At 44.7% G+C, this 122,554-nt stretch overlaps 3 protein-coding genes across 7 annotated transcripts; all 3 read left to right on the forward strand.

Annotated features, from left to right (window-relative positions):
- Positions 1 to 59,806: 59,806 nt before the first annotated feature.
- LOC106609256 (intestine-specific homeobox-like) lies at positions 59,807 to 63,847 on the forward strand. Of its 2 annotated transcripts, none has more exons than XM_014207845.3 (3): positions 59,807 to 60,471; positions 61,463 to 61,617; positions 63,360 to 63,847. In XM_014207845.3, exons 1-3 carry the CDS (start codon positions 60,261 to 60,263, stop codon positions 63,645 to 63,647), a joined length of 654 nt encoding a protein of 217 aa, XP_014063320.2. In that variant the 5' UTR covers positions 59,807 to 60,260; the 3' UTR covers positions 63,648 to 63,847. The 2 variants fall into 2 exon arrangements, with proteins under 2 accessions (XP_014063320.2, XP_014063322.2); XM_014207847.3 differs by having other exon boundaries at positions 59,808 to 60,471; positions 61,466 to 61,617.
- A 4,859-nt stretch (positions 63,848 to 68,706) lies between these two features.
- LOC106609162 (protein bicaudal D homolog 1) lies at positions 68,707 to 100,004 on the forward strand. Of its 3 annotated transcripts, none has more exons than XM_045721980.2 (10): positions 68,709 to 69,474; positions 88,661 to 88,873; positions 89,257 to 89,409; positions 89,665 to 90,141; positions 92,293 to 93,327; positions 93,620 to 93,814; positions 94,159 to 94,310; positions 94,587 to 94,797; positions 98,926 to 99,011; positions 99,440 to 100,004. In XM_045721980.2, the coding sequence occupies exons 1-10, from the start codon at positions 69,259 to 69,261 to the stop codon at positions 99,564 to 99,566; spliced, it is 2,865 nt and encodes a 954-aa protein (XP_045577936.2). In that variant the 5' UTR covers positions 68,709 to 69,258; the 3' UTR covers positions 99,567 to 100,004. The 3 variants fall into 3 exon arrangements, with proteins under 3 accessions (XP_014063119.3, XP_045577936.2, XP_045577938.2); XM_045721982.2 differs by having other exon boundaries at positions 68,710 to 69,474; positions 98,936 to 99,011; positions 99,440 to 99,544; XM_014207644.3 differs by lacking the exons at positions 98,926 to 99,011; positions 99,440 to 100,004 and having other exon boundaries at positions 68,707 to 69,474; positions 94,587 to 98,487.
- A 1,812-nt stretch (positions 100,005 to 101,816) lies between these two features.
- Positions 101,817 to 115,467, forward strand: LOC106609171 (uncharacterized). 2 transcript variants are annotated; one of them, XM_082977676.1, is made up of 13 exons: positions 101,817 to 102,142; positions 109,365 to 110,821; positions 110,888 to 110,989; positions 111,093 to 111,238; positions 111,489 to 111,645; positions 111,825 to 111,963; positions 112,249 to 112,307; positions 112,524 to 112,667; positions 113,172 to 113,356; positions 113,457 to 113,487; positions 113,591 to 113,662; positions 113,952 to 114,077; positions 114,231 to 115,467. In XM_082977676.1, exons 1-13 carry the CDS (start codon positions 102,034 to 102,036, stop codon positions 114,432 to 114,434), a joined length of 2,931 nt encoding a protein of 976 aa, XP_082833802.1. In that variant the 5' UTR covers positions 101,817 to 102,033; the 3' UTR covers positions 114,435 to 115,467. The 2 variants fall into 2 exon arrangements, with proteins under 2 accessions (XP_082833802.1, XP_082833803.1); XM_082977677.1 differs by lacking the exon at positions 101,817 to 102,142 and adding an exon at positions 107,121 to 107,238.
- Positions 115,468 to 122,554: the final 7,087 nt, after the last annotated feature.

Consider the following 122,554-nt stretch of genomic DNA (forward strand, 5'->3'; position numbering starts at 1 on the left):
GACTTTCACTTTTACTTGAGTCATTTTCCATTAAGGTATCTTTACTTTTAATCAAGTATGACAATTGAGTACTTTTTCCACCATTGCCACACACACACACACACACACACACACACACACACACACACACACACACACACACACACACACAGACACAGACAGAGAGAGCTTTCCCAGGGGAACAGCTTTAATCCCAGAGGTTCTCCCTCCAGCTAGTTGGAGCTGTGTGAGGGAACCGGTCTGTAACAGGTCTGTGAGGTCTGGGTACATGACATGCGAACCATCGGAAAATGGAGCCCCCACCCTATGACACAGGCTAGAACCTGCCTCCTCTTTATGAGTCAATCCTTCGAACTACAACCTGTCAAGAGTAATAACTCACCAAATACATACACCACATGACCAAAAATTCGATTCCCACGGGGGGCAGGCACAGGAAGAAAAAAAAAAATGTATGAAATTGTATGAAATGTATGCATTCACTACTGTAAGTCGCTCTGGATAAGAGCGTCTGCTAAATGACTAAAATGTAAATGTAAATGTAAATGTAAAAATATGTGGACACCTGCTCGTCGAACATCTTATTGCAAAATCATAGGTATTTATATAGATTTGGTCCCGCCTTTACTGCTACAAAAGCTTCCACTCTTCTGGGAAGGCTTTCCACTAGATGTTGCAACGTTGCTGTGGAGACTTGCTACCATTCAGCCACAAGTGCATTAGTAAAGTCGGGCACGGATGTTTGGTCGATTAGGCCTGGCTCGTAGTCGGTGTTCCAATTCATCCTAAAGGTGTTCAATGGGGTTGAGGTCAGGGCTCTATACAGGCCAGTCAAGTTCTTCCACACCGATCTCGACAAACCATTTCTGTATGGACCTCACTTTGTGCACGGGGGTAATGTCATGCTGAAACAGGAAAAGGCCTTCCCTAAACTGTTGCCACAAAGTTGGAAACACAGAATCATCTAGAATGCTGTAGCATTAAGATTTCCCATAACTGGAAAAAAATTGGCCCAATGCATTGGGGCAGGTAGCGTTCTCATGGCATTACCCTAAACCAGATACGTCCGTCGGACTGCCAGATGGTGAAGCGTGATTCACCACTCCAGAGAACATTTTTCCACTGTTCCAGAGTCCAATGGCGGCAAGCGTGACACAGCTTGAGCTGACGCTTGGGATTGCGCATGGTGATCTTAGGCTTGTGTGCGGCTGCTTGGCCATGGACACCCATTTCATGAAGCTCCAGACGAACAGTTTTTGTGCTGACGTTGCTTCCAGAGGCAGTTTGGAACTCGGTAGTGAGAGTTGCAACCGAGGACAGACAATTATTTTCAGCACTCGGCTGTCCCGTCATGTGAGCTTGTGTGGCCTACCACTTCGCGGCTGAGCCGTTGTTGCTCCTAGACGTTTCCACTTCACAATAACAGCACTTACATTTGTCCGGGGCAGCTCTAGCAGGGCAGAAATTTGACAAACTGACTTGTTGGAAAGGTGGCATCCTATGACGGTGCCACATTGAAAGTCACTAGCCTCTTCAGTAAGGCCAGTCTACTGCTAATGTTTGTCTATGGAGATTGCATGGCTTTGTGCTCGATTTTATACAGCTGTCAGCAACGGGTGTGGCCGAAATAGCCGAATCCACTAATTTGAAGGGGTGTCCACATATTTTTGTATATATAGTGTACATGTACAGTACATACAAAATATAAAAGGAAAAGGTCAAACAAATAAGAATCACAGAGCTGAATAATATCCTTGACTCCAATAATGTTTCCCCTCCGAATCTTAATACAATCATTCTTAATGTCCCTGGACAGTGGTCAAAAACATGTTAAGAACATCTCTTTGACCACCGCGGACAGTCAATTGCCCTCCAATTTCACTTTGAATCTCACGCATGATAACAAAAGGCAGAGAGCTATGATTAGCCATGGTGTGTAGAGAGGCTTTAGTTAAAGGGGGAAATTAGCTCTTAACAAGAGGAGAGAATAGGGAGCGTGTGTAGGGCATTTGAACCACTCAGTACCACTGCAGAATGAGTCTATGTAATTTCTCTATTTACATAAGGGGTCATAATGGGCGCGCAACTCCATTAATCTTCCCCCAATTTAATTAATATTTGTGGTGACAGGATATTTCCTGTAGGAACCATTATTATATAACACTGCGGATGAAACAGGCCAGGGCTGAGCAGGCTAATAAGCACTGAGCCTATAGTTAGTTGATGATATGGAGTGAAGCTAAATACAAATAAATCTAAAACAAACAAAAATATTTTTAAGTGAGCATAGGCATTGGTTTGAAGCCGAAAAAGGAAATTCCCATTTTTCCAGTTTACTCCATATTTGCTTAAAATGCTTTCTGTTTTTTTCTTCTCTCTGGAAAATCAGCTGTTAATATTAAATAAATAATAACATCTACATTATTTCTGTTGCCATTTGTCATTATTGTTTACTATTAATTATCTTTTATTGCTGTGTTGTGCTGTATTATAATGCTGTATTATGTTGCATAATCACCTTCCGGTGTCAAAACCATGGAAATTAGAAACAAAAAAACGATGTTTTAAGTGAGAAAATGAAAATGAAGTATCCAATGCCAAAGCACAAGCAACTCCCACACACACACACTCGGGAATGGGTCAGACTGGAGTTCTGTAGAAAGAGGTTCCTTGGTGATATTTGGTGTCTAGACACTTAGAGGCACTGTCTGTCATGTCTACATGACCACACTTGACTGTGACAGCGAAGTCTCTCCCGAGACACACACACACACACCTCGATGTGGAAACGATAGTGCTTGGCTTACAGAAGTTTCATCATCTTGTCATGCAAAGAAAAGAGTGGGGTTATTTGAGAGCGACCAGAGTGTGTACATTCTTCGAGACTGTATGTTTAACACAAACAAAAGGCGGATAGCAAACATACCAATGTGTGGTGATGGACAGATCTATTTGACATGGCCTGTCATACAGTACACACACACACACACACGTTTCCTTGCATACAAAGAACAAGACTTGTTTACTTCTTCAGCACCATATGCATAGCCACTTTAACTCTAGTACCTACATGTACATATTACCTCAATTACCTCGACTAACCGGTGCCCCCGCACACTGACTCTGTACCGGTACGCCCTGTACAGTGGCTTGCGAAAGTATTCACCCCTTGGCATTTTTCCTATTTTGTTGCCTTACAACCTGGAATTAAAATGGAGGGGGGGGGGGGGGGGGGGGGAAATCAAGAAATAAGACCAAAAAAAAATTTACTCGAGCGTGCATAACTATTCACCCCCCCAAAGTCAATAATTTGTAGAGGCACCTTTTTCAGCAGCAAGTGTCTTGGGGTATGTCTCTATAAGCTTAGCACATCTAGGCACTGGGATTTTTGCCCATTCTTCAAGGCAAAACTGCTCCTGCTCCTTCAAGTTGGATGGGTTCCACTGGTGTACAGCAATCTTTAAGTCATACCACAGATTCTCAATTGGATTGAGGTCTGGGCTTGGACCTGCTTGGAGAGCTCCTTCGTCTTCATAGTGCCGCTTGCTTGGTGGTGGTGGTGGTGCCGCTTGCTTGGTGGTGGTGGTGCCGCTTGCTTGGTGGTGGTGGTGGTGCCGCTTGCTTGGTGGTGGTGGTGGTGCCGCTTGCTTGGTGGTGGTGGTGCCGCTTGCTTGGTGGTGGTGGTGGTGCCGCTTGCTTGGTGGTGGTGGTGCCGCTTGCTTGGTGGTGGTGGTGCCGCTTGCTTGGTGGTGGTGGTGCCGCTTGCTTGGTGGTGGTGGTGCCGCTTGCTTGGTGGTGGTGGTGCCGCTTGCTTGGTGGTGGTGGTGCCGCTTGCTTGGTGGTGGTGGTGGTGCCGCTTGCTTGGTGGTGCCGCTTGCTTGGTGGTGGTGGTGCCGCTTGCTTGCTTGCTTGCGGTGGTGGTGGTGGTGGTGCCGCTTGCTTGCTTGCTTGCTTGCTTGGTGGTGGTGGTGGTGGTGGTGGTGGTGGTGGTGGTGGTGGTGCCGCTTGCTTGGTGGTGTTGCAGACTCTGGGGCCTTTCAGATCAGGTGTATATATACTGAGATCCCGTAACAGATCATGTGACACTTAGATTGCACACAGGTGGAATTTATTTAACTAATTATGTGACTTCTGAAGGTAATTGGTTGCACCAGATCTTATTTAGGGGCTTCATAGCACTTTTCCGTTTTTTATTAGTTATTTTTATTTCACTTCACCAATTTTCACTATTTTGTGTATGTCCATTACATGAAATCCAAATAACAATCCATTTCAATTACAAAATAAGAAAAACGCCAAGGGTGGTGAATACTTTTACAAGGCACTGTATATAGCCTCGCTACTGTTATTTTACTGCTGCTCTTTAACTATTTGTTATTATTTTACTTAACACTTATTTTTCTTAAAACTGCATTGTTGGTTAAAGGATTGTTAGTGAACATTTCACTGTGAGGTCTACACCTGTTGTATTCGGCGCAAGTGACAAATAAAATTGTATTTTATTTGATACAAACCCCATAAACACATCCATGCTAATGTGTGATCAGTGCTGATTTAAACTGCAGCAGTGTGTTTGTCTGCTGTAAATATTTCCACCAACAAAACCATTAGGAAAAGCCAATTACAGTGAGAATGATTAGCAATGTTTCTCTCTCTCGTTCTCTGCTTTCCTCAGCAGCTGTTCAGCCTGCTCTGTCTGATATGAATCATGTTAGAGCCAGATGCTCTATACCGTCGGATTGATTAGGGAGTAATGGCTCAGAGCAGTGGTAGTGTGTGTGTGGGGTGTGTGTCCGTGTGCGTGCGTGCATGGTGTTATGAATCTGCACAATGTGTGTGTATAGGAGTTGCCAAGGAATTCACGAAGGAATTCACAATCCATTGGGAACAACGTGTCTTTTAGGTGTTCCAACATTCCTAACACATATTCCCTCTAGGGCTGTCATTCACTCACCCTTCTGTGGGAATGTTTTCCTCATCAGCCTACATTAGTATTCAAGCACACTACTTTTTTAGCATTGAACGACAACACACGGGAACACTAAGGTTATCATCTATTGGTGTGTTTGTAAATTCAATCTGGAGTGCGCTCAGAGTGCACTCTGTGCGTTCGTAAATTCAGAGCGTTGTCATATTGTCCATTCATAAGTTCAGAGCGTTTCGCAGTCGGAGCGTCCGGAGCACACAATGGATGCTCTGGCCGAGGAGTAGGGTTGATCCAAGCATTCTGACCTCACAACGGCAGTCAAGCACCCATGTTACCTGGCTAACGTTGGCACAAATGAGAGAACACCTCATTCTGACCATTTTACTCTCCCTAGCAGAGCTGGTTAGGCTGTTTTCATGTTACCCAGTGCTGTGCTGCTGGCAACAATTTAAGCTTTCATGCCGACATTTACTGACATCGGCCATATTCAACGGGTGTTGAGCGTTCGGAAATTCATCATTTATTCTGCGCTCTGGCACACTCAGATGAGAGTGCTCTGAAATCAGAGTAGATGGCCAAAGAACATTTACAAACGCACCCTGTCTCTCTAGCTATAGCTCAATAATCATAGTCATTCTAATTCTATGCCTATAACACCCAAGTCATCCACCGTTGGTCAGTTCAGATATGACTGTATAGCAGTGTAAAGTGAAGCTGAAATACTGGCGTGGCCGTTTGAAGAAGTGTTTGACTCTCATCTCATGGTGAAGCTGTATGTCACGGTTGTTGAAAGGAGAAGCAGACCAAAGTGCAGCGTGTGTGTCGTTCCACATTTTATTTATACTGTGAAACTATGCAATACATAAATAAACTGAATGACAAAAACAACAAACCGTGATGCACAGGTGAAACATACACTGCTCAAAATTAATCTCCCACAAACCCAGGTGGAAAAAAAAACCCTACTTAAGTATGATCTCCAATTAGAGACAACGAGGACCAGCTGCCTCTAATTGGAGATCCTCCCAAACAAAACCAACATAGAAATACAAAACTAGAACATGAACATAGAAATAGAAAACATAGAAAAACACCCCCTGTCACGCCCTGACCTACTCTACCATAGAAAATAACATCTTATTGTGTGTGTGTGTGTGTGTGTGTGTGTGTGTGTGTGTGTGTGTGTGTGTGTGTGTGTGTGTGTGTGTGTGTGTGTAAATTGCCAGTCTGCTTTATGGGACTGGCCCCAAAGTAAGCTAGGAGAAATGGAAGAGGAGTGGAGGAGGGTGTTATGGCCTGTGAAGGGGCTAAACTGCCCCATTCCACTTCTCACAGATGGGTTCATGCAAAACAGGACCGTTTCTTCTCCAGCCTCCCAGGCTAAAAGCCCCATTGATCCAACATGTTACTTTACAGAGCAGGGAGAGCGAGAAAGGGATAAAGGAGGGCGGATAAGGAGAGATATAAAGTAGTACATGGGGGGTAGGAGAGGGATTGCAGGGTAAAGGGAAGTCAAGGCAGGAGTTCAGGGGCATGCAAATTAGCAGCAACACAAGGCCTTGGACTGGAGAACACTGTGTGGGCTGGTCTTAATCTCAAGTGGAAGTTGCCTCTAAACATTGAGAAATAGCATTGCTTTCGCAACTAATTAGGAACATCAGGTTAGCTTCACCATATTCTGTTCTCACCCAGGGGTCTTAAAGAGTGTTGAACGTTCTGCCTCAGTGGTTTCCTGTGGTGTCTCATCAACTGCCACCCGGGACAATACAGCCCACGGCTACACTCGTAGCCCGTTACTCACATTACAGCAGATTCACACCTTCTAAGATGCCATGTTTTGTTCATCTCTAGAGATTAGGCGTCTATAAAGACATCGAGCCGTTGCCTTGGGAGACAAACATGGAAATTAAATGATTACGCATCTTAATCAGCCTTGTTATCTCCACTGCCCAGTTATCTTCAATCCCAAGTAAACACAGGCACGTGCGCACACACATGGATGTGTGTGGATAGTGTTCTCTATCGAATGCACTCTAATCAGTCCACACAACACACATATGCACACGCACAACTGCACGCACACACACACACGCACATATGCATGTACGGACAGACACAAACATATTCCTTTTTGGTATTGGCTGGGTGGAGATAGATGTTGGTAAGCAATGCTGACAGTATCTGCGGTATCCTGTGTGTGTGTGTGTGTCAATCAGGGCCTCTCGCTGCCCCATCGGTATGCAGGTCTGCTTATCCCCCCGAGGACAGTGGGAGTGTGAGATAAGGTGCGTATGTCTTTGCATGCTTGCATAGACATACAGAATACCTCAGGATACTGTCGGCATTGCTTACCGACATCAATCTCCACCCAGCCATGGAATACTAAAAAGGATATGTTTATGTGTCTGTCCGTGTGTGTGTGTGTGTGTGTGTGTGTGTGTGTGTGTGTGTGTGTGTGTGTGTGTGTGTGTGTGTGTGTGTGTGTGTGTGTGTGTGTGTGTGTGTGTGTGTGTGTGTGTGTGTGTGTGTGTGTGTGTGGGTGAGGATCTAAGGGCAGCCCATGATATGTGGTCGATCTCTGGCTGTGACCATACTCCCCTCTCTCCTCCTCTGACCGTGGTCTGGTTCCCTGTTTAGTACAGGATAGATGAAAGGAAGAAAGAAGAGGGTCTGTTATCTCTTATTGTCAATCTGTGCTTCTGCAGACCTCTCCTCTGTGTGCAGTATGGAAGACATGTTTCTTCTCTACAACTCTCCAACACCACTCTGCCCTCACCCTTTCAAAAACTGAAACAACATATATTTCTCTCTCTCCCTCCCTCTTGTCCTCCCTCCCCTCCCCTGCTCCTTCACTTCTCCCGTCTCTATTTTATCCTGTTTTTACTCAGGAGTGTTCCATGTAAAGAGCACCCAGCATGTCATCAAACATAATGTGTTTCTTCTCTCTCTCTCTCTCTCTCTCTCTCTCTCTCTCTCTCTCTCTCTCTCTCTCTCTCTCTCTCTCTCTCTCTCTCTCTCTCTCTCTCTCTCTCTCTCTCTCTCTCTCTCTCTCTCGGCAGCGTGCTGTGGTCTCCTCTGGCAGGTTGTGGGAAAGAATGACTGATTAGGTGGGCTAGCTGCTGGTTTCCCCTCCTTAACTGCCTCTCTGACTGTGAACAGAGCTCAAACCTTTAACTTTCACCACAAGGTCTTTGGGGTAGCAGACGTCATCTGCTGGCTTGTTTTGAGGCTGTTACTCAAAACAATGACTATGTAGTTCATACTTGAGAAAACCAGTGTGCGTGACTACACTCAAGCAGCAAAGTAGTTTAAGAAACTACTTGTGAGGGAATCCTGTCCTGCCTGAGGAGCTCAGCAAGTGTCTTTGTGTGTCAGACCTACAGCGCTTCTCTGGATTAATAGACTGAGGAAAGATCAATGTTGAGGGCCAAATGAGCTGGAAAATAAGAGACTGAGAAGAAAAGAGAGGTTTTCTGCAACTGATGTCACTTTTTATACTGTGGCTTTTTACCTCGCATTAACCAGCTATCAGGGTGAATTGTATTAGTCATGCACAATTTCACAATGTTCTGCACATTTTTTGTTTTCTTAAATGATCGAAATTGTGCCTGACACTGGCCTGTAAGTTGTTGCAAGTGTAATGTTTGTGAAAATTAGAACCAAAGCCATATTCCGATGCATTGGAAATATGGAAATATGAAATGCAAGGTAAATCTTTTTCAAAGGGAGGAAAGGTTAAGCATCGACTCGTTGCCCCTCTCTGGAGTCAAACATTAAAATTCATCTATCGACCCAAAACGTCTTCACAAGCGTCTGAATTTAATTTAAGATGTTCTCTCAGTGGTTCCCCTGGCGCTATTGAATCAATGATATTTAATTCTGTGTTAAAGATTTTGTACAGGGAATACAGTTATTCAAAGCGGAAGTCACAATCACCCGAGGTAGCAATCCGCCAGCTGGTATTAGACTTGTTGTGTATCCAGCCTTTAGCATGTATGACCTATTAGCGGATTAGTGGATCCAAGTCATCCAGTTCTGGGTCCATGTCCATAAAGCATCTCAGAGCAGAAGTGCTGATCTAGGCTCAGGTCCCCATTCTCCATGTAATGTTATTCATAAAGATCTAAATGGTTAAACTAATCTCAGATCAGCACTCCTACTCCGAGATGCTTTTAACACTGGCCCCGAGTGTTTGGCGGTGAATCTGTATTTGTGTTGTTGGTGTCTCTCTTACAGCCTAATCTACTCTCCTCTCCACAATGCAGCTGTGGATTTCTCATCACCGTTAGTTCATGAGAGGGGGAGGTGTGACCCTCCATAATGGTGGTGTGTTGAGTCTCAGCTGGCTTGACTACAGTAGCATTATACCTCTGCTGTGGTTCACTTTTTGCTGTTACTAGGAGCTAATAACATCTGTGTTCTTAGCCTTTGATAGCTTGCTGCTGTACAGACTACACATACTAGTCAACAGGCCTGGGCTCAAATTTTACTTGAAATAATACTTTATTTGGGCTTGACTGAGCTTGTTTGGTGCCATGGAACCAATGGAATGGTTGCAAAACCATCCACATGCGCGTGTTCCTGGGAGCTCTAATATGATATCCTCTGTATTTTATTGGCTCTCGTACAATATTTCTGATAAGCTGGAAGATTGGCTGATCAAGTCTCCTCTCATTAATATTTGTCATATGTGCCTGAGTGGTCCAGGAAATTACTTTAGGACTAAAATAAAGTAATTACAGTTGTCTGTGTCTTCCGAGGTACGAGCGAAGAATTCAAATTGCATTCCCACCCGAGAGTCAGAAAGTGATGCATTGCTGTATGTATCTACTGTAATGTTTTACTGCTGCTTTGATATATCTACCCCAAAGATGTAATCTACATTATAAGCAGTGTGAGGTATTGTTGTCTGGGTACATAGAAGGGAATCTATGGTATGGTGAATCTGCTCCAGCAACACAAAGCTTTGTTGTTCTCAGAAGGAATTGTAAATTAAAACCCTGGTTAGACCTTACAGAGAGAAATGAGAAGTACACACACACACACACACACAATTATATGAGGATACACACCTCATTATGGGGTAGTACATAACTTTAGTAGCCTAATCATACATTCATAAATATGATAATTAGAATTCAATGAATACCAACGACATTATCATAACCACAATATCTTGGGCCATATGTCTCGCTTTAGCAAATAGAATGTGGGTGTTATCTGAGGTTACTCGAGCAATTGAAAGTATTTCTGCAGTTGATGTCTCATCGTGTCTGTGTGTGCTGGGGGCCTTAGCCTCACCAAGTTAATTTGGAGGAACTCAGCGATCCTCTGAACTGAAACTAATTCCCCAATAAGTGACTGTTATTCAGGGTGAGGGGACAGAGGACTGACTGATAGCAATGCTGCTGGAGGTCTGTGTCAAGGAGGAGAGATATAGAGAGCGAGAGAGAGAGAGAGAGAAAGACAGATATGGCTGTATGTTGTATTCAATGGCACTAGCAACCCAGATAGTAACCATACATAACTGTGTGTGGTAGAGATTCATGTTAAAAGCAGTTCTTTAAACACAGGGTCAGAGTGGTGTGTGGCAGGTTGCAGTATCTATCTGCTATCTTAGGAGAGCATGAAACAAGTGATTAAATACAGACAGAAAATGATTAGGTCTGTGGTGTGTGTGTGTGTGTGTATTTCCATGTCGGTGTGTGTACACCTCTAGGGCTAACTGGCTGCAAATCAAATCCCTGCACTAATCTCATCAACCTCTGTGTTACATTTGACAGATCATCTCAGCGAAGCATGGAGTGAAAAACACAGTAATGACACATTCAAGAGACTAATGACTAATTATAGAATATTACCCTTAATACCCTGGCTGTTATCTAACTGAGTGCTACACGGACCCAAAGCTGAGATCCTGCTGAAGATAGTTCATTAGATCCTGCTGAAAGCCTGGCTGGAAGATCAAAGGGGTTTCTGGAGACGTACTAACATCGAGAGGAACATGGAGACTCTATCCGTCAACCAAATGGAACGGTCTTTACCTGAGTTAGATACTGCAACGACCTCTATCTTTATGTCAACATGTAAGGAGGATTACATCTACTGTGTGTATGAAACGTGTCTGATTAACATGGCTGTTCATGATCTCTCTTCTGACATGTTTTATGACCGCATTACACAGGTCTTAGAACTGAGTGTTTGAGATGTGTTGTAGAGGCACTCTGTTGGGAATTCTAAGGCAAAAAGATGATGGCCTCAAACATAGCTACATGTACACACAAACACGCTCCCAGATGTGTGTTTTTACCTCATGTTGAAAATCCTCTGTATCCCTGCGCCTGTTCTCTGTCGTTTTGCCCAAGCCCAGCGGACGCACGCACACACACACACACACACACACACACACACACACACACACACACACACACACACACACACACACACGCTTTGTAGCTGTTTCAAAGCATTAACTATCAACATGCTGTATTACCCCTAAGCTTTACAGATGGGTTTCTTATTTTTACTGACTACGATCAGCGGTCCAAAACCTGATGCATGAATAAAGGATAATGAGGAAAACGTGTGACTTCAAAGGAGTGGGATCAGTTAAAAAGCCTTAGACTTGTGGCAATGTGCCTCGCAACCAATTTGTTTACACACGACTCCAACCCCAAGAATTGAGACTGAAAGAAACACATTTGTGGAAAAATTGGTTTCTGTTTGAGAGAGAGAAAAAACATGTTGCTTTGGCAAATGTGTTTTGGAGCTATTCATAATCAAATCGGTCACATACACATATTTAGCAGTTATTATTGCGGGTGTAGCGAAATGCTTGTGTTCCTATCTCCAACAGTGCAGTAGTATCTAACAATCCAGCAGTAATATCTCACAATCCAGCAGTAGTATCTCACAATCCAGCAGTAGTATCTCACAATCCAGCAGTAGTATCTAACAATCTAGCAGTAGTATCTAACAGTTCAGCAGTAGTATCTAACAGTTCAGCAGTAATATCTAACAGTTCAGCAGTAATATCTAACAGTTCAGCAGTAGTATCTAACAATTCAGCAGTAGTATCTAACAATTCAGCAGTAGTATCTAACAATCCAGCAGTAGTATCTAACAGTTCAGCAGTAGTATCTAACAGTTCAGCAGTAATATCTAACAGTTCAGCAGTAGTATCTAACAGTTCAGCAGTAGTATCTAACAATCCAGCAGTAGTATCTAACAATTCAGCAGTAGTATCTAACAATTCAGCAGTAGTATCTAACAGTTCAGCAGTAATATCTAACAGTTCAGCAGTAGTATCTAACAATCCAGCAGTAGTATCTAACAATCCAGCAGTAGTATCTAACAATCCAGCTGTCACATTTGTCTGAAGAATGGGACCAAATCGCAGCGTGAGTACCGTTCCAGATTTTATTACAACTGTGAAACTATGCAAGACATACAAATAAACAAAACAACAAACCGTGATGAATCGGTGCAACATACACATTTTAGTCATTTAGCAGACGCTCTTATCCAGAGCGACTTACAGTAGTGAATGCATACATTTCATACATTTATTTTTTTCATACTGGCCCCCTGTGGGAATCAAACCCACAACCCTGGCGTTGCAAACACCATGCTGGCATTACAAACACCATGCTCTACCAACTGAGCCACAGGGAAGGCTGTGGTGTGTGTACACCTCTAGGGCTAACACTTACTCAAAATAATCTCCCACAAAACCTAGTGGGAAAAACAACAACTTAAATATGATCCCCAATTAGAGACAACGATGACCAGCTGCCTCTAATTGGAGATCATCCCCCCCCCCAAAAAACATAGAAATACAGAAACTAGAACCCCACATAGAAATACATAAACTAGACAAACCCCCAACATAGAAAAAATAAACTAGAACCAACATAGACATAAATAAACTAGACAAAACCCCCTGTCACGCCCTGACCTACTCTACCATAGAAAATAAAAGCTTTCTATGGTCAGGACGTGACAGTACCCCCCCAAAGGTGCGGACTCCGAACGCACAACCGTAAACAACAAAACAAAAACAGGGGAGGTTTAGGGTGGGTGTCTAATGTCGGTGGCGGCTCTGGTGCAGGATGAAGAACCTTCACATCCCGCGGATCCTCATGCATAGGAGGCGGCTCCGGTTCGGGGCGTAGTCCCCGCTCCGCCAGCTGATCCCTCCACTTTCGTGTCACCGGACCGTGGATCATCGCTGGAGACTCCGGACTGCAGACCATCGCTGGAGACTCCGGACTGCAGACCGTCGCTGAAGACTCCGGACTGGGGGACGTCGCTGGAGGCTCCGGACTGGGGGACGTCGCTGGAGGCTCCGGACTGCAGACCGTCGCTGAAGACTCCAAACTGAGGGACGTCGCTGGAGACTCCGGACTGGGGGACGTCGCTGGAGGCTCCGGACTGGGGGACGTCGCTGGAGGCTCCGGACTGGGGGACGTCGCTGGAGGCTCCGGACTGGGGGACGTCGCTGGAGGCTCCGGACTGGGGGACGTCGCTGGAGGCTCCGGACTGGGGGCCGTCTCAGGAGGCTCCGGATTGGGGGCCGTCTCAGGAGGCTCCGGACTGTGGGCCATCTCAGGAGGTTCCGGACTGTGGGCCGTCTCAGGAGGTTCCGGACTGTAAAACGTCGCCGGAAGCTCTGGACTGGGAACTGTCGCCGGAAGCTCTGGACTGGGAACTGTCGCCGGAATCTCTGGACTGGGAATGCGCCTTGGAGGCCTGATGCGTGGGACTGGCACAGGTGGCGCCAGACTGATAACACGCACATCAGGGCGAGTGCGGGGAGCAGGAAGAGGACACACCGGACTGGGCAGGCGCACTGGAAGCCTGATGCGTGGGGCTGGCACAGGTGGCGCCAGACTGGTAACACGCACCTCAGGGTGAGTGCGGGGAGCAGGAACAGGACACACCGGACTGGAGAGACTCACTGAAGGCCGAGTGCGTGGAGCCGGGATAGGTGGCCCCAGACTGGTGACACGCACTTCAGGGCGAGTGCGAGGAGCAGGAACAGGGCGTACTGGGCTGTGGAGGCGCACTGGAGGTCTGGAGCGTAGGGCTGGCACAATCCGTCCTGGCTGGTTGCTCACTTTAGCCCGGCAAGTGCGGGGCTCTGGCACAGGACGCACTGGGCTGTGAATGCACACTGGAGACACCGTGCGTATCATCGTAAAACATGGTGCCTGACAGGTCACACGCTCCCCACGGTGAGTACGGAGAGTTGGCACAGGACGTACTGGGCTGTGAATGCGCACTGAAGACCTGGTGCGTATAGCTGGCCTCATTTGTACCGGAACTTTAACACACTTCTCAGGATGAGTACGGGGAGCTGACTCAGGTGGCATCTGACGGCTAACACGCGCCTCAGGGAAAATGCCGTACATACCACGCCAAACCAACAGCTCTCTCTCATCACCCCCCTCAACTATCTCACAGTACTCCTCGCTCAGTCTCTCCCAATATTCCTCTTCGCTCTCAGACTCACCCCTCGGCTTCACCAACCAACCCGTGTGCCCCCCCCCCCAATTTTTTTTATTGGGGCTGCCTCTCGTGCTTCCGTCGTTGCCGTGCTAGATCCTCGTATCGTCGCGGCTCTGCTCTCGCTGCTTTAATCTCCTCCTTCGGGCGGCGATACTCCCCGGCCTGCCTCCAGGGTCCTTTCCCGTCCAGGATTTCCTCCCATGTCCATTTATCCTGACCACGCTGCTTGGTCCTTTGGTGGTGGGAGATTCTGTCACGGTTGTCTGAAGAATGGGACCAAATCACAGCGTGTGTACCGTTCCACAATTTATTAAAACTGTGAAACTATGCAAGACATACAAATAAACTGATAAACAAAACAACAAACTGTGACGAAGAGGTGCAACATACACTTACTCAAAAATAATCTCCCACAAAACCTAGTGGGAAAAACAACAACTTAAATATGATCCCCAATTAGAGACAACAATGACCAGCTGCCTCTAATTGGAGATCATCCCAAAAAAAACATAGAAATACAGAAACTAGAACCCCACATAGAAATACATAAACTAAACAAAACCCCCAACATAGAAAAAATAAACTAGAACCAACATAGACATAAATAAACTAGACAAAACCCCCTGTCACGCCCTGACCTACTCTACCATAGAAAATAAAAGCTTTCTATGGTCAGGACGTGACACCAGCAGTAATATCTAACAATCCAGCAGTAGTATCTCACAATTCAGCAGTAGTATCTCACAATTCAGCAGTAGTATCTCACAATTTAGCAGTAGTATCTCACAATTTAGCAGTAGTATCTCACAATTCAGCAGTAGTATCTCACAATTCAGCAGTAGTATCTCACAATTTAGCAGTAGTATCTCACAATTTAGCAGTAGTATCTCACAATTCAACAGTAGTATCTCACAATCCAGCAGCAGTATCTCACAATTTAGCAGTAGTATCTCACAATTTAGCAGTAGTATCTCACAATTTAGCAGTAGTATCTCACAATTCAACAGTAGTATCTCACAATCCAGCAGTAGTATCTAACAATCCAGCAGTAGTATCTAACAATCCAGCGGTAGTATCTAACAATTCAGCAGTAGTGTCTAAGAATCCAACAGTAGTATCTAACAATCCAGCAGCAGTATCTAACAATTCAGCAGTAGTATCTAACAATTCAGCAGTAGTATCTAACAATTCAGCAGTAGTATCTAACAATCCAGCTGTAGTATCTAACAATTCAGCAGTAGTATCTAACAATTCAGCAGTAGTATCTAACAATTCAGCACTAGTACCTAACAATCTAGCAGTAGTATCTAACAATTCAGCAGTAGTATTTAACAATTCAGCAGTAGTATCTAAGAATCCAGCAGTAGTATCTAACAATCCAGCAGCAGAATCTAACAATTCAGCAGTAGTATCTAACAAACCAGCAGTAGTATCTAACAATTCAGCAGTAGTATCTAACAATTCAGCACTAGTACCTAACAATCCAGCAGTAGTATCTAACAAACCAGCAGTAGTATCTAACAATTCAGCAGTAGTATCTAACAATTCAGCACTAGTACCTAACAATCCAGCAGTAGTATCTAACAATCCAGCAGTAGTATCTAACAATCCAGCTGTAGTATCTAAGAATTCAGCAGTAGTATCTAATAATTCAGCAGTAGTATCTAACAATCCAGCAGTAGTATCTAACAATCCAGCAGTAGTATCTAACAATTCAGCAGTGGTATCATACAATTCTAAAAATACCAATTCAGAACTGGACTCCAATCCAGTGAATATAAAAGGCTTTGGAAAGAAGCCTGCTTTCCCATCTGTCCCCATCCATCCTGTTACTGTGGAGCAGGTGTGTCTCATGTGTGAGTAACGATAGGTCTGATTTGAAGGCTCTTCCACTTCATTGGGTTGGTTTGAAAGCCGTCTATTTTTATTGGCTAGTTTGGCCAGTTCCTTTTGTGAACAACCCCGCCCCAGCCCTGAACTTTGATGCCTGCTGTGGCGAGGATAGTAGCGCGTGAGTGTGTGTGTGCGCGTGCGGGTGTGTTTATGTCCGTGCCTATTCGCGTGCGCACGTTTGAGACTGTGTGTGTGTGTGTGTGTGTGTGTGTGTGTGTGTGTGTGTGTGTGTGTGTGTGTGTGTGTGTGTGTGTGTGTGTGTGTATTCCTCTGGATGAATGGACTCCGTCCACCTGTCTCGTCTCGTGCTATGCTGCCTCTCTTTCTATCATGAATCACAGTTATGAGAGACAGTTAGTCATGTTTGGGTTAAACTCAGTACCTGTTCCCATCAATACACTGCCCTCGCGGTGGAGACCATACAGTATGTGCCCACACCTTTCACCTATGTGGGTGTGTATCTGCCTGTGTTGTGGGGTTAATCAGCTTTAGTGTCTTGACATGCAGGTTTTAGGATGATGGGGTTTTGTTTTCCTAACCATCCATTCACTCCTCCTCTCTATCCTTCCCTGTCTTCCTCCTCCTTTCTCTATCCCTCTCCCTCTCTCGCCCCACTCTCTCTGTCTTTCTCTCCATTGAGGGAAGCCAGGAGTGACGGATGCAATCATGGATGGAGAGTGACAGGCGGTCGCAGGAGTGATTTGGTATGCAGAGGCCAACTCCCTCTCTCACACATACACTGGGCCCTTCTCACCTTCAGACCAAGGTAGGATTTGCTTTCCCTCTCTCCTTCTCTCTTTTCTCTTCCATCCCTCTCTCCCACCTTTCCCTTACTCTCTACACACACACACACACGCACACACACACACACACACACACACACACACACACACACACACACACACACACACACACACACACACACACACACACACACACACACTGCATCAGGGCCTCAGGTAAGGGACCTCTTAGTGCCAACAGATGTTTACAGTCAGATTGAGGAATATTCATGACCTGTTGTTGACATTTTCTCCGAATCCTCTAAACGGAGATTCATGCTTGTTTACAAAGCGCTTAACATTGAAAAGGTTATGAAATGCACATGCTGATTATTTATGGTCACATGGGGCTGAAACAGGGGCAATTTTAAACCTAAATATATGAATTAAAGTATTTACCGCTTTAAGATGCTTTAGTTCCTCTCAACCCTCCCACACGACGTAGCAGCCTACTGTACATCACGTTAACATTCACCACAGCAACCATTTAATTACAGTAAAATGGCTCCACTTTATCATGTTATACTTATCATAGATAGAATACTGTCAAATAATGAATTGTTCACCAACTAGTAGAGTTTACCATAATTACCCCCATCATGCTCGTATGTGTTATACAGTATATTCTACAGTCTTTTTAATTTAACCTTTAATTATACCTGTTATTCTCATTGAGATAAAAATCAATTTTTCAAGAGAGACCTGTATATCTGGTACTGTCAACACACGATTTAATGTCTGAGAATCCAAGCCTGAAAGCCTGAGTGTATTCCAGTCCCAGACACAGTGTTATATTAGCATGCTGCTCAGGCTGGACCACCGCTCACTGCTCACACATTGAATTAGTGTGTGTGTGATACAAACACATACACACACATACACACAGCCTGCAGCTCTTAGATCAGACATGCAGCACAGGGTTCGATGAGGAATCCAATAGTGTCATGCTCCTTTCTCTTTCTCTCAATCTCTCCCTCAATTCAATTTCAATTTAAGGGCTTTATTGGCATGGGAAACATATGTTGACATTGCCAAAGGAAGTGAAATAGATAGTAAACAAAAGTGAAATAAACAATAAAACATTAACAGTAAACATTACACTTCCAAAAGTTCCAAAAGAATAAAGACATTTCAAATGTCATATTATGTATATATACAGTGTTGTAATGATGTGCAAATAGTTAAAGTACGAAAGGGAAAATAAATAAACATAAATATAGGTTGTATATTTGTTATATTTTATTTAACCTATATTTAACTAGGAAAGTCAGTTAAGAACAAATTCTTATTTACAATGACGGCCTAGCAGAAGGCAAAAGGCCTCCTGCGGGGTCGGGTGCTGGGATTAAAAAAAATATATATATATATATACAACAGCAACACATGACAACACAGCATGATAGCAACACAACATGACAACAAAATGGTAGCAACACAACACAGTAGCAGCACAAACATGGTACAAACAATATTGGGCACAGTCAACAGCACAAAGATCCAGAAGGTAGAGACAACAATAAATCACGCAAAGCAGCCACAACTGTCAGTAAGAGTGTCCATGATTGAGTCTTTGAATGAAGAGATTGAGATTAAACTGTCCAGTTTGAGTGTTTGTTGCAGCTCGTTCCAGTCGCTAGCTGCAGTGAACTGAAAAGAGGAGTGACCCAGGGATGTGTGTGCTTCGCGGACCTTTAACAGAATGTGACTGGCAGAACGGGTGTTGTATGTGGATGATGAGGGCTGCAGTAGATATCTCAGATAGGGGGGAGTGAGGCCTATTTACAATGGTGTTTGTTCTTCACTGGTTGCCTTTTTCTTGCGGCAACAGGTCACAAATCTTGCTGCTGTGATGGCACACTGTGGTATTTCACCCAATAGAAGTGGGAGTTTATCAAAATTGGATTTGTTTTTGAATTCTTTGTGGATCTGTGTAATCTTAGGGAAATATTGCAGAAGATCTAGGTGCTGCTGTTGGCCCTCCTTGGTTGGGGACAGAAACACCAGATCATCAGCAAACAGTAGACATTGACTTCAGATTCTAGTAGGGTGAGGCCGGGTGCTGCAGACTGTTCTAGCCCCCTCGTCAATTCGTTGATATATATGTTGAAGAGGGTGGGGCTTAAGCTGCATCCCTGTCTCACCCCCCGGCCCTGTGGAAAGAAATGTGTGTGTTTCTTGCCAATTTTAATTGCACACTTGTTGTTTGGATTTTATCATGTCATATGCTTTTCCTCCAACACCACTTTCCATCAATTTGTATAGCAAGCCCTCGTGCCAAATAGAGTCTAAAGCTTTTTTGAAATCAACAAAGCATGAGAAGACTTTGCCTTTGTTTTATTTTGTTTGTCAATTAAGGTGTGCAGGGTGAATACGTGGTCTTTTGTACGGTAATTTGGTAAAATGCCAATTTGACAATTGCTCAGTACATTGTGTTTGCTGAGGAAATGTACGAGTCTGCTGTTAATGATAATGCAGAGGATTCTCCCAAGGTTGGTGTTGGGGTCAAATTTGTGTACACTTTTGTGGATTGGGGTGATCAGTCCTTGGTTCCAAATATTGGGGAAGATGCCAGAGCTAAAGAGGATGTTAAAGAGTTTAAGTATAGCCAATTGGAATTTGTGGTCTGTATATTTTATCATTTCATTTAGGATACCATCAACACCACAGGACTTTTTGGGTTGGAGGGTTGGAGAAGTTCAATGTTCTGGTAGTCTTTAATAGTTGATTCTAAGATTTGTATTTGATCCTGTATGTGTTTTTGCTAGTTTGCTCTTTGTTCTTTGTCATAGAGCCAAGAAGATTGGAGAAGTGGTTTATCCATACAGTACATCTCCGTTTTGGATAGATAACTATTTGTATTGTTGTTTGTTTAGTTTTCCAATTTCCACAGAAGTGGTTAGATTCTATGGATTCTTCAATTATATTGAGCTGATTTCTGACATGCTGTTCCTTCTTTTTCCGTAGTGTATTTCTGTATTGTTTTAGTGATTCACCATAGTGAAGCTGTAGGCTCAGGTTTTCTGGGTCTCTATGTTTTTAGTTGGATAGGTTTCTCCATTTCTTTCTTAGGTTTTTGCATTCTTCATCAAACCATTTGTCATTGTTGTTCATTTTCTTAGGTTGTCTGCTTGAAATTTTTTGATTTCGTAGGGAAGCTGAGAGGTCAAATATACTGTTTAGGTTTTCTACTGCCAGGTTTACACACTGAAACAATTTGTCCAGGAAATTATATAGAAGGGGTTGAATTTGTTGTTGCCTAATAGTTTTTTGGTAGATTTCCACACTACTCTCCTTCCATCTATAGCATTTCTTAATATTATTCAGCTCCTTTGGCTTTGATGCCTCATCATTGAGCAAAGCTCTGTACAAGTAGAGTGTGATTTTGCTGTGATCTGATAGGGGTGTCAGTGGACTGACTGTGAACGCTCTAAGAGACTCTGGGTTGAGGTCAGTGATAAAGTAGCCTACAGTACTACTGCCAAGTGATGAGCTATATGTGTACCTACCATAGGAGTCCCCTCGAAGCCTAACATTGACTATGTACATACCCAGAGTCCGACAGAGCGGCAGGAGTTGTGACCCGTTTTTGTTGGTTATGTTGTCGTAGTTTTGTCTAGTGGGGCATACGGGGGAGGGAATGTTGTCTCCTCCGGGTAGGGGTTTGTCTCCCTGTGTGCTGAGGATGTCAGGTTCTTGTCCAGTTCTGGCATTTAGGTCGCCACAGACTAGCACATGTCCCTGGGCCTGGAAATTGTTGATCTCCCCCTCTAGGATGGAGAAGCTGTCATCGTTAAAGTATGGGGATTATATTGGGGGGATATAGGTAACACACATGAGGAAATGTTTCTCTGTTGAGATAATTTCCTTATTCATTTCTAGCCAGATGTAAAATGTTCCTGTTTTGACTAATTTAATAGAGTGCTCTAAACCAAATTAGCATACCCCATGAGTCTCTTCCCTGTTTCACACCTGTTAGTTTGGTGGATGGGACTGCCAGCTCTGTGTAACCTAGAGGGCAACCAGTGGGTCCATCTCCTTTATACCATGTTTCTTGTAGGATGACAATGTCTGTATTTCCAAATTCTTTGATGAAGTCTGAGTTCCTGCTCTTTAGGCCAAAGGCAGATGACCTCAGACCTTGTATATTCCAGGATGAGATAGTAAAAGCTTTGTGTTCCATATTGTCTAGTAGTTGTTTTTGTGTGGTTTAGGCCCGGACCATCACAGTAGTCTCTCTATCTCTCTCTATCGCTCTCGCTCTCTCACACACATGCAAACACACACACACACACACTCATATCCTACGCAAACTGCATTACAATTTTCATGTCAAAGTCACAGCATTGGTATACTGAGGATGTGTCAGTGAGAAAAACAAGCCTGTAGAGGTGTAGAAGGTGCTCCTCCAAAGTGAGACGATACACCAAACAAATGATCTGAAATAATGGTTACCCCCTTCACTATAAAGTACAGGATATGAATAGTATGATGCAGGGCTATGGTTATGGACAGCATGCTACAATGAGGACTATTTTAGGATTATTTGCAGCTAAGATTAGCTATCTGACAATGAGGTGTGTGGGATGACCATCTCTGTCTAGAACTGTATAATATCTATTTCACAAACACACACACACACATACATATACACACAGCTTTATATTAAATAGGGCCAAGGGGATTGAGAGAGTAGGAACTGCCTCCGCTCTTAACATAAATCCTCTGAATGGTGATACAGAGCTACTATGTAGGAGGTTAGATACACCAGGGAGCTGAAGCATGTACGGACCTTTCACTCAGTGTGTATGTAGTCTGTAGCCTGCTGTATATACAGTAGAATCCCAATGCATATGTACGTAAGTCTTTATTCACCACTTACTTTGTCATTAGCCAATCTACTCCCGTCTGAAGTAACATAGCATGCACACACACACGCACACGCACACACTCTACACCAGACAGACAGACACTAGCCACCAGACAACTGAAGGCTCTTTGAGGATTCCTCTTTTCATTTGTCTTGACTTGAGAAGGAGGTTTTATATATTACTGACAACAGGAACAAACAAACACAGTTCTCGCTTTGATGTTCTCTTCTGAGTGTCAATCACATCCTATTGTGTGCATAGTGTGTGTGGAGGATGTGGGAGAATGTTGTCTGTTTGGGTTTCTGCTTGATACAGGGTTCTCCTATAGTGGGGTGAGAGGTGTCTGTGGGTGGGTGGGTGTGTGCATGTAAGCTCATGTGTTTGTTAATATGGGGTTTTCCTGCCGAGCTGTTAGGTGTGTATCTAACTGTCCCCCCTGTCTAAAGGGTATGCATAGCAACATACAGCAGACAACAGACTCAGGGTGCACCAACATCATCACTGATCAGCCCTACAGACAGGCAGCGACAGACTACAGACCACACACAGTAATTTACCCCTCCCTGTCCTCCCATGTGAAGGACCTGCCCTGCAATTTACCCCTCCTCGCCCTTTGGCACCATGTAATGCACATGTCCCAGCACACAGCACCATGTAATCTACCTCTCATCTCCCGCTTGACTTTGCCTTGGAGAGGAACACACAGACAGAGCTACACTGGGGAATTACGACCTCTATGACGAAAGCAGTCAAAACAACAGGACTGTCTGGCATTTGGCCTTTCGCTGTTTAATTATCTGTGTGGATGATCTCAAGCTGTTATGACTAGAGACTAAAGGATATCAGGAGGGTGGGGACTTGCAACCATCCCTTCGGTTTAACCAAGGAGATAAAATGAAGAGCCATTGCAGAGAAGCAGAGGAAAATAACATATAGTAAATGGTGGAGAATGTATCTTTTTGGTGTGAAAGGGGGGATTTAGCGATGCGCTCTCGGTTGTCTTGGAAACTGACTCGCATCCCTGCGTTGCCTCGTTTTGCCGAAAAGAGTAAAAGAAGGAGAGAGACTGAAACATCCGAGAGAGAGGGCAACCGAGAGAGAGAGCAACTGAGAGAGAGCAACCGAGAGAGAGAGCAACCAAGAGAGAGAGAGAGAGCAACCGAGAGAGAGAGAGCAACCAAGAGAGAGAGAGAGAGCAACCGAGAGAGAGAGCAACTGAGAGAGCAACCGAGAGAGAGAGCAACCAAGAGAGAGAGAGCAACCGAGAGAGAGAGCAACCGAGAGAGAGAGAGAGAGAGCAACCGAGAGAGAGCAACCGAGAGAGAGAGAGAGAGAGAGAGAGAGAGAGCAACCGAGAGAGAGAGCAACCGAGAGAGAGAGCAACCGAGAGAGAGAGAGAGCAACCGAGAGAGAGAGCAACTGAGAGAGAGCAACCAAGAGAGAAAGAGAGCAACTGAGAAAGAGCAACCGAGAGAGAGAGCAACCGAGAGAGAGAGAGAGAGAGAGAGAGTGAGAGAGAGAGAGAGATAGAGAGAGAGAGAGAGAGAGAGAGAAAGAGAGATATCAGAGGATTAATGTCATTTGACAACAGTCAACCAAAGGTGTCTTAATCGTCCTGATGTTTACGCGACAGTTAAACATATGGCTTCAGTACATCAAAGAAACAAAAGCAACAACAGAATGGTTCTCCAGAGGGATGGCAGCCAAACACTTGTGTCAAACATTAATCCAAGAGACCCTCAAGGGGAGAGAGAGAGAGGAGGGAGAAAGAGAAAGAGTGTATCTCATTTAGCCCACCCTAGCCTGGGTAATAGATACACCACACAGAGAGCATAGACACACACACACACACACAACTCATGCGAAGTAGAGGGGATTGATAGACTGGATAGACTCTCTGCGAGCAGAGACAGTGGGTTTGGCTGGAGGAAGACATTGTGTGGAAAACCCTTCCTCTGGGATCACTTACCACCAAAGTGAGAGCAGTTCTTCCTGATTCTGCTGTACAGTAAATACAGTACAGACAGACTACATACTGTACAGTACCAGTCAAAAGTTTGGACACACCTACTCATTCCAGGGTTTCTCTTTATTTTTGCTATTTTCTACATTGTAGAATAATAGTGAAGACATCAAAACTATAAAATAACACATATGGAATCATGTAGTAACCAAAAAAGCGTTAAATAAATCAAAATATATTTTATATTTGAGATTCTTCAAAGTAGCCACCCTTTGCCTTGATGACAGCTTTGCACACTCTTGGCATTCTCTCAACCCGCTTGAAAAGGTAGTCACCTGGAATGCCTTTAATTTCCAGGTGTGCCTTGTTAAAAGTTAATTTGTAGAATTTCTTTCCTTATTAATGCGTTTGAGCCAATCAGTTATGTTGTGACCAAGTAGGGGTGGAATACAGAAGATAGCCGTATTTGGTAAAAGACCAAGTCCATATTATGCAAGAATAGCTCAAATAAGCAAAGAGAATCGACAGTCCATCATTACTTTAAGACATGAAGGTCAGTCAATCTGGAAAATTTCAATAACTAAAGTTTCTTCAAGTGCAGTCGCAAAAACCATCAAGCGCTATGATGAAACTGGCTCTGTCACATCCTGGCCAGTATAAGGGTTAATTGTTATTGTAGTTTGGTCAGGACGTGGCAGAGGGTATTTGTTCTATGTGGTTCGGGGTGGTGTTTTGGTAAAAGGGCGTTTGATTTAGTATTTCCGGGTTTTTGGTTTATGATCTATGTTTATGTAATTCTATGTTTAGTCTAAGTAGTCTGTTTCTATGTAGAGTTAATTGGGGTGGACTTCCAATTGAAGGCAGCTGTGTGGTGTTGCCTTTGATTGGAAGTCCTATATTTGTTGGGTGTGTTTGTGGGAGATTGTTTCTTGTTTTGCTGAGTGTGCCTTTCAAGACTGTTTCGGTGTTCGTAAGTTCGGTTTCGTTTTGTTGTTTTGGTGTTCACTTAGTTGGTAAATAAATACACAAGATGAGCGTCAACATTCCTGCTGCGTTTTGGTCCTCCTTAACCGACGACAACCGTGACAGGCTCTCATGAGGACCGCAATAGGAAAGGAAGACCTAGAGTTACCTCTGCTGCAGAGGATAAGATCATTAGAGTTAACTGTACCTCAGATTGCAGCCAAATAAATGATTCACAGAGTTCAAGTAACTGACACACCTCAATATCAACTGTTCAGAGGAGACTGCGTGAATCAGGCATTCATGGTCGAATTGCTGCAAAGAAACCACTAAAGGACACCAATAATAAGAAGAGACTTGCTTGGGCCAAGAAACACGAGCAATGGACATTAGACTGGTGGAAATCTGTCCTTTGGTCTGATGAGTCCAAATTTGAGATTTTTGGTTCCAACTGCTGATTCTTTGTGAGATGCAGAGTAGGTGAATGGATGATCTCCGCATGTGTGGTTCCCACCTTGAAGCATGGAGGAGGAGGTGTGATGGTGTGGGGGTGCTTTGCTGGTGACACTGTCTGTGATTTATTTAGAATTCAAGGCACACTTAACCAGCATGGCTACCACAGCATGCTGCAGTGATACGCCATCCCATCTGGTTTGCGCTTAGTGGGACTATAATTTATTTTTCAACAGGACAATGACCCAAAACACACCTCCAGGCTGTGTAAGGGCTATTTGATCAAGAAGGAGAGTGATGGAGTTATGCATCAGATGACCTGGCCTCCACAATCACCAGACCTCAACTCAATTGAGATGGTTTGAATGATTTGGACCGCAGAGTGAAGGTAAAGCAGCCAACAAGTGCTCAGCATATGTGGGAACTCCTTCAAGACTGTTGGAAAAGCGTTCCAGGTGACGGTGGTTGAGACAATGCCAATAGTGTGCATAGCTGTCATCAAGGCAAAGGGTTGCTACTTTGAAGAATCTCAAATATAAAATATGTTTTTATTTGTTTAACACTTTTTTGGTTACTCCATGATTCCATATGTGTGATTTCATAGTTTTGATGTCTTCCCTATTGTTCTACATTGTAGAAAATAGTAAAAATAAAGAAAAACCCTGGAATGAGTAGGTGTCCAAACCTTTTGACTGGTAGTGTACATTCTGAGTGAAATCTCCATAACCTACCTCTAGCCAGTTCCCTGATGTATCCAGCCTCACACAATGTGGCCCTGCTACTATGACCATGGAGAGGATTTACTTTCAAAGCCGAGTGGTCGTTCCCCTTCTCTCAATCCCCACGGCCCTAATTTCTAAGTACTGGGCCTACATGGAGAGTTCAGTGTGTTTGTGTGTCTGTGTGTGCGTGTGTGAGAGAGAGAATAAGAGCTCAGGGAGGGGAGATTAAACCGTTTTAATGGGAGTGGGAGTCAGAGATGGCCATGTCATTATGAAATCACCCTTGTGATAGAATCAGAACCCCACAATGAGCCACTGGTTATTCAGTATACAGGGACCACTTTGTCCAGAGTATGTCAGTCAACCAGGAAACTAATTATGACCATGGTGATAAAGGTTTTTCACTTGTGGTGCCAAATTGTCGACCTCGTGTATGTTTTTTGCGAGCGTGCAGAGTCGTGTCTGTTTTTTGGCTTGGATGAGGGGCTGTGTTTTGCCAAGCATATGTTCCCAGGCTGTCTTCACACTCTGCACGGTCGCATGCACGCACACACACACACACCACATGGTACAGGTTGTCACACTGCCGTTAGAAAGTGGGAGATTATACAACTAAGTTGACACCTGGGGCGAGCGTCAAGACACACACATGCCATGCACTGTAAAAATGTTTTTTCTTTAAATCTAGGTGTTTCAAATAATTATTATTCAGTAACTTGTTCCACAGCCTATTTTAGTTTTCATGTAAAGTGTTACCTGAAATTTTTTTGTTGGCTCAAACTTAGCTTGAACTTTAGAAAACTCAGTCAATTTAAAATGATGTGTTTGCTCAACTTGTCAAATACAGTATGTTAATCCAACTAGAAATGTATATTTGGGCATCTTAACTAAAAAGGCTGTCTGGAACACACAACCAATGCTTTTAACAAACAATGTTTTCAACTTATATATTTGACACACGCCAACCAGTGGAGGCTGCTGAGGGGAGGACGGCTCATAATAATGGCCGGAACGGAGCAAATGGAATGGCATCAACCACCTGGAAACGAAGTGTTTGATGTATTTGATACCATTCCACTGATTCCGCTCCAGTCATTACCAGGAGCCCGTCCTCCCAATTAAGGTGCCACCAACCTCCTATGACACTGACGTACATGATTACATTGTGCATGTTCCTTTATGCAGTAATTATTATTCAACATGTCCTCACCTGGGATTTGAACTCACAGCCTCTTGGTTCACGGCATTCCTATCTTCCTGCAACGCCCCCATGGCTGTGTCAATTATCAGTTAATCTGATTATTCTCTCATCATTGATTTGATTGACTTAATTTCAGCAATCGTTGTGTTTTCTGTAAAGTTGTCTAATGTTGGTGAGGGTATATTTATCTGTTTTATTGTTACTCCTTAATCACTATATATAATCGTTTTTCATGTGTACTTTTAACAGAGCTCAGATTGAAGTGCAAAAATGTAGCAATACAGGTGAAATCAGTAAAAAACAAACAAACATGGTGACATAGCAGGAAGATAGGAATGCCGTGAACCAAGAGGTTGTGAGTTCAAATCCCAGGTGAGGACATGTTGAATAATAATTACTGTATAAATGAACATGCACAATGTATGTCAACGTGTGTCAAATATGTAAGTTAAAAACATTTTTCTGTGTGTGTGGGTTTCCCTAACCTTCCCCACAGCCTTGTTTAGTTAAGATGCCCAAATAATTATTTCTCGTTGAATATGAGACAAGTTGAGGAAACGCATTTTAAGATAATGGAATTTTAGCCTAAGTGAAAAGTTGAGTAAACTAAAAAAGTTACTTTAGGGTTGAGGAAGTTAGAATTTTGTCCTCATATGTACCCACATTTCTATTATACACTTAGTATAAAAAACATTAAGAACACCTGCTCTTTCCCTGACTGACCAGGTGAATCCAGGTGAAAGCTATGATCCCTTATTGATGTCACTTGTTAAAGCTACATCAATCAGTGTAGATGAAGGGGAGGAGAGGTTGAAGAAGGATTTTCAAGCCTTGAGACAATTGAAACATGGATTGTGTATGTGTGTCATTCAGGGGGTGAATCGGCAAGACAATAGTTTAACTGCCTTTGAACGGGGTATGGTAGTAGGTGTCAAGTGCACCGGTTTGTGTCAAGAACTGCAACGCTGCTGGGTTTTTCACACTCAAGAGTTTCCAGTGTGTATCATGAATGGTCCACCACCCAAAGATGACCCAAAGGACATCCAGCCAACTTTACACAACTGTTGGAAGCATTGGAGTCAACATGGGCCAGCATCCCTGTGGAAACCTTTCAACACCTCAGACTCCATGCCCTGACGAATTGAGGCTTTTCTGAGGGCAAAAGGTGTTCCTAATGTTTGGTAAACTCAGTGTATGTAAATATTTTATGATCAGTAAATGCCATAATGTAGTTATTTTGTTAGATACTTATCCATATTAGCTGAAATATTTATTCCTTAAAATGTCAACACAATTTTCGCTGTTGCATTAGCTGTTCGGTATGAACATGGCATTGAATCATTGGAATTTGTCATGATATGCAGAAGTTGCCTCCCTCCCGGCACATGTGGCTAGGCAACCCCCACAGACTTGCCCAGGCAGGCCATGGCTAAAGCTAGTGTGAGAAACTTGCTACCAAATGTTTGTGCTATGAAACGAAATAAACACTGCACTCTGATCCACCAAACTTATTTGCTAGATTCAGGCTAGTTTTGTTAGACAAAGAAAGGAATGTAATGTAGTTTTAATGGGATTTGCAGCTGTTGTTGGTTAGTAATGAATCTGATCGCTTCTGACATAACTTACTCATCCTTTAATAATAGTTAGTTGAAACATCTTGAATTGTTTAGTGTGTCTGAGATTTGGCTTAAAATGTGTTTTTGCCTGAGGTGTTTACAGTGGTGATTTTAGCATGTAAATCTTGGTGGGGCAAAAAAAATATGTGGGCTGCTTGCTAGCAAAGCCACAACACTAAACAATACATGAACTGCAATATAACGGTGACAAACGGTGCCCACAAACTGTTAGGGCCTATATAAAGCTGTCCCAACAGCAGTCCCAACACCTTACCACTGCTACAGTTCATTCAGCCTCATTTACTGCCTTTTAAAAAAACATAGCTGATATGGCTGACTTGCTTAAACAAATGTGGCTTCTACTGACAATTGAGATATACAAACTATGGCATAAGGAGACGATAAGAGGCAATTCGTAATTTTGATTAAGACATTAATGGGCGAGCCAGGACAGACGTAGTTTGTTCAGCACTTTTGAAATGTACAGTGACAGAATTCAGAACATTGGCCTTTCTTACAGGGGGCATATAAGCAGACAATGAAAGCTCTTACAATATTCAATGATTACATTTCTCAAAAACAGGTTATAGGCTACATGTGCACCGCCGAGTCAGAATAGTAGGTGAAATTAAGAGGGGTAAATAGACCAAATTATTAGGGTGAGGCAAATGGGCTACTAACAACATACATTAAGTATTACCTTCTTAGCTGCAGGATACATATCTCCCTGGCATATTACATCCTTTATGCAGCAGCATATAAGACATTTTTGGAATCACCTTGTTGTGATGTGCTCACTTGAACAGGTGGGTGGCGTGGCGGTCCTTCGTGGGCAATTTTTGTCATCAAAGAAAGAGAAAGAGGCCAGATTTACAATTCTGAGTTGGATGACCATTCAAAATGTATTTCCCAGTCTGAGCTCGTTTATTCCCGACTTCCAAGTTGCAATGCTGGCAGGTAGACACTGTCACCGATTCCTTCCAAAACACTCCTTGTTGAATTTGCGATTTCCAACTTGTTGCGTAATGTTCATGTCCATTAGCACCGATACGTTTATCTATAATTTCTCTTCATTATTTATTTTCATATGACAAGGATTAAAAAGGATTTGCCAGTAGATTGTCAACTTGATTCATGATGATGACTGCTGGCTAAGATTTTGAAAGTAAGATGTTGACATAATCAGTCCAATCAAAGCTACTGTACATATAACTTGATTTGACATCATTTTATATGTGGCCAATGACCTTGAGCCTTCTTGGAAGAGCACTAATAATGTAACTCTATGGCAGGACCCAAAGGGCTTGAATCTTTGGTGACGTAGTGTCCCCATGAGTGACAGAACGCTGAGCCAATCACGACGCAACGCTCCTATTTTCAGCTGGCTTTCCCCAACACCACAGAAAGCACTGAGCTAGGCTGAAACACCTGCATTTCGGAGCTGCCTTACTCAAGAAAACAAAGAGACCATGTTTGTATGACCATGTTTTTTTTTACATTGTTTGCAAACTGATATGTGATTCGTATTAATGCCAAAATGTTTATGAGTTGCACGTGCTGTAATCAATGATGAGTATAAACCCTGGATGACTGATATGGGCGCTGTATTGAAGCGCCACATTTTGGTACTCCTCGTCCGTTGTAAAAAGAAATATTTTGGAAGCCATGGAAATGCATTCGTTTTTGACTAGTACATTCTATTACAAACACATTAATGCATATTATGTGAACTGAACATAAACATTTTATATTTATGGAAACCTATTCCTTAAAGTATTTTTTGAGAGTACTTATGTTACTGTCCTCACTACAAAAAATAAATACTAAAATTACACTTAATCTTGTCCTTGAAATGTTATTGAAGTACTGTAGAATTCCATTCGTTCTGTCACGTCCTGACCAGTAAAGGGGTTATTTGTTATTATAGTTTGGTCAGGACGTGGCAGGGGGTATTTGTTTTATATGGTTTTGAGTGTGTGTTTATGTAGAGGGGTGTTTTATTTATGTTTCCGGGGTTTTTGGGTTAGTTCTATGTTGTACAGTTCTATGTCTGTTTCTAGGGTGTTTATTTCTATGTGTAGTATTTGGGATTGGGGCCTTCAATTGGAGGCAGCTGGTTATCGTTGCCTCTGATTGAAGGTCCTATAATTAGGAGTTTGTTTATTTTGGGGATTGTGGGAGATTGTTCTTTGTATTGCTGTGTGAGCCTACAAGACGGTTTGTCGTTTTGTTTTTAATAAAAATGAGCATTCACATACCCGCTGCGCCTTGGTCCATCCATTACGATGACTGTGACACGTTCCTACAGTATGGAGGACTGCTCCTTCTGAGGAGTACCAATATGGCGGCCGGGTTGCTTCAAAGCCTCTATACACATCCTTGGTATTAATGTCTTGTCTTGTTAGGGTTTGGGGTTTGGTAACACCTTAGAACTGTCATTAATAAGCCATTCTAAAGGCTCATAAATTGCTTTAGAAATGCTATTTACTGTCTCATCTATCTTTATTTTTTACCCACCATAGTAATACTATTTCCACACTGGCACTCATGCACGTACGCACACACACAACCTCAGTAGGCTACAGTGCGTTTTGTGTTCAGGATAGATGAGCCTGTTTCTTGCTCATGTCTTTGAGTGAAAACGGCCCGACTATGAAAGTGCCTTTTTTAGTTGGAGAAGTTCTGCTCCAATTCCCCGGACGATATATTCACCCTGCTGTTTGAAAATAGATGAAATCACCTGAAAGTACTGCTTTCCATTTTCTTGTTGGAATCACTGGTAAGATTTTTTGTCTAACACGTATGGGCAAAATGGAGAAAAGACCAGTTTAAAACCAAGACAAAGGTTTCTAAACCATTGGATCAATATAGTAGGCTAGGCATTTATTCATTGTTTTTGTAGTCTTCTGATATTATTGGATGTTCAATGTTTGGCCAATCAGTTGGTATTTGGAAACATCTCATTTTGGACTTGGTGTCAATTTACACTGAGTGTACAAAACATTAAGAACACATGCTCTTTTCATGACAGACTGACCAAGTAAATCCAGGTGAAAGCTATGATCCCTAATTGATGGCACTTGTTAAATCCACTTCAATCAGTGTAGATGAGGGGGAGGAGACAGGCTAAAGAAGGATTTTCAAGCCTTGAGACACTTGAGACATGTTTTTTTTTTTTTTGTGTGTGTGTGTGTGTGTGTGTGTGTGTGTGTGTGTGTGTGTGTGTGTGTGTGTGTGTGTGTGTGTGTGTCGTTCAGAGGGTGAATGGGCAAGACAAAATATTTAAGTGCCTTTGAACGGGGTATGGTAGTAGGTGCCAGGTGCACTGGTTTGTGTCAAGAACTGCAACGCTGCTGGGTTTTCCCGTGTGTCAAGAATGGTCCACCACCCGAAGGACATCCAGCCAACTTGACACAACAGTATGAAGCATTGGAGTCAACATGGGCCAGCATCCCTGTGGAATGCAACTCAATATTAGGAAGGTGTTCTTAACGTTTTGTACACTCAGTGTATAGTTTATACAATACATGCATAATCTATTACCAGAATTACTGTCAAACGTCTGGAACCATGGGCTGACATTATCCCAACATACGGGTCATATAATCTCCACAAATGTTGATGACGTATACTGTTGCGTTCTGGGGCTTGGGCCTCGCCTCCTAACCATTTGGTGACAGCCAGACAGAATCACCTGAAATTGCACACACACACATGCACACACACACACTTCTTTTTTCTCTTTTCCTTTCAGAGTACCTGTCATCCCCCCCTCCTGTGACGGCGGTGAACTTGACACTTCCAAAGGAGCAGGAAATTACGTTTGGGGGTTTTGAAGGGACTTTTCTCCTCAGTCTCCCATTGAGAGGGCCAGACATGGCTGATTTGGGCTGCTTTCTGACTGGGAGCTGCTCTCTCCTCTCCCTCTTTTCTCTCTCCTTTCCCTCCTCTCAACTCGCCTCTTCCACTCGCCATATTCCCTCATGTCACTCTCCTGTCCCTGTCGTTTCCTTTCCCCTTTGTCGTTCTCCTCTCCTTCTAGCTGGACCTCTCCTCCCTCCATCCCCTCCCCATAGCTCCGTGCCTGCACCAGTGAGGTGAATAACATGAGGGCTAGATGGCACCTAAACTATTCATCGCCCCTGTCACTTAGCGCCCACCTCAACCTAATCCTTTTAACGGGGCTATTGAGGGCAGCCATTGGGCTGGGGAGAAAGATGGTTGCATCTAAAATGGCACCCTATTCCCTACATGGTGCACTCCTTTTGACCGCAGCCCTATGGACCTTGGTCCAAAGTAGTGCACTATCTAGGGAATAGGGTGCCGTTTGGAATACGTGCATAAAGTCCCATCCATTTTTCTCAGCCGGTACTTGTTCAAAGTGCTAATGGCCATGACAGCAGCATGTGTGTCTGTGCACAGTTCTGGTATGAATGAGTACACATGTCTCCTGTCTGGACTGGTCTACTACTCTGCTCTACTTCATAGTGAAGGCTCACCTGTTCACACGCAAGAACTCGCCTTCACATGTGTTGATAAAAAATACTTAGTTTAGGGGTGAAATATCTTCAGTAGTGTCGTAATCCAATTTTTATTTAGTAGTAATGCCATCAGAATTTCTCTCTCTGGCTTGTGGAAAAAAAATCACACACTCCATCTTGGCAATGGAAGAAAGTAATGATTTAAAACATGAGCATGGCAGCCAAGGTTACAGAGACATTATCACTCTGCATGGGGGTCTGTGGTTTTACACAGCGGCATCCTACACAGAAATCTGGCTGAAACAGGAAACAACACACATTTCCACAGACCTGACCGTGTTGAAATCCTCATACTGTCACGCTCTGACCTAAGAGAGCTGGTTTTTTTTTGTTTAGTTAGGTCAGGGTGTGATATGGGTGGGCATTCTATGTTTTTTGTTTCTATGTTTAGTTCTATTATTCTATTTCTATGTTGGAGGTTTTTGGGATGATCTCCAATTAGAGGCAGCTGGTTCGCGTTGTCTCTAATTGGAGATCATATTTAAGTTGTTTTTTTCTATTGTGTTTTGTGGGTAGTTGTTTTCTGTTTCGTTTAAGTACCTGACAGAACTGTCGGCTGTCATTTTATTTATTTTGTAGTGTTCGATTTTTTTCATTAAACTTCAAGATGAGCACTCAACACGCTGCGCCTTGGTCCCCTTTTATATGATGCCTGTTACAGAACTACCCACCACGATTGGATCAAGCGGCATGCCCGGGCAGAGATGGATTCCTGGTCGATGGAGGATTGGATGGAAAGGAGAAACGACTTGGGGCCAGGTAATAGACAGGTATCGTTGCCTACCGGGGAAGAACGAGAGGCAGCGAGAGGCACACGGGTAGTTTGGTGGGACCAGGGGTGAGACCTGAGCCAACTCCCAGTGCTTATTGTGATGAGCATGTGCCTGCCTCTCGCACTCTCCCTCCAGTGCGCCTCCATAGCCCAGTACGTCCTGTGCCTGCTCCTCGCACTCTCCCTCCAGTACGCCTCCATAGCCCAGTACGTCCTGTGCCTGCTCCTCGCACTCTCCCTCCAGTACGCCTCCATAGCCCAGTACGGCCGGTGCCTGCTCTGAGCACCCGGTCCTCAGTGCGTCTCTCCAGTCCGGTGAGACCTGTTCCAGCTCCACGAGAAAAGCCTCCAGTGATAATCTATGGTCCGAAGCCTGTAGAGATGATCCATGGCACGAAGCCTCCAGTGATGATCCATGGCCCGGAGCCTGTAGGGATGTTCCATGGCACGAAGCCTCCAGAGGTAATCCATGGCCCGGAGCCTGTAGGGATAATCCATGGCAAGAAGCATGTAGGGATTATCCATGGTCTGGAGCCTGTAGGGATAATCCATGGCAAGAAGCCTGTAGGGATAATCCATGGCCCGGAGCCTGTAGAGATGATCCATGGCACGATGCCTTCGGTGATGATCGATGGCACAGAACCTGTATTGATGATCCATGGCATGGAGCCTGCAGCAAAGGTCCCTAGTCCGGAACCTACAACGACGCTCTCCAGTCCAGAGCCTCCGGCGACGCTTCTCAGTCCGGAGCCTCCGGCAGCGCTTCTCAGTCCGGAGCCTCCGACGACGCTTCTCAGTCCGGAGCCTCCGGCGACGCTTCTCAGTCCGGAGCCTCCGGCGACGCTCCTCAGTCCGGAGCCTCCGGCGACGCTCCTCAGTCCGGAACCTCCGGCGACGCTCCCCAGTCCGGAGCCTCCGGCGACGCTCCCCAGTCCGGAGCCTCCGGCGACGCTCCCCAGTCCGGAGCCTCCGGCGACGGTCCGCAGCCCGGAGCCTTCAACGGCGGTCCGCAACCCGGAGTCTTCAACGGCGGTCCGCAGCCCGGAGTCTTCAACGGCGGTCCGCAGCCCGGAGTCTTCAACGGCGGTCCGCAGCCTGGAGTCTTCAACGGCGGTCTGCAGCCCGGAGTCTTCAGCGGTGGCCTTCAGCCTGGAGTCTTCAGTGGCGGTTGGCGTTCCAAAGCCTCCGGCGATGATCCACGGTCTGGTTCCTCCGGAAACACAGAAGTGGGGGAATCAGCGGGCGGTGGGGGTGCTACGCCCTGAACCAGAGCCGCTGCCAACTATAGATGCCCACCCGGACCCTCCCCTATAGGTTCAGGTTTGCGGCCGGGAGTCCGCACCTTTGGGGGGGGGGGGGGGGGGGGGGTACTGTCACGCTCTGACCTAAGAGAGATGTTTTTTCTCTGTTTAGTTAGGTCAGGGTGTGATATGGGTGGGCATTCTATGTTTTTTGTTTCTATGTTTAGTTCTATTATTCTATTTCTATGTTGGAGGTTTTTGGGATGATCTCCAATAAGAGGCAGCTGGTTCGCGTTGATCCTAATTGGAGCTCATATTTAAGTTGTTTTTTTCTATTGTGTACCTGACAGAACTGTCGGCTGTCATTTTGTTTATTTTGTAAAGTGTTTGATTTTTTTCATTAAACTTCAAGATGAGCACTCAACACGCTGCGCCTTGGTCCCCTTTTATATGACGCCTGTTACACATACAACTCAGGACTAGAGGAAAGCCCAGAGAGAGAGAAATGGGAACAACAGTATAGTGGTTATAACCTGTCAGTAGTTGTTATAACCTGTCAGTAGTGGGTATTACCTGTCTTAGAAAAGAAAAGCAGCACAGTCTCATGCCTCAGATGCAATACGTTTAATAAACCAACATTTTTGACAGCTATGCTGCATGCTTTCCTCAGGGTTACCTGTCTGAACCTGTCAGTAGAGGTTAAGATCTGTCACTCTGTCACTATGTCTCAACTCTGTCTCAGTTCAGTCTCAGCCCTGTTTCAGCTCCACAGCCAGAGTGTGATTGTACAGCCATGCTGGCAGATGACAGGAATTCTAATGGAGAACACTGGGCTCTCACTCCCAGAGCAGTGCATGTACAAGACAAGGAGATAAAATGAGAGCATGAGACGTATTCTTGGACGAGAGAGGAGGAGAAAAAAAAGAGATGACGTCTGAGGTGGACTGCAGATCTGCGCTGGACAATTTATTTTCTGAAAATGTGTCTATGAAAGGGAAGGAAAGGGAAAGGGGATACCTAGTCAGTTGTACAACTGAATGCATTCAACCGAAATGTGTCGTCCACATTTAAACCCAACCCCAGCTTTCAGTATGCAGCATCTGGAAATGGATGGTCTTATGTAATTATTTTTATTCCCTTCTCATTGCTAAGGTTGGGATGTGGAAAGGATATGCTTATCCAAGATCTGTGGCTAACTGGAGTTTTTCAGCAGTGACTGACCTGCGTCCCAAATGGCACCCTTTTCCTTACATAGAGCACTACTTTTGACCAGAGCCCTATGGGCCTCACTCCCCCCATCTGAGATCCGTGCTGCAGCCCTCATCCTCCACATGCAACACCCGTTCTGCCAGTCACATTCTGTTAAAGGTCCCCAAAGCACACACATCCCTGGGTCGCTCCTCTTTTCAGTTCGCTGCAGCTAGCGACTGGAACGAGCTGCAAAAAAACACCCAAACTGCATCGTTTTATCTCCATCTCTTCATTCAAAGACTCAATCATGGACACTCTTACTGACAGTTGTGGCTGCTTCGCATCATATATTGTTGTCTCTACCGTCTTGCCCTTTGTGCTGTTGTCTGTGCCCAATAATGTTTGTACCATGTTTTGTGCTGCTACAGTGAGGGAAAAAAAGTATCTGATCCCCTGCTGATTTTGTACGTTTGCCCACTGACAAAGAAATGATCAGTCTATAATTTTAATGGTAGGTTTATTTGAACAGTGAGAGACAGAATAACAAAACAAATCCTGAAAAACACATGTCAAAATGTTATAAATTGATTTACATTTTAATGAGGGAAATAAGTATTTGACCCCCTCTCAATCAGAAAGATTTCTGGCTCCCAGGTGTCTTTTATACAGGTAACGAGCTGAGATTAGGAGCACACTCTTAAAGGGAGTGCTCCTAATCTCAGTTTGTTACCTGTATAAAAAACACCTGTCCACAGAAGAAATCACATTCCAAACTCTCCACCATGGCCAAGACCAAAGAGCTCTCGAAGGATGTCAGGGACAAGATTGTAGACCTACACAAGGCTGGAATGGGTTACAAGACCATCGCCAAGCAGCTTGGTGAGAAGGTGACAACAGTTGGTGTGATTATTCGCAAATGGAAGAAACACAAAAGAACTGTCAATCTCCCTCGGCCTGGGGCTCCATGCAAGATCTCACCTCGTGGAGTTGCAATGATCATGAGAATGGTGAGGAATCAGCCCAGAACTACACGGGAGGATCTTGTCAATGATCTCAAGGCAGCTGGGACCATAGTCACCAAGAAAACAATTGGTAACACACTACGCCGTGAAGGACTAAAATCCTGCAGCGCCCGCAAGGTCCCCCTGCTCAAGAAAGCACATATACATGCCCGTCTGAAGTTTGCCAATGAACATCTGAATGATTCAGAGGACAACTGGGTAAAAGTGTTGTGGTCAGATGAGACCAAAATGGAGCTCTTTGGCATCAACTCAACTCGCCGTGTTAGGAGGAGGAGGAATGCTGCCTATGACCCCAAGAACACCATCCCCACCGTCAAACATGGAGGTGGAAACATTATGCTTTGGGGGTGTTTTTCTGCTAAGGGGACAGGACAACTTCACCGCATCAAAGGGACGATGGACGGGGCCATGTACCATCAAATCTTGGGTGAGAACCTCCTTCCCTCAGCCAGGGCATTGAAAATGGGTCGTGGATGGGTATTCCAGCATGACAATGACCCAAAACACACGGCCAAGGCAACAAAGGAGTGGCTCAAGAAAAAGCACGTTAAGGTCCTGGAGTGGCCTAGCCAGTCTCCAGACCTTAATTCCATAGAAAATCTGTGGAGGGAGTTGAAGGTTCGAGTTGCCAAACGTCAGCCTCGAAACCTTAATGACTTGTAGAAGATCTGCAAAGAGGAGTGGGACAAAATCCCTCCTGAGATGTCTGCAAACCTGGTGGCGAACTACAAAAACGTCTGACCTCTGATTGCCAACAACGGTTTTGCCACCAAGTACTAAGTCATGTTTTGCAGAGGGGTCAAATACTTATTTCCCTCATTAAAATGCAAATCAATTTTTGACATGCATTTTTCTGGATTTTATTGTTGTTATTCTGTCTCTCACTGTTCAAATAAACCTACTGTTCGAAGGAGCAGACCAAGATGCAGCGTTTTCGTAGTTCCACATATTTATTTAAACGTGAAACTTAATGCAATACATAAATGACTTGAAAAATAGGAAAACAACAAACTGTGACGCAGGAGGAACAAACACTCACAAAAGATAATAACCCACAAACCACAATGAGAAAAACTCCTACTTAAATATGATCTCTAATCAGAAGCAATGAGAATCAGTTGCCTCCAATTAGAGATCAACCCCAAACAATCCCAACATAGAAATGGACAAACTAGAACCTAAACATAGAAATAGAAAACATAGATTGACCAAAAACACCCCCTGTCACGCCATGCCCTACACTACTATAGAAAATGACATCTTACTAGGGTCAGGACGTGACAGTACCCCCCCCCCCCCCCCAAACGTGCAGACTCTGAATGCAAACAAAACCCCAAAAAACCCAGCAAAACAACCACAAAACACAAAGGGAGTGTAGGGTGGGTGACTAGTGTCTATGGCGGCGGCTCTGGTTCCGGGCGTAGTACTCCCACCGCCCGCTGATCCCCCCGCTTCTGTATGTCCGGAGGAACCAGACCATGGATCATCGCCGGAGGCTTCGGACCGCCAACCGCCGCTGAAGACTCTGGGCTGCAGACCGCCGCTGGAGGCTCTTGGCTGCAGACCGCCGCTGGAGGCTCTTGGCTGCAGACCGCCGCTGGAGGCTCTTGGCTGCAGACCGCCGCTGGAGGCTCTTGGCTGCGGAGCGTTGCTGGAGGCTCCGGGCTGAGGAGCGTCGCTGGAGGCTCCGGGCTGAGGAGCATCGCTGAGGGCCGAGTGCTCACAGCAGGCACTGGCTGTACCGGGTTATGGACGCGCACTGGAGGGAGAGTGCGAGGAGCAGGAATCGGCCTCACCGGACTGGGGAGACGCACTAAGGGCCGAGTGCTCACAGCAGGCACTGGCTGTACCGGGTTATGGATGCGCACTGGAGGCCTGATGCGTGGGGCTGGCATAGGAGGCACCAGACTAATAACACGCACCTCAGGGCGAGTGCGGGGAGCAGGAACAGGACACCCCGGACTGGGCAGGCACACTGGAGGTCTGCTACGTGGGGCTGGCATAGGAGGCGCCAGGCTAGTCACACACACCTTCAGACTAGTGCGGGGAGCAGGAACAGGACGTACTGGGCTCTGGTGACGCACTGGAGGTCTGCTACGTGGGACTGGTATAGGAGGCGCCAGGCTAGTACCACATACCTTCGGGCTAGTGCGGGGAGCAGGAACAGGACTCCCCGTACTGGGCAGGCGCACTGGAGGCCAGGTACGTGGGGCAGGCACAGGATATACTGGGCCGTGGAGGCGCACTGGAGATCTCGAGCATAGAGCTGGCATAACCCGTTCTGGCTGGATGCTCAACTTAGCTTGACTAATGCAGGGCGGGGGCACAGATTGCACCGGCCTGTGAATGCTCACTGGCGATACAGGGCGCATCACCGCATAGCTCGGTGCTTGCTTCGTCACCCGCTCCCCACGGTAAGCGCGTGGAGTTGGCTCAGGTCTCCAACCTGACTCCGCCAATCTCCCCGTGTGCCCCCCCAAAACAATTTGGGGGGCTGCCTCTCGCACTTGCCTCGTGACTTGTACAGCGCCTCATAGTAACGCCGCTCTGCCTTCGCTGCCTCCAGTTCCTCCTTCGGTCAGCGATATTCCCCAGCCTGACTCCAGGGTCCTTCCCTGTCCAAAATGTCCTCCCAAGTCCATTTCACCTGCTGCTCCATTCCACGCTGCTTGGTCCTTTGTTGGTGGGTTATTCTGTCACGGCTGTTCGAAGGAGCGGACCAAGATGCAGCGTTTTCGTAGTTCCACATATTTATTTAAACGTGAAACTTAATGCAATACATAAATGACTTGAAAAATAGGAACACAACAAACCGTGACGCAGGAGGAACAAACACACTCACAAAAGATAATAACCCACAAACCACAATGAGAAAAACCTCTACTTAAATATGATCTCAAATCAGAAGCAATGAGAATCAGTTGCCTCCAATTAGAGATCAACCCCAAACAATCCCAACATAGAAATGGACAAACTAGAACCTAAACATAGAAATAGAAAACATAGATTAACCAAAAACACCCCTGTCACGCCCTGCCCTACACTACTATAGAAAATGACATCTTACTAGGGTCAGGACGTGACACCTACCATTAAAATTATAAACTGATCATTTCTTTGTCAGTGGGCAAACGTACAAAATCAGCAGGGGATCAAATACTTTTTTCCCTCACTGTATCATGGTATGCTGCTGCCATGTTGTGTTGCTACCATGTTGTTGTCATGTTGTGTTGCTATCATGCTGTGTTTTCATGTGTTGCTGCCATGCTATGTTGTTGTCTTAGGTCTGTCTTTATGTAGTGTTGTGGTATCTCTCTTGTCGTGATGTATGTTTTATTTAATGTTTTATTTTTAATCCCAGCCCCTGTCCGCGCAGGAGGCCTTTTGCCTTTTGGTAGGCCGTCATTGTAAATAATAATTTGTTCTTAACTGACTTGCCTAGTTAAATAAAAGTCAAATAAAAAATAAAAAATAAAAAGTACTGCACTATATAAGAAATAGGTTGCCCTTTGGGACATACCCCAGGTGTAATAAAGCTCCAAGCAGCAGTGGTCTGAGACCAGGAAGTCATCTGACTGAAGCTTTAATAGAAGCTGACACGTCTCTTCTCCTAACTGGTGGAAAGTACTCTCCTTTCTTCTTCTACCTCTCATTTTCCCCTTCTTCCTTTCTTCTCTGAAACAGAAGCCCTGGAGACCTGATTTCCACTGCTGTCTCTTTCTTCCTTTCTCTCTCTCTTTCTCATTCTCTCTCTCTCTATTTCTCTCTCTCCACCCGTCAGACTGACTCTTTGACTCTATGCTAGACAGCTGAGGTAGAACTTTCTGGCCCTTATATTAGGCTGTATGAGAGGAAAATACCACAGTAACTCACCCTTATGCTGGTCTTTTAAATTTCCTCCTTGGGAGGACAAAATAAACTATTATATTATAAATTACAGTTGACATATTCAATACAGCATAAACCTGAGCAGCTTGAGATTCAGGCCTTGGGGTTTACTAATGTATATAACATTCTACAACACCGCCACAATACTACTGCACATTGTGGCAGGGGACATCGATTAGTGAGTGTCACACTATGTGAACACAATCAATCAAATCATTTCACGGGAGAACAAACTGCAAGCGAAAAAACGTATTGCATAAATGTTATGACACTGCAAAGTGTTGGTATGGCTGCAGGCTGTGTTGCCTTTACATTTTCTGTAATATGTAAGTAATGATGCACAGGAATCGTGGAGAGAGAACAGCTATTCATTGTAGTTGGAGGCGTTTTGTCATTGTGGCATTGAGATCTGTTTGTGGACCCTGTTTAGTTTTCTCATAGGTTTCTTCATATAGGAAGATAAGCAGCATTTAGGGATGGAAATATGTGGATTGTTGGTTTATTATGTATGCTGTGAAATCTTCTCTCCATTGACAACAGAGGAACCTTATCGTCAATATAGTATGTTCAACATCAAAGCAAATCTTATGTTTTGTGACAGCCTCAGAGCAGACATAGAAAACACACACACACACACACACACACACACACACACACACACACACACACACACACACACACACACACACACACACACACACACACACACACACTGACATTCTTCTCCCTGTAGTGAAACCAGAGCTTAGTGCTTCTATTTACACACACACTCACACGCAAATACACGTGCACACACAATCCTCTCCGTAGCGCTGTGAGTAACTCTGAAAATACCATCAAATTGTGTTGCCTGGTGTAATATTGCAGTTTTGTCTCCTCTCTGTTGTTCACTTCCCTTATCTCTCACTGGCTTGTTTTCAATTGAGACCAATGCTAGAAGGAACACAGCTCCTTTCTCTCTCTCTCTCTCTCTCTCTCTCTCTCTCTCTCTCTCTCTCTCTCTCTCACACTCTCTTTCTCCTCCCTCTACCTCTTTCTCGCTGTCTCCCCCCTCTTTATTCTTTGTCTCTCTCTTTCTCCTCCTCTCTCTCCCGTGCTCTCTGTCTTCTCCCTCTCTTTCTCTATCTCCCCTCCTGTTCATCTCAGATGGCGTGTAGGATTCTCCTCACATCCTCAGTTCTCTCTCCCTCCCTCTTTCTCTCTTTTCCTCTTTCCCTCGCTCTAACAGCGTGGTGTATGACTGCAGCAAGCCACAGTTCCTCTCCAACCTACCTGCAGCACACACACGCACACACTGTGTTTCGAGACAGCGTCGACCTATGTGCAATGCAGTCTCAAACAACCCAACTCTCAACCAGTATGATTGAGCACGTCTGGCAAATGTATTTTTCGTGGTCAAAACCAGGGGTTGGAACCAAAAAAAAAAATCCAATGGTTTTGTTATGAACAGAACCATATTTCTTTTCATTCCGTTCCACTGTTCCGACCACTGTTCAAACAAAATAAAGTAACGGTTTACATCATTCCTTTCTGTTCTTTTTTTTTTTACATTAGACATTAAATTACTTCAACAATCAGTGTGGATAGAGCAGCTTGCGATGGAGCGGGCAAGCTATTCTTAATGTGCATTGAACAGACAAATGTAGGGCGCGAGATGCAACTAAAATTTTGCGGGTGGGGAGAGAGCCAGAGATGGTGGAGGAGGAGGCTTGGCTTGAAGTGCTGGGCATCATGTTATGACATGCATTATCTGAATTAGGCCCACACAATTAGGAGCGGCTTTTAAGAAGGAACTTTGAATGTCTTTGAACTTCTGAGAGATAGCTTAAAGGTCGACTTTGGACATGTAAAACTCTGCCCCGTTCTACATTTTCAAACTGAAATGGGTGTGCCTTTGATGGTTTGTCGATGTGTCATTCTGGTCAGGCACGCCGCGTCAATCATATCTAGTTCGTTAGCTAAGCTAGCCACCTTAGCTAGCCAGCAACTCTTCCAGTATGTGTTGATGTCATTTTACAGGAGTGGTTTTTGGATGGAAGCATTAGAGATCAGTAAGAAATGGCACTTCTGTAGACAAATATCTTATCCATCCTTTTTTATAAGCATTAAATGGCCTGGTATGATGGTGCATTGATCAGTTATATACTGAACAAAAATATAAATGCAACATTCAACAATTTCAAAGATTTGACTGAGTTACAGTTCATATAAGGAAATCAGTCAATTGAAATAAATTCATTAGGCCCTAATCTACGGATTTCACATGACTGGGCAAGGGTGCAACCATGGGTGGGCCTTGGAGGGCATAGGCCAATCAGAATGAGTTTTTCCCCACAAAAGGGCTTTATTACAGCCAGAAATACTCCTCAGCATGCTGTGCTGAGGGAATAAACACACGCTCATGCACACACACAGACACACACACACAGTCTTGTATAACTAACCTTGTGGGGACACACAATTCAGTCCCATTCAAATTCCTATTTTCCTTAAACCTAACCCTGACCTTAACCCTAAACCTAACCCTAAAACTAACCCTAGCTCCTATCCCGAACCCTAAACCTAATTCTAACCCTAATTCTAACCTTAACCCTAAACCCCCTAGAAATAACATTTGACCTTGTGGGGACTAACGAAATGTCCTCAGTTGGTCAAATGTTTGTTTGTTTACTATTCTTGTGGGGACTTGTGGTATAGTTAAACACTTCCACACACACGCACACACACACACACACACACACACACACACACACACACACACACACACACACACACACACACACACACACACACACACACACACACACACACACACACACACAAACATGTCAATGTCAATGATTCAATGGAGGCCACGTCATTAAAAACACACACTATCCATGCAGAGTGATAACTGATCACATCTAAATTTGGAAAGACATAGATACAAACAGATCACTCTGGAGTCAGATGTTAACAGAATGTGTCATTTAGCCTATTCAAAACAAAAACTATGTTTCAAGTCAGAATTAGGCAGTTCTGATGCCGAAAAATATAGGAAATTCTTGGCTACTTCAACTATATTTTATTTTGGCAAAAAAAGTTTGGCTAGATGGCAACAAAAACGTACTGAAAACCCTACTAAGATTATAATTTAGTTCTACTACCACCGAGCTACTGCATAATGTAGTTAGAGTTTTTAAGAATCACTTTGGCACTAATTTCAGAACCTTGTGGTCATTTTTCAAAACTCTAGACACAAAACTCAAAACGGTCATCACTTGTAACACAGGCTGTCCACTGTTCAATACATTGCATTGTGCATTCATATCTTTAAAGAAACCTTGCACTTGCAGAATCATTGGTTCAAATAAGTAATTTATCATGAAATACCATAGGAATATTAATTTACATCACACACACACACAAGAGACCGATAGTTTCACTGTGTAGTTGTTCGTACAATCATTAAATATTGTAGTACAAAATATGTGATACATGTTTCATTACGCTACTACATGTAAATACATCACTGTAAAAGGACTAGTAGAGAGAATACTACAGACACAGTGGAATCATTGAACAAAATATGACATTTATTGATGAAATACAATAAAATCACAACATAGGTTTCTTTGAATCAAAGCAAAAATAATTAGTTACAAAAAATAAAAAACAGTTAAAGGTGAACTGCAGTGTTCCTCACCTGGTTTACTGTTAAAAGCTAAACAAAAGATTGATTACTGTACTTCTATATTCTATATTCAACTGCAGTGTTCCTCACCTGGTTTACTGTTAAAAGCTAAACAAAAGATTGATTACTGTGCTTCTATATTCTATATTCAACTGCAGTGTTCCTCACCTGGTTTACTGTTAAAAACAAAACAAAAGATTGATTACTGTGCTTCTATATTCTATATTCAACTGCAGTGTTCCTCACCTGGTTTACTGTTAAAAGCAAAACAAAAGATTGATTACTGTACTTCTATATTTCCATCAACCCTGTCTTGTGGATTTGGCCACAGGTTCTCATCCACATCACAATGGATGTTTTCATTAGCCAAACATCTTGGGAAGAGTCTTCGGGCATGGCAAATCCAGGCCTGACGCTGGTCTGCCGTGATGTCATTGCATGCGTCATCCATGGCCTGGAGAAGGGTGGCTTGTTCGTGAGGGCGCCTATCATATATACCTTCCACCTCCATGTGGAGAAAAAATCCTCAATCGGGTTAAGGAAAGGAGAGTATGGGGGTAAGTACAGGGTGGTAAATTGTGGATGGGCCTGAAACCATGCTTGCACCATTTGAGCATGGTGGAACCTGACATTATCCCACACAATGACATAGGTCATGCCATCAGCTCTACAGAGATGATTTAGCTCATCAAGGAGGTTACATTTGAACAGCGAATCATGTGGCTGCCTGCAACTCAATATATAGAGTATATAGAGTAGAGAGCTTTAGATGTTGTTCGACCAAACATTAGAACGGACAAGATGCGTAATCTAAGCAACTTTGACCGTGGTATGAATGTTGATGCCACACCTGGTGATTCCAGCATCTCAGAAACAGCTGCCTTCCTGGGATTTTTACGCACTACAGTCTCTAGAGTTTACAGAGAATGGTGTGATAAACAAAACACATTCAGTGAGCGGCAGTTCTGTGGACAAAAACAACTTGTTAATGAGAGAGGTCAGAGGACCTCCATACTCATTCAACCTAACAGAAAGGCCACAAATGCTCAAATAGCAGCTGTTTAAAACAGTGGTGTGCAGAAGGGCATCTCTTAATGTACAACACCGTGAATAATTCAGGCTGTTGTGGAGGCAAAAGGGGGTCCTACCCAGTACTAGATATGTGTACCTAATAAAGTGGCCAGTGAGTGTACAGTAATGTCCAGTCTGGAAAAGTGGTCTGGAAATGTGGTACATGGGACCATAGAAACAGTGTCTGATAAAGAATGATGATGAAATATTACATCCATAGATAATGTAGTCCAATGTTCCATGGTAATTGGTGTCAATGGATCTCGTTATCCTGAAACTTTCATGATCTAAACATGGAATATTGTTTGTCAGTTTCCATAAAACTATGCATAAAGAGTAATGCAACAGTTACTTATCATTTTGAGCAGTTGTATCAATTGATAGTTAGATCATTGTAATGAAATGAATAGATAGTCATTTCAGATGTAATGTGTGAATTGCATTTTGAAATGGTAATACTTTGATGTTAAGTTGTGTCATTTTGAACAGGTGATTTTAGTTCAATGAACAAATTATCTTTACTGTGTGTGTATTGTATCCAAGCAATTGGAAAAAGTGTTAGAGTTTTGAAAAATTTGCATTTTGATCATTAGTTATGAGTTTTGTGTCTAGAGTTTTGAAAAATGACATCAAGGTTCTGAAATTAGTGCCAAAGTGATTGTAAAAAGCTGTAAAGTACAAGTTCAAATTCAAATTAATTCAAATCAAATGTATTGGTCACATACACAGGGTTAGCAGATGTTATTGCGAGTGTAGCGAAATTCTTGTGCTTCTAGTTCCGACCATGCAGTAATATCTAACAAGTAATCTAAAAATTCCACAACAACTAACTAATACACACACATCTAAGTAAAGGGATGGAATAAGAATATATACATATAAATATATGGATGAGCGATGACCGAGCGGCATAGGCAAGATGTAGTAGATGGTATAAAATACAGTATATACATATGAGATGAGAAATGCAAGATATGTAAACATTATTAAAGTGGCATTATTTAAAGTGACTAGTGATCCATTTATTAAAGTGGCCAATGATTTCAAGTCTGTATGTAGGCAGCAACCTCTCTGTGTTAGTGATGGCTGTTTAACAGTCTAATGACCTTGAGATAGAAGCTGTTTTTCAGTCTCTCAGTCCCAGCTTTGATGCACCTGTACTGACCTTGCCTTCTGGATGATAGCGGGGTGAACAGGCCGTGACTCGGGTGGTTGTTGTCCTTGATGATCTTTTTGGCCTTCCTGTGACATCGGGTGCTGTAGGTGTCCTGGAGGGCAGGTAGTTTGCCCCCGGTGATGCATTGGGCAGACCGCACCACCCTCTGGAGAGCCTTCCGGTTATGGGCAGTGCAGTTGCCGTACCAGGCGGTGACACAGCCCAACAGGATGCTCTCAATTGTGCATCTGTAAAAGTTTGTGAGAGTTTTAGGTGTCAAGCCAAATTTCTTCAGCCTCCTGAGGTTGAAGAGGTGCTGTTGCGCCTTCTTCACCACGCTGTCTGTGTGGGTGGAACACTTCAGTTTGTCTGTGATGTGTATGCCAAGGAACTTAAAACTTTCCACCTTCTCCACTGCTGTCCCGTCAATGTGGATAGGGGGTGCTCCCTCTGCTGTTTCCTGAAGTCCATGATCATCTCCTTTGTTTTGTTGACGTTGAGTGAGAGGCTGTTTTCCTGACACCACACTCCGAGTGCCCTCACCTCATCCCTGTAGGCTGTCTCGTCGTTGTTGGTAATTAAGCCCACTACTGTTGTGTCGTCTGTTGTGTCGTCATCACTTGATGATTGAGTTGGAGGCGTGCATGGCCACACAGTCATAGGTGAACAGGGAGCACATGAGGGGGCTGAGCATGCACCCTTGTGGGGCCCCAGTGTTGAGGATCAGCGAAGTGGAGATGTTGTTTCCTACCTTCACCAACTGGGGGCGGCCCGTCAGGAAGTCCAGGACCCAATTGCACAGGGCGAGGTTGAGACCCAGGGCCTCAAGTTTAATGATGAGCTTGGAGGGTACTATGGTGTTGAATGCTGAGCTGTAGTCAATGAACAGCATTCTTACATAGGTATTCCTCTTGTCCAGATGGGATAGGGACATGTGCAGTGTGATGGCGATTGCATCATCTGTAGACCTATTAGGGCGGTATGCAAATTCAAATGGGTCTAGGGTGACATGTAAGGTGGAGGTGATATTTAGTTCAGTTACCGTTGCCTTCTTGGGTACAGGAACAATGGTGGCCATCTTAAAGCATGTGGGGACAGCAGACTGGGATAGGGAGAGATTGAATGTGTCCGTAAACACAACAGCCAGCTGGTCTGCGCATGCTCTGAGGACGAAGCTAGGGATGTCGTCTGGGCCGGCAGCCTTGCGAGGGTTAACACATTTAAATATCTTACTCACGTCGGCCACGGAGAAGGAGAGGGAAGGCCCGCAGTCCTTGATAGCGGGCCGTGTTGGTTACACTGTACTATCTTCAAAGCGTGAAAAGAAGGTGTTTAGTTTGTCTGGAAGCAAGACGTCGGTGTCCGTGATGTGGCTGGTTTTCTTTTTGTAGTCCGTGATTGCCTGTAGACCCTGCCACATACGTCTCGTGTCTGAGCCGTTGAATTGCGACTCCACTTTGTCCCTATACTGACATATCGCTTGTTTGATTGCCTTGCGGAGGGAATAACTACAGTACACTGTTCGTATTCGGCCATATTCCCAGTCATCTTTCCATGGTTAAATGCGGTGGTTTGCGCTTTCAGTTTTGCACGAATTCCGCCATCTATCCATGGTTTCTGGTTAGGGTAGGTTTTAATAGTCACAGTGGGTACAACATCTCGAATGCACTTCCTTATAAACTCACTCACCGAATCAGCGTATAAATCGATATTATTCTCTGAAGCTGCCCGAACATTCCCAGTCCGCGTGATCAAAACAAGCGTGGACACGTGGATTCTGATTGGTCAACCAGCATTGAATAGTTCTTGTCACGGGTACATCCTGTTTGAGTTTCTGCCTATAGGATGGGAGGAGCAAAATTAAGTCATGGTCAGATTTGCCGAAGGGAGGGCGGGGGAGGGCCTTGTATGCATCGCAGAAGTTAGAGTAGCAATGGTCCAGTGTATTGCCTGCACGAGTGCTACAATCAATATGCTGATAGAATTTAGGTAGCATTGTTCTCAAATTTGCTTTGTTAAAATCCCCAGCTACAATAAATGCAGCCTCAGGATATATGGTTTGCTGTTTGCATAGAGTCCAGTGAAGTTCCTTGAGGGCCGCGTCGCAGTATCGGCTTGAGGGGGGATATACACGACTGTGACAATAACCAACGAGAATTCTCATGGGCGATAATATTTTCGGCATTTGATTGTGATTAATTCTAGGTCAGGTGAACAAAAGGACTTGAGTTCCCGTATGTTGTTACGATTACACCATGAGTCGTTAATCATGAAGCATACCCCCCCACCCTTCTTCTTCTCAGAGAGATGTTTATTTCTGTCGGCGCGATGCATAAAGAATCCTGGTGGCTGTACTGACTCCAACAACATATCCCGAGAGAGCCATGTTTCCGTGAAACAGTGTATGTTACAATCCCTGATATCTCTCTGGAAAGCAACCCTTGCCCTAATTTCATCTACCTTGTTATCTAGAGACTGGACATTGTCGATTGTTGATATCCAATAGTTCTTCCCGGCTGTATGTAATAACACTTAAGATTTTCTGGGCTAACAATGCAAGAAATAATACATTAAAAAACAAAATACTGTATAATTTCCTAAGGACTAGAAGCGAGGCGACCCTCTCTGTCGGCGCCATCTTGCTACTAGTTGAACTACAGTACATGAAGTTCACTATTCCCCAACACTGGTATGCACATGGCATGGTATGTGTGTACGTGCGTGCCCGATGTGTGTGTGTTGGATTTGATGAGATGAGTCAGGGACTGAGCTCAGTCCTATGTGGGCCTTACAGTACAGCTAATCCCTGACTCTGGTTCCAACTCACTGACTGTCTGCATCTCTCTCACTCGCTAAGTCTCTCTCTCTCTCTACACCTATTTCTCTCTCTCTACAGCTCTTTCTCGCTACACCTCTCTCTCTCTACACCCCTCTATCTTTCTCTCTCTCTTTCCATCTCTTTCTGTCTCTCTTTCTCTCTTCGAATCCCAAGTCCCCAATTGAGCAGTGGAGGCTCCTCAGAGGAGGAAGGGACCGTCCTCCTCAGTAAATTTCATAAAAATAAAAATGGTAAAAGTTATCCTTTTTAAGTAAAACTATGCTAAATATAATCACGTCAACAAATAATGTATTACAGTTTTTCCCAATTGTTAACACAAGTTTGCTGAAGCTACATCTCATGTACTCAAAACTCTAAACACAAAACACAAAACAATTAGCCAATTTCCCCAAACCCCACAGTATCACGCCCTGACCTTAGATTGCCGTTTATTTTCTATTTTTTGGGTTAGGTCAGGGTGTGATGTGGGGTGGGCATTCTATGCCATTCTATGTTTTCTATTTCTTTGTGTTTAGCCGAGTATGGTTCCTAATCAGAGGCAGCTGTATATCGTTGTCTCTGATTAGGAATCATACTTAGGCAGCCCTTTTGCCCTCCTTCTGTTTGGGATCTTGTTTTTGTCAGCTCAGTAAGCATGCAGTACGTGACGTTCGTTTTTCCTTGGTTTGTTATTTTGTTTGAGTGTTCTGAGTTACAATAAATATAAATATGAGCACTTTCCACGCTGCACCTTGGTCTACTCCTTTTGACGATTGTCACACACAGACATCTTGCAAAATGAAACACAGCAATCAAAATCATGTACTCCCTGCTCAAAATAGAACTCTGCCTACAAATGAGACACCCACACACATCAAATGAATCTAACTTAGTGACAACCTGAGATCGCACTAATGTGACATGTTCGAAACACTAATATGAGAACCTATTTCAGTGTAAAGACTAAGATGTTCTTGTTATACTGTATATTGTTTGTGTGTACTCAAACAAGAAAGGAACACAAATTAAGAAAATGTGGTTTTATATTTCAACATGACTCAGTACATGTCAAACAGCATACTGTAAGCACACAGTAAAATTGCAAAAATACAGTAAATATATGTTGCATATGCAAAGGAATAAAAATAGGCCTATATTGTACTGTATGTCAGATCAATTGTACGGAATAGATACAAAAAACTGTCGAAATACAGTTAAATCATAAATCAAGAAACAAATATTCCATTGCGAAAACAAAATCAGTCATGTCTGTTTTGGTCCAGCCACAGTTTTTCATCAACGTCAGAGGCGATATTCTCCTTGGCCAGCCAGCGGGGGAAATATCTTCTGGCATGACGCATCCACCCCTGACAGGAGTCTGCTGGAACATCACCACAGGCCATTGCCTGGAGAAGGGCCATATGTTCATGGGGTTTGTGATCATACACCTTCCATCGCCATGCTAAAAACAACTCCTCAATGGGGTTGAGAAATGGGGAATATGGTGGGAGATGTAAACCAGTAAACCTGGGATGGTCATGGAACCAGTTGTGGACCTGAGCAGCCCGTTGTCTCAAATTAGAACATACATTTACTACTCAGGATCACCTGGCCCTCTTTGCTCTGGCTGAAAAAGATTGTCATGTAAGGTGTTGAGGAAATTAAAGAGATGGGCAGTGTTGTATGGTCCAAGGGTGGCATGGCGGGGGAGGACCCCATTGTGGCTCATAGCTGCGCATATGGTGGAATTTCCCCCGCGCTGGCCAGGTACCTCAACGATGGTGCGTTGACCAATGATGTTCCTTCCTCTCCTCCTCATCTATGCTAAATTGAATCCAGCCTCATCTATGAATAATAGTTCCTAGGGGATGGTACTTGCATCCAACTCCATGATTCTCTGAAATGACAGTAAATACTGTAATTCAAATCAAATCAAATCAAATTTATTTTTATATAGCCCTTCGTACATCAGCTGATATCTCAAAGTGCTGTACAGAAACCCAGCCTAAAACCCCAAACAGCAAGCAAAGCATGTGAAAGAAGCACGGTGGCTAGGAAAAACTCCCTAGGAAAAACTCCCTAGAAAGGCCAAAAACCTAGGAAGAAACCTAGAGAGGAACCAGGCTATGAGGGGTGGCCAGTCCTCTTCTGGCTGTGTAGGGTGGATATTATAACAGAACATGGTCAAGATGTTAAAATGTTAAAATGTTCATAAATGACCAGCATGGTCAAATAATAATAATCATAGTAGTTGTCGAGGGTGCAACAAGCACGTCCGGTGAACAGGTCAGGGTTCCATAGCCGCAGGCAGAACAGTTGAAACTGGAGCAGCAGCACGGCCAGGTGGACTGGGGACAGCAAGGAGTCATCATACCAGGTAGTCCTAAGGCATGGTCCTAGGGCTCAGGTCCTCCGAGAGAAAGAGAGAATTAGAGAGAGCATATTTAAATTCACACAGGACAAGACAAGAGAAATACTCCAGATGTAACAGACTGACCCTAGCCCCCCGACACATAAACTACTGCAGCATAAATACTGGAGGCTGAGACAGGAGGGATCAGAAGACACTGTGGCCCCATCCGATGATACCCCCGGACAGGGCCAAACAGGCAGGATATAACCCCACCCACTTTGCCAAAGCACAGCCCCCACACCACGAGAGGGATGTCTCCAACCACCAACTTACCGTCCTAAGACAAGGCCGAGTATTGCCCACAACGATCTCCGCCATGGCACAACCCAAGGGGGGGCGCCAACCCAGACAGGAAGACCACGTCAGTGACTCAGCCCACTCAAGTGACGCACCCCTCCCATGGACGGCATGGAAGAACACCAGTAAGCCAGTGACTCAGCCCCTGTAAAAAGGGTTAGAGGCAGAGAATCCCAGTGGAAAGAGGGGAACCGGCAAGGCAGAGACAGCAAGGGCGGTTCGTTGCTCCAGCCTTTCCGTTCACCTTCACACTCCTGGGCCAGACTATACTTAATCATAGGACCTACTGAAGAGATAAGTCTTCAGTAAAGACTTAAAGGTTGAGACTGAGTCTGCGTCTCTCACATTGGTAGGCAGACCATTCCATAAAAATGCAGCTCTATAGGAGAAAGCCCTACCTCCAGCCGTTTGCTTAGAAATTCTAGGGACAATTAGGAGGCCTGTGTCTTGTGACCGTAGCGTACGTGTAGGTATGTACGGCAGGACCAAATCGGAAAGATAGGTAGGAGCAAGCCCATGTAATGCTTTGTAGGTTAGCAGTAAAACCTTGAAATCAGCCCTTGCCTTAACAGGAAGCCAGTGTAGGGAGGCTAGCACTGGAGTAATATGATCAAATTTTTTGGTTCTAGTCAGGATTCTAGCAGCCGTATTTAGCACTAACTGAAGTTTATTTAGTGCTTTATCCGGGTAGCCGGAAAGTAGAGCATTGCAGTAGTCCAGCCTAGAAGTAACAAAAGCATGGATAAATTTTTCTGCGTCATTTTTGGACAGAAAATTTCTGGTTTTTGCAATGTTACGTAGATGGAAAAAAGCTGTCCTTGAAACAGTCTTGATATGTTCTTCAAAAGAGAGATCAGGGTCCAGAGTAACGCCGAGGTCCTTCACAGTTTTATTTGAGACGACTGTACAACCATCCAGATTAATTGTCAGATTCAACAGAAGATCTCTTTGTTTCTTGGGACCTAGAACAAGCATCTCTGTTTTGTCCGAGTTTAAAAGTAGAAAGTTTGCAGCCATCCACTTCTTTATGTCTGAAACACAGGCTTCTAGCGAGGGCAATTTTGGGGCTTCACCATGTTTCATTGAAATGTACAGCTGTGTGTCGTCCGCATAGCAGTGAAATTTAACATTATGTTTTCGAATGACATCCCCAAGAGGTAAAATATATAGTGAAAACAATAGTGGTCCTAAAACGGAACCTTGAGGAACACCGAAATTTACAATTGATTTGTCAGAGGACAAACCATTCACAGAGACAAACTGATATCTTTCCGACAGATAAGATCTAAACCAGGCCAGAACTTGTCCATGTAGACCAATTTGGGTTTCCAATCTCTCCAAAAGAATGTGGTGATCGATGGTATCAAAAGCGGCACTAAGATCTAGGAGCACGAGGACAGATGCAGAGCCTCGGTCTGACGTCATTAAAAGGTCATTTACCACCTTCACAAGTGCAGTCTCAGTGCTATGATGGGGTCTAAAACCAGACTGAAGCGTTTCGTATACATTGTTTGTCTTCAGGAAGGCAGTGAGTTGCTGTGCAACAGCTTTTTCTAAAATTTTTGAGAGGAATGGAAGATTCGATATAGGCCGATAGTTTTTTATAATTTCTGGATCAAGATTCGGCTTTTTCAAGAGAGGCTTTATTACTGCCACTTTTAGTGAGCTTGGTACACATCCGGTGGATAGAGAGACGTTTATTATGTTCAACATAGGAGGGCCAAGCACAGGAAGCAGTTCTTTCAGTAGTTTAGTAGGAATGGGGTCCAGTATGCAGCTTGAGGGTTTGGAAGCCATGATTATTTTCATCATTGTGTCAAGAGATATAGTACTAAAACACTTTTGTATCTCCCTTGATCCTAGGTCCTGGCAGAGTTGTGTAGACTCAGGACAAAGGAGCTTTGGAGGAATACCCAGATTTAAAGAGGAGTCTGTAATTTGCTTTCTAATGATCATGATCTTTTCCTCAAAGAAGTTCATAAATTTATTACTGCTGAAGTGAAAGCCATCCTCCATTTGCGAAGGCTGCTTTTTAGTTAGCTTTGCGACAGTATCAAAAAGAAATTTCGGATTGTTCTTATTTTCCTCAATTAAGTTGGAAAAATAGGATGATCGAGCAGCAGTGAGGGCTCTTCGATACTGCACGGTACTGTCTTTCCAAGCTAGTTGCTGTGTAGTAATGTTCACTGGCAACATCAATGAGTCTCTAATGTTTCAAGAGTAATACTGGTACATTACCTACTTGCACATATCGTACCGTTTATCCTTCACTCTTTGGGAATTCCTTTCAAATGGGTCTCTGTGGATCTGCTTCCTCCGAAGACAGTGCTTCTTAAGGATGGTTATAAGCTCACTCTGATGTTATGGAAGACGGCAGTGTTTTCAATAATCTGTCGTTGGAGTTCACAACGGCAGCCCCCTGTTGGTCTGTAAATAGACGCGTTCTACAAAAACAAAATAGCATCCAGTACAGTAAACACTACAGTAATACAGTATGCAAGATAAACATGTTACCAAGTACTACAGCTCCCAATTTTATACATACAGTAAAACATGAAACATTTACTTTGTTTCCCCTTACAGTATGTATTGGAATCTATAGTCTTTACTGTGCTTTATGTTGTACTACTGTTAAGTAGTAAAAGTAGTAGATATGTATGTATGTACTGCAGACATTGGACCTGTTCTCATCTTGGAATGTCCAGATGATAGATGCTATGGTGAAGCTGCTCAGATTGGGCTGCACTCTTTGCCCAGTCTCTCTCAAGGTCAAAGCATGGTTGACCACATGGTCCACCACAGTCGCCCGAATTTCATCAGAGATTACTCTCTTTGTTCTTGGTCTTCCTCCACCTCCACCGCTACCTCTACCTCTCTCTGCCAAGTTTGCTTCCATTGTTCTCCAAACACAGGAGTACTCACCTGTGGCCTTTTTATCCATACCAAAGGTCTGATTGCAAAGTGAACATTTACGCATTTAGTGTGTGCACGTGAAAAGTGAAAGTGATGAATTGGTAATTGAGCCTGGCTTGTTGAACAATGTGGCTTTTCATTTGAACACAAGATATTTTAGTTGTGAAGGTTGTGCCAAAGGTAGGGAATTGTGTGTTGTGTTTTGCCAAATGTTTGTTATAGAATTGAAATCTGAGTGTAAAACAAAACAATACTATTTTGCACTGTCTGCACTGTCTGTCACCTGTGTCGAGATACAACTGAATGCTCCAAAGTCTCATAATTATTGCAGAACTTAAGATTTCGCTGCACAAATGCCATACACAGACAAACACACAGGGGTTTTAGCACCATCATAGAAGACACTCTCTGGCGCAGAGCGGGCCGTTGTCTGGAGAAGACTTTAATAAGATGAGAGTGAATTACCCTGCTCTTGTTCTCCAGCCTCGTCTCAGAGCAAAACGTATTATATTTTACAAAAATCCATACCACTCTATTTAGTGTGATATGTTACTTTATGATAGGTTTCAATATTTTATCCGTTTAGCATGATCTATTACGTTTGACTGCTTTAGTTTGGTATGGTTACATAAGACAGTAGGATATTTAAGGCAAAAACGAAAAAAGGTTTTTTGGAGGGTGGTTGGTTGCACATGGCGTCTACTGTTACCAACCCAAAGGTTGCATGTTTGAATCTCATCACGGACAACTTTTGCATTTTAGCTAATTAGCAACTTTTCAACTACTTACTACTTTTTAGCTACTATGGTAACTACTTAGCATGTTAACTAATACATCTCCTAACCCTAACCCCTAACCTATTGTAGCATATCATACTAAAGCAGTCGAATGTAGCATATCATAATGAAGCAGTCGAACGTAATATATTGCTAAACAGGTCAAAGCAAACTGGTGCAATCAAGATGTAGGATACACTACGTCCTACAATTAGTAATATATTGTGTGACTGCAATTACATTTGTAGGCCAATGTCATTTAACCTAATGTAAAGTAACATATCATACTAAATGGAGTGGCACGGATTTGACTAAAATATAATACGTTTTGCTCTGAGACCAGGTTGCTCTCTCTCTCTCTTCCCCTTGTAAGACAGGATCATGTAATAACACAAGTACTCTACTCCTCTAACCTCTTTCTCTCTTTATTTCTCTCTCTCTCTCAGGCCTCACCCATTATCATCCAACTACTACGCAGTAGTCACAATTATTATATCTACTACATGGAGGGAAAGGAGAGAGAGACTAAGAGATGAGAGAAAGTCCCTCATTCACTGTGCTATCTATCTCTCCTTAGACAAGGGACAGAAGGGTTGAGAAAGAGAGAACTCCCTTGAGAAGCCTGTACAGCCTCACTAGGCCACTGCAATCTATTTGTGAATCTGGGGGCCTGGTGATAGGACATCTGCTCCTTTCTGCATTGATTAGTTTGCCTGGTCAGATAAAACTGGATGATGACGTAACAGTGAGGACAAATGGAGAATGTGGGATCATGTATGAAATGTCAAAATCAAATCAAATTTGATTTGTCACATACACATGGTTAGCAGATGTTAATGTGAGGGTAGCGAAATGCTTGTGCTTCTAGTTCCGACAGTTCAGTAATATCTAACAAGTAATGTCTTTATTATTTTGGAACTTTTGTCAGTGTAATGTTTACTGATCATTTTTTATTGTTTATTTAACTTTTGTACTTCACTTGCTTTGGCAATGTTAAAAATATGTTTCCCATGCCAATAAAGCCCTTGAATTTAATTGAATTGAGAGAGAGAGAGAGAGAGAGAGAGAGAGAGAGAGAGAGAGAGAGAGAGAGAGAGAGAGAGGAGAGAGAGAAGGGCCATACAGACAAGATACAGCACAGAGGAGCAAAGAGAGGAGAGGAGAGAGGAGCGCAGATTATAAGCTTCTGCTAAAGATGTTCCCTCCTGTCCCAACTAGTCCAAGTGATTAATGACGTTCTCTCTCTCTCTCTCTCTCTCTTCTCTGTTTTAGCACAGTGGACACTGCCTCTCTGAGTGTAGTTGGAGTGAGCAATGTTGGTTTGGTGTATAAGGCTGCCATCTAGAGGTGCAGTAATTGTAAGAACACAGTTGTTATACAGGATCATCTTTCTCTCCAAAATATCCACCCTGAATTTTAGATGTATCGCTTTGGATGGAGCAGGAACATCCATCTCCTACTTTACCACACACACACACACACACACACACACACACACACACACACACACACACACACACACACACACACACACACACACACACACACACACACACACACACACACACACACACACACACACACACACACACACACACACACACACACACACACACCCTCCCCCATGCATCCTTAACAGAAGAAATACTCCCCCCTCCACTCTCTCTCTGAAATATATATGAATACACTTACCACATTGCTTTTCCCAAAACAACTTTTATATTTCCTCCCTCTACTTTATTCTGTGCTTCCCAACTGAGTCCCTAAGTAGGAAGTAGCTCCCAAAGTTCCTGTGGGGTTCTGGGAATCAGCTCTGTGTAACATTCTTTTATTTATTTAACCTTTATTTAACTAGGCAAGTCAGTTAAGAACGAATTCTTATTTGGGGTGGCAGGGTAGAGCATTGGATTAATAACCAAAAGGGTGCAAGTTCAAATCCCTGAGCTGAAAAGGTACAAATGTGTCGTTCTGCCCCTGAACAGGCAGTTAACCCACTGTTCCTAGGCTGTCATTGAAAATAAGAATTTGTTCTTAACTGACTTGCCTGGTAAAATAAAATGTATAGTGATGGCCTACACCTGCCAAACCTGGATGATGCTGGGCCAATTGTGCACCCCCCTATGGGACTCCCAATCACAGAGGGTTGTGATACAGCCTGGAATCAAATCAGGGTGTCTGTAGTGATTCCTTTAGCACTGAGATCTGGTGCCTTAGACTTCTGTGCCACTCGGGAGCCCAACATGAATACTAACGTCATTTCCTGGACTAGTGTTGTCTTATGGATACAAGAGACAGAGTAGAACTCATAAACAGTGACTTTCTTTCTAATGACCACATGGAGGTGCTATAAAACCCCACCTATGTCAGGTCCAAACTGCAGAGCCTATCACTGGATAGAGGGTGCATCTCAAAAGTTTAAATTGGCTTTCTCCCCTTCACCCCTTCTTATGCATTGAAGGAGACAGAATAGACGAAAGCAGCATAATAATGTTTACCTATCAGGTGTTCGCCCCAAACAGAACAAATCCTCCATATGGGTGCAAAGGAATGAGAGAAGATGAGGAGAGGAGGAGAGGAAGCCAATTTAGACTATTGATACGCAGCCAGAGTTCACCAAAAGGCCACCAGATAGATAGTGTTATTAAGTCAGCTAATTGCGCATCGTAAACCAACACAACACGTAAACACATGAGCCAAAACGCTATTATGATCAATGAACACATTGATCTTTTCTGGGCTTTTCTAGTAGCCCCATCCTCATTATGAGGTATCATTCATTTTGACTCATTTTGCAATTAAACACAAGGACACCTCGGAAAATAGAATATCATTCCGGGGATGTTTATGAGTTTGGCAAAGAGGTTTAGCTGGCTTACTCTGGTTGCTAAAGCTCTTTCTGCTGTAGCCAACTTTGTGGCATGTCAACAACAAAGAATTTGGCCCGAGCAGAAACAGAATTTATAGCTTATAGCTTAGCTACACTCCTGAGTCTTAAATGATCAAATGATAATCTTCAAAGTTTCTCGACATTGAATGAGAACAGTCAGCTGTCAAGGTAAAGGAGTTTATGGCAGTGTGTGAGTTGCACAGTAAACCTGCTCCTCCTTCTATTGATCCCAATGATCCACTGTATTAGCCTACAGACCCTATCTGTCTTTACCTGGGGACACAGTTATGACACCTGATAGGAGTTACATGACAGAGAGGTAGAGAGACTAGGAAGGAAGATAGACAGACAGAAATCGACCTACGGCGAGAGAACAGGCTGGACAGAAAGAGACACAGAGAAACAGACAGAAGGAGGTATACAGATAGAAAGGGAGGAAGAGAGAGACCGAGAAGAAAAGAGCGATAGAACAAGACAGCGAGAGAGAGAGAGAGAGAGAGAGAGACAGAGAGAGCGAGAGAGAAGCAAGTCTGAATTCTAGACTACAGACGACCAGTGAGGGGACCAGGAGATGTGACAAGGAAACAGTTGTACCCCGTCTACAGAGCTCTGATTAGCAGGCTGGGTCACCCTCTACAGAGGAGACTGGAAGTCAGTGGAGGGGAACCAGATAGGCCGGTGGTGCAGGATATGTCAGGGCACCATGGAGTCCCACAGAGACAGACTCCAGAGTGTGTCCCCCCCCAAGGTGTTGTCTCACTCAATTGAGCGGATCCTGAGGAGAGCACCGTGTCTGGATGGGGAGGAGAGGGGGGGCGGAGGAGAGGAGAAGAGAGGGAGCATGGCGGGAGAGACGGGGTCTGTGTGTGTGAAGACCACCGCTGAGCAAGAGCCTAAAGTCAACAGATGCCCAGGTGTGTTTAGTCAGTGGTTCCAAAGGCTCAGTTTGTTGGAGCACGCTGTGGATTTAATTAACTGTTTGCTGCGGTTTTGATCAAAGTATCTGCTAAATGACCCTATTAGTAGCAGTAGAAAACTTGAATATCCAAAATACAAGGGGAAAACTCATTTCAATGAAGCAAGATCAATAGATAAGGACATCATATATTCAATAGTGTAGATTGTGTTTCTTGTGCTACAGCCTTCTAAACTGTGGAGTTTAACTCAGAGTTTGGAAGCAGAGTAAGTGAATGGAATTGTAACAGTATTGAATGAGGAAAGAGTGCTTTATATTTCATTTGAAGAAGGTTTACATTTGTTCTGGCTAAGTGTTTCTATCCTCTCCGGTGTACTAAAGCTCAAGTAGAGCAGAGGCAAGAGTCAGAGGTTGTTTTATGGTTTTGTCCTTTTTTTCTACCTTTTTATATGGTGGTGCTTTGATGTTGATTTTGAAAAATGTCTTGTTCGTGATTCATAAATGCTCTATGCTCCGTCTTTTCTAAAAAGCCGCTTAGGGAATTGGATTACTTCAAATTCCAATTCGGAGGAACATAAAAAACCGACAATAAACAAAACAATTATGATTAGAAATACACTTGAGACACGGTAATGGGAATTACTGTATAGCTATGGGTTGTTTTAACCTTTACTTAAGGACAAAAATGTTCTGCAAATGTGTTTCCCCCTGTATATTTAGTGCACAAATAATAACTTGTTTCCTGTCATAACCGTTTCTGTAACTGTCAAGGTCTAATTGTATTTGGATAGTTACCTGTAAATACTGTAGACTTTAAGTGCCATATTTAGCTAAACGGCCAAACACATTTACAGAGTTTGCTAAATATCTGCTTTCCATTTCGAAAGCAATAAATTGTGTGTGTGTGTGTGTGTGTGTGTGTGTGTGTGTGTGTGTGTGTGTGTGTGTGTGTGTGTGTGTGTGTGTGTGTGTGTGTGTTTTGTTTGGAGTAGTGTCACGGAGAAGCAGTCGGCGGGTACGAACCACATTCACCTCGGCCCAGCTAGAGGTGCTAGAGAGGTCCTTCCAGGATAGCCAATATCCTGACATATATTCCAGAGAACTACTGGCCTCCCAAACACAGCTGTCAGAGGCACGAGTACAGGTACGTACACTACTGTGTGGATTTGCGCGTGTGTGTGTGCGCATTCATTTCTGTGTGTTTGGTTGGTTTCTTGATGGTCTTCTAACATACAGTGAGCACCATAATTCATTGGACAGTGACCATTGTTTTGTTATTTTGGTTCTGTACTCTAGCACTTTGAGTTTGAAAGGATACAATGAGGGTGAAGTGCAGACTGTCAGCTTTAATTTAAGGTATTTTCATACATATCGGATGAACCGTTTAGAAATTATAGAAGCTTTTGTACATAGTCCCCCCCATTTTCAGGCATCAAAAAACATTGGACAGTTTAACATATTGTAGAATAAAGTAATCATTGTTAATATTTGGTCACATATCCTTTGCATGCAATGACTGCTTGAAGTCTGCGATGCATCGACATCACCAGACGCTGGGTATCTTCCCTGGTGATGCTATGCCAGGCCTGTACTGCAGCCATCTTCAGTTCCTGCTTGTTTCGGGGACTTATTGCCTTCAGTCTCCTCTTCAGCATGTAAATTGCATGTTCAATTGGATTCAGATCCGGTGATTGACTCGGCCAGTCAAGGATTTTCCACTTTTTGGCCATCAAAAACCCCTTCGTTGCTCTAGCAGTATGTTTAGGGTTATTGTCTTGTTGCATGATGAAGTGCCGTCCAATGAGTTTGGAGGTATTTGGTTTTATCTGAGCAGATAAAATATTTCTGTAGACTTCAGAATTCATTGTTCTACTTCTGTCTGCAGTCACATCATCGATGAAGACAAGTGAGCCTGTTCCACTGGCAGCCATACAGGCCCAAGCCATAACACCCCATCCACCATGTTTCACAGATGAGGTGGTATGTTTTGGATCATGGGCATGTCATTTTTTTCTCCACACTTTCCTCTTTCCATCACTCTGGTACATGTTAATCTTTGTCTCATCTGTCCACAATACTTTTTTTCCCAGAACTCTTGGGGCTCTTTTAGGTGCTTTTTAGCAAACTGTAATCTCACCTTTCTGTTCTTCAGGCTTATCAGTGGTTTGCATCTTGTAGTGTACCCTCTGTAGTCCTGCTGGTGTAGTCTTCTACATATGTGCATCCAGGAGAGTGTTTTTGATCTGTTGGGCTGTTGTCAGGAGGGTTTTCTTCACCATAGAGAGTATTCTCCTGTCATCCACTACAGTGGTCTTCCTCAGTCTACCGGGTCTTTTGACATAATTGAGTTCACCGGTTGTTTTGTTCTTGTTAATGATGAACCAAACTGTTGACTTGGGCGTGCCCAGGGTTTTTGCAATGTTCCTGATTGATTGATTTTCATTTCTGAGTCTTATGACGGCCAGCTTCATTTGCATCGACACTGCTGTCTTCCTCATGTTGTCACACCCCAACAACAACCTCCAAAGGCAATAGCAAAGTCTAGAATCAATACTATTCATCAACAGCTCTCCTGCATTCACTAACGACACAAATGAGTACACCTGCCTAACGACACACATCTGTGAAGCCAATTCAGCAAATGCTTGTAGTACCTTAAAATGTGTGGACCATGTACAAAAGGTGCTGTCATTTCTAAACGGTTCATCCGATATGTATGAAAATACCCTCAAATTAAAGCTGACAGTCTGCACTTCACCCTCATTGTCATTGTATCCTTTCAAACTCAAAGTGCTAGAGTAGAGAACCAAAATAACAAAAACGTGGTCACTGTCCAATGAATTATGGTGCTCACTGTATCTGCTGTGTGTTGTCATCCTGACCCAGATATGGTTCCAGAACCGCCGGGCCAAGTGGAGGAAGACTGGAGCTCTGGGAGAGAGCAGAGGATTGGACAAGCTCTTAGACATCAACCAACAGCCTGAGAGGATTGTGCCGCTTCCTCCCCTGATTGGATCCTTCCAAACCAGGCCACACCCACTACAGCAAAAGCTCTTCATCTCCAGGCCACCCTACCATCCCATTGGTGTTTACCAGAACTTCCTGCCCAAGCTCCACCCAGCCCTGGTACCCTACTCTGAGCACTACCTGCTTCCCCTCCCAGCCCAGTCCTAGTTGACCCCAATGACACACACCATACCTGGACACACACTCAGCTGACAGACGCACATACCGGATGCCTTGTATGTCAAATATGTCTGTCCCTGTACATATGTGTTTTCTGTACGTAAAACTATTCTACTCATACAGAAATCGGCTATTTTCATTAATTTCATACAAAGTATCATAAATAAAGGTCTTCAGTCTGAGCATGATTAGCTGAATCAGGTGTGTTATTGTAGGGCTGGAATGAAACACCCAGTAGGTCTCCAGGACCAGAGTTGAAGACCCATGTCCCAGACTGATCCTGGGTTCTCGGGGATTCTGAGAAACACTCTGACTCAGTCATCATCATCAGTGTTACGTCACTTCCATAGTCAACCATATAGTTCCTTGAATCTGAGTCGTCCTCTCAAAGGGTAAAGTAGTTTATGTGATATGATTAATAGGACAATGCTCTGGAGTCTTTAAACAATGAACATTTATGGGTGACGATTGCCAAGGAAACTATTATTTATTATCTTGAGGTATTTATAGTAGAAACTCAATAAATTACATGTAGCCCACACATACGGTGCCAGGGTTTGAGAGAAAGAAAGATAGTGAGAGAGAGAGAAAGAGGGGGGAGAGAGAGAGGGGGTTATTTCAGATGATATGGGGCCTATAAAAGGGATACTGTGTTGAGATTTCAGATTATTACTCAATCGATTTATTGCACTCTACATATATGGTACTACCTTATCTTAATTCACCTGGGGTGAATCTGAGGGCAGGGCGTGTGTACAGTCATCATCAGAGACAGACAGACACACACACACACACACACACACACACACACACACACACACACACACACACACACACACACACACACACACACACACACACAAACACACACACACAACCAGGTGTAGAGTCATCATAAAACAATTGTGTAAGATGGTTCAATGTTTCAGTGTTGCAGACAGAAATGGAGTAGATCAGTAGATCTCTGAGAATTATGTTTTTAACTGCAAGTTCTGGAAATGTCATCCCAACTGAACACATGATCATCTACAGTGCCATACAAAAGTATTCATCCCTCTTGGCGTTTTTCCAATTTTGTTGCATTACAACCTGTTTTATTTGGATTTCATGTAATGGACATACACAAAATAGTCCAAATTGGTGAAGTGAGGGCATTAATCAGAGAGGCAACAAAGAGACCAAAGATAACCCAGAAGGAGCTGCAAAGCTCCACAGTGGAGATTGGTGTATCTGTCCATAGGACCACTTTAAGCCGTACACTCCACAGAGCTGGGCTTTATGGAAGAGTGGCCAGAAAAAAGACATTGCTTAAAGAATAAAATAAGCAAACACGTTTGGTGTTAGCCAACAGGCATGTGGGATACTCCCCAAACATATGGAAGAAGGTACTCTGGTCAGATGAGACTAAAATTTTGCTTTTTGTCCATCAAGGAAAACGCTACGTCTGGCGCAAACCCAACACCTCTCATCACACCGAGAATACCATCCCCACAATGAAGCATGGTTGTGGCAGCATCATGCTGTGGGGATGTTTTTCATCGGCAGGAACTGGGAAACTGGTCAGAATTGAAGGAATGATGGATGGCACAAAATACAGGGAAATTCTTGAGGGAAACCTGTTTCGGTCTTCCAGAGATTTGAGACTGGGACAGAGGTTCACCTTCCAGCAGGACAATGACCCTAAGCATACTGCTAAAGCAACACTCGAGTGGTTTAAGCGGAAACATTTAAATGTCTTGGAATGGCCTAGTCAAAGCCCAGACCTTAATCCAATTGAGATTCTGTGCTATGACTTAAAAATTGCTGTACACCAGCAGAACCCATCCAATTTGAAGGAACTGGAGCAGTTTTGCCTTGAAGAATGGGCAAAAATCCCAGTGGCTAGATGTGCTAAGCTTATAGAGACATACCCCAAGAGACTTGCAGCTGTAATTGCTGCAAAAGGTGGCTCTACAAAGTATTGACTTTGGGGGGGTGAATAGTTATGCACGCTCAAGTTCCGTTTTTTTGTCTTATTTCTTGTTTGTTTCACAATGAAAAATATTTTGCATCTTCAAAGTGGTAGGCATGTTGTGTAAATCAAACGATACTAACCCCCCCCCCAAAAAATCGATTTTAATTCCAGGTTGTAAGGCAACAAAATAGGGAAAATGCCAAGGGGGTGAATACTATCGCAAGCCACTGTAAAAGTTTCTCAACTCCAGACCTAGGGAAACAACTGGTCAATGGCTTGATGATTAATTGAATTTAATTGAATCGGGTGTGTAAGAGTCAATGAATGGGCTGGAGTAAACATGTGCAGCCCTGTGCTATGAGACCTCAGGGTTGGTGTTGAGGAACCCTGATTTAAATATTTCAGTGAGGTGGCTTGTTCCATACTTCACCTGACCAGGTTAGTGTAGCTCTAGCCTATTTACGACGGCGCTCTTGCCTTGACTCAACAACACTTCTTCCCTCTGCTGAACTTTTGACCCCCTCTTATCTGTATTTTCAGGCGCTTAGCATTCGGGTGAACCATGTGTTATAACAGTCTTATCAGACGAGCTATGATGTGTCCCCGTCCACAGGCTAACGTTAGAACACGCACACACCAGTTTGGCCAAAGGCTGGCAGATTTTTGTGGGTGTTATTGAATTTTCCAAGAATTTGTTTGGTGTGTTTCCGAAAAGCCTGAAGTGCTGAGCTTTATCCAACGTCCAAAGTTCAAAGTCATGCATTCCAAATGGAGGAACATTTCATTTTTATTTCACAGTTCTGTATAACTGGTTTATTATGGTGTGAACAGTGAGTGGTATGCTGTATATATATATATATAATATATATATATATATATATATATATATTTATTATATATATTATATATATTAATGTATTGATTTATTTTGAAATAAGTTGTGCTTGTTGCTATATCACTTCATTTTCCAATGTATATCAGGAAACAATAAAAATAGCTAATGGACTGAAGTAGGCTACTGAAAGCTGATAAACATTACAAAGACGGATAATTCAAACTCATATTTTAAAATAAATTGGACATATATTTTGATGAGCTTGGCATGTGTGTCCTCTTGTGGTTCAGTAAGGGTGTCATAGCTCTGACACCTTATCGCGGTGTTCCTGGTTTGAACAGGTGGTGGTACTGTAAGACTTAGAATAAGCTACTGTAGAGATGCTATCTCCACTTCTGTTTCCTCTCCTGGCTCGAACATTATATTGTTTCCTGTCATCTTTCTCACTATGATTTGTATTAGTGGCCTATCTGGAGCAACTTATAAATGAACATCATAGGGGCATTGCAGTTGACAACTTAGGATATAGACTAAAATATACCAGGGGTCCCAATAGGGACCATATACAGTGCCTTCAGAAAGTATTCAGACCCCTTGACTTTTTAATTAAATCGTTTTTTTTCCTCCTCTTCAATCTACACACAATACCCCATAATGATAAAGCAAAAACAGGAATGTTTTGCCCCAAAAATATAAATAAAAAAAATGAAATATTACATTTACATAAGTATTCAGACCCTTGTTGAAGCACCTTTGGCAGCGATTACTACAGCCTTGAGTCTTCTTGGGTATGACGCTACAAGCTTGGCACACCTGTATTTGGGGAGTTTCTCCCATTCTTCTCTGCAGATCCTCTCAAGCTCTATCAGGTTGGATGGGGAGTGTTGCTGCACAGCTATTTTCAGGTCTCTCCAGAGATGTTTGATCGGGTTCAAGTCCAGGCTCTGGCTGGGCCACTCAAGGACATTCAGAGACTTGTCCCAAAGCAACTCCTGCGTTGTCTTGGCTGTGTGCTTAGGGTCGTTTTCCTGTTGGAAGGTGAATCTTGTCCCCAGTCTGAGGTCCTGAGCACTCTGGAGCAGGTTTTCATCAAGGATCTCTCGGTACTTTGCTTCGTTCATTCATCTTTCCCTCGATCCTGACTAGTCTCCCAGTCCCTGCTACTGAAAAACATCCCCACAGCATGATGCTGCCACCACCATGCTGCACCGTAGGGATGGTGTCATGTTTCCTCCAGATGTGACACTTGGCATTCACACCAAAGAGTTCAATCTTGGTTTCATCAGACCAGATAATCTTGTTTCTCATGGTCAGAGATTTTTAGGTGCCTATTGGCAAACTCCAAACGGTCCATCGTGTGCCTTTTACAGAGGACTGACTTCCGTCTGGCCACTCTACCATAAAGGCCTGCTTGGTGGAGTGCTGCAGAGACGTTTGTCCTTCTGGAATGTTCTCCCATCTCCACAGAGGAACTCTAGAGCTCTGTCAGAGTGATTATCAGGTTCTTGGTCACCTCTCTGACCATGGCCTTTCTCCCCCGATTGCTCAGTTTGGCCGGGCGGCCAGCTCTAGGACGAGTCTTGGTGGTTCCAAACTTCTTCCATTTAAGAATGATGGAGGCCACTCTGTTCTTGGGGACCTTCAATCATGCAGACATTTTTTGGTACCCTTCCCCAGATCTGTGCCTTGACACAATCCTGTCTCGGAGCTCTACGGACAATTCCTTCAAACTCGTGGCTTGGTTTTTGCTCTGACATGCACTGTCAACTGTGGGACCTTATATAGACAGGTGTGTGCCTTTCCAAATCATGTCCAATCAATTGAATTTACCACAGCTGGACTCCAATCAAGTTGTAGAAACATCTGAAGGATGATCAATGGAAACAGAATGCACCTGAGCTCAATTTTGAGTGTCATAGCAAAGGGTCTGAATACTTATGTAAATAAGGGATTTGTTTTTTTTGTATACATTTGCAAACATTTCTAAAAACATGTTTTAGCTTTGTCATTTGGGGTATTGTGTGCAGATTGCTGATGAATTGTTTTTATTTAATCCATTTTAGGTTAAGGCTGTAACATAACAAAATGTGGAAAAAGTAAAGGGGTCTGAATACTTTCCGAAGGCACTCTATAGGGACTATATATAGGGATATATCAGGGGTCCTTCGGTGAAAAGGATTGGGAACCCCTGGTGTGGGGGGGGGGGGGGGGGGGTGGTATAAAACAAATGATTAGGCCTATAGCTTTCTTGCCACATTTGTTTATTAATAATCCGTGATCACCAACGGTGAAGAAAGGGTGTAAAAGCAACAGATGTCATCATCAACATAAACATGGTCCTCCTTGTCTGTGGACCAACAGCGTGACGAGCAGTATCCATACCGTACAGCAGAGGGAGAGATGTGCGGGTGAACGGTCGACGTCACAGCCATAGGCAGCAGAAGGATGGGCGAGAGTTGTGTGTGCTTTGCCGCTGCTTCATGGCAATAGAGAGAGATGGCGTCCGCATCCCGATGAATAAGCAAAAAAAGAAGAGGAAAAAGGATGATGCTGGACCCTACTACGCCTAGAGGGGAAGCCGTTTAATTCAACACATCAGCTATGGAGGGATTCATCTCTCTTTCACAATCATTTCGCTCCGGGGATGTTAACGCCCTTTTCATGCGTTTTTAAACTCCTCGTCTGATTCCTTCCAACGGAGGTGTGGGGATTGTTGTCCGGTAGGCTACATCTGTTTTCTTCCTCCGCTTCTCTGCCCATCCGACGCAGCGGCGAGGAGAAGAGGAGAGAAGGGGAAGAGAGGGAAAGCGATGGCTGCTGGAGGAGGATGCGGGGAGACGGTGGAACAGTGCCGGGCAGAGGTGGAGCGTTTGACCCGTGAGCTGGCGGAGGCAAACCGGGAGAAGATCCGGGCTGCGGAGTGCGGTCTGGTGGTTCTGGAGGAGAACCAGACCCTGAAGCAGCAATATTCAGATCTAGAGGCCGAGCAAGAGGCGCTCCGACAGGAGCTGGAGCAGCTACAAGAGGTATCAACCACTTAAAATACGCTATTAAATAACACCCTAAGTTAACCATAAACATTGGCGCATGTGATAGAAGTTCAGTGCTTCCTGGAAATGTATTCGTAAACATGCATTTATTAGTTAGCCTCCAAATCCAACTTCCTTCTGCCCCCCCAGGCGGGTAGGCTTCATCCCTTCCAAGGAATGGGTGATGTCAGCAAGATTTGGGCAGCCCCCCCCCCCCCCCCCCCCATCCACAGAAGTTGGCACCAGTCAGACACCACACAGCGGGTCTGAGTCTGTCAGAGATACACAGGCCTCAGCAGAGAACTGGGAGGGGACGGAGAGGGCTTTGTTGTCCGAGCAGGGAGTAGCGTAGTAACTTGATGCTATGCGCAAGTCTGACGCGCAGGTATGGGCTTTCCAAGGTGTGCTAATGATGCGCATTTTGGTGCAATGGAATATCATATATTTGCGGTGGTAGGCTACTTTGTGTGTGTAGATGGATGTAAACTAGGGTTGTTAATTATGTGTCAAACAGCTTTTGCATGCCTATTTTAACAGATTTTTAAAGAGATACTGAATTCTGCAATACACTTGAACGCCTATGGGGGGAAGTGTTATCCGTCTATTCAAAAAGTAGGTCTGTGGACCATTGTATAAGTTATACAGTACTTAGTACCACTGTAGTACACAATTCCCTATCTGGCTGGCAGACTCACTAAGTGCTAAGTGGCACACCCACATTTGGGTTAGTCATGTCCTACTCTAAGAGACACACCTCTCTAAAATCATTGGAGGAGGACAGTGCTCTCTCTCCTCTCCTCTCTTACTCTCTTCCTCTCTCACTCTCTCTCTTCTCTCACTTTTCTCCCTGTCCTCTGTTCTCATATTTTTTTCTCTCTCTCTATCCTTTGTTCTCTGTTCAGAATTGGTGTCTGTCTCTCTTCTTCCCCACATCTTTTTCTCTGATTGTTTCCAGTGAGCATGTGCTTCACAGTAAATCAGTTAGTATTTGTAAATTCACTAGAGTTTGATATTAAAACAAATCAACATTACAAAGCAAATCAAGAGCATCATCAAGCCTGACAGAACTTGATCTAACCAGAATGCTATATTACTGGTGTAATCAAAGCAAGCCTTTTCACCTTTACACTACATATAACCATAATACATATTTCTCCATCAGACCTGGGTTCAAATACATTTGTATATGAGTATCTGGTGTAAAAGTTTTAAAAAATCGGAGTATTTGAGTATTTTCAAATACACAGCCCAAAACAAGTACTTTTTAAAAATTTCAATGGTTATTTGTATAAACCAAATAGTTGACCAAATACTCATTTCAAATACTATTTTCAAATACCTGGGTAAATGCATGAGAGTGTATTTGAGTCAGTGTACTGTATTTACATTTTTCAAATACTTTCCAAGAGTATTTCCAAATATATTAAAATTACTTTTCTTTTCAAAGATTTTGTTGTTGTTGAATAATTCGATTATATGTAAAAGTAATTGAGATATTTTAATAGTATTTGAACCCAAGTCTGTTCTTCACTACCATGGTTGGTAATTTATTCCTGTTCATTTCAATAATCAATTCATGCTAATTAGCTAAACTGTGCCAAGGTGTAATACATTTTTTTACAAATACTCTGTCGATCTGCAACAAACAGTATTTTCTTTGCCGTATGGAACCCTATGGCAGTATTCATTCACTGGTTTGCTAGCTATAATACAGATGGGTGTGTCTGTAGGCAGCTGATGATGCATTTACAGTAACTGAAGGTCAGTGTGTGTGTGTGTGTGTGTGTGTGTGTGTGTGTGTGTGTGTGTGTGTGTGTGTGTGTGTGTGTGTGTGTGTGTGTGTGTGTGTGTGTGTGTGTGTGTGTGTGTGTGTGTGTGTGTGTGTGTGTGTGTGTGTTTGGCATACATTCTGGAGTGCTATTAGATTGGTTTGGACGTGGTGTAGGGAGCCAACAATGAAGGCATGCCTGTGACTTGTCCTGTCCACTCTGTATATGTCATATGCATGGCAACAATAACGCCACACAGTGAGGCCATTTTAAGACATCTCAGGTCAGTTTAAACCATGTGTATTTAGATGTCAATCAGCTCAGCATTTGCTGTAGTACCTCGTCTTCCACTCTCTCTATCTCCCCCTCTCTTTTTTCCCCCCACCTCATTCTGTTTTCTATGATACTGTGAAGGACATCACACTGCTTGCTGAAAAGCTATCTATTCACTGGTGCAAGTGGGGACACTTCAGGCTGAGGAGTAAGTTTCACACATCCCCATTTGCTACACCACCCCCAGTTCTCTCTCTATTTCTCTCTGTCCCCCTTCTGCTCCTCTCCTCCTCTCTCCCCCTTGCCTCTCCTCCTCTCTCCCCCTTGCCTCTCCTCCTCTCTCCCCCTTGGTCATGGACACTGATCCTTAGAGGAAGTCTTCATCTGGTCTAGGTTTCCATCAGAGTCAGCTCAATACCTCATTTCATCTCAATTAACTCCTATCGATCACTAGGTTTCTCTGGCATACCGCTGCTACTGGGGAAAGGGCTAAACCAATCGCAGAATGACCTATCTAGATTGGACTATTTGTTGACAGTTATCTCACGTCGTTGTAATAAGAGGTTGTCCTTACCACTTTGAGAATAGGTAGATTTCCTACCTTTACCAGTCCTGTGGGTAGTAGTCTTCCACACGGTGGTCTGGTCCACTTGGTGTAGCAGGGAAAGGCTCATCGTAGCTAGAATTGCCTCATCAGCTTCCCTGAGACCTGAAGTAACTGAATGAACTGTCACTTCGTAAACTGAAGCTGAGCTTTGATTGGTTTATTGGGGCTGACAGTTGGCTATGGGGTGCAGAGTTATACTTGGGACATATGGCAGTATGCAGGGTTAGTACCTGCTAAAATTGGAAGTATCAAACATCCACTTCAATAGGTTTTTCTTGATGTGTTGTGAGCTGGACTACTCTGTTCCTCATTGCTCATTTAGACCAGGTTCAGTTCAGAAGGAAAGCTACTTTAGCACAGACGAGCATGCTGGAAACAGTCCACCGTGTTCCCTCTCTGAGCTTTACTGGAAACAGTCCACCGTGTTCTCTCTCTGAGCTTTACTGGAAACAGTCCACCGTGTTCTCTCTCTGAGCTTTACTGGAAACAGTCCACCGTGTTCTCTCTCTGAGCTTTACTGGAAACAGTCCACCGTGTTCCCTCTCTGAGCTTTACTGGAAACAGTCCACCGTGTTCCCTCTCTGAGCTTTACTGGAAACAGTCCACCGTGTTCTCTCTCTGAGCTTTACTGGAAACAGTCCACCATGACCACCGTGTTCCCTCTCTGAGCTTTACTGGAAACAGTCCACCGTGTTCCCTCTCTGAGCTTTACTGAAAACAGTCCGCCATGACCACCGTGTTCCCTCTCTGAGCTTTACTGGAAACAGTCCACCGTGTTCCCTCTCTGAGCTTTACTGAAAACAGTCCGCCATGACCACCGTGTTCCCTCTCTGAGCTTTACTGGAAACAGTCCACCGTGTTCCCTCTCTGAGCTTTACTGAAAACAGTCCGCCATGACCACCGTGTTCCCTCTCTGAGCTTTACTGGAAACAGTCCACCGTGTTCCCTCTCTGAGCTTTACTGGAAACAGTCCACCGTGTTCCCTCTCTGAGCTTTACTGAAAACAGTCCGCCATGACCACCGTGTTCCCTCTCTGAGCTTTACTGGATGAAAGGGCAAAAGAGAGACTCTGTCATAAATGATTCATCATAGCATGCTCTGCTTTCATCATGGTAGTGTTGTGCTAGACTGTCCGTTTTATTTCATGGGAATGCACAAGCCTGATTGGTAATTATCAACTCAATTACCTCACAAGGTCTCCTCAGTGTACAGGTAGCAGGAGTCAGTCTTTCTAAGCACTATTGGGTCTGCAAACCTTTCATCACTAATTGCTATCAGCAGGTTTGATGAAAGGATGCTCATGAAAAAGCAACGGGAAAAGTTACCTTTTGGTGGTGGTCGTGGTACAGAATGAGTCACAGATTGATTAGTTAATCAATGGAATGGAAATGTCTAATTACAAAGGTTCAATTGATAAAATGACCATATATAATAACACATTTGGGATGTAGAATTTCTTTCTTCAAGAGAATGTTCAGGTGCCAAGTGGTGATGCTAGATATTTCCCTTAGCCAAATTGAAGCCTGCATTTAAACCACCATTTTCTATTCAGACGTTAACCTACAATGACATAGTCTGTCTTCTGCTCTTCTGATTCTAAAACATTAGGTAATTGAGTCCTGGTATAATATAATCTAATAGCCATTGGTTAACAGCAGGATATGACCCAGAAGGACCAGCCTTGGCAATAAAGATCTACTGACTACTTAATGTTAATCAGCTTGCTCCACAGTAGCCCATTAGATTGGTTTTGAAGGGGGGTATATTTAGGTCTCCACTCATGTTATTTATTGCTTTAGGAACATAACGTACACTCACTCCATCCAGGAATTGGTGCATTAATTTGTTCATTGGAAGTGGTTTTCAAAGAGTAGTCTATAGTACTATGTACTACAGTGAGCTCCAAAAGTATTGGGACAGTGACAATTTTTTTGTTTTGGCTCTGTACTCCAGCACTTTGAAATTAAACAATTACTATGAGGTTAAAGCTTTAATTTCAGATTATTTTGTGTTCAGTAGAAATGAATGGGAAATTATGTTTTGTGTCATTTTGGAGTCGCTTTTATTGTGAATATAGTATGTTTCTAAACACTTCTACATTCATGTGGGTGCTACCCAGTGGCGACCCGTTATTCAGGGCAGAGCCCCACCTGTTTTGAGCCCAACACTTTTAGGTAAAAAAGTGTTGGGGGGCTTGCCTGTTTTGCTTGTTATTTTGGCATTAATACGTGTCATATATCAGTTTGCAAACAATGTAAAACTTTTTTTTTTTAAATTGAGTTAATAAAGCCGCATACAAACATGGTCTCATTATTGCTTTCTTGAGTAAGGCAGCTCCAAAATGCAGGTGTTTCTGTGGTGGTGGGGCTAGTTAATATTAGAAGTGCCCGTCCATAGAATGACATCAAATCACGTTATATCTACAGTAGCTTTGATTGGACTGATTATGTCAACATCATACTTCCAAAATCTTAGCTAGCAGTCATCACCATGAATCAAGTGACAATCAAATCTTTTTCAGTCCTTGTCATATGAAGAGAAATTAGAGATAAAACGTCTCGTTGCTGATCGGCCATTGGACATAAACATTACACAACAAGTTGGAAATCGCAAATTCAACAATGAGGGGTTTGGGAAGGAATCAGTAGCTAACTGTGAGTTCAAGTAAACTGGGAACTTGGGGAAAAAAACAGCTACGACTGGGATAATTCGTTTTGAAGAGTCATTCAACTCGGAATTGTAAGTTCAGCATCTTTCTCTTTGATGACAAAATTTGCCCACGAAGGACCGCCTTGCCACTTTCATGTTCAATCACATCCCAACGTGAGTCCAAAATGTCTTGTGCTGCTTCATACATTTTATAGGATGCCAGAGAGATATGTATACTGTAGTTAAAGTAACACTAAGTGTATGTTGTGTAGTACACTGTTAGTAGCCAATGTACCTCACCTTAATAATTTGGTCTATTTTCACCAACCCGGTATTGTAAACACATCGTTCGTGGCCGGTGTGTGCTTGTTTGCCTATAACCTGTTTTAGAGAAATGTAATAATGGAATATTGTAAGGGCTTTCATTGTCTGTTTATATGTAAGAACGGCCCATGTTCGGAATTCTGTCGCTGTACATTTCAAAAGTGCTGAACAAATAGTTATATTGACTACGTCGGTCGTCTCTCGCTCATTAATGTCTTAATCAAAGTTATGGATTGCCTCTTATCCGCTTGTTGTCTCCTTATGCCATAGTTTGTACATCTCAATTGTCAGTAGAAGCCACATTTATATAAGCAAGTCAGCCATATCAGCTATGTTTTTTTAAAAGGCAGTAAATGAGGCTGAATGAACTGTAGCAGTGGTAAGGTGTTGGGACTGCTGTTGGGACTCTGCTGTTGGGACAGCTTTATGTAGGCCCTAACAGTTTGTGGGCACCGTTTGTCACCGTTATAGTGCGATTAATGTATTGTTTAGTGTTGTGTTGTTGCTTTGCAGGCAGGCATCCCACATTCTTTTTTGTTTGCCCCACCAAGATTTACATGCTAAAATCGCCACTGATGCTGCTATGATTACAGACAGTCCTGAATTAATCGTGAATAATGATGAGTGAGAAAGTTACAGACGCACAAATATCATACCCCCAAGACATACTAACCTCTCACCATTACAATAACAGGGGAGGTTAGCATTTTTGTGGGGATATGCCTATAACTTTATCACTCATCATTATTCATGATTCATTCAGGACTATCTGTAGTCATGGTAACATCCACATTAATGTAGAAGTGTTTAGTAACATATTCTACAGTAAAAGTGACTCCAAGATGACAAAATACATTATTTACCATTCATTTCTATTGGGCACAAAGTAATCTGAAACACAACCAAAACAAAAAGCAAATGCATCCAACAAATTTGTAGAGTCACAAGCTTGATATAGTCATTGTGTGCTAGGAATATGGGACCAAATACTTAACTTTTTACTACTTTAATACACATTTAAGTGAATTTGTCCCAATACCTGACAGTCTGCACTTGTATAATTTCAAATCCAAAGTGCTGGAGTACAGAGCCAAAATAACTTAAAATGTTTCACTGTCCCAACACTTTTGGAGCTCACTGTATATGTACTGTGCTGTATGTTTACAGAGCTACTATAAGGCCAGGGAGGGAGGGAGAGAGAGAAGTGTTTAAGGAATATCAGTAACTGTTAAGAGTCCTTGAAGTGAGCGTTTTCCATTTCCTGTGTAAAGTGCCCCAGTGTCTGGGAGGAGCTGGGTGGAGTAATAACAGGCTATCTACAATTGACAGGTCAATCTACACCTCTCTGCTATACATTCCTTTATCTCAGCCTGTAAAGCCTCCCTCACTCTATAGCTATACATTACACACATATTACATCATGCTACATACACACACCTGTATCTAAATCTGCCCCATATTCCTCTCTGCTATACATATTGCACACACACACACCTTTGTGGCCCTAACCCACTTAGAGTACTGCTGTGTTATCGACTATATTCTCACCATCAACATTTTCCTAAATCCACCCGTCTCGCCATCCTATGACGTGGTCCAATAGTCTTTATATTGTTCAATAAACCCTAGGCTATCAGTGATAGTGTAATGAGCTTATTGGAGTGCATTGTCTCTCTACTTGTCTCTTCTTGCATTAAGAATAAAAAACTTCAGCGAGCAGGCCTTTCTAATCGACCTGGCCCTGGTATCCTGGAAGGAAATTGACCTGATCCCGTCAGTAGAGGATGCCTGGTTGCTCTTTAAAAGTGCTTTCCTCACCATCTTAAATAAGCATGCCCCGTTCAAAATATGTAGAACTAAGAACAGATATAGCCTTTGGTTCTCTCCAGACTTGACTGCCCTTGATCAACACAAAAACATCCTCTGGCGTACTCCATTCGCATCGAATAGCCCCTGCGAAATGCAACTTTTCAGGGAAGTCAGGAGCCAATATACTCAGTCAGTTAGGAAAGCTAAGGCTAGCTTTTTCAAACACAAATTTGTTTCCTGTAGCACTAATTCCAAAAAGTTTTGGGACACTGTAAAGTCCATGGAGAATAAGAGCACCTCCTCCCAGCTGCCCACTGCACTGAGGATAGGAAACACTGTCACCACTGATAAATCTACGATAATCGATAATTTCAATAAACATTTTTCTACGGCCGGCCAACATCTCAGCACCCCCTGCAGCAACTTGCACAACCCCCCCCCTCCCTACAAATCAGCTGGGCTAGACAATCTGGACTCGCTCTTTCTAAAATTATCCACTGAAATTGTTGCAACCCCTATTACTAGCCTATTCAACCTCTCATTCATATCGTCTGAGATCCCCAAAGTTTGGAAAGTTGCCGCGGTCATCCCCCTCTTCAAAGGGGGAGACACTCTAGACCCAAACTGTTAAAGACCTATATCCATCCTGCCCTACCTTTCTAAAATCGTCGAAAGCCAAGTTAATAAACAGATCACCGACCATTTTGAATCCCACCGTACCTTCTCCACTATGCAACCTGGTTTCAGAGCTGGTCATGGGTGCACCTCAGCCACGCTCAAGATCCTAAATGATATCATAACCGCCATCGATAAAAGACAGTACTGTGCAGCCACTCATCGACCTGGCCAAGGCTTTCGACTCTGTCAATCACCGCATTCTTATCGGCAGACTCAATAGCCTTGGCTTCTCAAATGACTGCCACGCCTGGTTCACCAACTACTTCTCAGATAGAGTTCAGTGTGTCAAATCGGAGGACCTGTTGTCCGGACCTCTGGCAATCTCTATTGGGGTGCCACAGGGTTCAATTCTTGGGCCGACTCTTTTCTCTGTATATATAAATGATGTCGCTCTTGCTGCTGGTGATTCTCTGATCCACCTCTACACAGACAACACCATTCTGTATACATCTGTCCCTTCATTGGACACTGTTTTAACAAACCTCCAAACGAGCATCAACGCCATACAACACTCCTTCCGTGGCCTCCAACTGATTTTAAATGCAAGTAAAATTAAGTGCATGCTCTTCAACCGATTGCTGCCCGCACCCTCCCGCCCAACTAGCATCACTACTCTGGACGGTTCTGACTTAGAATATGTGGACAACTACAAATACCTGGGTGTCTGGTTAGACTGTAAACTCCTTCCAGACTCATATCAAGCATCTCCAATCCAAAATTAATTCCAGAATCGGCTTCCTATTTCGCAACAAAGCCTCATTCACTCATGCTGCCAAACATACCCTGGTAAAACTGACCAATCTGTAAATAGCACACCCAACTACCTTATCCCCATATTATTACTTACCTTCTTGCTATTTTTCACCCTAGTATCTTTACTTACACGTCATCATCTGCACATCTATCACTCCAGTATTAATGCTAAATTGTAATTATTTCGCCTCTATGGCCTATTTATTGCCTACTTCCCTACTCTTCTACATTTGCACACATTTTACATAGATTTTTCTATTTTTCTTTTCTATTGTGTTATTGACTGTACGTTTGATTATGTGTAACTCTGTGTTGTTGTTTGTGTCGAACTGCTTTGCTTTATCTTGGCCAGGTGGCAGTTGTAAATGAGAACGTGTTCTCAACTGTCCTACCTGGTTAAATAAAAGGTTAAATAAATCAAAAATAACTGAATGATTAATGTGTGACTCTTGTGAAGGGGGTTTAAAATGGGAAAGGTTTTATAGTCACATGTTGGAAGCAAGGGCTGTTAAAGGGGAAGTAGGGGGAAAGGGTTTGTGTTTGATTGAAAAAGAAATATGAAATATTCAGCGTGCGTTAGCACTGCTGTCAGGCTAAAAGCAGAAGCGCCCAACCCAACCCTCAACTCCCATGATGTCATGCACAACCAATGGGATGTATCCTTCTCTAGCTTGACAACTCTATTATGAACTGTATATAATCAAGTTGTCCCTAGACGCTGTTTCCGGGTCAGTTTTGTGTTCTAAGGCCTAATGGTTCATTTTAAGCTGATCCTAGATCAGTGTCCGAGAGCCACTGCTACATGGACCTTACCTTGACAGGAAGCAAATGGATCCATGTCTGCACCTCTGTACTAAGGCATTAGTGTGAGTTATGGTATAGCTACTGACGGTCTATCATTGACTCTCAGAGCAAGTAGAATGGCTTAGATCTATTAGGAAATACCATTAGCCACACTTGGGTACCCAAATGTATTATGTCTTTCCCACTGTGGGGTATAGTGTAGTTGGCTGGGAATCTATCCCTCATCTGATCATGCTGCTACTGTGCAGAATAATCTAATTTACAAAAAGATGTACTTCTTCAACCTTACTGTATGTAGTATGTCAGTGAATCTTTTCAGTTTATTGTGGATTCACTGTGGGCAAAAAAATAAGTGAAAAATAAGTGAGGCCTACTTTGACTGAATGGCTAAAGTCTCACAGACCTTTCAATCCCCAGAGTGGATGAAATCCCTTTACAGTAGGCTAACTGTTTTCTTCAACAGCTACTGTAGCTGGGCTGCATCCAAATGGCACCCTATTCCCTACATAGTGCACTAATTTTGACCAATCAATCAATCAATCAATCAATCAAATGTATTTATAAAGCCTTTTTTTACATCAGCAGATGTCACAAAGTGCTGTACAGAAACCCAGCCTAAAACCCCAAACAGCAAGCAATGCAGATGTAGAAGCACGGTGGCTAGAAAAAACTCCCTATAAAGGCAGGAACCTAGGAATAAACCTAGAGAGGAACCATGCTCTGAGGGGTGGCCAGTCCTCTTCCGGCTGTGCCAGGTGGAGATTATAAGAGTAAATGGCCATTAAGGCCAGATTTTTCTTCAAAATGTTCAAACATTCATAGACGACCAGCAGGGTCAAAAAATAATCACAGTGGTTGTGGAGGATGCAACAGGTCAGCACCTCAGGAGTAAATGTCAGTTGGCTTTTCATAGCCGAGCATTCAGAGGTCGAGACAGCAGGTGCGGTAGAGAGAGAGGTCCGGAACAAGGTAGCACATCCGGTGAACAGGTCAGGGTTCCCTAGCCGCAGGCAGAACAGTTGAAACTAGAGCAGCAGCATAACCAGGTGGACTGAGGACAGCCAGGAGTCATCAGGCCAGGTAGTCCTGAGGCATGATCCTAGGGCTCAGGTCCTCCAGGAGGGGAGTGAGAGAGAGAGAAAGAGAGGGAGCATACTTAAATTCACACAGGACACCAGATAAGACAGGAGAATTACACCAGATATAACAGACTGACCCTATCCCCCCGTACATAGACTATTGCAGCATCGATACTGGAGGCTGAGACGGGGGGGGGTCGGGGGACACTGTGGCCCTGTCCGACGATACCCCCGGACAGGGTCAACAAGTCAGGATATAACCTCACCCGCTTTGCCAAAGCACAGCCCCCACACCACTAGAGGGATATCAACAGACCACCAACTTACTACCCTAAGACAAGGCTCAGTATAGCCCACGAAGATCCCCTCCACCTGCACGAGCCTGAGGGGGCACGAAACCGGACAGGAAGATCACGTCTCAACCCACTCAAGTGACGCACCCCCCTAGGGATGGCATGGAAGCACACTAGTAAGCCAGTGACTCAGTCCCCCGTAATAGGGTCAGAGGCAGAGAATCCCAGTGGAGAGAGGGGAGCCGGTCAGCCAGAGACAGCAAGGGCAGTTCGTCGCTCTAGTGCCTTGCCGTTCACCTTCGCACCCCAGAGCCAGACTACACTCAATCATAGGACCTACTGAAGAGATGAGTCTTCAGTAAGGACTTAAATGTCGAGACCGTGTCTGCGTCTCTCACATGGATAGGCAGACCATTCCATAAAAATGGAGCTCTATAGGAGAAAGCCCTGCTTCCAGCTGTTTGCTTAGAAATTCTAGGGACAATAAGGAAGCCTGCGTCTTGTGACCGTAGCGTACGTGTAGGTATGTACGGCAGGACCAAATCGGACAGCTAGGTTTGAGCAATTCTATGTAATGCTTCGTAGGTTAGCAGTAAAACCTTGAAATCAGCCCAGAGCCCTTTAGAGTGCCATTTGGGACACAGATGTCTCTGCACCTCTCATTAAATGATGGATTCTTCCTCTAGGTCACATGTTCACAGGCACTTAAGTGACATCTGGAAAAACCTCTGGATGCCTGATGTCAGTCTGTATTCCCCACATAGAGCACAGGGATAGGCTGAATAATTCAACAATATGAGGGGGGGGGGGGGGGGGAGAACAGTATCAGATAAGTGTCCCTAGTGTGGTAGTTGATGTGGTGGTTGGAGGGAAGGGGGAGACGATGTGACCTGACTAAAAGATTCATGTTAGTGTTCCTCCCTCCCTCCATCCCTATCTCAGAATACCATCCAGCTGTTTCTCATTAGAGACCCCCCTACAGAGAAGGAGATGGATACAATACATAACTCTGTGAATGCGAGACGCCTATATACAGGTAACTGCCAAAGTAAAGGAAACGCCAACATAAAGTGTCTTCGTAGGGCGTTGGGTCACCACGAGCTGCCAGAACATCTTCAATGCACCTTGGCATAGATTCTACAAGTGTCTGGAACTCTATTGGAGAGAGGTGACACCATTCTTCCACGGGAAATTCCATCATTTGGTGTTTTGTTGATGGAAAATGCTGTCTCAGGCGCCGCTCCAGAACCTCCCATAACTGTTCAATTGGGTTGCAATGGTGGTGTTTCCTTTTGAGACCCATATTTCCAAGTCACTGAGATCTCTTCTTATAGCCATGGTAGTCAAGATAATGGGCAACTGAGCATGACCCTAAGCATGATGGGATGTTAATTAACTCAGGAACCACACGTGTGTGGACTCACCTGCTTTCAATATACTTTGTATCCCTCATTTACTCAAGTGTTTCAATTTATTTTAGCAGTTATCTGTACAGTGCAATGTCTACAGAATGAATTGTCCTTGAATCCCCACACCACTCCACTCCCTTCCCTCCAGCCCACCTCGTGTGTTTTAGAGCTGGGCTGGAATGAAATCCTGCATTGTGCATACTAGGGGGTAGAAGAGGGGCTGTGTATCTAACAGGAGTGTGTGTGTCCAGAGCTGTAGACCAGTGTTTCTCTCCACAGGTGCTGTATTAGTCTGGCACGGGTCTGATGGCTCCTGACAGATCCAAGATGGCGTGAAATGGAGAGTTTAACAGGGTGTCACTGTGCCAGAGCATGGCCCTGTGTGAGCTCAAAGAGCTGCTAATGATGACATCACCCCTGTTAATGAGTGTGTCAGATGAGTCCGTCTGAGGGAGAGGGGACGGGGAAAGGGTACTGTCCATCCATGATAAAGAGAACCGAAGAGTGAAGAAGGGTACAGAGACAGGGCAGTATGGTCTATTGTCTTGGGAAAGGCCTGTCTGTGAGAATGGTTGCTGAATGCTGCTGTGTGTATGTGAGTGTCCACTTATGTAACATAGATTTTTTTTAAATAAAGTGTATAGGTCACTTTCATTCGACCCCTTTGGTTGACGTGTGTTGTTTGGTCTGTTGATACCTCAGCTGAAAGCTCTGTGAATCCTTGGCGCTGGCAGTCCACAACACTGGCTAGCTCTACGGGGAGGGACAGTGTGTGAAACTCAGAGGTACGGCCCACTACTGGTCTCTTAGAGTAGTTGTCTAAAGACACAAAGGAGAGGGGGAAAAGGAGCGATAAAGAGAAATGGAAGAGGGAGGGAGAAAGGCAAAGTGCAAGAACCAATTTCAAAATGCTAATATCTCTCCCATTCTTCTCTGTCTGGCTGGCCGTGAGAGAAAGAGAGAGAGTGTTTGGGAGAAAGTCAAATAGTCTGTGATTATAGTAATCCAAAAAGCTACTTTCCCTGCCATCCTCTCCGCAGACCGGGGTATCCTTTGAGATAATAATGACTGCGAGGGCCTCTGTCAGAGGAGCAGACAGTCTGGTGGCTCTCTCCGCAGGGTGTGGTCTCTTAGTCAGTCTCCGTGGTCCAGTCCCATGCGGCTCAGTTCCTGGCGCATGGCGCTAGCAACGCCAGGGTTTTAGGTTCGATTACTGGAATTTTCCAATACTGGAAATCTATGTGTTAAGGATTTCACGCTGCTTGCTTAGCGAGTAACACGTCCTTGCGATTTGGCCCATACCTGACGCCAACTCGGGACCTCTGTCTCACAAACACACGTGACCATCCTCCCTCAAGCGTCTTAGCTGATCACGCCACCTAAAAAGCTAGCTACGGAGGCGAAGCAAGCGGGACACCTTAAGGCTGAGGAGTACGTTTCCCACATCCCCATGTGCTACATATGCACTCACTACTGTGAGTCGCTCTGGATCAGAGTGTCCGCTAAATGACTAAAACCCCCCCCCCCCCCCCCTCTCTCTCTCTCTCTCTCTCTCTCTCTCTCTCTCTCTCTCTCTCTCTCTCTCTCTCTCTCTCTCTCTCTCTCTCTCTCTCTCTCGGAGCGTTACACCTCCGTTTGCATGAGGGGGGCCAAGGGCTGGTGGACATTGGGTCCAGAGTGACAGCTTCCTGTGCTTTGGGTGTTCACAGAGATGTTTCAAAGCCAGGAGCATGGATAATGGCTGAGCAACATTTTCACAACCCACTTATCCAGATCAGAGTGCTGACCTTGTGAGAGCGTCGTTCACTAAGTCGGGTGACCTGCAAGAAGAGGCTGGGTGGAAATCTGCCAGCGACATGGTGGAGGATTCCTCCATAAAGTCCACCAGGCTGCTGCAGCACGTGGTGGAGGGCGTCCATTCTGCACTACCATGCTTGTTTGGAGAGATGCTGGGGATTAAGCAGAGATTGGACCGTCGGGGGAACACCATGAGGGTGAGGGAATGATCCTATGGTTCAAGGCTCCGGGGTGAGGATGGGCTGAGGGCAACATGGTGGCCGGCCGGGGGGATTTGGGACCTGGCTATTCTCTGAGAGGATGTTTGCGCTCCCTGTATACGCCTCCGATAGAAAAAGCGCACTGTTGGTCTACAGTGGAGGATAATTATCACTACGAACAGATACGTGTCGCACCTTCATCCATCTGTGGGGAGGCGGTGTCTTCTGCTGGGAGGAGGAGACAGTGCAGCGTCTGGGTTCGGACACCAGAGCTGTGCTGCTGGGGCTGCTGCGGGCTCGGCTCACACTGGAGCATGTACAGTATATGGGGGCTGGTGAACCGTCTGGGGGACTGTGGGGGGCATCAGGGGGTTCTATGTACAGTGGACAAGGAGGGAGCTTAGTTTTAACTTTCTAGGTGCGTTAAAATGAAGTAAAGTTTTAGCTTTTAATGATGGAACTATTGGGCCAATAAAGGTAGTATTTTATTTTTCTAAGTTGAGTGGATGACAGAGATGTCCCTAAGGTACTGTGTCAGCGGGAAGTCTCTCTGAAAGTAGGACACAAAACAGTGGAACAGATTTCTGGGGGAACAGATTTCTATGTAACACCTGGACAATGAGTGAGTGTAACTGGTTAGAGACCTCTGAATGAGTGGAACGTCTGTCTGTGACGAGAACCGGAGTGAAGAAGGGGACTAAGACAGACCCAGTTTACTGTAGCAATGTTATGACACACACACACACACACACGTCACACAGACGCACATACATGTACACGTCACACACACACCTCAGACGCCACAAGTCTGTTATTGTCTGTGGTATTATTTACTTTGTCATATTGGAGATTCCAGGAAACGACTGGTTGATCATCAATATATTGAGAGGCTAATATCACTTACATGGTATATGATGTAATCTGATGTCATCCCCTGTGCTTTCTCTCCTCTCTCTTCTCTCTCTCTCTCTCTCTCACACACTCTCTCTCACACACACTCTCACTCACTCTCTCTCTCTCTCTCTCTCTCTCTCTCTCTCTCTCTCTCTCTCTCACTCTCACTCTCACTCTCACTCTGACTCTCACTCTGAGACGAGGACAAACCTAAAACAGAGAGAGAGAGAGAAGGAGAGAGAGAGAAGACAGAGAAGAGAGAGAGCACATGGGATGACATCAGACTACATCTCAGACTGTCTGCCTCTCTGTGGAAACCAAATCCAACCTGCGGGTTTGAACTACCATGTTTTCAACCGGACCCAGCTTGTAGAGGGGCGGATTTAAGAACCAGCAGCTGTGCTTTGATCATTCCATCACTACTGTTACCAACAACCACCATCTTTGGATGAAGACCATAGACTGTGTTTGACTGCTTGACCAGGCATCCCTGAGTGTGTCTGTGTTTGTCTGTTGGAAAGGGCCCAAACCCTCCACGTGCTCTTAATACCTCTCTAGACTACATCCCTTAACCCTCCATGTGCTCTTAATACCTCTCTAGACTACAGCTCTAAACCCTCCATGTGCTCTTAATACCTCTGTAGACTACAGCCCTAAGGCCTCTGTGCTCTTAATACCTCTCTAGACTACAGCCCTAAAGCCTCTGTGCTCTTAATACCTCTCTAGACTACAGCCCTAAGGCCTCTGTGCTCTTAATACCTCTCTAGACTACAGCCCTAAACTCTCCATGTGCTCTTAATACCTCTGTAGACTACAGCCCTAAAGCCTCTGTGCTCTTAATACCTCTGTAGACTACAGCCCTAAAGCCTCTGTGCTCTTAATACCTCTGTAGACTACAGCCCTAAAGCCTCTGTGCTCTTAATACCTCTCTAGACTACAGCCCTAAAGCCTCTGTGCTCTTAATACCTCTCTAGACTACAGCCCTAAAGCCTCTGTGCTCTTAATACCTCTCTAGACTACAGCCCTAAAGCCTCTCTGTGCTTCTCCCTGACTAGAGCATCCTAGCAGTACGTCTGCTGACTCACCCTCTTCCTGTAAATGATGTCATTTATTTATCTTTAGAAGGAGCAGAGAAAGTGTCCTCTCCTCTGAGGAATAATATACTGAGACATCTCTCCTCTCACCACTTCCTGACATCAAAAAGCAGGAATTCATGTCAATGACTCAGTGTATAACAAACTGAAACGTGCAAACCAGGTTAAGCGTTTGTACCGTTGCTGTCGCTGTCCGTGGTGCTGAAATACTAACAGTCATGCTGAAGTGTTAGCCCACGGATGCAGTTCAACATGATCTCTATCTCATGGAATGGGACAGCCAGGCAGAGACATAACCGCACTAGGAACATGTCTGTCCTAGCCAGGCAGAGACATAACCGCACTAGGAACATGTCTGTCCTAGCCAGGCAGAGACATAGCCGCACTAGGAACATGTCTGTCCTAGCCAGGCAGAGACATAACCGCACTAGGAACATGTCTGTCCTAGCCAGGCAGAGACATAGCCGCACTAGGAACATGTCTGTCCTAGCCAGGCAGAGACATAACCGCACTAGGAACATGTCTGTCCTAGCCAGGCAGAGACATAGCTGCACTAGGATAATGTCTGTCCTAGCCAGGCAGAGACATAACCACACTAGGATAATGTCTGCCCTAGACAGACAGAGACATAACCGCACTAGGATAATGTCTGTCCTAGCCAGGCAGAGACATAACCACACTAGGACAATGTCTGTCCTAGACAGACAGAGACATAACCGCACTAGGATAATGTCTATCCTAGACAGACAGAGATAGCCACACTAGGATAATGTCTGTCCTAGACAGACAGAGATAGCCACACTAAGATAATGTCTGTCCTAGACAGATAGAGATAGCCACACTAAGATAATGTCTGTCCTAGCCAGGCAGAGAATGCCTCGAGCGAGGCTACATATTGGGATTTGCAGCAAATAAAAAGGCTTGGTGGCACCGTGGCTTGTTCTGCTCTGCTCTGTAGCGCCCCATCTGTCTCTAGTCAAGCGGGGAGAATGTTCTACTCTACTGTCAGAGGAAATTGGATGACCAGCGTTAGGGTATGCATCCCAAATGGCACCCTATTTCCTATATGGAGCCCATATGGCTCTGGTCAAAAGTAGTGCACTATGTAGGGAATAGGGTGGCATTTGGGATACTTCCTCAGCTTCTCTTCTCCACTTAAAGTGAGTGGCTGCGATAAGAGTTGATGCCATTGTAATGACATTGGAGGGGGACATTGTTTCTTTTAGGATGACATTTACTCAATCCGTAGAGGTGTAAAAAAAAAAATAATACGATTTAATGTGGCTTTTAGCTTGGTGTATGCAGTCATAGTGTAAGTTATTCCTCATGCATGTATATAGGTATGACCCACCTCTTTGACCATAGATTGGTAGACCAGTTGCTAGCCATGGGTAATATATTCACTGTATTTTACTTTACTGTGTACTGTACTGTACATGCGTTTTGGAAATCCATCTTTTTGTAAGCTGAAATTTGATGTGCTCTCTTTATTAAAGGACACCTTTCATAAAACGCTAGCATATAGTGACATCTGACAGAGTGTGTGTGTGCGTGTGCGTGTGTGCGTGTGTGTGTTGGCAGATGAAGGGCAGTGTATCATCATCAAACCACACACGACCTTTAAACCTTCAAAAGCTGGAGGAAAGGTCTCGTCCCTTTTCAGCCGCAAACAGCTTCAAAACAGAACATATAACAGCCATAACGTCACGACTTCCGCCCAAGTCGGCTCCTCTCCGTGTTCGGGCGGCGTTCACCGGTCTTCTGCCAAATAAAGTGTGCTCCTGATCACAACTCTCTGCTCTCCTGCACCTGACTTCTATACCAGTAGCGCACAACCTGACACAAACTACACAACATCCGAACGGTCCTCAGGATCTCCAATAGTTCTTATGTTTGATTATGCTGAATCTGTTAGTTTACACAAATACAAATGTGCAAAATCATGACTCTCTCTATTACAGTGTGGACATGTGAGTCTGAATCCCACCGCTGAACCTGAACTAATAGGAGAGTGATGTGGTAGTCAACTGTGGTGGTCCACTCACCCTGTGGTGGTCCACCGTGGAGTCCCTGCATGGCTGTTTCTGTAGACTGTACTTATTCAGTGGCCCTGTAGGGAATATTACCATTGTCTTTCCTCTTGTCCGACTTTACGTTAAGTGCACTTAATCCTATGTATTTACATGATCATTATATTTAGGTTCAGCGCCACATCATTTAAAGTGCTTCCTTCCACACTGAAAAGTGAGTAAAATGTGCTTTGTCTTTCACCTGTGTTCTGTTGCTAGAAGCTCAGAGGACAGCAGGATTCTTTGCCTCTCTCCGTTTCTCTATTTCCCCCCAACAGTCTTTGTTTTATCCCTCCTTCCCTTGAGTTCACCGTCGCTCTGCACCGTAAATAGATGTACCTACTCTATGATGTTCTTCCTCTCAGCCTCTTGCTGAGCTGTGTATTGATTGGTGGAGGGGGGGTGTGTGTGTGTGTGTGTGTGTGTGTGTGTGTGTGTGTGTGTGTGTGTGTGTGTGTGTGTGTGTGTGTGTGTGTGTGTGTGTGTGTGTGTGTGTGTGTGTGTGTGTGTGTACACCAGACCAGACTAGGCCGTGGAACAGTTTCACATGGTGGTTGCTCTTTACCTCTCCATGTATGTTGTAGGAGTCAGAAAATAACATTTACATAACCAGGACAAAACAAAAGGCTATGCTACTGAAACGTCATAACTTCTCTCTCGCCCCTCCTCTGCCCCTGCCCAGGCATTTGGCCAGACCTTCTCCACCCAGCGCAAGGTGGCTGCGGACGGGGAGACCAACGAGGAGACCCTCCTGCAGGAGTCAGCCACTAAGGAGGCATACTATACGAGTCGCCTGCTGGGGATCCAGTCAGAGCTCAAACAGAGCCGGGCCGTCACAGTCAACACACAGGCCGACAACGAACACCTCAGTACCCTGCTGCAGGAGCTCAGAGAGGTGAGGCACCAGGGGTTAGAGGTCAGGGAGGGTGGGGTTTAGAGGAGACTCAGAGCAGTGGCTACTTACTATATACATATATGCACAGTTACTGGTGGTGGTGGGCCCACTATTTGATCTTAATCACAGTTTAGTATGTGTGGCTTATATATCCCTATCAATGCCAATCGGTCAATCAATAAAACGTATTTTGGATATCCTAGGCTATAAAGTCCTTTTCACGTCAACATTTGTCCCAAAATGCTTTACAGTAAATCCTTGTTGTGTTTGATAGTAAACCAATCCAGTGTTGTTTTGTGATAATAACCACAGGTCTTGTGTATTTGATAGTAGCCAGGGTTGTGTGTGTTAACTAAACCCTGGTGTTTGTGTCTGTCCTGTAGGGTAACGAGATGTTGGAGCTGCAGCGGAGCCGGATGAGAGAGGAGATCAGGGAGTATAAGTTCAGAGAGGCTCGACTCCTACAGGACTACACTGAGCTGGAGGAGGAGAACATCACCCTGCAGAAACTCGTGTCCACTCTCAAACAGAACCAGGTGAGAGAACACACAGTACATACACACGCATGCGGTTGCGCGCGCCCCCCCCCCCCACACACACACACACACACACACACACACACACACACACACACACACACACACACACACACACACACACACACACACACACACACACACACACACACACACTGTGTCCCACATTATGCCTCTCCCTCTCTGCTTACCTCTTCCTACCGTCCTCCCTTCCTTCCCTCCCTCCCTCCTTCCCTCCCTCCTTCCCTCCCTCAGGTGGAGTACGAGGGGTTAAAGCATGAGATCAAGGTTCTGGAGGAGGAGACCGAGCTGCTGAACAGTCAGTTAGAAGACGCCTTACGTCTCAAAGACATCTCCGAGGCCCAGCTAGAGGAGGCCCTGGACTCCCTGAAGAGCGAGCGGGAGCAGAAGAAGCACCTCCGCAAGGAGCTGGTCCACCACCTCAGCCTGTGTGACGTCCAATACACGGGCAGCGCCCACCTCACTTTCACCTCAGCTCCGCCTAGTGGCACGGCTACGCCTGTCTCCGCCCTGTCGCCCAGCTCAGAGGAGCCGGGCAGGTGTAACGGGCATCTACATGGAGGGTCAGGAACTGGGACGGGGACAGCGTCGCTGCCCAGGGCCAACGGAGAGTGTCGGGGAGCGGGGAGGAAAGGAGAGGGGATGGTGTCGGATCTGTTCAGTGAGATGAACCTGACAGAGATACAGAAGCTCAAGCAGCAGCTGCTACAGGTGGGTGGAGAAGTACAGTTCACTCAGTTTGAATGAGTAGAGTGGAGTTTCGATAGCCTCTAGAGTTTGGGGTTCAGATTTCTCAGTGTTATAAGCATGTAACAATGACATACAGGAGGACATCCGAACACTGTGGCAAACAAACATACTCATTCTAACTCGTTAATGTAAACATAGACAATATTTCAAAGTGAACCCACCGATGCCGTACAAATGAACACGTCAAGATCCCCTCAGCAGCCCCATATTGTAGATGTAGGAATAAGTGTTGAATTATTCAGGGTGAGAGAGACGGCTGACATAACCTCACTGCATACAGCTCTCTCTCTATTCCTGCTCTCTCTCATCTCTCTCTCTATCGCTCTCTAACTTCTCAGTCTCTCTCTCTCTCATCTCTCTCTCTATCGCTCTCTAACTCTTCTCAGTCTCTCATCTCTCTCTCTATCGCTCTCTAACTTCTCAGTCTCTCCCCATCTCTCTCTCTCTCTCTCTCTCTCTCTCTCTCTCTCTCTCATCTCTCTCTCTATCGCTCTCTAACTTCTCAGTCTCTCCCCATCTCCATATCTCTCTCTCTCTCTCTCAATCGCTCGGCCTGCCTCTCCCTTTCTCTGCCTCTTTTAAGACTATAAATAATCAAGTTTATCCCAGCAGTCAAATAAAGTGTTGTAGCACCAGTGAGAAGCTCTGGGATCAGCTGTTACTGGACCACTGGCTGTTACATGGACTCGAATCAAAATGGCCACCATTTTGTTTCATAGTGGGTTATCTTCTGTAGTTTCCTCCAGCCCAGTGGGCCAGTGAGATGAAGATGCAGCAGGATGTGTGTGGGGTTGATGTGTGTCCGACCATTTACTGCAGTCCCTATAGGTGAAACTGCATCTCCCTACACATTCCCTCAGCCTCGCTCCGATTGCCTGGACTGGAGGAAAGGCTTATTTATATCCTCACTGACACACTAGACTATTGATTCACCCTCAGTAGTGTGCAAGGTTTACTGTTCCCTCTGTAGTGTGCAGGGTTTAGGCCCTGCTGAAAAAAACAGCATAGACCAGTATACATTTCAAGCTGGTATTTGCTGGTCTATGCTGGTTAGTGCTGGTCAAGCTGGTCTGACAAGCATGGTCTAGCTGGTCAAGCTAGTCTGTCCAGCATGGTCTAGTTGGGTATGATGGTTTACTAGAATAGTCTAGCTGGTTTTGCTGGTGACCAGCCTTCGCTGTGTTTTGGTCACTGGTGACCAGCCTTCGCTGTGTTTTGGTCACTGGTGACCAGCCTTCGCTGTGTTTTGGTCACAGGTGACCAGCCTTCGCTGTGTTTTGGTCACTGGTGACCAGCCTTCGCTGTGTTTTGGTCACTGGTGACCAGCATTCGCTGTGTTTTGGTCACTGGTGACCAGCCTTCGCTGTGTTTTGGACACATACCAGTTTATGCTGGTGATGTTGGTATGCTGGTTACCAAGCTGGTCAAGCTACCTTGACCATGCCCATCATTATTACACTTCCCAGCATGCTCTATTGCAGTAGATTTTTGAAATTGTTTGTCTCAATATCTCTCTTGTTTGTTGTTTTTGCATGTACATTGATTGATTAATTAATCTTATGCTACACAAAGATAAATAACATAATTATTTTCTAAACTAATACAATCTGTTAGTTGGACTTATTGCTCCAGTTTAGATAATTTGGGTAGTCTCATTTATTCTTCTTTCTGCCCCTGGCAGACATTCTGAATGCATATTGTGGGTGAAGAAAAGTTACAATTATTGGATATCCCCACACTGGCTAGATTCCAATAGAAATTAAACATCACTTTTAAATCCAGCATGATATGACTTGATACTGGTTTTGCTGGTGACCAGCTTATGCAGGTCACTGTGTCCAAAACACAGCGAAGGCTGGTCACCAGCAAAAACACAGCGAAGGCTGGTCACCAGCAAAAACACAACGAAGGCACCAAGAAATCATGCTGGACCAGCCTATGCTTGTCTGTGCTGTTTTTTCAGCAGTGGGGTGCCTAAGGGATGAGGTGGACTGTGCTGAGTGTGCAGGGAAATGATGCAGCTTATTTAAGGTTATGGGGCTGGAGATGATAAAGAATGCCACTAGTTTAACAATAGGCTGAAAATAGCTGTTTGTGTGTGTGTGTCCATAGGCAGAGCGGGAGAAAACAAGGCTGTTGATCAGCCTGCAAGAGTGTCAGACGCAGCTGCAGCATACACAGGGTGCCCTGAACGAGCAGCACGAGAGGGCCCTCCGCCTCAGCGAGAGAGTCACCGCCCTCAGGCACCTGCACCGGGAGGCCCATCTCGCCCAGGAGGCCCAGCACGACCAGGAGGCCCACCTCAACCGAGAGGCCCTGATGGAGCAGGGAGAAGAGGAAGAGGAGGAGAAAGAGAAGGGATTAATACACAGCAGGGGCCAGGCATTCTGCCACCAGACCCCAGGTCTGGAGATCCTCCAGTGTAAATACAGAGTGGCTGTAACCGAAGTGGTCGAGCTAAAGGCGGAGCTGAAGTCACTGAGAGAGAGGTATAACCAGTGTGTGGAGGGCGGGGTGGAGGAGAGGACACGCGGAGAGGCCCAGCACAGATCTCTGGAGCAGCAGGTGGGGAGGCTGGAGAGGAGCTGCCGGGAAGGTAGGGAGAAGGTGGGGGGCCTGGAGACGGAGCTGAGAACAGCCAAGAACATGGCCAGCGAGAGCCAGGGGGCGCTCAACGCAGCACAGGACGAACTGGTCACCTTCAGCGAGGAGCTGGCTCAACTTTACCACCACGTCTGCCTCTGTAACAACGAGACGCCCAACCGGGTGATGCTAGACTACTACAGACACGGCAGAGGACTAAGGGGTATCAGTGCCTCGCTCAAGGGTGACGACACCCGCGTTCTACTCACGCCCCGCCTTGCCCGGCGGCTCGCAGCCGTTGCCGCTGCAACCTCGTCGCCCACGGCGGAGTCTCGTAGCCCCTCGGAATCCCCATCCAAAGAGCGGTTGTCAGGAGAGGGAGGCCGGGACGGGGGGAGGGACAGAGACAGTCCTGTACCCCGCACCCCTCCTACGGGCTCTCCCAGCATCAGTGCCTCTTCCTCATCTTCCTCATCATCGTCGTCGCCTGCGGTAGAGCCACCTGGAGACCTGCGTAGGGAACCCATGAACATCTATAACCTCAACGCCATCATCAGAGAGCAGGTGACTCCGTTTGAATCATTTGAATAAACATGTCAAACTGTGTCTTTGCCATACTTAAACAGAATATAGCTTCACTATTCGCAATACATTTACTAGCAAGCATATTTCGTTACACCTTTTGATTTCATTGGCAGTTAAAACCTGAAACAGTTTATCACCGTTTGTATGCCAGGTGTCACCTTTAACCTTCCAAATGGTCATCATGAAGCTTAACAGACACAGATTTCATTGTATATAACTGACAACATTAGCTAATGTTCGCTAACAATCCCCCTTGATGAACATGCTGTAGGTGAGGCACCTCCAGAGGGCAGTGGACCGGTCACTCCAGCTGTCCAGACAGAGGGCTGCAGCCAGGGAACTGGCCCCACTGTTTGACAAGGACAAAGAGGCCTGTATGGAGGAGATACTGAAGCTCAAGTCCCTGCTCAGCACCAAGAGAGAACAGATAGCTACCCTCAGACTGGTGCTCAAAGCGAACAAACAGGTCAGACATGGATATGGTATCCGAGATATGGATAGCTATGGACTTGGATTAAGCATCACGCTGGCCATTCGCTGTCTAACACGGCCTTGCTAGAATCTACTTTGAGGCTCGTCACAAGAAATCTCTGAAAGCTGTAGATGGGTCTCACAAGGCTACCAGGCTACAGTAGCCATTAGGATATATAGAGTATAAAGAGGCTCCTGTCACAGTCACACTAATGTCCTCACTTTGAATTTTCTATTGTTTTCTAACTCCCTTGGGGGAACAAAATGTATTCTGACTTCAATGGGACTTTCTGTTGAAATAAAGGTTAAAGAAATGTCCCTGATCCCTTGTTCTTACAGACTGCAGAGAATGCCCTGGCCAACCTGAAGAGTAAGTATGAGAATGAGAAGCATATGGTGACAGACACCATGATGAAGCTGAGGAACGAACTGAAGGCCCTGAAGGAGGACGCTGCCACCTTCTCATCGCTCAGAGCCATGTTCGCCACCAGGTGACTATTTCCCTCCTCGCTCTATCCCTTCATCTCGCTTTCTTTTATTGAATTCTAACTGTTCACTACCAGGTGAGAGACCAAGGACCAGGGACAGATTGTTAAAGGGAATAGACTCGTTCTACTTCCTACCTTTACTATTTCTCCCTGGCTCTCTTCATTCTTCTCGACTTCTTCTGATCACGTTATTTCTTCTGAACCCATCTCCACCTACACTGTGTAACCAAAACTTTTGTTTTTTGCAAGCACCCAACCCCTCTCCTTGAAACTTCTCAGGTGTGACGAGTATGTGACTCAGCTGGATGAGATGCAGAGGCAGCTGGCTGCGGCGGAGGACGAGAAGAAGACGCTCAACTCCCTCCTGCGGATGGCCATCCAGCAGAAACTAGCCCTGACCCAGCGTCTGGAGGACCTAGCCTTCGACCAGGAGCAGTCGCACTGCACCCGCGGCGGCAAGGTGGCCCGCATGAAGAGCAGCACCCCCAAAGTAAGTCCTGCTCCTCCCTCCAGCCCCACCACCGGCGCTGGCGCCCCCTTAAGCCTGACCTCTGCTACTACAGACGCCCTAGCTCTGAGCTCCCCTACGTCACATCATAGACACTCCGTCAGCCCCTCCTCCACGGCCCCCTCAGACCCTAAAGTACCAGGCAGCCCCCCCTCCCTGGAGGCGCCCTCCTCCTCCTGGACCCCCCCATCCACTCCCCACAGGCAGGCTCACTCCCAGTGGGCACTAGGTGTCCGGACATTAGAGGTCGACTCCCACAGTTTCGGTCTGGACTCCCATAGTTTTAGTTTAGAACGTAGCAGTACTGGGCTCTCCAGGCATTACTCCTCAGACTCACGGTCGTCTCCTAGCAGGGGTGCTCAGCCTGGCTCGGCCCCCTCCTCCCCCTACCGTTCTCCCATACTGGGGTCTCGCCGGTTGACATGGAGCTCCCCTCGAACTCGCCCCCTTACCAACCTGATGCGTACCTCAGCCCTTTATACCCCCTCTTCTTACACCCCTCCTAGTTCCTATAACCCTTCTAGTTCTTACACCCCTTCCTCCCCTTATACCCCCTCCAGTTTCTATACCCCTTCATCTGCTCATTACTCTCCTTCATCATATACCCCGCCCTCTTCGTACACCCCCCACACTTCATATAGCCACACCAGCAGCTACAGTCCACTCTACCCTAGGTACTACGGTTCCCATCGGCCCCCTCACTGACACTAAACCACAGTTCCCATTAACCTCCTCACTGACAACACTACAAATCCCATAAGTCCCCTCTCTAAACAGAACTACAGATTCCATCGGCCCCTTAGCAGACAATTCCCATCAACCTCCTCACTGACACTACTACAAATCCCATCAGCCTCTTTAATGATGCAAAACTACATTTCCCATCAGCCCCTGGGAGGGTGGGTGGGGCTCACAGAGAGGAGGACAGACTGGTTTCCTGTTTCTTGTGCCTAAGCCTCTGGCCTCGATGCAGCATGTGGATGTGACTCTGTATCGGCGTGAATGTTCAGACTGACTCTGCTCAGGGATTTAACACAACATGGAGCACAAGTGGCCCTGCCTTCCTCTTATTCACAGACTGTTGATCGGTCTAAACTACAGGAGAGACAGGACACTTTACAGACTATACATACACAGTCGTTTTGGTCTTGCCCTTTAAATCAAATCACCATCCACACAAGCAAGTGAACATGTGTGCAGGACCTTACTGCTGTATGGAAAGACGCATGAGAAGGACGTTTAGGGTAACTGGACATTTGAAGGAATTTGTTCACATGTTGGACTGAGGTCTCCACTTGACAGTGTTATTCGCTCTCTCTGTTTTTTTTTAATGAAAATCACAGATACTGTAACCAAATGTCATTCAAAGCAAGTATTGGATAAGACAGATCAATGATTATGGATTGTTTGCTATTTTTAATTGTTCAGTTATTACTCACAGCTCTGTACACACTGTCCTCACAATGTTATTGCAGTCATCCTCACATCTGCTGTGTAAACCTGGCACATATTTAGAGTCTAGCACCACTCAATGGCAGTTTGTAATATCACTGTATATTCAGAACTTAGACTGAAGACTTCCGTCGAGGTTGAATATCATATTAAACCTGTAACATAAATGACCTGGAATCAGCACACCGTGATGGGTTTTAATGTTAGCATTATGAGACAGAGCGAGATGGAGTGATTCTGGGTTTCATATCAGTAGGCGAGACAGACAGTGAGCTGTGGCTACGTAGCACCCCTAGTGCCTCGGAGGGTAACTCCAGAGGAACACAGCAGCATAGATGGATGAATGTAATCGATAGAGAACTCACTTACCACCAAACTCAGGGAAGCTGACACACGCACACACTTTTCAACTGGGGTTCAACAAGGAATTATCCTTACACTGTTATAGAAATATAGACAAACATTTGAATGACATTTAGGCTATGGGTTAGTTAGTATAGAGCTACTGTATGATGCATAGATGGGATTCCACCGTTTCTGCACATGTGAGTGTGTCACCTGTGTATGTGTGTGCCTTAACGACTACAGCACCTGATCAGTACAACCTGATCGTGCCAACAACAGTTTTCATATTGTTATGTTTTTATTTTTTTTGGCCCTATCCAATAGGTTAGAATGGACAATAACAAAGCCTTGCCAAATGATCAGCGTAAGTGTCTGTAAACAGTCCTCTTGATGAGGGATACACTGCTACTGGGTGTTGGCCAGTGAATAGCCTTTGCCAACTTTGGCCCAATCCATGCACAGTTTGGTTTTGACGGGAAGAACTAAGGGGACGTGGCTGACGTGCAAACCGATTATTTCATTTTTGAATTGGTTAAAACGACGTTAAGGTTATGAGTTTGGTTAAGGGTCAGTTCTAGATTTTGGCTAGTTGGGTTGTCAATGGGATGCTGGTCAGAAAAGTCTCCTTAGTCTCTCCCTCGTTTTGACTCCCGTCTCTAGTATTGACCCAGTCCAGTCTCCCCCTCCCCCACCAATCCCAAGTCTGGAGCCCAGAGTACCACAACAACACTGTGTCTATACTCTAACAACCCCAGTCTCCATTGGTTCAAGTGATCTACATATACCCCAACATGTTGTTATAACATGCAATATGGAGCAAAAAAAAAACGCATTTGACAGGACTCCTCTCAGCTACTTTGTTGACAACATTAGGTGAACATTTTACATATTTCTCATAACAGAAATACTCACTGTTCTTGCACTCATTGTTGGGCTGATTGAGCTGGTTGAATGTTTTTTTTCTCCCAATAGTCATCTAATGGTGACTGTACAGAAACACAATGAACACTGTAGATTTGGAGTGGGAACCACCTCAGTGACCTTCACGTTTTTATACATGGAGTTTGTATACCTCTGCTTTATTTATTACGCTTCATCACGTTAGCAACTACTTGACATGAGTCTGTCCTACACTCCAGTTTCTACATCTGCACCATCTACCTGCCTTGACACAACACTGTATGCCTGTTACTTTGAGCAGAAGACCTTTGTAGTTGTGGTATAGTGTAGGTTATAATATAGAACATTTCCATCGTAGGGTAAATTAGCTGGATATAGATATTTTCTGCAATAAGGGAATAAAAAGTGAAAGATTGTCAAATATCAAATAGATGCTAGGGGTCGCTGTCTTAGCTTCTCAAGAAAGGAAACCGGTGTGACCTCTCTGTGAAACCCTCCTCGTTCCGCCCGACTCACACACATATCACACACCCACCAAAACTCATTCCAGTTTTCGGTCCCGCTACATCATAATTCCATCCGTACATGCAAGAGGATTTTAATCCTATCAAATGCGTTTTTTTTACCTCCTTCCCCTTTCCGATTTATTCGTTTCCCACCGCATCTATTGGCCTGTGATTTCTCCCTCCTATGTGAATACGGTGAATGCCATTTTCTCCCTTCTGCTCTCTGTTTCAGGAGTCTTTCATAATGTGGAACATTGTCAATCTAAACATCCTTGCCTGTGCTAACGACATATCCATTTCCAGGCAGACTGTTAATAGTTACCACTGATTGTCAGCCTGTTAGCTTTTGAGCACTTTATATGCATGTGTATATAACACAGAGTATTGGAAAGCTGTATTCTGTGTGCAGTGCTATGTTCATACTCTTCGTATATACTGTAAATATCATGTATAAATGACCTGTATTTTGTGTGTCGTCGTCTTTTCTGTTTTGAGTGGCCTTGAGCATCTCTCTCATGTGTTCTAGGGAGGAATGCCTTATAATCTCAGTTTCATGAAGTAGCTGTCGTGTTTCCTTTCAGATATGAATAGGCCTACTTTACACAGCCTGCTCAGTTATTGCACAAGCACACAGGTTCATCATAGCATACTGTAGGCGTACATTCCATTGAACAGCACTATACATCAAATACATGAGTTGTTAGGCGTTTGGGAATATTTAAGAATAGGAACATTCTTGCAGAATGTTTTTTTTTTTACTAAATGTACTTCTTGAAAACGCTGACACTGGGGTGATTTTCTTGGTAAGTAGTCTGTATTTTCCCCTTGGATATGATCATCTGTGATGTCCCCTACTCCTCATCCCTGTCACCTCTCTACAGTACTGTCTCTCCATCTAATCTGTCAGTCTCTCATAGATCGTCAGAAGTCTGCTGCCACAGCGCCGCCAGTCTCCTCACAGCTAAGGTGGGAGAAGGCCTCCCAAGCCAGCAGGTAAACAATTTAGACCGGAATTTAGTGCCAGTCTGTTTGTGCTATCATCCCAACTCCTCACTCATTGTCATGCCACAAAGAAACAATGAGTTGGCAAGAGCACAAACAGATCTGGAACCAGGCTAAAACTCTACATGGGACTGAAATGTGTTTACAGTATATGTCAATTATTCCATGTCATTTTGCTTGTACACTATAGCCAGGGTACAGCATCAGGAAATCAATCCTGTGTGTTTTGGGTGTGTGAGTTTTTTTATGCCTTTCTTGACCTTCCATGAACACTATAAATGAGTCTATTTTAAATACTCATTGATACATCCTTTTGTCTGTGAGTAATTGAGGTAGATGTCTGAGATCTTTGTCAGGTACAGTGTATCTCCTGTTATCTCCTCTTGTCTTCTGGTTGTCTCTGGTCATGCTCCTCCCAGACGTAGCATTGCGTCGGCTATCCGGGAGTACCGAGCTCACTGCCCCCTGAGCAGCTACAGCAGCAGCCCCCCACGAGTGCCTCTCCTTTGGCTCGCCCAGCCGCCTTGTCCCCCTGGTCCTCTATAACCCTGGAACTCCTACACTGTGACCCCTGACCTCTAACACACAGGACTCTGCAGGGCAGAGCCAGAGCAGTGCCTCTCACTGTGGAAGAGAAGGATGACACTCACAAAGACTTATAAGAGACTGTCTGACTGAGGGTCTGTGGGAGAAAGAGAGCGACGTGCCACCATCTTTACTACCGCGCTTGCTATTAGTCATTATTCATCATGTATTTGTCTATGGTGTTTTGGGGGTTTGTTGAAACATACTTTTATGTTACGACCAGTGATGACGATTTTGTTGGGTTCAAGAGGTGGACAACTGTTGGGTTTTGCTGAATGTATAGCTAGCTGTACAATCATTCATGGTACCGTACAGTATGTAGTGAACGCCAAGGTGGCAGAGGACAAAGCCATAACTGTGTATTTGAAATGCATGTAAAAGGTATTAGCTTTCGCAAACCCAGATTGTTTGAGTCATTTTCTGCTCTTTTTGGATTGGATTCATTGCTTGTCCCCACCCCTCCCCAAGATCGTAGCTTGTTTTTTATATTCTATGGAATTTCTTTCAAATGCACTTTGCTCACACACCCTACGGTGTGTATATATATATATATATATATAAATGTTTCTATTGCACTTTGAATGTGTTTTACAGGATAAGAGATTTCCAAACATTGTAAAAGCTGACAGTGTTTGTACCGTTATCATCCTTCCTTGGTTCTACAGCATCTATGTTGAAACATCGTCTACGTCCCAAATGACACCATATTCCCCAAAGTAGTGCACTACATAGGGAATATAGGGTGCCATTTGGAAAGTACTTTTGGTCAACCTGTTTCTCTGAAGGCCTCAATCAACCTCCTGATTTACAAGCACAAACTGACCAATGCATTCCAATACTAGTTGTGATCGACTGTTAACCCCACTGGGTTAAATAATGATGTTGAAAGTAGATCTCTATCCAAGATTGCCTCTTGTTTTCTACATCCTGTATATGGAAGTAACCATGCTGGATCGGCGTGTAGACAGATTTCGCTATAGAATAGTAGTACTAGTAGCACTGTAGTTGTAGTAATAGTAGAGGTAGTTGGCAGTTTATGCTGTACTGTATTCAACCATGATGCTATGTATGCTAACCTAGAAATACCAATTTGGAGCTTTTCTCAAACCACCACCCAGCAACTTTTAACCATCTATATAAAACGTCCACTCACAGTCACAGCTCAGAGGCATGGCAATGGTATGAATTCACACACCTCAACCTGGCTTTAGACTGAACATTCTGTTTCTACAGGATCTCTGACCAGACCTGTGGTTGCTAACTACAGTAAGGTTTGAAAAACGTTGGGTTTTGTCATCCTTTTGTGTTATTCTGGTGAATGCTGTCCTATCTGCTCCATTCCCTACATCTATTGCAACCGGAAGCCATGTAACAAACTGCCAAAGATCGCACTAGGCTTCTCAGACATCACATGAAACAGATGAAGGAGAGGGGTCTTGTATAACCCGCCAGAGACTGTATTAAACTACAGAGCTAAAACCCTAGGCATTAGTTTGGGAGAGCAAACTGGCTTTGGAGCCCAAGGGCGAGAGTAAGGGAAAGGGGAAAGGAGTCAGTTTCACAATTGAACGCCTTCAAACGAAATTAGTCTCGCTTCTGTTTAGCGGATGGCACAGTTAGCAGTAACAATGTCTCCTCAACAATGAGGATATCGGGAGTATTCTGTATGTTGTAACACTGTGGTTCGCTCTGTCTATTTTCCCCACCATATGTATTTCTCATGTATATGAAGGTTTCTTTAAACGTATCAGATGGTTCAAAGACCATTGAAGTTGTACATAGGCCAACTGGACATACAGTAAGCTATGGAGAAAATTATGAATGTTACTAGCTACTTCTCCCAGACCTGGAGAGTGTATAGTAGACGGGGCACAAAGATGAAGCACTGAACGTGGTTTGCACAATTTCAACACAACTCGACAACTCAATAAAAAACATTAGACATTCAGACAGCAATATATAAATGTATGGTATCTTCAAATCATTTTTATTGCATATTAAACCATGTAAATCCTACATTTCAAAATACAATAAATTCCCCCTAATCTTATAGGGGACTGCTAAACACGTGTGTATCTTTTTGTAAAACATTACCATCAACACCTTTAGGAAAATGGCCTACAGTTTTGGAGTTTCCTCTACCAAAGGCTCACAGGGGCGGGGGGTTTATAAAACGGGGGCGGTGTTTGTGCCATTGTTAAGATCTATCGGATGCCATTTCACTGATTGAGACTCATGGTATGTGGAAATCGGTATTGGACTTTTGGAATTTGGTACGCTTATTTACGTTTTTGTTGGAGGAGCAGCTCGGTAATTACCTGCGTAAAGCCCTCCGGCGTTCGTAGACAACGCGCCTCGAATCCGATCATTATTCACGCTCAAGGGAACAACAAGTGGTATAAAGGTTATCATTATAAATCATATTACCATGTTTGACGGTGACCCGAGGGAGAGCGTGAAGACCACTCATCGTGAGACGGAGGAGTTTAGGCGGACGGCGGTGAGGAGAAAGTCGAAGGGAATGCCGCAGACTGAAGGTCAGCCTTCTCAAACTGCAGTTGTTTTAGGAAACTTTTGGAAACGTTGAGTGAGCGCGTCAGCGCAAATATAACTCACTGGACAGATTTCAAATGTATCCTACTATAGCCTAGGTTGTCTGTGTGTTTTGTTTGCAATGCATGTTATGATGGATTTGACTCATTTTGAGCAGAATAGTGGAGATGGACTCCTGATCCAATGTCATATTTTGAGGAAACGTTGAAGCTGCTACAGCCAAGTTACCTTTAGATAGACATTCTGACCAGAGAGAGGCAAACACTGGTGTGCTGTGTTGACATGGACGAAGTTTGCATGTCATTGGGGAGCCCAATCTAATGCTGTAGGAACTGTCTGCTCAACCCTGCACAGGAGTGACGGCCCCAGTGGCTCTTATTTAGTCCCTAACTTGAGGGCTTTCAGTCATGGCCACAATGGAGACCTGCTATTAGCGCCTATTCTTTACAAAATAATCCACTGTGTCATTCTCTTATTGTAAACTACTCAGGCATTGTATTATTAGTGGTTGAATTACCCTACACTTTCTTTAGTGACTATCTCAAGTGCATTGAAGTGGGTGAACTCAGCCATGTCTAAGGCAGAAGAGGAGCATGTCAGTAGTTTCACTGGTTATGCTAATCTACCACTGGCATGCCCTGGAGGCTGTGTCCTGACATAACAACACTGGTTATGCTAATCTACCACTGGCATGCCCTGGGGGCTGTGTCCTGACATAACAACACTGGTTATGCTAATCCACCACTGGCATGCCCTGGAGGCTGTGTCCTGACATAACAACACTGGTTATGCTAATCTACCACTGGCATGCCCTGGGGGCTGTGTCCTGACATAACAACACTGGTTATGCTAATCCACCACTGGCATGCCCTGGAGGCTGTGTCCTGACATAACAACACTGGTTATGCTAATCCACCACTGGCATGCCCTGGAGGCTGTGTCCTGACATAACAACACTGGTTATGCTAATCTACCACTGGCATGCCCTGGGGGCTGTGTCCTGACATAATAACACTGGTTATGCTAATCTACCACTGGCATGCCCTGGAGGCTGTGTCCTGACATAACAACACTGGTTATGCTAATCTACCACTGGCATGCCCTGGGGGCTGTGTCCTGACATAACAACACTGGTTTTGTTTGTTAACAACGTTCTAGGTATTGTGTGTTTGTGTGTGCAAATTGTCAGCAGCTGGGCTCAGCTCTTCGGATTACTGAAGTTAAGCTAAACTGAAGTCTCCTTCTTTCACCTGCACAAATCTGACTGGGTTTTGCCTGTGGCTCTCTAGACCTAGTCTATGTAGTTCTGAAGCCATAACATAGTGTCTGTGATGTCTGCCAAGGCATTGACTGAGCACAGCTGACTGGTATAATATGTTACAGTGATTTACTATCCCGTAGACGCTGATGTACAGTTTGTCTGTGGAGAACTGTATTTCTCATCAACGTCTCCTCACTGGACAATAATCTCACGTTTCTGTTATTTCCCCCAGTAATAAACTGGAGGCGGTGGGGAAATAAAAGGTTGTAGACAGGGGCGGAAATCCCGGGGGGGACGGGGGGGACACGACCCCCCCCCATCCTGGGAAAAATATGATTTGTCCCCCCCAATATATCACTGAAACATAACTATGTAATTTAAATAATATTAATAATACGCAATGAAAGCAATTGTGCTGATTATAGACACTTAATAGCGCGTTTTTAAGTTTCTAAAGATTGCGACACCCCCACCCTTTGCCTCACAATGGTTTGATCCACTGCCAGTTCCTTAGCTTGCTCCGTAACAGAGAGGTCGTATCTACTGTCTGAAAGGCACTCAATGAACGTAACTGACGTGAGGTTAGCCAGTCAATCGCGCACACACACTAGCTGAATATGCAGAGGTAGCGCGCAAATATGAACTATTAAGCTAGCTAGTACCTATTCCATTTATGTGGCCTCGTCAAAGATGGAATCTTTGCTATCGTCAATTTATTCCGAAATCAGCATGCAGATGATGTAAGTTAGTGCTTCAAAGTCCCTGTGATAAGGTTAGCGATAAACTGAAATCCAAACTGAACAGGTTCTAATTTTAAGACAATGGTCTTAAATATATTTAATGGTCTCGTTGCAAAAGCTAAATTGTCACAAGGGAACTTTTATTTATTTTATTTCAACTTTATTTAACTCGGGTAACAAAGATTATAGCAAACACCACTGAAACGGAATTGGCGCTCACTAGCTTTGCAAATTCAGCTATTGTTGGAAGCCAGCCAATATGAAACAAACTATTAAAATTACAAAAGGTTGCAGCATATGTTGTGTAAATGGTGAACTCATACAGCTGTCAACTCTTGTCATTTTAATCCGTTTCACATTTGCTAGCTACCTTTTAGATCGAAGTCCATATAGAATGATAGAAGATAAGATGATAGAAGCCCATCTCCTACTGTAAATAACCTACACACTGTGTGTGTGTGTGTAGCCAGCCAGCCAGGTAGAAAAATGGCAGAAAAAAGAAAAAAGACGGACATCAGAGTATTTTTCAGTACACCAAAACGCAAAGTAAGAACCCTAGTAGCCTAATATCTCAAAGACTAGTTGATAAAATGTTCATAAGAAAGAAATGAAATTCTAATGGAAATGTTTCACAATGATGTCATTAGGCAGAGCAGGCAACAGATGGCACACAGACAGCAGAGTTGGGGACAGATATGCAGGGACAGACTGGCAGAGACAGGGAGTCTCAGGTAAGTTTGTTGAGTCTTTGTTTGGCAACATTATGAAAGGTTCTAATTTTTTTGTTATCTTGTAAAATAGGGACATAATTGGAAAATGCCATAGATACCCCCACTCTCAACTTAAACTGGTGACTGAACTAAGATTTGTTTAAGGCAATGGTATTGCTGTTTTGATTAATTGTGTAGTTTTGGGTACCGGTAGTTAGGAGTACAGAATGAAATTCTGAACATCATGGCCAATACAGTCATTCAAGGCATTGCAGCTGAGATTAGGTCTCTTCCGATTGTACAATTTTCAGTAATTGTTGATGGTACTCAAGATGTCTCTGGTGCTGAACAGGAGAGTGTCTGCCTGCGTTATGTTGACCATGACCTTGTCCCTCACAAGGAGTTTATTGGGCTATACAGGGTGTCGGAGACAACAGGCGAGGGCATTGCGAAAGTGGCAACTGATGTGTTGTTGAGGCTCAATTTGCCCATGTCTGGCTTACGTGGACAGAGCTACGATGGTGACTCTAAACATGGCAGGAAAATACACAGGTGCACAGGCAATTGTGAGGAGGCAGCAGCCATTAGCCCTCTATGTGCATTGTGGAGCACACTGTGTAATCTGATTACACAGGCTGGCTGCACAGCCTCCCCACTGATCCGGGATTCCCTTTCTTGGGTCCATCAGTTAGGTGTCCTCTATGGCCAGTCAGGAAAGTTTAAGAGCATGTTTGAATCAATTGCCACGTCCAAAGATACAAATCTGACCACCCTGAAACCCCTATGTCCAACGAGGTGGACTGTGCGGAATACTGCTATTAGAGCTGTGCTAGGGCAGTATGAGCGGGTACTAAGCAGCCTAGAGGAGATGGCAACAACTGCATCCAAGACAGCTTCAACCGCCAGTGGCTTATTCGAGCACTTCAGCAAAGGCAAGACTGTGTTGGGCCTCACACTTGCCTCTGCTGTTCTTGGAGAGCTTGAATGTCTAAACATTTCACTGCAGAAGAAAACTCAGACTGTCTCTGGTATGCAGGCTGCAGTCGAGTGTGTGCGGTCATTTCTTAGGGGCAAGAGAAATGACGAAAGCTACCTTGCACTGTATGAGAAAGCAACAACATTGATTGACTCTATTGAATCCATTGAGACACACTCAAGACGATTTGCTGGCAAAGCAGTGGATCACTATAGGGCAGAATTTTTTTGTGTTGGATGGTGTGGAGGTTCAGTTTGGCGACCGTTCTGACCAGGACAGTCTAAACGTCCTGCAAAAGTTGGAAAGAGCGCTTCTCACGGGGGAGTTGGATGAGTCTCTAGATCAGTAGCCAGAGCTAAACATAGATTCTCTTTCAGTGCAGATCCCTCTCTTTCACAACAAATACCCCTGTAGCAGCAGTGGAGAGGCAGCAGAGGTCCTCAGGAGGCTTTAGTACATGACAGTACACTTACTAATTATTTATTTCATGTTATTTTATTTAAAATGTCATACTTTGTGACATACTTGTCCATAGCTGCTGTTTGAAGAGTTGAGACACAGACTGAAGGATATTTTGGTTGATTTATTTGGGTTATTCATTGAAGTAGTTATTTTGCTTTTAGAACTGTACTTATTTTTAGCTTTTTGTTCTTGTAAAGCTATTGTAGTAGACTCAGGCCAGTGGCACATATTTAATGACTTTATAAATGTATCAGAAAAAGTAAAATTAAAAGGTCAATTCAATACGGAGAACAACTTTGATGTTACTCAATGGAGATTATTTTAGACGAGATCACACCATGTTCATTGTATTTACGAAAACTGCACCCATACAGTGTACAGTACCATTGACACCTACTGGCTTTTCTTGGTATTGCTGGTTGTAAATACAAATACCTGCAGACATACTGGACTGATAAGGAACACTGCTATAACTATTATTATTAGTAGTATTATGATGATTTAAACATTTGAACAAGTTGGGACAACCCTTCTGTTAACTACTGTACCTATCAATTATCCAGTAGTAGTAAGTATGGTTCCTCAATATACATTTAACATATTACAACGTAGGCTATGTGTTACAGCACTACTTTTGGTGTCCCCCTCAAGAATTGCTCTTGAGAAAATGTAATGTAATTGTCCCCTCCAAAGTTGATGTCAGATTTTCGCCCCTGGTTGTAGATTCAACCTATGTAAGATGATAACCAAATACTCAGAGTTATTGATGGAACTGTTTTGTCACCTGATTTCACTCAGGAAGCTCCTCCCCTTTCACGTCCTCTGAGGAGACAGTCACACACTGACCACTCAGAGTCAGAAAGGACACTCGCTGATGAGCAGGGAGTGAGTGTGTAGGAGTCTTCGAGACCGATGCAGGACTCAATTCAAGGTGTGTGTGTGTGTGTGTGTGGCTCCTCTGTCCTCTCTGGAACAGTGTATATGAGAGGAGACTTCTGTCAGAGACCGACAACACGTCTTGTGAATTTAACTTGTGGTCTTTTTCTTGATCAGGAACATGCAAACGTTGATCGTTCAGTTGGTTTTATTATTTCACAGTGCCATTTTAAACCAGCGAAGTAACGTTAGATTTAACTGGCCGCTGTATGACAAACACAGGGTTTGAGTGTGTCTGTAAACACAAACTGTGCCAATACCGCAGAGTCAGTGTTATTATGCTAAACTCATGTGTTGGCACTTTCCATCAAATGTTTACCTAGCCTGGGTACCGGTCTGTTTGAATTATCATGCCACTCCTTATCATGCTAAACAGCGTGACACAGAGTACACGGAGTGGAATGTTCGCCTGAAATCCAGAACCTGTTTTGCGAACTTTTTTACCCACTTCAAAACAACAGACTGTCAGTTTGGCGGTCCCCTCCTCCTCTGTAGACATATAGACCCTGACCGTAGTCTGTTAAGACATGTCGCCTATTATCTCTCCAGCGACGTAAGAAAGAAAGGCTTTTAACGTGTTGCGGGAAGTGAGAATGAAAAGCAGTCCGATGACAGGGAGGAACACCATCTCAGCAACACGTTGTTCAGTTTAGCTCTGTATCACTTTGATTCCTGGCATCAGTTATAATATCAGTGAGCTTGGCATTGTTTTCGTCCAGGGATGTGGTTGTTCATCTTTCATTTCTCCTCACATCATTGGAGGAAACTCCTGAAAGCATTGGAAACTCGTAGAATAAGCACGCTAACGACTTTAGTGAAAGAACAATGTCCTCTTACCATAAATAAAGGCCACTTCATTTACAAAATAATTCAGAATTCACATTTGGAGTAGACAACAGTCTAGTAGTGAGCTACACCCTATGAATACTGTAACAAGGTGACACGGTTCTCCTGCTCAAACACTTTCTTCTTATTTTACACTGTTTATTCAGTTTTACACACAATATAATTAAAGAGAAGGAAAAAAAGCGGTGGGGGGGGACAAGTCAAAACTTTAAAGATACCCTACTTTACACAAGGTACAACTGTTAAATGGGCAATCTGCAGTTCAATCAACAACAAAGCAGCCACCGTGCTAATGTTCCTGTAAACAGCTGACGAATAGGGGTGGAGAAATGCAACCACTCTCACATTCATAGGCCGCGCTATGGATGCAAAGACTGACCATCCGCTGGACCAAAACTATATAGTTTGAACCATTTTTTTTGAGGCTATGGTGTTTGTTTTCAAGTACATTGTTCACAAACAACGGCGCGAAACAAGCTTACATTTTGGGTTCGGTCTGGGTAAGACGGTTGAACCCAGCTCATGAGGCATCTTACATTGATTCAAGAATCAATGGGCACACATCACCAATCTCAAAATCCCAAAATGGATGTCGCAAACACAGATTGCCCCTCTAACCAATAAGTCGCAGGGGCGTTGATTTACAGATTGATTTAAATGTAACCTTTTATTTAACTAGGCAAGTCAGTTAACAACAACATTCTTATTTACGATGACGGCCTAATAAGTATGCCATCAGAGGATGGACTGTTCAAAGTATGGTAACTTCCTCATACCCTTACTGTATGTCACTATGGCAGGTTTCCATTGTCACTCTAACTAGATCTCTCGCTGTCCCTCAGTACTGAGCAGCAGTACATGTGGCTCTGTGTATAGAGGAGGTCAATGGAAAGAGCCCTGCTAAGAAATCCCTACTCAAAGCAAAGCACAGTACGGGGGACTGAGGGGAGTGTGGTTGGTTTAAAATGCGGTGTTAAATACCACTACAAATGCCCAGTAGACTGCACTGCAAGATAAATGTAGCCTGGTCCTAAATCTGTTTGTGCTGTTTTGCCAACTTCTATGGTCATTGTCATGCCAATACACTGAACAAAAATATAAACGCAACAATTTCTAAGATTTTACTGAGTTACAGTTCATATAAAGTAATTAGTCAATTGCTTATTTCAGCTCATGAAACATGGGACTAACACGTTACATGTTGCGTTTTATATTTTTGTTCTGGAACCCGGCTAGGATAGATCCCTTACTCAGCTTCTCCCTCCCTGTCTCCAGTGTCTCCTAAACCTGCCCATCTCCAGAGCCCTGGGAAGAGCCCTGTCAAGGGGCCAGAAGGAGCTCTTCTCACAGGGAAGGGATCAGGACCCCAAGCTAGGGGGCTAACAGTCCACAGCCCAGGAAAGTGTCATGGGACCAGGCCAAGCCACAGCCTGGTGAAGGGGGTACCACCAGGGACCCAGAGCCCAGGAAAGGGTCTACGTGTCCACAGCCCAGGAAAGCGCTTCAAACTAGGATCTCAGTCCCCAGGGAAAGGAGCAGGATCCAGGCTGAACCAGCTGAGAAGCCCTGGGGCCAGGATGAAGAGACATGGACACATGGCAGGATCACCCTGCAGCCTGCCTGACCTCATTCACCTTGAGGAAAACCAGTCTGTGCTCAGATCAGCTAACAGCAGCCCAACACATACCACCACCTCTATAAGCCTGGACCAGCCTAGAGACCCAGACAGTGGGTCTACCGACAGCTCCCACACAGGACTGGATGCTCACAGACACAGTCCAGACAGGGCAGTAGTAGTGGCCCATAGGGAGGGCAGAGCGAGGGAAATCTCTCCCATAAATATGAACAGTTTGGACCTGATGAGGGACGCTGTACTGGTCGATGGCCATGTAGGAGACGGAGGGAAGGTGGATACAGGGCTCAACGTGGACCTGTCCCCCTCTCACAGAACTGAGATTGGGACTGAGGAGACCAAGCTTCAGGAGAGCTCTTCAGATGAGAAGATGGAGAGAGGGAGTGAGGAGGTGATGGTGCAGGAGAGCTCTACAGAAGAGAAGATGGAGGGAGGGAGTGAGGAGGTGAGGGTGCAGGAGAGCTCTTCAGATGAGAAGATGGAGAGGGGGAGTGAGGAGGTGAGGGTGCAGGAGAGCTCTTCAGATGAGAAGATGGAGGGAGGGAGTGAGGAGGTGAGGGTGCAGGAGAGCTCTTCAGATGAGAAGATGGAGAGGGGGAGTGAGGAGGTGAGGGTGCAGGAGAGCTCTACAGAAGAGAAGATGGAGGGAGGGAGTGAGGAGGTGAGGGTGCAGGAGAGCTCTTCAGATGAGAAGATGGAGAGAGTGTGTGAGGAGGTGAGGGTGCAGGAGAGCTCTTCAGATGAGAAGATGGAGGGAGGGAGTGAGGAGGTGAGGGTGCAGGAGAGCTCTTCAGATGAGAAGATGGAGAGAGGGAGTGAGGAGGTGAGGGTGCAGGAGAGCTCTTCAGATGAGAAGATGGAGAGAGGGAGTGAGGAGGTGAGGGTGCAGGAGAGCTCTTCAGATGAGAAGATGGAGGGAGGGAGTGAGGAGGTGAGGGTGCAGGAGAGCTCTTCAGATGAGAAGAAGATGGAGGGAGGGAGTGAGGAGGTGAGGGTGCAGGAGAGCTCTTCAGATGAGAAGATGGAGGGAGGGAGTGAGGAGGTGAGGGTGCAGGAGAGCTCTTCAGATGAGAAGAAGATGGAGAGAGGGAGTGAGGAGGTGAGGGTCGCCCAGGCAGAACTCTACAGAAGAGAAGAAGATCGGCCCAGAGAGGGAGCTGAGGAGGTGAGGCTGCAGGACTCCACTGAACAGAAGCTATATAAGATTGCTAACGAGCTTCTACTCACAGAGAGGGCCTATGTTGCTCGCCTTCACCTGCTAGACCAGGTCAGTGTGTTTCTGTTCATCCATTGTCGTTATCACCACATGACTTGATCAGTATGTATTCATTAGCAGTGTTTTAACACTGTGTGTGTGTGTGTGTGTGCAGGTGTTCTGTGCGCGGCTGACTCAGGAGGCCGGTAAAGGCTTGTTCCCTGTAGATGTGGTGAGGACCATCTTCTCCAACATCTCCTCCATCCACACCTTCCACAGCCAGTTCCTACTGCCAGACCTGGAGACGCACATGGGCCAATGGTGAGACAACCATAATAGATGATGTTGCAATTGAAGTACATGAAGTGATTATTTACAATGGAACTGAAGGACATGGTTGGATTGGAACCTTGTTATTAAATGAAAATACGGTTATATTTCATGTAATTCATCCAGCCTCACAAAGACCACAGTGGTTTTAACATTCCTACTTTAAATCGCTAGCATCATATCTAAACAGTGATTAAATAATCATTTTTTGACCTTTGATCTCCGACCCTTGACCACACAGGTCTGAGAGCCCTCGTCTGGGTGATGTCATGCAGCAGCATGCTCCCTTCCTCAGGATGTATGCTGAGTACGTGATGAGCTTCGACCATGCCATGGAGCTGCTTAGAGTCTGGACGGAGAGGTCCGCACCATTCAGGAACATCATACAGGATATACAGGTATAATGGCTGGACAGGGACACCAAGTAAAACCTCTGTTCACACTTTACCTGAATATCTTTATTCATTCTCTTAATCTTATCACCATTCACCCAATGGAAATCAATAGCTGCTGACTTGGCAGTGGTGGAAACATTTAGTCGGTCTTGCACTGTTGTTGATTTTGAGTTATCTTCCAGAGTCAGGAGGTGTGTGGTAGTCTGACCCTGCAGCACCACATGTTGGAGCCGGTCCAGAGACTACCTCGTTATGAGATGCTGCTGAGAGACTACCTCAAGAAACTGCCTGATGATGACTCGGACCACAGTCATGCAGAGAGTGAGTTGACACCTGCCTTAGTGTAGCATATAGTCCAACATACTGTAGATCCACAAAGGCTGGCCTCACTCTTACTGTAGCATATAGTCCAACATACTGTAGATCCACAAAGGCTTACTGTAGCAGAGATCAGGTAGTCCTCATCGCTAGCGAAGACTCACGCAGTGTCATCACACTTACTACAAGTCTGAGGAACTGTCACAGAAACCATAATAGATGAGGTTTTGTGGTTTTGCTATCCTAAAAAAAAAGAAATAAGGTGTTGATCTCTTTGTCTGCCTTCAGAGTCTCTGCAGGTCATCTCCATGGCAGCAACACACTCCAACAGCGCCATCCGCCAATCAGTACGTGCAGAACTAATATGCTAATCCTCTACTTACTGCAGATAACAGTTGTCCGTACAGTATATCTAGAGACCATTTTTCTTTAGGCATCGAGAGTAAAATGTTACTACTGTTAACCACTGTTACCGTCATGTACTTTGTTATTTTGCTATCGGTTGGGACAGAAGTTTGTGATCTGCTTTGTTGTCTAACATCCTCCGCTGTGTTGTCCTCTAGGAGAATCTGAAGAAGCTGCTGGAGATATACGAGATGTTGGGGGAGGAGGAGGATGTGATGAACCCCTCCAATGAGTTCATCCGGGAGGGACGCATCCTGATGCTGTCTGCCAGGCACTCCGCCACGGAGAGACACCTCTTCCTGGTTAGACCAGTTCACAGTATTTTAACCTTTATTTTACCAGGATGTCACATTGAGATCAGACCACCTCTTTGACCAATGGAGACCTTATGGCATTTAGGAGGACGCAACATTACATAATGTTGCTCTAGAAATGTATAGTGTAGAACAGACATGATTTTCTGCTATGTATAATCTGAAATTAAATCATCTCTATTTCATCAGAACCTTGAACTTCACTGACTAGGAATCACTCAACATCAATCCATTTAACCCACGCATGTCAAACTCATTCCACAGGGGGCGGGTTTTTGCTCCACCCTTGCACTTGATGAATTAAGGTCACCAATTAGTCAGGAACTCCCTCACCTGGTTGTCTAGGTCTTAATTGAAAGGAAAAAAACGGAAATCCGCAGACATCCTGCCCTCCGTGGAATGAGTTTGACACTCCTGCATTAACGGGTCATTCAGGAGACACTTAAAACCTCATGTCTTTCTTGCCTCTCCCTCCACCTGCTGTCCATCCAGTTAAACAACATGCTGCTGTGCTGCACTCCTCGGTTCAGCCTGGGGGGGCAGCGGTTCACCGTGCGGACACGGATTGACGTGGAGGGCATGACGGTGCAGCGCACCACCAACGAACACCACCCCCACACCTTCCAGGTGTCTGGCAAGGAGAGGACCCTGGAGAGGACCCTGGACCTACAGGCCAGGTGAGGGGGGGGGGGGGTCACAATAATATAACTCACCTGCAGGTCTTGGATGGATGTATATATTTTGTATCAATGTTAACATGTGGCGTTGTCTTTCTAGCTCTGAACAAGACGAAGAGGACTGGATAAAGGTAACAGTGCTTTGTCATATTTTGAAACGTGTTTCAATTACCAATGGCACATAATGAGTATATAGGGAGAGTACACAGGGTCTGACGTGCCTTGTACTTTCAGGCTTTCCAGGACGCCATTGATGTTTTCCGGCAGAAGAATGAGACTTTTAAGTCAGCTTCTAAAGAAGTAGAGGTATCTGTAATGATCCCTTATTTTTGTGCAAAACAGAGACCAATAGAATGTTTTCTTCCATTCTTTTGTGTGTGTGTGTGTTTCTCCATCTGTACAGTATGCTTGCTGTAATCATATAGAGGGATAAATCACAGGCAAATGGGTGTGGAGGGAAACTGATCATTTAGCAAAAGGGAAGGAGAAGCAACTCATTTGAGATCCTCTTGCAGGTACGGGTGGAAAAACAACTTGGCGAGACAAACTGATTTTGTGTGTGTGTGTGTGTCTTCGCCTCTGTGTGTGTGAACAGACGGAGGAGCTGGGTCGGCGTGCCCCTCGATGGATCAGGGACAGTGAGGTGACCATGTGTATGAAGTGTAGCGAACCCTTCAACGCCCTCACCCGATGGAGACACCACTGCAGAGCCTGTGGCTGTGTGAGTTAACATACACACATGCACACATTCACTTTACCTAAGGCTGGGGTTAGGATTAGTTGAAATGGCATTCACGTTCCGTTTACTTCCATTCTGTCTAACATAACCAGACCGATATGACCATGACTTCCTGTGTGTCCACCTGTTTGTCAGGTGGTGTGTTGGAGGTGTTCAGACAACAAAGTAACTCTGGAGTACGATGGCAACAAGGTGAACAAGGTGTGTCTAGACTGCCACTTCGCCCTGACCCTCCGGGCCAACAGAGGGGAAAGGGCAAGGAGGGGGGCCATTGTAGAGGTTCCACACCCCACCTCCCCATTTCCATCCCTTTCCCCAGGATCCGAAGGCCTTATCTAGGGTCCCCTTGCAGGGGACAGGTGACGGCGGTCGTCAATGAAAATGGGATGGTGGTTAACGGGATGACAACGCCATGGTTGGCAATGGCAAGGGGACTTTCATCAATAGCAACGGAAGTGTCACTGGTAATGGTTACGGGAGTGTCACCAATAGAAACGGGATGGCTGTCAATGACAGTGAGGAGGCTCGCTTGAACAGCCTCCGTGTTCACACACTATCCCCAAGTGTCTGTACTTGTGTTCAGTGTTATGGCCTTAATGAGATGGTGAGCTCCAAAAGTATTGGGACAGTGACAATGTTAAAGTGCAGACGGGTGACACGTTTAGAAATTACAGCACTTTTTGTACGTAGTCCCCCCATTTTAGAGAACCAACAGTATTGGGACAAATCCACTTATGGGTATTAAAGTAGTACAAAGTATTTTGTCCCATATTCCTAGCACGCAATGATGACATCAAGCTTGTGACTCTACAACCTTGTTGGATGCATTTGCTGTTTCTTTTGGTTGTTTCAGATTATTTTGTTCCCAATAGAAATGTATGGTAAATAATGTATTGTGTAGTTTTGGGGTCACTTGTATTGTAAATAAGCATATAATATATGTTTCTAAACACTTCTACATTAATGTGGATGCTAATACAGATAAGTGAATTTGTCCCAGTACTTTTGGTCCCCTAAAATGGGGAGGACTATATACAAAAGGTGCTGTAATTTTGTAAATATTGGATGAAAATACCCTCATTAAAGTTGACAGTCTACACTTTAATCCCATAGCCATTGTATCATTTGAAATCCAAAGTGCTGGAGTACAGAGCCAAAATGACCAAAAATGTCGCTGTCCTAGTACTTTTGGAGCTCTCGATACCGTAATGGGTTGGCAATGAGATGTATTTTGTAGAAAAACTCAAGAGATGCAATGTAAGAGTATTCTGGCTATTCCCTATCTGGATCAGAAAATCAAGTAACCTTTATAGTTTGTATTTGAAATGATTTACCTTTTGAAAGAATAAAGTTCAACTTGTTTAAAAGTGAAGCAAGGTGTTCATTGGACTAGAAAAGAAAAGTTTGAAACTTATCAGTTAAGTTTCTTATGTTAGCAAAAGGTGTTATTAAAGAGATTCTCCTATACTTTTTTGCCAGTAGTTCTGAAAGTAGCACTCGTGACCCAACAATGGTCCATCACATGTGCAGGTACAGTTGAAGTCGGAAGTTTACATACACTTAGGTTGGAGTTATTGAAACTTGTTTTTTTTGTGCATGACACAAGTAATTTTTCCAACAATTGTTTACAGATTATTTCACTTATAATTCACTGTATCACAATTCCAGTGGGTCAGAAGTTTACATACACTAAGTTGACTGTGCCTTTAAACTGCTTGGAAAATTCCAGAGAATGATGTCATGGATTTAGAAGCTTCTGATAGGCTAATTGACATCATTTGAGTCAATTGGAGGTATACATGTGGATGTATTTCAAGGCCTACCTTCAAACTCAGTGCCTCTTTGCCTGACATCCTGGGAAAATCAAAAGAAATCAGCCAAGACCTCAGAAAAAAACAGCAACATTTTAGACCTCCACATGTCTGGGTGTTCCTTGGGAGCAATTCCCAAACGCCTGAAGGTACCACGTTCATCTGTACAAACAATAGTACGCAAGTATAAACACCGTGGGACCAAGCAGCCGTGATACCGCTCAGGAAGGAGACGTGTTCTGTCTCCTAGAGATGAACGTACTTTGGTGCGAAAAAGTGCAAATCAATCCCAGAACAACAGCAAAGGACCTTGTGAAGATGCTGGAGGAAACAGGTACAAAAGTATCTATATCCACAGTAAAACGAGTCCTATATCGACATAACCTGAAAGGTCGCTCAGCAAGGAAGAAGCCACTGCTCCAAAACCGCCATAAAAAAGCCAGACTACGGTTTGCAACTGCACATGGGGACAAAGATCGTACTTTTTGGAGAAATGTCCTCTGGTTTGATGAAACAAAAATAGAACTCTTTGGCCATAATGATCATCATTATGTTTGGAGGAAAAAGGGGGAGGCTTGCAAGCCAAAGAACACCATCCCAACTGTGAAGCACGGGAGTGGCAGCATCATGTTGTGGGGGTGCTTTGCTGCAGGAGGGACTGGTGCATTTCACAAAATCAATGGCATCATGAGGGAGGAAAATGATGTGGATATATTGAAGCAACATCTCAAGACATCAGTCAGGAAGTTAAAGCTTGGTTGCGAATGGGTCTTCCAAATGAACAATGACCCAAGCATACTTCCTTAAGCCATTTTGCCACAACAAAGTCAAGGTATTGGAGTGGCCATCACAAAGCCCTGACCTCAATCCTATAGAAAATTTGTGGGCAGAACTGAAAAAGCGTGTACGAGCAAGGAGGCCTACAAACCTGACTCAGTTTTACCAGCTCTGTCAGGAGGAATGGGCCAAAATTCACCCAACTTATTGTGGGAAGCTTGTGGAAGGCTACCCGAAACGTTTGACCCAAGTTAAACAATTTAAAGGCAATGCTACCAAATACTAATTGAATGTATGTAAACTTCTGACCTATTGGGAATGTGATGAAAGAAATAAAAGCTGAAAGAAATCATTCTCTTACTATTATTCTGACATTTCACATTCTTAAAATAAAGTGGTGATCCTAACTGACCTAAGACAGGGAATTTTTACTAGGATTAAATGTCAGGAATTGTTAACTGAGTTTAAATGTATTTGGCTAAAGTGTATGTAAACCTCTGACTTCAACTGTATGTGCACCACGTCATTGCTCTCTTGATTATTCCCGCCCGGGCGCCCGTGTAGGTGTGTTTTGCATCGGCTGGAAGTTGATTGCCTTCTATTTGAAAGGGTTTGAGCCAGGTGCACTTTTCTAAGCCCCCTGCCTTCCTAATTAGACATTTTTGGAAAATTATATTATTTCATTTATGGAAAAGAGATGCACCATGCTGCCTTGTTGACAAAATGACAGCAGATTACTGTTCCATTTGAGAAGGGCGCTCCTTCCTCCCCGCTGTCGCCCAATGATGTAAGAGGACATAGACCGGTGCCTCGCCAGTTTATAATAATTGAATACGCCCTTTCTCTACTGTGGCCACTGAGCCGTTGGGCCCGCCCTGCGACATCATTGGATAACGCTAGGCAGGCCACTTGCTAGCTCAAATACGAGAGGCTGAAGCTCATTGGCTAGAACTTGAATTGCCAGGAGGCTGGCCCATGTAGGGGGAAATGTAGGGAAGTGGTGCAACACAGCTTCAAGAAAAGTCGCTTTCACTGTAGGGATTTCGTGGCTAATTGATGTAGAAAAGTAATTATTCTCATAGATTATGCATGTATGAACTAGAGCGTTGGGCCAGTAACCGGAAGGTTGCTGGATCAAATCCCAGAGCTGACAAGGTAAAAATCTGTCATTCTCCCCCGAGCAAGGCAGTTAAGGCAGCCCCCCCCCGCACCTCTCTGATTCAGAGGGGTTGGGTTTACATTTACATTTACATTTAAGTCATTTAGCAGACGCTCTTATCCAGAGCGACTTATAAATTGGTGGATTCACCTTATGATATCCAGTGGAACAACCACTTTACAATAGTGCATCTAAATCTTTAGGGGGGGGTTAGAAGGATTACTTTATCCTATCCTAGGTATTCCTTAAAGAGGTGGGGTTTCAGGTGTCTCCGGAAGGTGGTGATTGACTCCGCTGTCCTGGCGTCGTGAGGGAGCTTGTTCCACCATTGGGGTGCCAGAGCAGCGAACAGTTTTGACTGGGCTGAGCGGGAACTGTGCTTCCTCAGAGGTAGGGGGGCCAGCAGGCCAGAGGTGGATGAACGCAGTGCCCTTGTTTGGGTGTAGGGCCTGATCAGAGCCTGAAGGTACGGAGGTGCTGTTCCCTTCACAGCTCCGTAGGCAAGCACCATGGTCTTGTAGCGGATGCGAGCTTCAACAGGAAGCCAGTGGAGAGAGCGGAGGAGCGGGGTGACGTGAGAGAACTTGGGAAGGTTGAACACCAGACGGGCTGCGGCGTTCTGGATGAGTTGTAGGGGTTTAATGGCACAGGCAGGGAGCCCAGCCAACAGCGAGTTGCAGTAATCCAGACGGGAGATGACAAGTGCCTGGATTAGGACCTGCGCCGCTTCCTGTGTGAGGCAGGGTCGTACTCTGCGAATGTTGTAGAGCATGAACCTACAGGATCGGGTCACCGCCTTGATGTTAGTAGAGAACGACAGGGTGTTGTCCAGGGTCACTCCAAGGTTCTTAGCACTCTGGGAGGAGGACACAATGGAGTTGTCAACCGTGATGGCGAGATCATGGAATGGGCAGTCCTTCCCCGGGAGGAAGAGCAGCTCCGTCTTGCCGAGGTTCAGCTTGAGGTGGTGATCCGTCATCCACACTGATATGTCTGCCAGACATGCAAAGATGCGATTCGCCACCTGGTTATCAGAAGGGGGAAAGGAGAAGATTAATTGTGTGTCGTCTGCATAGCAATGGTAGGAGAGACCATGTGAGGATATGACAGAGCCAAGTGACTTGGTGTATAGCGAGAATAGGAGAGGGCCTAGAACAGAGCCCTGGGGGACACCAGTGGTGAGAGCACGTGGTGCGGAGACAGATTCTCGCCACGCCACCTGGTAGGAGCGACCTGTCAGGTAGGACGCAATCCAAGCGTGGGCCGCGCCGGAGATGCCCAACTCGGAGAGGGTGGAGAGGAGGATCTGATGGTTCACCGTATCAAAGGCAGCAGATAGGTCTAGGAGGATGAGAGCAGAGGAGAGAGAGTTAGCTTTAGCAGTGCGGAGAGCCTCCGTGACACAGAGAAGAGCAGTCTCAGTTGAATGACCAGTCTTGAAACCTGACTGATTTGGATCGAGAAGGTAATTCTGAGAGAGATAGCAGGAGAGCTGGCCAAGGACGGCACGTTCAAGAGTTTTGGAGAAAAAAGAAAGAAGGGATACTGGTCTGTAGTTGTTGACATCGGAGGGATCGAGTGTAGGTTTTTTCAGAAGGGGTGCAACTCTCGCTCTCTTGAAGACGGGAGGGACGTAGCCAGCGGTCAAGGATGAGTTGATGAGCGAGGTGAGGTAAGGGAGAAGGTCTCCGGAAATGGTCTGGAGAAGAGAGGAGGGGATAGGGTCAAGCGGACAGGTTGTTGGGCGGCCGGCCGTCACAAGACGCGAGATTTCATCTGGAGAGAGAGGGGAGAAAGAGGTCAAAGCACAGGGTAGGGCAGTGTGAGCAGGACCAGCAGTGTCGTTTGACTTAGCAAACGAGGATCGGATGTCGTCGACCTTCTTTTCAAAATGGTTGACGAAGTCATCCGCAGAGAGGGAGGAGCGGGGGGAGGGGGAGGAGGATTCATGAGGGAGGAGAAGGTGGCAAAGAGCTTCCTAGGGTTAGAGGCAGATGCTTGGAATTTAGAGTGGTAGAAAGTGGCTTTAGCAGCAGAGACAGAAGAGGAAAATGTAGAGAGGAGGGAGTGAAAGGATGCCAGGTCCGCAGGGAGGCGAGTTTTCCTCCATTTCCGCTCGGCTGCACGGAGCCCTGTTCTGTGAGCTCGCAATGAGTCGTCGAGCCACGGAGCAGGAGGGGAGGACCGAGCCGGCCTGGAGGATAGGGGACATAGAGAATCAAAGGATGCAGAAAGGGAGGAGAGGAGGGTTGAGGAGGCAGAATCAGGGGATAGGTTGGAGAAGGTTTGAGCAGAGGGAAGAGATGATAGGATGGAAGAGGAGAGAGTAGCGGGAGAGAGAGAGCGAAGGTTGGGACGGCGCAATACCATCCGAGTAGGGGCAGAGTGAGAAGTGTTGGATGAGAGCGAGAGGGAAAAGGATACAAGGTAGTGGTCGGAGACTTGGAGGGGAGTTGCAATGAGATTAGTGGACGAACAGCATCTAGTAAAGATGAGGTCAAGCGTATTGCCTGCCTTGTGAGTAGGGGGGGAAGGTGAGAGGGTGAGGTCAAAAGAGGAGAGGAGTGGAAAGAAGGAGGCAGAGAGGAATGAGTCAAAGGTAGACGTGGGGAGGTTAAAGTCACCCAGAACTGTGAGAGGTGAGCCATCCTCAGGAAAGGAACTTATCAAGACGTCAAGCTCATTGATGAACTCTCCAAGGGAACCTGGAGGGCGATAAATGATAAGGATGTTAAGCTTGAAAGGGCTGGTAACTGTGACAGCATGGAATTCAAATGAGGAGATAGACAGATGGGTCAGGGGAGAAAGATAGAATGTCCACTTGGGATTGATGAGGATTCCAGTGCCACCACCCCGCTGGCCAGATGCTCTCGGGGTATGCGAGAACACGTGGGCAGACGAGGAGAGAGCAGTAGGAGTAGCAGTGTTATCTGTGGTAATCCATGTTTCCGTCAGTGCCAAGAAGTCGAGGTGCTGGAGGGTAGCATAGGCTGAGATGAACTCTGCCTTGTTGGCTGCAGACCGGCAGTTCCAGAGGCTGCCGGAGACCTGGAACTCCACGTGGGTCGTGCGCGCTGGGACCACCAGGTTAGAGTGGCAGCGGCCACGCGGTGTGAAGCGTTTGTGTGGCCTGTGCAGAGGGGAGAGAACAGGGATAGACAGACACATAGTTGACAGGCTACAGAAGAGGCTACGCTAATGCAAAGGAGATTGGAATGACAAGTGGACTACACTTCTCGAATGTTCAGAAAGTTAAGCTTACGTTGCAAAAATGTTATTGACTAAAATGACGAAGATGATACAGTACTGCTGGCTGGTGAAGTAGGCTAGCTAGCAGTGGCTGCGTTGTTGACTTTGTTTGAACGTGTAGCTGGCTAGGTAACCTCGATAGTTTCAGTACTACACCTTATCATGATACAAAAGCAACTATGGCGTCGCGGGGGACGAAAATAGCTGGCTAGCTAACCTTGATAATTACTCTAAACTACACAATTATCAAACTATGACAAAGACAACTAACACTGCACTAGTCAAATCGTTCCGTTGTAGTGTATTAGTTTCTACAGTGCTGCTAGTCAGTAAAGGTTGGCTAGCTAGCAGTGGGTTTGATGATGACTAGGTGTGTTGACTAAGTCTGGACAACGGCGTCGCGTCGCGGCTGGCTAGCTAACCTCAATAATTACTCTAAACTACACAATTATCAAACTATGACAAAGACAACTAACACTGCACTAGTCAAATCGTTCCGTTGTAGTGTATTAGTTTCTACAGTGCTGCTAGTCAGTAAAGGTTGGCTAGCTAGCAGTGGGTTTGATGATGACTAGGTGTGTTGACTAAGTCTGGACAACGGCGTCGCGGCGCGGCTGGGTAGCTAACCTGGAATAAATTAGTCTAAACTACACAATTATCTTAGATACAAATACAGCAAAGACAGCTATGTAGCTAGCTAGCACTACACTAATCAAGTCGTTCCGTTGTAATGTAATAGTTTCTACAGTGCTGCTAGTCGGTAGAAGTTGGCTAGTTGGCTAGCTAGCAGTGTTGACTAAGTTAGGAGGACGAAAACAGCTGGCTGGCTAGCTAACCTCGATAATTACTCTAAACTACACAATTATCTTTGATACAAAGACGGCTATGTAGCTAGCTAAGAAAAAATTGCTCAGATCAAACAAATCAAACCGTTGTAATGTAATGAAATGTAATATTACCTGTGGAGCGAAGCGAAGTGCGACTACCCCCTCCAAACCCGGAAGGGTTAAATGCAAAATGCACATTTCAGTTGAATATATTCAGTTGGACAACTGACTAGGTATCCCCCTTTCCCTTTCCATTGAATACATCCAGCCCAAAGTGGGAGGTTTAAAAATTATTTCACCAAAGTACAGGAGCATCTCTTTAAGTAAATATATTCCTATGCAAAAGTTCTACACATTTTATGGAGATGGAGACCTTCCACTAAATACACTACATGACCAAAAGTATGTGGACACCTGCTTGTTAAACATCTCATTCCAAATCATGGGTGTTAATATGGAGTAGGTCCCTCCCCTTTGCTGCTATAACAGCCTCTCCACTCTTCTGGGAAGGCTTTCCACTAGATGTTGGACCATTGCTGCGGGGACTTGCTTCCATTCAGCCACAAGAGCATTAGTGAGGTTGGGCACTGATGTTGGGGGATAATGCTTGGCTCACAGTCAGTGTTCCAACATATC

Source organism: Salmo salar, chromosome 07, assembly GCF_965601325.2.
Source record: "Salmo salar chromosome 07, fSalSal1, whole genome shotgun sequence".
NCBI lineage: Eukaryota > Metazoa > Chordata > Actinopteri > Salmoniformes > Salmonidae > Salmo > Salmo salar.

Excerpts from the sequence above, each read along its gene's own strand:
- LOC106609256 (XM_014207845.3), top strand. The coding sequence starts at position 60,261 with ATGGAGTCCCACAGAGACAGACTCCAGAGTGTGTCCCCCCCCAAGGTG. Across the intron at positions 60,472-61,462 it reads TAAAGTCAACAGATGCCCAG|TAGTGTCACGGAGAAGCAGT; the intron begins GTGTGTTTAGTC and ends TTTTGTTTGGAG. Across the intron at positions 61,618-63,359 it reads TGTCAGAGGCACGAGTACAG|ATATGGTTCCAGAACCGCCG; the intron begins GTACGTACACTA and ends ATCCTGACCCAG.
- LOC106609171 (XM_082977676.1), top strand. The coding sequence starts at position 102,034 with ATGTTTGACGGTGACCCGAGGGAGAGCGTGAAGACCACTCATCGTGAG. Across the intron at positions 110,990-111,092 it reads GCCTTCACCTGCTAGACCAG|GTGTTCTGTGCGCGGCTGAC; the intron begins GTCAGTGTGTTT and ends GTGTGTGTGCAG. Across the intron at positions 113,663-113,951 it reads CAGCTTCTAAAGAAGTAGAG|ACGGAGGAGCTGGGTCGGCG; the intron begins GTATCTGTAATG and ends GTGTGTGAACAG.
- LOC106609162 (XM_014207644.3), top strand. The coding sequence starts at position 69,259 with ATGGCTGCTGGAGGAGGATGCGGGGAGACGGTGGAACAGTGCCGGGCA. Across the intron at positions 89,410-89,664 it reads CCACTCTCAAACAGAACCAG|GTGGAGTACGAGGGGTTAAA; the intron begins GTGAGAGAACAC and ends TCCCTCCCTCAG. Across the intron at positions 90,142-92,292 it reads TCAAGCAGCAGCTGCTACAG|GCAGAGCGGGAGAAAACAAG; the intron begins GTGGGTGGAGAA and ends GTGTGTCCATAG.